The sequence below is a fragment of the Capricornis sumatraensis genome, chromosome 2 (genome assembly GCF_032405125.1).
Source record: "Capricornis sumatraensis isolate serow.1 chromosome 2, serow.2, whole genome shotgun sequence".
NCBI classification, from domain to species: domain Eukaryota; kingdom Metazoa; phylum Chordata; class Mammalia; order Artiodactyla; family Bovidae; genus Capricornis; species Capricornis sumatraensis.
The window spans coordinates 19212816-19356994 of record NC_091070.1 but is presented as its reverse complement, the minus strand read 5'-3'; positions in this window follow the sequence as shown (position 1 = coordinate 19356994).

The following is a 144179-nucleotide window of genomic DNA, read 5'->3' as shown; positions in this document are numbered from 1 at the left end:
TGTTTTCATTAAATTCAGAAACATCCAACTTAATGTTACATTTTTTTTTTTAAGTAGGAAGCACAAAATTTGAGATAGTGGTTATGTTGGGGAGTGGGATAACTATTAGTAATGTTCTAATTTTTTTCAAATTTTTTATTTTATGTTGGAGCATAGCCTATTAACCATGTCGTGATACTTTTAGATGGACTGCAGAGGAACTCAGTCATACATATGCATGTATCTATGCTAAGTCACTTAAGTCGTGTTTGACATTTTGCGACCATATGGACTGTAGCCCACCAGGCTCCTCTGTCCATGGGATTCTCCAGGCAAGAATACCGGAGTGGGTTGCCACGCCCTCCTCCAGGGGTTCTTGCCACCCCAGGGACTGAACCTACGTCTCTATGTCTTCTGCATTGGCAGGAGGGTTCCAGTGCCACCTGGAAAGCCCATACGTGTATCCATTCTCCCCCAAGCTCTCCTCTCATCCAGCCTGCCACTGTAATGTTCTAAATTTTTGGATTAAGTCCTAGGTTTATGACTGTCCACTGTATTATTATAACTGATTTTTTAGGCACACATGTGGATTAATGATGATGGTTTCTCCTGATTATGAGCAATCAGTTCTCATCATGCAAGATCTTTTGAAATAAGTCCCATGGATGAGCTCATCCATTCCAATTTTGAGATTTTTCACGTTTCTGCTGTTCTCTATTTTTTTGTATTCATAGCTATTATCTTCATAGAACAGTGAAAGGAAAAATTATTCAGATACTTGTTAAAGGTAGTAAGCAGGACCTTATTTAGGGAGTGAGGTGAGGGGGCTACCCCAGTGGTCACATAGAGAATTCATTAGGTCCAACTCTGAATATGAGGTCAAGTGGGGATTTACAGCCAAGGAGCAGAGTGAGGAGGTTGTGGATGGGAAATTATTAAGGATAGCAGTCCCGAATCTCTTTGGCACCAGAGACTGGTTTCATGGAAGACAGCTTTTCCAGGGACAGGGTGGGAAGGGGGATGGTTTCGGAATGATTCGAGTGCCTGACATTTATTGTGCACTTTATTTCTGTTACTACTACATCAGCTCCACCTCAGATCATCAGGCCTTAGATCTTGGAGGTTGGGGACCTCTGATGAAGAGGAAATGACTCAAGGACTCGACTTACAACTCAACTGAACCACAACAGTTGACTTACAGAGTTGCATCATTTCAGGTGTATAGAAAAGTGACTCAGTTATCCAAGTGTAGATATCCATTCTTTTCCAAATTCTTTTCCTATGTAAGTTATTACAGAATATTGGGAAAACTGGACAGCTACACGTTAAAGAATGAAACCAGGACATTCTCTAACACTAGCCACAAAAATAAACTCAAAATGGATTAAAGACCTAAATGTGAGACTGGATACTATAAAATTCTTAGAGGGAAACATAGGCAGAACACTCTTTGACATAAATTGCAGCAAGATCCTTTTGGATTCACTTCCTAGAGGAATGAAAGTAAAAGGAGAAAGTCTTTGTTACAGCAAACCAGCCTGTAGCTACTAACACTAATGGCAGAGATACAGATCAGAGAAATTTTGGAACCATGGGGCCAGGTGGGAATGGGCAAGCCGGTAGATAGGAACTTGTGAGGAGGTGTAGGGGCAAAGAGAAGACTGTGTCATTTTGAACTGCCTAATTCTCTGTATTTAACAGGAAACTTCTCTTAAAGGCACCAGTCCTCTGAGTTGCCAGCTGCTGAGCTTCCTTTGGTGGCAGAGTTTTGATTAAATAGCATGCTTTTGCTCATTGTTGACCCGTGGGGCACATTTTGTTCCTAAGAAATAAATGCGGATGCCGTTCCTTTGAATCAAGGGTGAAACTGCCAGCTGTGATGCACTCCTGTTTCCATGATCACATCAGTGGTTCTGAGTGACCAGTTCCTGGGTTCTGCAGGCACTCTCCCCTTCCAGGTGCCGGCTGAGAGAGAGGTTATCTCAGCCCAATGCTCACCCTGTATCACTGCCTTTCTAGTAAGGCTTCTGCTCTCTTTGGTGAAACAGGAGTGGGACTTCATTTGAAATGATTCATTGAAATGCTACAGAGAGGGGAAGGGGACCATCTAATGTAACAGTTATTGACATCAAGTTACCATCATCTTTTGTCTGAACAGTTGTGAGGCTGCCCTGCTCCTTTAAGTCCCCACTGCGCAGCTCCCCAGTCTGTTTCTATCCCCAGCCACGGTGATCTTTAGAAGGATTGAAATAGTCCAGATCATTCTCTCGCTTAAAAACTTTCCATGGATGGAATTGTGGGAGGGACGGGGTGAATTGGGGGATCGAGACGGATGTCTGTGCACCACCATATGTACAACAGCTAGTTGTAAAACAGCTGGTGAGAACCTAACACATAGCACAGGGCACGTGGCTCATTCGGGCATGTCTGACTCTTTGCAACCCCAGGGACTGTAGCCCACCAGGCTCCTCTGTCCGTGAAATTCTCCAGGCGAGAATACTGGAGTGGGTTCCCAGTTCCTTCTCCAGGAGATCTTCCCAACCCAGGAGTTGAACCTGCGTCTCTTACATCTCTTGCATTGGCAGGTGGACTCTTTACCACCTGCGCCACCTGGGAAGCCCACATAGCTCAGGGAGCTCAGCTCAGCTCAGTTTTCTGTGGAGGGGTTGGGGTGTGTTGTGGGGGAAGAGGTCCAAGGAGGAGGGATGTGTGTATGCATGTGGCTAGTTTGCTTCGTTGTGCAGCAGAAGCTCACACAGCATTGTGAAGTGGCTGTACTCCAATAAAAAAACAAAAAATGAAACCAAATTGGTGATAGGGACCAGGATCACAGTTCTGAGTATGTCAGCACTGAATAAATACTCATTTGATTGATGCAAACAAAAAGTCCTTTCTGGTGGTTTGCCATTGCCCTTAGAATAGCATCCATGATTTTATTACATGCTAGTGGGACTCACCACACTCTGGCCCCTGCCTGTGTCCCCTACCTCATCTTGTGCCATTTGGCCCTTTGGTCTCTAGGTTCTTGTTGTTCAGTCACTAAATTGTGTCCAACTCTATTCCAGCTCCATGGACTGTAGCCCACCAGGCTCCTCTATCCATGGGGTTCTCCAGGCAAGAATACTGGAGTGGATTGCCATTTCCTCTTCCAGGGGATCTTCCTGACCCAGGAATTGAACTTGAGTCTCCTGCTTGGCAGATGAATTCTTTTCCACTGAGCCACCTGGGAAGCCCAGGTTTTTGTTATCCTGGTCTTTTCTCTCTTCCTCAGTCACCCTGAGTTCATTCCCTCCTCAAGGCTTTTGCACATTCTGTTCCCTCCCTAGGATGTTCCTCCTCCAGATCTTCGCAACACTGTCCTGATTCACAGAAGGGAACCACTGTGTCTAAAGTAGCCCCCATCCTCGCCCCCCGCTTCAGGGACACTGTCTCACTGCACCTCATATCGTCTTCATCGCCCTTACTGCTCTCTGAGATTATTCTGGTCACATGTATGTTTATGGGTGCCCCAGTTAGGATTAATTTCCATAGGAATCTTGAATGATTCCTCACTGAATTCCTGGCACCCAGGATACTGCCTGGCAAATAGAAAATGTTCAGGACATGAAAGCAAAACTGAAGATGGAAACTCACTGTTACGTGTGTCTGTCTCACAGATCACTTCCATTGAGCAAGGGGGAAACCTTCCCGTGTTTCCAGAATAATATCACAAAGGATAGAAAAGAAGGGCGCACAGCTGAACAACACTTAATAATGCTGCGACCTGCTAGTGTGCCTTTGAATAAATATTGCCAAAAGAATTAGGCCAACATCGGATGATCTGAGTTTATATTCCTACACATTGTGTATTCGTTTCCTGATGATTAAAACTGGGTTAATTAGTCTATGCTGTGTTAGGGATGTGAAGATATCTGCTCTATCCAATTTGTTTTTTCTCAGCTGAGGAATCATTGTTGAATTTTAAAAGCGACTTGCTTGGCCCTGTTTCCTGATCTTTTGATGGAAATGGTTTAATGGGGAAAGAATGTTTACTAGGACCAGATAATTAAATCGTGTTATGTATTTTTCATATGCTAATACTTCCACATTCCTTTGAGGGACAGCGCTGTCTGTCTCATCCTTTCTCCCAGCCTCCTCCCTGGGCCAGGTCTGGAACTTCCTCTCTTCCTCAGCTTACAGTTCATCTTTTCAGGTTTCTACCAGACAGTTTTGCACCATTGACACCCCCTCACCCTTCACGAACTGCCATCCACACACCAGGGCTCCAATTCCCAAGTTGGCTGATGGGAAAGGAGATTGGAAACAGCTGTATAGTTAACTGGTGACTTTATGAGGCACATTGCAAGATACTTGCATGATGCTAAGTCACTTCAGTTGTGTCCGACCCTTTGTGACCCCACGGACTGTAGCCCACCAGGCTCCTCTGTCCATGGAATTCTCCAGACAAGAATACTGGAATGGGTTGCCATGGCCTCCTCCAGGAAATCTTCCCAACCCAGGGATCAAGCATGTATCGCTTATGTCCCCTGCATAGGCAGGTGGGTTCTTTACCACTGGCGTTACCAGGGATTGCAAGATGTGTTGAACGATAATTAGTATCAAAGCTGCAAAGAACAAAGAGCTTTATTTGGGGTGTTAAGAGTTGCACAGAGACACAGAGTCTGGTCAAACCAAACCAGTGTTCTGGGGAAGAAGAGGGCTCAGGTGCTTCCAAAGGCAAAAGCCACATGGTCGTCCAAGAATTCTGATTGACCCAGACGCAAGAAAGGCAAGATTTGTCCTTAAGGGATAGGCTGTCATGAGTTGTTTTGGGGTGAAAGGGTCCAATAAGTATCTTTAGCTTTTGGAACATGGGGCAGATGTTCTGGAAGCCTGCGTTAAGGCAATCAGTGGTCAGAAGGTCAGATTCCAGCCGAGCTGAGGTGTGCAAGTCACGCTTCCTCAATGGCCTCCTGGCTCCGTTTGGTTTATCTATTTTAGTTCAGTTTTGTTTTCGGCTGCATCGTGTAGTACCTTATTAGTTCCCTGACCAGGGATTGAACCCTGCCTCCTGCAGTGGCAGCACAGAGTCCTAACCCCCTGGCCCACCAGGGAATTCCTCCTGGTTCCATTTTAGAGAGCTCTTTTTTAGCAAAACCAACTCCATTTTTTAAAATTTATTTTAAATTGGAGGATGATTGCTTGATAATGTTGTATTGGTTTCTGCCATATGACAGTGTTAATCAGCCATAAGTATACGCATATCCCCTCGGTCTTGAATCTCCCTCCCACCTCAACTTCATTCCACCCCTCTAGGTATCACAGAGCACCAGGTTGAGCTCCCTATGTTATACAGCAACTTCTCACTAGCTATCTATTTTACATATGGTAATGATTTTCCTTTCACCAGATGATAGATAAATGTAACACATCACAATTTAATAACAATAATAATAATTCTTTAAGGAACTTCATTTCTGGAGAGTAAATATCTTAGATTTTCTTTAAAGCAAAATTTAGGTAAATCTGAAAAGGAATAAATGAGTAAATGGTCATAGTGGCATCTGGTTGATAATTATCAACCTGGAGCCGGATAACTGGAATATGAATTCTAAGCAGAGAAGCAAGGAAAAGAGAGTTCATGGGTACTGACAGTGTTTGCCGACATGCTGGGTGTTTGTATATATCCCAGTTCCTCCTCATGTCTCCATAATTGTGGAGATACTATGTGTTCCATTTACCAGTCATGCAGACAGAGATGCCCAGTGGTTTGATGCAACTTGCTCCCAGTCACAGGGCTAGCATAGGCCCCTGAATTTGCAGGCAGGGTCCATCCACGGTCCATTCCAGCGTCCATTCTCCAACTCCATCACTTAGTTGAACTTTTTACATGTTAGTTTCCTCATGTGTGGAAGGAGTAACAATGTTGCATTACCCACTTTCCAAGGCATTCTGAGAATTGCATGGAATGTGAAACTTTAAAACTCAGGTGCAACTCTGCAAACACAGGGATAAACAGATTTCTGATCACTAGGTTTTATTAGCAAGAGAAGTCAGATCCACATCCCCACAGTTCCTTCTCCTTTTCCTCTTTGCATTGTCTAACCCCTCTCCCCAGTTCATCTCTTCCCTCCTTCTTTCTGTCAATTTAAAATTGTCTGGTAGGAGGACTGAGCTTAGACCCTGAATGTCCCCTCTTTCTCTCTTCTTGGTTAATCTTCAACTCACTGCAGTAGGGCTTTGCCTCCTGCACTCCACTGAAACCACCAGCTTCTTCACCAGCACACTTGGTACCTTTGTCTCAATTAGGAAAAATGCCACCCTTCCTCAAAGGGGATGCTTTCATGAGCACAATGCAGGCTGGTGTCCTTTTTCAGTCAACAGCTTGTACAACCATCTTTGGCCAATGAGCATTGCTTTGGCGAGGTCATCAATGATCTCCTGACTCTAACAGAGGAACTTCATCTTACTGAAGTTCTCTATATTTGATGTCGAGAATTCCCTTCCCCAGTGAAGCTGATACTGGTATTACTTGATACTTTTCCTGAAGATCTCGTATTTTCTTAGTCTCCTTCAGAGGCTCTTCTTCCTGGAGAGTCTTCTAGGTTCTGTCTTGAGACCTCTTTTTCCCTCACTCCAGCTTCCCCAACCCCAGTTTTTGGAAAGGCTTCAAGAGTGGCTAGGCATAAAAGCTGAATCCCTTTAGACTTCTTGCAGTGCCTTCAGAGTTCCTTTATACTCTGTGGGTCCTTGTTGGCTCTGGGTCCTTGTTCATTGTTTTTTTTTTTATAGGCAGCTCTCCTTTAAATGATCAAACTCATGCACAGACTAGTGAAAAAAGAAGGTCTTCTTAGAGAACATTAAAGGGAAGGGAGGGCAGTTCCCACAAAGTTCCTTTTTTGGAGACCTTCAGGCCATGTCCTTGGTAGAACACCTTCTGCACCTGTGCATACATTCTACCTTGGGATTTGGGGCAGGAGGATTTCTGGGTGTCAAGTCTTATCTTTGACAAAACAGTGTATTCATTCATTTAATAAATATGGAGTGAGCACCTAAAATGGGTAAGAAACTGAACTCGGCTCTGGAGGTAAACGGAACAAGAGTAATCCCTCCTGCCTTGTGGGGTTTACAGTATTATTTGGCAAGACAAACAAATTAAAGATTTAATTAAAGAGAAGTATGAACTATATAAATGTGTTATAAAAATATAGAACATTCATTAGTGTTGTGTGCCAGAAAAAAAGATAAAGGTAATTGAGAGATGGTGAACCTTAACATTTATCTGGAGGTTGTAATTTACCATAAGAATTCCTGACAAGGAAAGTGCTACTCTCTTGTTAATTTATGTACTTCCTTTTCTCTCACAATGGAAGCACTGTAAAGCAAAGAGTTTCCTCTTTTTGCCTTAACCACTAGGAATTTCACATCTAAATGTAGTACCCAGCTGCAGAGACTGGCACATCCCAGTACCTTCGGTGTGTTTACATTTTGGCTTTTTAATAAAGGGTTTTCTTTTATTTCTATATGCCTTGTTTTACATACCACATCATTTTGAAAGTAACCAAGGTATATATCTTGGAGGGAAGATAAGATGTTGTCATCCCCGTTTTCAGCTTTTTGTAGATGAGATAGCCTTCTTTTCCTGGAGGCTAAAGGTATTTTTGTAGGGGTCTCGCGGCATTGGCATGCTTGCTTGATTCCAGTGTGAATTCTCCAAATTAATTTATTATCCATCAAGAGGCAGTTTGTTCCCTAAATACTTCACTTAGATGATGATTCTTTTTAATCACCACCAACACACACACAAACAGAACTCCTTAGCAATTCCTCTTGGCTGTACTGCTATTTTTAGGAACGTTTGTCTTGTTTTAACTACTCTTCTTATAAAGACATCTAGTTTTCTGTGACATTGTTTACTTTCATTATACCTTAATTATGGGATTCTGATAACCATGGAGGAGTAGAGAGACAATAAATGGGGTTTTGTGGGTGACTAAATGCTAAATCAAAGCTGAGGCGTTTGATAACCACAACAGTTGTTTCTGCAAGTATATTCCAAAAACAGGAATATTATGGCTATTATACAACAAGCAAGGAAAAAAACCTCCCACAGATCACTCTGCTACTTTTCGCAGCCACCGAGCTTTTGAAAGTCTAATGCTCTTTTGTCTGATTTTTTTTTTTTTTTGATTGTCAGTCTGAGTAGCTGGCTCTTGGCGGCAAAATGCTATTTAAAGAACAAGTTTTCAGTGTGAATGTGTCACTTACCTAAGTGAGTGGTGGAAGTGGGCAAAAATGTACCTCATCATCAACCACGTGGAGCATAGTATAGTCTGAAGAAACATTATATTTGAGGATCTGTAATTGAATGCAATCTTACAAGGGCTTACTAGGTTTTAATGAATAACTTAGCATTGTCACGAAAAAATGCATGTGACTGCAGGTAATGGAAAATGGAATCAGTGGCAGTTTTAACAAGTAGGGTTTATTTTTCTCACATGACGAATCTCATGAGATAGGCAATTTCTAGGATTCATTTAGTTGCTTGGCAGTTCCATCAGAGACCAAGGTTCTTTTTTGCTTTCTGTTCTTCTCTTTGTAATACACTAGCATTCATCCTTACGCTTATTGCCTCAGGATTGCAAAATCGCTGCTGCAGGTGTCACATCCATAGTAAAGGAGGGAGATGTGAAGCGGGGATGCTGGCCCTCGTCACCCCCTTTTTATCAGGATAGTTTCATCATAACCCACCCCCTCTCTGCCCCCCAGCAGACTTGCTCTTGATTCTAAATGGCAATAACGGATTCACATGGGTATTGGAAAGCTCAGAATGCTGGATATTTAGCTGAGACATTAAGGTTTCAAACAAAGTGGAAGATATTGACAAGGAACACACAGGGAGCGGATACTCACAGGGCAACTAGCTGACAGTCATCAGCCTATCACATACTGCACCCGAGAGTTTTGCTGTTAAGCATGCAATGTAAAAATGAATGCCATCATCATGAAAATGGAAAACTAGTACATTTTTATGTCATGCCAGTTCCACAGTTAAAATGGAAAGATAGCAAATCTGTCGCACTGCCTGTATCAATGTATTTGCTTGTTGACTTTACAGCATAAAGGTTGCTGGTGGAGACAACTGGATCTGGCTTTGTTTCGGAAGATTTTGCTTTCATTTTTCCTTTTTGTTTCTGACCTTGAAGATAATTAAGAAAGACACATAGACATGAGATGCAACCTGTTAATTCCGTTTATATTCTTGGAAAATGCATACTCTTATGCCTTGATTGTCTTCAGGTGATCACTAGGGAAAGGAAGCAAGAGATAATTATTAACTACAGTCAATTAAAAAAGCTAAATTGGGCCACAAATTTCAATCTCATTCACCATGTTGCCACAGGTTACAAAAAAACCCACTTTTGAAATGTCAGGCTTTCAAAGCCCAGACAAAGGCAGAATATGAGGCATGGTCGACTGGGGACCATCTTTGGAGACATGGTGCCGCAGTCTTCTTCTTTTCTTCCTCTTGGGGATTGAAAGAGCCATCAGAAGCTAGTCAGAAAGAGAAGAAAAGGGTGAGGGTTCCCTTTGCTTCCCTTTGCTGCCCTTGGCCTTCCTCTTCTGGTTATGTCTTGGTGTGTAGTTAGCCACAGCTTTGTGGGTTGATGGGGTCAGCCGAGACCTCTCATGCTCAGGCTCTCTAGTGGCAGCTGGGGCTGGCGTCATCTGAAAACTTGGGCTGAGCAGATGTCCAGGATGGCTCATCACATGGCCTCTTCATGTGGATTTTTCTCACAGCCTGGTGGCTGGATTCTGAAGCTGAAGGTTCCAGGAGATCAAGGCAGATGCTGCGAGCCTTCTGACCTTGGAAGTCAGGCAGCATCCACCTTGTCAGTTACGAAGGACAACCTAGACAAAGGCAGAGGCATGGTCAACTGGGGACCATCTTTGGAGACATGGTGCCACAGTCTTCTTGTCTTCCTCTTGGGGATTGAAAGAGCCATCATAAGCTAGTCAGAAAGAGAAGGAAAGGGTGAGGGTACTGCTGCATGTAACAGGCAATGAAGCCAGGATGCTACAATTTGCCATCCTGGTCCTCTAGGATATCCTTTCCATGCCGTTTTGAAATATGACAGTGGTAATTATGAGTGGAGTTAAAATCTTCAGCTTTTATCTTTTAAATTTTCCATCCCTTTCAGAGGAAAAAGAAGCAAATGTTAACCTTGTAAAAATAGTTCTTTTAATACTAACAGTTGCAAATAAAACATAAAGCTTACCACAAACCTAAGCTCAAGTCAAAACCAACTCTGAACTTTGTTTTGATGTATGATTTCTAGTCTTGATATGTTAATATTTACTCTTGTATTGGAGGCCTAGCAGAGAACATTCTAGTCCAAAATAAATGAGCTCAAAATTGATTTTATTAAGAGCATCATCTCTCTTTGTGTCAAGACCATAGGGATACAGTTAAATACATCTGCATATAACATAGGCACTTAAAATCATTTGTCTTATGTTGGCCTTTGGTGATTTTTTTTCATCTTTGCTGGCTTTTCATGTGAATGAATGGCAAAAGCAGAGCAAGTTTATAAAATCTATAGGGATCCTCAGAAATTCCTATCTTGCTGAGGCACAGGAAGGCCATAATTAACAAACAGACCAAGAATGAAGAGGTGGAAAAGAGGGCGGGTATCTTCGCTGCTATACTAGCTTTCACCATTCTGCGCCTTGCCTGTGTCGCTGCTGCCACCTGGAACAGCCTTGCTCCCCCTTCTTTGCATGGCAGGCTCCCACTCACTCCCAGATGCAGCCCAGCTGGTGCTTTCCATGTGAAGTCATCTCAGCTGCCTGGACAGGGTGCTCCACAGCTCCAATCCCCACGTCTGTCACCTTATTTCTTGGCTTATCACTCTTTGGATCGTGGCTTCTTCTGGGCAAGGACCACCTCTTAGCTTAACACTATCAGTCAAGAAAGTGGAGTGTTCAGGGGCTTGGGAAAAGTTTGAAAGCAACTTTTATACACAGTCAACTACACTGATATACAGGTCATTTTTATGGTGACTGGCAGTCATTGCATTAGTTGGCTTACATCCTGCCCTGACCAAAACAAAATAAACAAGCACTAAAACAATAAACTGACCATACACACTTTTCCAAGGTCGAAGATGAGAGTGATGTTAGAATAACCTGAGACAGTTGTGCGGATGCTCATTTGGTCCCCGTTCCTAAAGGTCCGTATAGTTACAGCTATGGTTTTGCTAGTAGTCACGTATGGATGTGAGAGTTGGACCATAAAAAAGGCTGAGCCCCGAAGAATTGATGCTTTCCAAGTGTGGTGCTGGAGATGGCTCTTGAGAGTCCCTTGGAATGCAAGATCGAACTAGTCAATCCTAAAGGAAATCAACCCTGAATATCCATTGGAAGGACTGATGCTGATACTGAAGCTCCAATACTCCTGCCACATGATGTGAAGAACTGACTTATTGGAAAAGACCCTGACGCTGGGAAAGATAGATGGCAGGAGGAAAAGGGGACAGCGGAGGATGAGATGGTTGGATGGATGACATCACCGACTCAGTGGACATGAGTTTGAGCAAACTCTGGGAGATAGTGAAGGACAGAGAAGCCTGGCATGCTGCAGTCCGTGGGGTCACAAAGAGTCAGACACAGCTTAGCAACTGAATAATAACTAGAACGTACTCCTCTATCTCCTCCAAAGGCTCCCCATCCTCCTCGTCTAGTTCAAGAGACACCTTTCTTGTGGTCCTCTTGTAGCCCCCAAAACCTTGGAGTCTCCCTTCCCCTAGATCCTTGTGGAGTCTTGAATGGACACCACACAATTGAGCGGTTACAGATAGCCTGACGTTTTTGCTGTCATTTTACTTGCATGTGTCTGGCTTCTTGGCTAAGATAGAAATGTCCATCCTGGTCCCTGAAGGCTAGGTAGGGTGGATATGCAGCAGGCACTCACTGTAATTGCCCTTGACTGCCTGGAGCCTAAGCTATGCATGGATATGGCTAAGAACTGATACTTAACACCTTCATACCTCCAGTGTTCTTCCCTGGAGAATCCCAGGGATAGGGGAGCCTGCTGGGCTGCCGTCTATGGGGTCGCACAGAGTTGGACATGACTGAAGCGACTTAGCAGCAGCAGCAGCAGCAGCAGCGGCAGCAGCCTGGAGCCCAAGCTATGCATGGATATGGCTGAGAACTGATACTTTACACTTTCATACCTCCTTTTAGTGGGAATTGATTCTTTGGAAGATGTGGCCTGGGAGACATTAGTTTGGGGATATGGTTTTTTATGAGGCAGGGGGGATATATTTTTCCTTCAGGCTTAAAGCACATAAACTGTAAGGGGGTTCAGCCAAATTTGTCTCATAGATATAATTTGATTGACCTGCACAGGGTATTTAAAAATAATAGAAGAGTTGCCAACATACCATTGGGAGATTGCACGTAAGAATCCAGAATTCTAATTTCTCTTGAAAATTTGGAAGGTTTGACAGAATTGGACCTTGATTCCCAGTTAGCAATAATTGCTTCTAACCAAGCAGCGACTGTTCCCTTCAGACAGAAAATGAGCCTCCCTTCTCTCTTTTCCTCTAAAATTACACCCCATACTCTGTTTTCCTATTTGTGTTACCTGCCTTCTTCTTGGATAAATTATTCTAGGAAGTGCCTATTATATGTACTGTTCAATCACTAAATCATGTCTGACTCTTGGTGACCTCAGGGACTGTAGCACGCCAGGCTCCTCTGCCGTCCACTATCTCCTAGAGTTTGTCCAAATTCATATCCATTGAGTAGGTGATGCTATCTAACCATCTCATCCTCTGCTGTCTCCTTCTCCTTTTGCCTTCAATCTGTCTCAGCATCAGGGGCTTTTCCAATGAGTCAACTCTTTGGATTAGGTGGCCAAAGTATTGGAGCTTCAGCAATAGACCTTCCAATGAATATTCAGGGTTGACTTCTTTAAACCTTTTAACTGGTTTGACTAAGTGCAAAAAGCCCTAATATACACAAGACTGCCAAAAGATATGCGAACAGCTTACATACAGACTTCTTCCTTATGTATTGTACATAGGTTAAGAGGTGTCAAGGTTTCTGTGCATCCCTTAGAATTGTATAGTGTGTACATCAGTTGGCTTATTTAACTGATCATAATAACAGCCTTTTTTATTGAGGACTTACTGTGTACTTGTTACTCTTCTAAGCACATATTAACTCACTAATCTCCCAATGCCCCTGTGAGATAGGAGCTTGATTACTCTCATTTTCTAGATGAGAAACCAATAACTTAAGCAGCCAGGAATTGACCTAGCCAGGCTTCAGACTCAGGCACAAGAGGAGAGAGTTATACATGTTTAAGATTGATTTCCAGGACAGTAAACATTTCTTAGATGTCTGTTTCATGGGCATTTATATGTGCTCATGAGCCAGAGCAGAACCCTTTGGTCCTTCCCCATCAACCCACTGCCCTGTGTCCTTCTTCTGCCTTTTGTCTGTAGAAAAAACTTTAGCCAAAAAATACATTTAATCAGAGAAGTAAGAAATGCAGAAGCAAAGGAAAACTGTCAAGCGAGACCAATTAATAGTAGTTTACTCACTGAATCATGTCAAGGATGTTAAGTTCCTCCTCAAAGGCTATAGATAATATTCTGAGCCATATCCTTTGAGCTATCTTGTAGATACTGCAACCCCCACCAGGCAGAAGTTAACTAGGATGACCAGAGTGTAGCCATGATATAAGCTGCTACAATTCTGACACCTGGCCTCAAAGAAATGGGAGCAAACCGACTCTAGAACTGAAGATTAATAGTACTCAAAACAATCAAGGTGACACTGATCAGACCACCACATGACCAATTTCAAGATGACTTCCTGAGCTAACTATGCTGTTTCTGAGTGTAGCCCCTTCCCTCTACCTATACACTGCTGAAACTCCACTTTCAAAGCTCTTGCCCACTGATTATTGGGGACTGCATGGGGATGGGTGGTGGCTATCAGTCTTTGGACACAAGTCCATCCTCTAGCCATCTGGCCTCCAAAATAAAACAAACTTTTCTTTCCACCAACATTTAATTCTGTTCAGTTCAGTTGTGTCCGACTCTTTGCGACCCCTCGCACTGCAGCACTCCAGGCCTGCCTGTCCATCACCAACTCCCAGAGCTTGCTCAAACTCATGTCCATCAAGTCAGAGATGCCATCCAACCATCTTGTCCTCTGTTGTCGCCTTCTCCTCCTGCCTTCAATCTTTCCCAGCATCAGGGTCTTTTCTAATGACTCAGTTCTTTGCATCAGGTGGCCAAAGTATTGGAGTTTCAGTTTCCTCATCAGTCCTCCCAATGGATATTCAGGACTGACTTCTTTAGGACTGACTGGTTTGATCTCCTTGCAGTCCAAGGGACTCTCAAGAGTCTTCTCCAACACCACAGTTCAAAGCATCAATTCTTCGGCGTTCAGTTTTCTTTATAGTCCAGCTCTCACATCCATACTTGACTCTTGGAAAAACCATAGCTTAGACTAAATGGACCTTTATTGGCAAAGTAATGTCTCTGCTTTTTAATATGCTGTCTAGGTTGGTCATAACTTTTCTTCCAAGGAGTAAGCGTCTTTTAATTTCATGGCTGCAGTCACCATCTGCACTGGAGCCCAAAAATACAAAGTCTCTCACTGTCTTCCACCAACCTTACCTCTGTAGTATTAGCTTTAGAGTGGTGAGTGGTGAGCCAGATCCCACTTTCAGTAACAAAGTCAGACGTGTTTTGTTGTTGTTAAGCAGTCTGCTCTGAAGAAAGTACCATTGGGCATGGAGAGGGTATCCTAATGTTTAAAGTATACAGTAGAACTGACCCTCAGAAGCCATAATCTTTTTTGGCAAGACTATAAAAGAGAGATTAGTAGTTAGAGACTTATAGAATGAGAGGTTAGCTCTTCTTTGAATCTTTTCTCTGAAGCCACTTACTTGTAGTGCAAACTCCCTACATGCTTGAGACTCTGGTTCTTGTTTTCCCTTCTCTCTCCTCCAGGATCCTCTACTTCCTTTGTTGCTGTTTTATTCTGCTCTTTTACCTTTCTTCTTTATCTCTGCCAAAATTTTTATTGAGTGCTAATGCATCAGGGAAAAAAGGATGGCTTCTGCTCTCAGAAGACTTAGTTTTGTCGAGGCAGGCAGACATATAAACAAAAAATCAATTTTTTTTTGGAACCTTCACATTGTATTGCATCATTTTTCGTCAATTCTGTGCTCAAGAATACAAACAGAAGAAAGTGATTACTGATGTTGGCAAAACCTAAGATAGAATGAGTCTTCTTGTACATTAACAGTATTAGGACCTATTTGAGAATTTGAAAAGTATGTAATTTTTTATATCATCCAAAGTATTATCAATCAAACTTTCAGAGACTTCAAATACACTTTCTAAAACAAAGTTAAAAATATGCTAGTTTCTTGAGACATAGACATATAGCTCATCCTTGAGAAAGCTCCATGAAGAGAAGGGGGACTCCAAGGTACACCTAAGGTACAATTTTTGTGGGGCATCTTGGACCAAGGTAAGATAGTCTGGATGTCTTGAGAAAACTGTGTGTTTCTATAGAGTAGATTTTCCCACAGGCGATATGTAGACAGCAAGGAAATTATAGTGAGTGAATTGAATGAATGCTGAGAATAGACAGAATGACTTGCTTAGAAAATGACAGATGAAAAGGGATGCTCACAAGGAACATCTGTATAAGAATGCACCGGCCATTGCGGGAGCCACAGGAGACCTGGGTTCGATCCCTGGGTCAGCAAGATCCCCTGGAGTAGGAAATGGCAACCCACACCAGTATTCTTGCCTGGAAAATTCCATGAGCAGAGGAGCCTGGCAGGCTACAGTCCATGGGGTCACAAAGAGTCGGACATGACTGAGCAACTAAGCACACGCATGATATTCTCATCAAAATATTCTGACAATCTCTCCAAAGCCATCCGTGCTCCTTCTTTCTGATCCAGTAATGCAACTTCTGGGAATCTAATTTTAGGAAATACTTCAAAATATGGAAAAATCCATATGCATGGAAATTATTCACTTTGGTTCTATTTATAATAACCAAAATGCTCTGTGTGTCCCTCAGTAGAGACATGCTTATGTAAGTTAAAAACATTTTCTTCATGGAATGTTATGCAGCAATTAAGTGATGATCTTAAAGACTGTCAAGTAATTTGAAAAATGGTTAAATAATTTAAAAATAGGATAATAATTGTGCACTATGACCAAAACTGTGTAAATGTGCTTGGGGACAGGAAAAAGATAGGCAAGAAATAGAGCTAAATGTTTATAAGTATTGTGTTAGTGCAGGATTATGGGTGTAAAATGATTAATTATTATACTGCCTGATTGTATGATGAATTTGTGATTACTTTAACTATGGAAATGGTCCATATTTAAACACTGGACAAGAGAAGTAGATGTAGGTGCCTTTCTATCTGTGAGCAGAGTCAGTGGAGGTTTTCCCTGGGACATATAGCTAGAGTTAAGTCAGGCTTAAGGATTTGGCCAGTCAATTCTAAAGGAAATAAACCCTGAATATTCACTGGAAGGACTGATGCTGAAGCTGAGTCAGGTGAAAAGTATAGCTTAAGCCAGTGGTCTAGGAGATGACACAGAAGGGCCGCAGAGGGAGGCAAAGGTCAGACAATGGCCGTCATGCTGATTTGAGAGTGTCAACTTTAACGTGTTATTTGTATCCCGGACATCAGAACCCCATCCTGCCACAGCTGGCTTGCCCAGGGAAATAATGATTTTTTTCTCTGCCTTCTTTGGAGACCCTTTGCCCAACCTGATTGGCTCAGTAGTTCTGGGATTTGCTCTCTTCAGGAGCTATTGATGTCCTAGAAAAAGGTTGAGTCAGATGTATTGATGACTACGCCACTGTTCTTCTGAGGAATTTGCCTCCTCTCTTCCCTGTAGCTTTAATTAGGATTATTTGTCTTTGGACTCATTCATTCCTTTTTGTGGAAATGATAGTAGGGTTCATCATGACAGCAGCCATGACTAACTTTGTAAGCACATATTGTGTCAGATGAAGAAATCACTCGCAAACTCCCCATTTTTAGAGGGACACATGAAGGCTTAGATGTTTAAGTAACTTACTAGGATTATATAACAGGTCAGTGGTAGAAATACAATTAGCTTTTAAAGATGTGTTCATTATCTTTTAAATATCGTTATTGGCTAAAAGTTGGTAACTTAATGTCAGTCCTTCAATTATTATTTTTCTCCCCTAAAAGTCCACCTGTTCTTGAAATCACAGGGCCTTGGAAACCCTGGATTATTTTTTGAACCCAAAACTCAGGGTCTGTGATTTGACAGTAGAAGAGAATATTTTAAATAGGAAAAGTGCCAGAAAACCCCAACTACAAGATTGCCGTTAGGTTCAGAAAAGAACCAAAGATTCAGCTTGCTGTTCAGAGTTTAACACTGTGTACAAAACATCTTAAGAGGAATTTGAGAGCTCCATTATTTAAGATGTAGGAAATAGACATTTCTCAGGCCTTGTGCAGGAAATGGCAACCCACTCCAGTACTGTTGCCTGGAAAATCCCATGGATAGAGGAGCCTGGTAGGCTACAGTCCATGGGGTCGCAAGAGTCGGACACGACTTAGTGGCTAAATCAATCAGGCCTTGTGCAATCCTGCTTGTCTCTCCATAAGCAAGGCCCCTTCACCATGCATTACAGCCAGCCCCATGCCATCCTTTCCCATCAGGAATCATCTTTTATAAGTCTCCAGATTGCAAACATGTGGCTCTAAGTGCCAAGTGTGGCATGCCCTGTATTTAAGTACCACTTAGGAAGAAATGCAAAAACCTCAGCACTTTTAAGTGATTTTTAAATTATTATTTAGGGGGTAATTTCTGTCCTATCTATGCAACTAAACACATTTTGTGTAATTTTATTCAAGTCCTTGAAAACACGGCATGAATCCACTTTTCATTGTGTCTCCTCTTCCCCGATAGCAGCAATCAGCAAGCTAATGTCTACTGTCTTCTGTTCCAGGGAACTTGCCTATCTCTGTACATACAACTTAGGGAAAAAACGAGAAGAGGACGTTTTCCCTAAAAAAAAAAAAAAAAAATTACAGAAAGTTTACATTGAGGGGGAAGAAAATAAAATTTCAATAAAATTTTTTTTCCGGGTTGAAATAACTATGCCTGGGCTTGTTCTCATAATAGAGACTTCTGGGAGTGTGCTATAAGCAGGGAAGGCCACTGGAAGCCTAGACTCAGAAATGACACATTCTCCTTCCTCTGAGTTCTACTGGTCAAAGCAATTCATCGAGACCCGCCAGACTCAAAGTGTGGAGAATCAGAATCCATCTATGAGTGAAGGAGTGTGGCCGTTTTTACAGTCCATCAAAGGAGTGGCTTTGTCAGAGGTTATTAATAGAGTTAAGTGAGTTAATGTAAGTAAAGGGCTTAAAAGAATGCCTGACATATAGTGTTACCCATCAGGGTTCTTGACCTCCTTAATCAATAGAAATCGATCAGAAGCCAGACCAGAAAATCAGGCAAGGCTTTATTGGGGCCCCTGCTGCAGAGGTGAGAGAGCAAACAACAGATTCCCTTGCTTGCCCCTCCACTGAGTCAGGCCAAGCTGGTTCCTTATATGGGATGAGGGTAGGGGTGCATCCAGGGGTCTGGCCGGAGGGTGGAGTTAAGTGTTTTGCTAGTCAGTCCTGAAAGAAATCAACCCTCAGTATTTGTTGGAAGGACTGATGCTGAAACTGAAGCTCCAATACTTTGGCCACCTGATGCAAAGAACTGACTCATTGGAAAAGACCCTGATGCTGGGAAAGACTGAGGGCAGGAGGAGAAGGGGACGACAGAGGATGAGATGATTGGATGGCATCACTGACTCAGTGGACATGAGTTTGAGCAAACCCTGGGAGATGGTGAAGGACAGTGAAACCTGGAGTGCTGCAGTCCACGGGGTCGATAAAGTTGGGCACGACTTAGCAGTTAAACAACAGCTACAATAGATGGCATTGAGGGCAGTGCGCATACTCAGTACCCTGCCTTTGTTCTGACACCCAGTTTTTGCTCCAGGCTCTTCAAATTGGCAGTTGGGTTTTTGGTCTCTTTGTATCTCTGGAGTCCAGAATTTGCCCCAGCTGAGCATGGACACAGTTATCTTTAGTCCTATACAGTTTATGTATTAATGTTTTGTTGCTCAAAGGCTTCCCTGGCAGCTCAGCTGGTGGTAAAGAATCTACCTGCAATGCAGGAGACCCCAGTTCAATTCCTGTGTTGGGAAGACCCCCTGGAGAAGGGATAGGCTACCCACTCCAGTATTTTTGGGCTTCCCTGGTGGCTCAGACAGTAATGAATCCACCTGCAATGTGGGAGACCTGGGTTAGTCCCATATAGTTAATTTGTATTAATATTTTGTTGCTCAAGGAGAAGTGTGTTCAGGTACAAGCACTGTAGCAAAGGGTTCCAGATCCCAGGACTGTCTCAATAGTAATTGCTGTTTTGCTACTTGTTATTCATATTTTACTCCTATTATCTCTAGACATTTCCTTGAGAGCTTTTTGCTGCTGCTGCTGCTAAGTCACTTCAGTTGTGTCCGACTCTGTGCAAACCATAGACAACAGCCCGCCAGGCTCCCCCAACCCTGGGATTCTCCAGGCAAGAACACTGGAGTGGATTGCTATTTCCTTCTCCAATGCATGAAAGGAAAGGGAAAGTGAAGTCACTCAGTCGTGTCTGACTGTTAGCAACCCCATGGACCGCAGCCTACCAGGCTCCTGCGTCCATGGGATTTTCCAAGTGAGAGTACTGGAGTGGGGTGCCACTGTCTTCTCCAGAGAGCTTATTGAGTATCCTTTGATTTTACTTTTGTTTTGTTGTTTAAAATGTGTGGGAGAAGGAACAGCGGTAACTCTTCACCTAGAAAATGTTAGTTAAGGATGCTATCCTTTGTCACCGGAAGTGAAGATGTGGGGTGGGAGAGATGTTTCTAAATGGAGTGGTTTCCTGACATCCAGGCATCCTGTTTCTTCCAGCTTTTTCCTTTCTTCTCTGTCAAAATTAATTCCGATCCTTTATTTTAACCACTATATTGTTTACCAAATCTGAGTGATATTTCCTTTTAAAAGGAAAACAGTCTTGTGAAGTCAGGTGTGAATATATATTTTTATTATAATGTTACTTAACTGTGTACAAACATAAAGCTATATATAAGCTAATTATGTTTGAGTATAGCTTTTACAATGTACAATGTGCTCAGTCGCTCAGTTGTGTCCGACTCTTTGCAACCCCATGGACTGTAGCCCATTAGGTTCCTCTGTCCATGGAATTGTCTAGGCAAGAATATTGTAGTAGGTTGCCATTCCCTACTCCAGGGGATCTTCCTGACCCAGGGATCGAACCTGTATCTGTTTCATCTCCTGCATTGACAGATAGATTCTTTACCACTAGCATCATCTGGGAAGTTCATGTATAGCTTTTATGCATCCATAGAATAAAAGACACTTTGAAAATGACTTAAAAATTAAAGGCAGAGCAGGGGAGGGATACATTAGGAGTTTGGGATTAAAATATACATGCTACTATATATAAAATAAACAATAAGGACCTACAGTATAGCAAGGGAACTCTACTCACTTTTGTAATAACCAGTAGTGGAAGAGAATGTAAAAAAAGAATATATAGATATAGATATCTATAGCTGAATCACTTTGCTGTTCACCTAAAGCTAACACAACATTGTAAATCAACTGTATTTCAATAGATTAACAAAAATTAAAGGCAAGAAACACTTCAGAATTTCAAAGTAATGGCATTAATATAATATGACAACGTTGTTTTTATAAAACCATTCCTAACTGAAAACTGCCGTGGCCTTTGATGCCTGAGGTCTCCCTTAGTTTTCTCTGTTCAGATGACTGCAGACTGTTCCATTGCACAGTGTACTGTGAGATCATTTGACCTTTGTTTGGCATGAAAGCATCCTTCAGATATCAAGTCCATCTCTCTTCCTTCTCTTTAGCCCATGAAGATTAGAACAGCACCACTTGGTATCAGCTTGACTGTAAACACTATAATTGGGGAAGTCACCTGGCAGGGCTTGGTTATCAGATGACTGCCTAATTTAGTGCCTTTCAAATTTTAATAGGCAGATGAATCACCTGAGAATCTTGGTAAAATGCAGACTGGTTCAGTTGGACTGGGGTAGGGCCCAGGATTCTGTATTTCAGTAAGCTCTCAGGCGATGCTTGTGCTGTGGTCCAGGGACAGTACTTTAAGTACAAGCCTCTGATTATGCCTCTATCGATATCTTTTAGATTATTATTTAAACAAAACATGCAAACATTTAAAGGTTAGTAGAAAATTCACTTGTCTGTGGATATGTCCTGGGTCCCCAGCCTAAGAATCACTGTGCTGAAACACAAATGCAGAGAGATTATTAGACTATTATACTGGCCCCATAGGAATCAAATCCTAGCATAAGTATGAAACTGCGTGTATTGAATACTAGGCATCAGCCAGTAGTGTAGGAGGAAGCCTTCTCTGGATATTCCAGACATAACTCATAGATGATTCCTCTGCCAGTGTGACAACGACAGGCCAGCTGTATTTTTGCTTCTAATAAATCAAATCTCTCTCTCTTTTTTTTCTTTTGTACCTCTATTATATGACCACTCACGTTTTGCCTGGTCTTAGACTTTAAAATGTTGGTGGAGCTTTTTCAACTTTAATGTCCTGAGGGCAAGGATTATGTTCTATTCATTTTTGTACTTTCACATAGCAGGCATATAAACAATTGTAGAATTGAATTTATGAGCTAGATAAATCTAGTGAGTGCCCTTTGATATTGCATAACCAAGGCTTGATTTTCTTAAAATTCTAGGAATTTTACTCTCACCTTTGTATTTTAGGACACTTGTTATTTTATTTACTACTCTGATTTTTTTTTTTCTTTCTAGGAAATACTCCTAAAACTTAAATGACTAAAGCTTAGTTTCTGATACTTGAACTTAGATCACATTTTTACTCTTGGCTGTCAGGTACACTTTGCCTTTTGTTCTGGTCTGAGGATGAACATTGAGAGGATAAGAAATGCTCTTAGGTATGTACTTGATAAATTTGTGAGACCAGGATTTCTTTCTTCTAAATAGTTCCATAGAAGTCCTCTGGAGAAAAGTCCTGTCCGAAGATGCAGTAGAATGAATTTTTCTTTAACAATGAAGTGTAAGATTGTAGAGAGATACCCAGATGTAGGCTTTGTATATATATCTTTTCTATGAGGAAAAAGAAAATAGTGTCTGACCTTATTTGTAAACCATTATAAGATGTCTTCTACATCAAGAACAGTCCAGTTCTTCTTTTGGTTTGCAAAGCTTTCAGATAGTGATTGAGAAAAAGCAGTCCAGAAGTCACAGTGTGACACCTAGCAGAAATAAGCTGTGTAGTACATTACTGAACGGGAGAGATCAGGCATATATGAATGGTAAGGCATTCTTCTCAAGATATTAATATGATTTTTCCTAGTTCTGTTGATTTTCTCTGTCTGTCTGTCTACCTGTCTTTACACCCATCAAATCCATCCACACACCCAACCCACCCAACCAATTCAATCTATTCATCCCATCCTTCCATCTATATATCCCATGCATCCCACCCAGCCTATACACCCATCTGTTTATCCATTATCCATCCCATCCATCCATCTTTCCCATACATCCCACCCAGCCTATCCATCCAGCCCATCCTTCCATTCATTTACTTAACCTTCTCATTGAAAAATAAAACACAAACTGAAAAAAACACATAAAAAAATATGTCTTAATGCAAAGATTCTTATAGTATGGACTACAGAGCTGCAGCATCAGCTTCAGAAAAGTACACGTTTGAGTTTCTGTGGAAGCTTATTAAATCATAAACTATGGAGGTGGGGGATCTTTTAAAACAGAGATTTCCCATGAGTTTGAGAACCACTGGCTTCAGTTCAGTTCAGTTCAGTCGCTCAGTTGTGTCTGACTATTTGCGACCCCATGAATCGCAGCACGCCAGGCCTCCCTGTCCATCACCAACTCCCGGAGTTCACTCAGACTCACGTCCATGGAGTCGGTGATGCCATCCAGCCATCTCATCCTCGGTCGTCCCCTTCTCTTCCTGCCCCCAATCCCTCCCAGCATCAGGGTCTTTTCCAGTGAGTCAACTCTTCACATGAGGTGGCCAAAGTACTGAAGTTTCAGTTTTAGCATCATTCCTTCCAAAGAAATCCCAGGGCTGATCTTCAGAATGGACTGGTTGGATCTCCTTGCAGTCCAAGGGACTCTCAAGAGTCTTCTCCAACACCACAGTTCAAAAGCATCAATTCTTCAGTGCTCAGCCTTCTTCACAGTCCAACTCTCACATCTGTACATGACCACAGGAAAAACCATAGCCTTGACTAGATGGACCTTAAGTTTGAGAACCACTGGCTTAGTGAACTATTATATGGTAGACTGTTTTTGTAGCTACCATCTAGGTCAAGAAATAGAACTTTTGTAGTCATTTCAGAAGCCCCTCTATGTGTGCCTTCCCAACCACAGCTCCTTTCTCCTTCTGACAAAACTGCTGTCTTGAGTTTTATAGTAAAATTTTCCTTGTCTCTCTATAGTTTTATCACCGAGTTGCATATCCCCAGATATTAAAGTCTAGTGTTTTCCCACTGATATTAACTTTTTTGTCTTTCAATCTATAAGTTCCCTTCATTGTCACTTTCTTTATCATGCAATATTTCTGTTGAAGAACGTAGATTGTTTGACCTGTTGGAACTTCCCAGAATATAGCTTTTGCTGATTGCATACTTGGTTCAGTTCAATGCATTCCTCTGCATTTCCTGCATATAGGCAGCTGGGTATAGAGGCTTTAGCAAACCCAAGACTATACGTGGTACTGAGTCCTTTCAACAGGAGGCACATGATGTCTAGTTTTACTGTTGTTTGATGTTGACAACCACAGATGCTCAATATCTAGATCTATTAGGAGGTGTATATTGGCATATTCTTCCATTTAATTATTTATTAGCTAGATTAATTCCTGTGGAATGAATTTAGATCACTAGGTGGCTATTCAGTGACAGGCTTCATACATGAAAGCAGATCAAATCTTCATCTTTCCTTTTCTATACCTAGTTTCAAGATGGTGAATTGTTTTCCTTGATGTGTCCATAAGATGACCAATTATATTTTTTACAAACATCGTTATGGAATACTATGTTTAGACATATTGGAAGGGTATCAAATAATGCAAATGTTATCTTTATTAAATCTCAAACTATTCCATTCATTGACCAGTGGGAGTTTCTTCAACCCGGTTCCTGATTCCTTTTGATTTAACTCTAGTACTCTGATTCCTTCTGTGTTCCAGGCTCAATTTGTACATTTCTTGCCTGAGACCATTTCTTCAAGAAACCTCTGCCACTCTTAATGGGAAAATGGTCTATCAAGCCCACAAATTAGGCACTCACAGCCATTGCCTCTGTCCTGTTTCTTGCATTAATTTCCATGATGGAGCTAGGAAATACTATCAGACTGATGTACTACCTACTGCACGAATAAGGCACCTGGTGCTAGGAAATGTTTATAGATATATGAGTATCTTCTTCTGTACATATATATATATGTTTTTATAGTTAAATATATATTCAGATATATACAAAGTTAAAATGCCTCCTATGTTTATTCTGAAATTTACACTTGAGAACTGAGAGTTTTTCATTTAACCTTTCCTGTATGGCCTCTGTAATCTCCTTTCCTCTACCTCAAGAATCTTCATTCTCAAAGACATGGAGAATACTAGATTAGAATATCTCATAATTACTCAGTTGCTCTATTCCACATTACACATACAATATTGTTGCTACTAGCACCAATTATGATTACTAAAAAGAGTTTAAAATTTGGGGGCATATGCTACTTCTATTTTCCCTAATATTTTATGGTAATATCTAATCTATGTTATCAGATAATAATTTTATATGCTATACTCTCTCCCATTCAACCTTCATTTAATGTTAGTTCTTAATTTTGTATATTTAATGCCACTATCTTTATATCAATGACTATCTAGGTTTTCTGAAGCTTATTTTCTGGTGGATTCCTTAGGAAGTGCTTATGGTTTCATTTTGCTAAATATAAAATCCTTGGCTTATATTTTTTTTCTTGAGTGACATAAATATGTTAGTCAATTTTCTTCTGACATAAAATATTGCCTATAAAATTTTTACTATAATTCAGTTTTCTTTCTCTTATTAAACATATTCTCTTTTTGGCCTAGAAGTCTAAAAAAATTTTTTTAAAGTCTTACAATTTCTAGTAGCATACATCTTGGTACTTTTGGGTCATTATTTCACATATATGAACCTATAAACATTTTCTTGTTTTACTTTCAAAGTGTTCTGGGCAGCAAATAATAGCCTTCTAACCTCTCTTCTTATCACTGTGGACACCATGGTCTGTGTGCCTCAATCCCCTCTGCTTTCTGCCTCCCTAGAGACGTGCATGTGTGTCCATGTGCACACGCATGTACAGGAGAAAAGCATCCTGAATGTTTATCCTGGGAGGGAGTCTGTTCTGTCACATGGGTCTTGTAGGAGGAAGGCAGTCCATCTTGTTTTCTCACCTTTTCCCTTTCTATCTCCCACCCTGCTCAGCAGTTCACTCACTGAGTATCGTAGCACAGATCCGGTGTGCATTCCTCACTCGTGCCAAGAGCATGTTCATTCATGTGCCCTGTCCTAATGCAAAACTTCTGCTTGAACTCTTTACAACCTGTTGCTTTGATGTTTAGGGCTATAGAATGAGCAATAACTAAAACCAGAAATGCTTAAAGAAAGAACTTTTTGTCTGATCCTTTATGTCTGTTGGTCCAAGCCTCACAAGGGCCACACGAAGCTGGGGAACAGGAGACACGCACAGGAGGCCTGCACATTGTCGGGCCTCCATCTTTTCCAGGGCTCATCACATCCACTAACTTCCTCACTTGTCTTCTTGTCTTGACCTTTATCTTTCTCAACTCCACCAAATACTTGGACCAACCAAGGCCCCCAAACTCTTCTTTCACTAGGTCATTTTCCTTCCCAGCACCCACTGGTAACTTTCTCATTGTTCCCCAAATCAAATGGAAACTCCTGCTTGACTTTCAAGCCTCTCCCATCGTTCTTTACTGAGCTCTTTACTAGGAGGGCTGGAGGGCTAGAGTTATGATGGTCTGTAATCCTTCTCTTCCTTCCAGACTGCCTTTCTCTGGCCTCTTTTGCTTGAGTAACATTTTCTTTTCCATAGTTACTGTAAAAAGAGATCGATTCTTTTCAGCTAAAGCAAATGACATCCAACTCCCCTTACATGGAGAAAAAAAGGCACTAAAGTGCTGACAGATACAATCTCGGAAGTGGATGGATGTTTTTGCTGTTTTCCTTCCAGGATGATCAAAAACAAAATTTAACTGGTGAATGGCCATTCATATGGAGAACAAGTGGTAAGTCACGCTAAATTAGTATACCTTCCAGTAGAATACACAGCATTTCTGTATGATTTGCCACTTACAAATTACAAATATAAAAGAATCTCAAATGGAAAGACAGGATGAGTCATATACTCTGTCTACATTTATCTCTTTAAAATACCTTTAGAATAACAGAGCCACAAAAACATGTTAAAAGGCCTGTTAAAATTTCTAGAACATAGAAGAACTTCAAAAATTCCCGTTACTATTATACATTATTCATGGCACCCCCAACAGGGTTTTGATAAAATGCTTTTTCCTGACAGATGCCACTGCCAACACAGATCAAGAGACCTGGGGACGGACCACACTTGCACGCGTGTGGCCAGCAGCATCCATGGGGTGGGGTGAGGGGGTACATGACTCTGGATGGAGCTTCCAACAGCCATTCACCAGTTGCTTAAATCTTTGTATGCCCATAAAAAGTGGCAGATGACAGCTTCAACTAGTGACCTGGTAGTTAATCAATGTCTACAGTGCTTCTTAACTGAAAACGTTAAAGGAGCTGGGTGGGCCATTCACTACTGCCAGTTCTGTTTTGCGCTTCTCCTTGACTACACCGCAGCGTGCGTCTTTGGTATAATCCCCCTGAGAGGTCAGAATCTACTGGTGGGGCTCTGGGTCTTAGCTGTCAAATGCATGAGGTTTATTCTGCTGGTACTTGTGACGCTGGGCAGATGGTGGCATTTACCATGTTGATCAGCAGGGAGTGTCTGCACTCCCAGCCAGATGGGCAGGAGGGCCTCCCGGCAAGATCGCATCCACCCCCTCTGACACACCACGGCAGGTAGTTAGCTGCTGCCTCTTTCTGTTTCTTTAGCGCTTGTGCTTGTGTTTCTTTCATGTTACCCATTGGTGGTGGTGGTGCCAACCTGTCCTGATGGGTACGCCTCTGAGGCTGTCAAGTCTTCAAGGGCAGGGACCTGCCATCTGCTCCAGGGGTTAAGAAGTTCTGCACTATGCTCAAGGTCACCAAGCAGCTGAGTGGCAGCCATGCAGGGTCTCAGCCTCATTCTTCAATCTCCAAAGCCCAGGCTCTTAATTAGGCCTATCTTGTCACTGAAACAATAATGGTCCTCTGAGGGCAGAATAATGTGTGTGAAATAGTCCATCGTCCAATAATAATTACAATAGTAATTGTTTATTGGGTTCTTAGAAACTGCACTAATCATTTTATAGATAATCATTTCAGTTAATCCTTCCAACAGTCCTATGCCTAGATAGCATAAACACCATTTTCAGTTGGGGAAAAAGTTAAAAGACTTGCCAGCCAGGTCACACAACTAGTAAGTAGGTCCTACTTTAATCCGAATTGGTTGGATTCCAAAGTTCTTTTGTTGTCTGCTAAGCTTTAGTGCCTCTTGGCACAAACATGGGCCTTGGACAGCTGAGAAAAGACTCCAGCCTGGGAGCCCCTCATCTGTATGTGTCTCTCTTGCTACACCGAAGTCCAGACTCTACAGATCATTTGTTGTTCCCTTGAGCATGAGAAAACACACAAAGTGATAATAGGCAAATGTTTATAGACAGATAGATATAACTTGTCATGCACCTGAATCTAATTGTAGAAAATAACATTGTGTAATTTTCAGGTGTACAGAAAAGTGATTCAGTCATACATATTCATGTATCTGGTTTTTTTCAAATTCTTTTTCCATTTAGGTTGTTACATAATATTGAACAGAGTTCCCTAAAGTATGACCCAGTATAAAATAATACATAAAATACACCTGAGTCCAATTTAAAAGGTTGTAGAAAATAATTTTTCTTATCTGTCATCCCTCAGTTCATTTGAAGTCAGTGGGGAGCTTGGAGGGACCGACCATTGGAAACTCCCAGCTGCAGCCTCCCTTAAGCTCCCAGACGCACCCTTAGATGTGAATGGAGTGACTCTGGCAATCCCCCCGCACCATGTAGGTGATTATGGAGCGGGTGATGGTGGAGGTGGCAGCAATGAGATCCTAAATCAGTACGCCCTGTATTTTTACACATATTCTTATCTGGTCCACCTCACAGTTTGGTTGACCAAGCATTACGCATTATTCTTTTTTTCTCACCTAGGAGGAAACTGAGTCTCAAGGGTGGTTAACTGATCTAGAGTTGGATTTGAACTCAGGACTCCTGTTTTCTGATCTGGTGCGGTTTCTGTTGGAGTCATTGCTTTCAAGCTGCGGTGCATGGAGACGCTTCAGAAGCTATCGTGATGGATGGGGATGGGGGGTGGGGCTCAAGGACCTACATCCTGCCTCAAATGGAACAGATCCCCCTTCACCTGCATGATTTACAGGACTCTGCATGCGATTTTATTTTATAAAAGGGTTCTGGCATTCTTAGTTTGCTATTTGTGTAACAAAGCCCTACCAAAATGTACTTATAGGCAGGTTGGCAGGGCCTGCCATACCTCAGGCTGCAGCAGTGGGGCAGCTCTGCCAGGCCTGTGGGTCAGCCAGGGTGGCTCTCATCCCTCCTGGACCAGTGGGCTAGGCAGATTTAGGCTTGGAACTGGCCTGCCATGCCTTACAAAGCAAATCACATGGCCAAGTCCAAAGTCGTGGGGTGGGGCAGTTCATGGCTCACAGTGTGGCTGTGACCAGGTCATGGGTGCAGAGATGGTTGAAGAGTTGGGGCCAGTAATGCAGTCAACCCCAACCACATTTACAAATTGTAGTATCGTTGCACTGTCTAAATTTGAAAATAATGAAAGGTCTTCAAGCCATATGTACCTATAGGATCCATAGGAGGTGGCTATATAGCAAAGAACGGGAGATTTGGACCCAGAGATTATCAGGCCTGCAGAATGTTGCCTGTGAGTGACTGCCAGTTTTGGTCCTCATCTTTTCATCACTTGCTCAGGTAGGGTGATGTTTGAGTACATATGTGTGAGTGTAAGAGACAGGAGACAGAGACGCAAGGTTCATGTGTGCCCTGCCTGCCAACCTCATCCGCTTCCATCCTTAGTTTACCTGAAAACTTTATTCTGGGCTTCACCTTCCCTCCTGCCCCTGCTCTTCTCCCAGCATTCACATGTAAGTAGCCTCCTCTGCCTCTCTCTCCTTGGTTAGTGTCAGCCACATGTCTACATTCTAAGCTTTACCTGCTGAAAGCCAGTCCTGGGTGGTTTGTGCCTTCTGACCCTCAACTGGCTAATTTGCCTTCATAAACTGTCAGATTCTGTGAATTCGTTTAATTCTGTCTTCTTTGTAATGTGGTTCAAGAAAAATGGCCAAAGAGGTCACAAACGAGAAATCTGCCCTGAACACGACATGCCAGTGGTGTTCTAATCATCATTGAAAAAAATGGTGCAGGAGTAACCAAGTAGGATATTTACGATGTGGACTCAAGGAGTTTCTAAGAACAGATGCGAAATATTTTAATCACAAAATAAAAATTAATTCTGGAGGATTAGGACAGACAGACTCTCCCCCATCTTCCTATTGCAGTTTTTTTCCAGTATGTTTAATTACTTGGGTGACAGTCCTTGAATCACACATCATGCATGCCAAGTGATCCAAAGGCTTTTCACCAAACATATGAGTGGGAGGGTGATCACCTTGGAGGACAAGTGATTATGATAAAGGAAAACAAGTAAATCATCAGATGATACAAAAAGACACATATCCAGTCTGTTTGGACAAAATCAGTTTCAATGATGTTTAAAAAGATGGAAAGAATCATAACCATAGGCACTGTGTAAGTAAGACCACTTTATCTGAGCTAGCAAGTTATTTTCTAATTATCTGGAGTCACACTGAGTGTATCTACATGCTAAAATTCATTTCCTTCTAATAAGATCTCATCCACCTGTGTCTCAATAATGTGACAGTCTTGTCAGTGTGGAACATGTCTCTGATTACAGAAGGAGGTGGGAAGGCCACCAAATTGCCAACCCCTGTGTCTCAGCCAGGATATGATCAGAGAAGCAGAGTCACCAGACTTTCTGATCTGGATCTCACTGATGCAGTTGGAGGATCTGGTTAAACAGTCAATAGAAGGTTGTTATCTCTGTATCTGTCCCTGGTGCCTGAAGTCAGCAGAGCAGGCACTAGGAAGGAAAGATGGAGTGAATAGAGGAAGCAAAAAAGCGCTGGGATTCTTAAGGATAAACCAGACTCCTGGGGGATGGACTGGAACCCATGTTGGTCTCTTATTGCCTTTGAGCAGCTCCCATGATGGGGACCACTTTCAGGAGCTTACTGACCTTCACCATGGAACTAGGCAAGCACCTGGCCAGGGGTCAGAGAAGGCAAAGGGCAAGTTCCTGAAGGGTTGGACAGACACATTTGCTCTCTCTCAACAGCTGGATGGTCTGCAGACAGATGATAACCGTGAGAGCTGCAGTGGCCTCTGGCCACCTGCACTGACTTCTCAAATGCAAAGGCGCCATAGCTGCTGTTCCCCTTCCTTCTTTCAGCTCTCACAGAAAGGATGTCCCCTGCAGTCCATGTCAACCCGGAACTACACAGGAGAGGGAGGTTTGGGAAACACAGTTCCAGTTTAGCTGGCTTACACGATACATGTCTAGCACAGTTAGTCTCACAAGCCCATTGGTCATGTGTGGCCCACCTGGACTGGAATGACCCCTGTTGGTTCACTGTTTTGTAAGGGCCATTTTTCACCCAGTTTGCCTAGTTAGGGCGCTAGAGTATTGGATGCAAACATCAGTTCTGTAGTGCCCGTGAAAGACATACTTGTTTGGTGTTTAGTTACTAAGTCATATCTGACTCTCTTGTGACCCCATGGACTATAGCCTGCCAGGCTCCTCTGTCCATGGGATTTGCCAGGCAAGAATATTATTGGAGTGAGTTGTCAGCTCCTTCCTCAGGGGATCTTCCTGACCCAGGGATCAAACCCATATCTCCTGCGTTGGCCGGTGGATATTTTACCACTGACCCACCAGGGAAGCCCCAAAAGGTCTGCTCTCCTGATGGGAATCTTTTTATTTATATTTTATTTGAAGTATAGTTGATTTATAATGTATTATTTTCAGGTATACAATAAAGTGATTCAGTTATATATATATATTTATATATATTGTATACATGTATATAACCTATATATATTATATAGGTTATTACATACACATTATATTAATATTATAGGGAATTAGATATTCTTTTTCAGATTCCTTTTCATTATAGGGTATTATAAGATGTTGACTATAGTTCCCTGTGCTATACAATAGGTCCTGGTTGTTTGTCTGTTTTATATATGGTAGTGCTCAGTTGCTCAGTTGTATCTGACTCTTTACAACCCCATGGACTGTAGCACACCAGGCTTCTTTGTCCATGGGATTTGCCAGGCAAAAATACTGCAGCGGGTTGCCATTTCCTTCTCCAAGGGATCTTCCTGACCCAGGGATTGAACCTGTGTCTCCTGCATTGGCAGGTGGATTCTTTACCACTGGTACCACCTGGGAAGCCCATATATAGCAGTGTGTATTTGTTAATCTCAAAGTCTCCCAAGGGACTCTCTTAACTCTTGAATTTGGGATGACATCAGAATGTTATTTGAGGAAAAACTGTTAGTGTAGTGTGACACACTCCACTGATAGTCATATCTGATGTGGAGATACATATGCATAAATGGATATGAATATTATATACACATATATGCTACAAATAATATACTGCCATTGGTATACATGGTGTCGTGAAGATGCCTCATCAGCGAAATCCAGGAACAAGGGTAGCTTAGTCCTTAACAAATGTTGATTGAGCACCTAGTGTGTGTCAGGTCAGCAATTAATAGAGCAATGATGGCTCCAAGATGTTTCAATTCTTTTTAGAAAAAAATATTAATTAATTTGACTGTGCTGTTTCTCAGCTGTGTCACGCAGGATCTTTACTTGAGGCATGTGAACTCTTAGTTGCAGCATGTGGGATCCAGTTCCCTGACCAAGAATCGAACCTGGGCCCCCTGTATTGACAGCGCAGAATCTTGACCACTGGACTACCAGGAAGTCCCAGGTTTTCTCCCAGGGCATCACAGCCAAGGTGCTATTGATTTTGTTAGCTGGGTAATTCTTTGTTGTGGGAGATTGTTCTGTGCATTGCAGAACATTGAACACCATTGCTGGCCTCTGTCTACCAGACGTCAGTATTCCACTCACTCCTCTGCCAGTGGAGACAAGCAAAAATGTCTTTCAGTTCAGCTCAGTCCAGTCGCTCAGTCATGTCCGACTCTTTACGACCCCATGAATCGCAGCACGCCAGGCCTCCCTGTCCATCACCAACTCCCGGAGTTCACTCAGACTCACGTCCATCGAGTCAGTGATGCCATCCAGCCATCTCATCCTCTGTCGTCCCCTTCTCTTCCTGCCCCCAATCCCTCCCAGCATCAGGGTCTTTTCCAATGAGTCAACTCTTCGCATGAGGTGGCCAAAGTACTGGAGTTTCAGTTTTAGCATCATTCCTTCCAAAGAAATCCCAGGGCTAATCTCCTTCAGAATGGATTGGTTGGATCTCCTTGCAGTCCAAGGGACTCTCAAGAGTCTTCTCCAACACCACAGTTCAAAAGCATCATTTCTTCAGTGCTCAGCCATCTTCACAGTCCAACTCTCACATCCATACATGACCACAGGAATTTAGACACTGTCAAATGTCCCTAGGAGGAATCACCCCCAGTTGAGAACTGTTGTTTCAGGGAGAAAGGCAGATAATAGATGCCACTGACATACTTTCAGGCCCTGCAAGGTACCATTGAGAGTATAAAGTAGCACAGCATGGTTCCTGACCATGTTCAGCGTGGTTGAAAAGGCCTTGCAGGGGGAAGTTGGCATTTGATTTGAGATGCAGGCAACCCTTCAGAGAACTGGGAGCAAAATACTTCAGGCAGAAGATAGAGCCAGTGCCCGGACCCTGGGGAGAAACATGCTTGGGGTGTTGGAGGGCAGAAATGCCTGGGAACGGGGGAGACAAGTGCCTGGGGTGGGGGGCTTTGTTGCAGGGGTCATGGTGCAGAGTCTGCATTTAACCTTGGATACTCTGGGAAGTCCAGGGAGAGATTTGATCAGGGGAATGAGATAATGTAATTTATTCTTTAAAAGGATCACGCCACCGCTCTGTGGGGGGTGAACAAACGCCTCGTACTGCACTGTCATGCCCCCTGCTTCCCATGTCGAGTGACCTACAGGGACCCATTATAGCCCCCTGCAGCTGGCTGTTCCATCTAATAAGCAAATGGTAGTTTTAAATCTCAGAGTCTGCCAGTGATCAAAATTGGACTTGAAAATCTGGCACTTTCATCATTGACATTTCTTAAATGCTGGCTGCTTCAGTTTCTGGCCCTTGTGTGTACACATCAGCATTCTTGCTCAAGGGCTTGGCCCCACCCTCACCCCTCCTTTTAAAAACTGGCCTTCTGCAGCCTTTGGTGAGCATCAGCTTTTCCCTAAGGCTGTGATGGTAACGATGCACATAGATTTTGCATTTGGGTAAAATATGAAAATCTCCTATCTGATTATTTCCTATAATATTCTTTTCTTTTTGATCAGAAAACCTTCACCCTGGGTTATTTCTCTCCATCTGTCTCCCTTCCTCTCTTCCCCAATACCCCCATACCCTCACAAGATTTTACTGTTTTTTAAATTAATGAATTGTTTTTGGCTGCGCTGAGTTCTTTGCTGCTGCGTGCAGGCTTTCTTTAGTTCCGGCGACTGGGGGCCACTCTCTAGTTGTAGAGCGCGGGCTTCTCACTGTGGGGACTTCTCTTATTGTGGCGCTCTCACTCTAGAGCATGAGCTCAGTAGTTGCTGCACATGGGCTTAGCTGCCCCACCGTACGTGGTGTCTTAGTTTCCCGACCAGGGATTGAACCATGTCCCCTGCATTGCAAGGCAGGTTCTTGGTTATTTGAGAAAAACCGACAGTACAGTGTCACGCACTGCACTGATGGTCATACCTGATGGGGAGATACATAAACATAAATGGCTATGAATATTATACACATATCTATGCTACAAATAATATACTGCCATTGATATAACGTGGTGTTGTGAAGATGCCCCATCCGTGAAATCCAGGAACCACCAGAGAAATCCCGATTTTACTGGTTTTAGGCCCATTTATATTTGAGTTGCATGGCATGAGATTTTATGCTCTTCATTCATAGGAGAGGCACTCTGTCCTGCAAAAAATGTTTTACTTTGATTTTGGACCCTACTTAAATACATGATTGTCTGAGTAGGAGCAGTGAGTAAATGGCAAGAAGAGTCGTGTTCCAGGCTGCGGTGAGATATGGAATCTGACAGCCTGTGAGCAGGACAGGAGACCCAGGATTCAAAGATGTCTTCCTGAGGTCAGTACAGGGTCATTGGCCCTGACACCACCATAACTAAGTCATCTTGAAGCCTCCTTTTATGATAGTCCAGCATGGCAATGGATTTCCTAATGAAGATCATTAGACATCAAGATGAAATTAATGTCTTTTTAGTGTAGTCTATCTAGCAGTGCAGGGAAATGTTACCCTTTTCAGTTACGCTTTTATTTAAATTGATTAAAAAAAAATAGGAGTGGTTCTGATGCTTAAAGAGTTACTTGAGGAGAAAATTGATCACCCAGAGTGCCTCTGTAAAGGTTACCCCTCAAATTTTTATTATTTGGCACAGCTTTCAGTAGACTCTTCCAAAAGGCAGCAATCCATTCTCTTGCTTCAGTGCATGTTTTCTTGATGGATATTATCTATTTTCTGTTATGTTGTAAGGTTTCCAGGACACATAAAAGTTGGAGGATATATGGTCAATGCAAAATAATTCTGTAGAGTAATGAGATTGATTTGGGGAGGTAGTTTAAAGAATACAGATGCCTTCCTTTCAGTTTTCGTGAGTAGATGTAAAATGAAAGGGAAGGAATAGCATCTGAAGCTAAGGAAAGAAACATTTGAGCTGCAGACTAAATCGGAACATATTGAGCTTTTTAACACAGTTCCAAATAGCAGCTGACTTAGACCAATGGCAAAAACGAGCACTGCAGGCACTTAGAAGCCTTCTAAAATATATATTATTGGGCTTGGACAGGAAATCAGACCCCGGTTGTCCTAAAAGAAAATCAACACTAGTTTCCCATGGGCCATTTGTGCCAGTGGTAGTTTTGTGGGAGGCATGATTTATAAAATTGACCACGTATCTGAAAGGTCATTGAGGGAGGTAGCCTTGTGAGTGAATGTTCCATGGATGTCCTTTATGATTTCTTCTCCTGTGAACAGCCTGAATTTTCACTCACTTGGTTTAAAGACTGAGGAAAATAATAGCTATACATACTCACAAATCACATTTGGCCAGTATTGATTTTAGCCTTGTATGAGCAAGGACTATTTTTGGTGGTGTACATGAATCAAAGGAGAGTGAGACAGGGAGAATGGGAGACTGTCTCTGGCTCTTGAGATGTGGAAGTGAGGACACAGTTACATATATAAGAGTACACACTCTCTGATTCCATATATGTGACATCTAAGAACTTGTAAAACTCACCAATGGGGTGAGGAATTAGACGGTGGTGGCCTGCATGGCAGGAAGGAGGGTGGACCCAAAAGAGGCACAAAGGGCCTTTCTGGAGTGTTGGAAATGTTCTCTATCTTGCTTTGTGTAATGGTTACATTTGTGTATTCACTTATCAAAACTCATCAAACAAGATGCCAAAGATGTATGCGTTGTACTCTATGTTCATTGCCCCTTAATTGGTAAAAGTTGAGTTACCAAAGGGTCCTTTTTAGGGAAAGAGGCCCAGTTCCCATGATACCAGAAAGACTAGTGGCTGGAGCTTAGGTTTCCTGGCTTCCTAGTCCAGTGCTTCTCACCATACCCCCCTCCTTCAGACTCATGCATCCTCTTCATCGATGCTTCACCACCTACTCATCATCACCTGCAACCCCCCTCCCCCCAGTTCACAGACTTCACTGTTGCTGAGACGTATTAACTTGACGGTACTGTAGAATTTCTGACTCAGCTTTTAAAATTTTTCTGCAGAGAGACCAGAACTGGCAAACACAGCCACATTTTTCTTAAACCATGCTTCACCGGTATTGCCAACCCACTGACAAGCAGTGTTCTATCCCGTAGCCTTGGGGGGCTTGTGTGACTTAGCCATTTTTTGCTAGATGGAAAGGAGGAAGTGGGAGAAGGTGCTGGTGACTTCCACTGAAAACCTGTCTACCCAGGTTACCTCTCAAGGCACACCTTGTTGTTGCGTATCCAGAGGCTCACCTACACAGATGTGCAGTTCAGCTGCATTAGTGATCACCAACCAAGGACAATATGCTACTGTGCTAATTGGCCTAGATGTAAAGAGCATTGTTCTAGGAGAAGACAGTGGGAGGTGGTGAGAGTTTATTACTGCCTTCTTGCTCATGGAAACATTGGACAGCCCCAGTGAGTTTCTAACTGCTTTTCAGGAGGATCTACCTTTTTTTGCCCTCCTGAGCTGTTGTTCATAGTCTCTGCCTGCAGTGTGCCAGGCTGAATTTCCCATCCACAATATCACACACATTCACTCTACTGAGAACTTTCCAAAGGCTGGGACTGTGTCTTTATCATCTTTGTGTTCCCAGAACCAACAACAGTGCCTTAGTCTGGAAAGATGGGTCTTAACTAAGAGCTCTTTTGTGCCCATCATCCCAGGGGATATTTTGCAATGTCTAGAGAAGATGTTTTTGATTGTCAAAAACTAGGGGCAGGGTGTTACTGGCATCTGCTGGGTAGAGACCAGAGATGGGGCAAATAATCATATGGTGTACATAATAGCTCTCCATATATGGAGTAAAAAAATTACTCAGCTCAAAATATCGATAGTGCCAAGGTTGAGAAACCATGATTAAGAATATACTTTATTGTACAAAAGATAACAGGTCAACAACATGGGGAAGCCATTGCTCGGAGCTGTGTCAGAGATTTCTGTTATGGTGAATGTCTCAGCTTCTGTTACCATTCTTGATTCTCTTAGCATCACGGTCAAACTCTTGGAGATGAAGGAGTGTTTGACAAAGTCAGGAAGCCACTTTACAAACTGGAATAACCAGCCCATCTCAGTCTGTCTCTCTGGGTACTTCCCTGGTGGTCAAGTGGTGAAGACTCCATGTTCCTACTGCAGAGGGCACAGCCCTGGTCAGGGAACTAAGATCCTTAATGCTATGTGACATGGCCAAAAAAAACCACAAAACAATATTACCTTGATTCAGTTTGGGTATTTCATCCATTAATCTGTAGCCAGATAACAGGGATCTTGGCAGAAATCTTGGAGATCTGCCTCCTTTGCTTAGATGGGATCTGTGGGCTTAAAAACATGAACTTGGGTTAAATTTACTTGTCCAAGGCCACATAGCTAGTATGTTTTGCCTTCCAGAGTCATCGTTTGCTAATCTATATATTTACTTTTTGCTTTCTTGAATTTCACTAAATGTTCCCGCCTCTCCTTGGTAACAGTGGTTGCCCCCATCCCAGACTCTCTAGGAATCTTGGTCTCGGGCTTAGTCCCTATGTAAGTACAGAGATACCACCTTGTTTGTTAGAAGTTTTAGTTTCACGTATTCAGGTCCCGATCAGGCCAGCACTCAGGGTTCTAGTTTATCTTGTTCAGTCTGCACATTTCGTAAGAATCTTTGTAAATTTAAGGTAAAAATTAAAATGTGGAGAAAAGTGGAATGAAAGGAAAAACCCAAACAATTTTAGTTAGGTTACTAATTTCATATTACTAAGGGCAAGTCATTTAAAGTCTCTCATTTTTTAAATGACAAATAGGATTTCTTTCTCGATCTTAAAATTTATGATGATAAAGCTAGTTTTTTAAATTATATCTGTTTTCCTTTGTTTAAATTTTAAACAAAATCCACTTTTTAATAGATTGCTTGCACACCTACGTACTCAGTTGTGTCTGACTCTTTGCGATCCTACGGACTGTAGCCTGCCAAGTTCCTCTGTCCATGGGATTTCCCAGGCAAGAATACTGGAGTAGGTTGCCATTTCCTCCTCCAGGGATCTTCCTGACCCAGGGATCAAACGCAACTCTCCTGTGGATCCTATGTCAGGCAGATTCTTTACCATTGAGCCACCTGGGAAGCCCATTTAACAGACTTGTTCAGTCGCTCAGCCATGTCTGACTCTTCACGACCCCATGGACTGCAGCACGCCAGGCTTCCCTGTCCACTATCTCCCAGAGCTTGCTCAAACTCATGTCCATTGAGTGGGTGATGCCATCCAACCGTCTCATCCTCTGCCATCCCCTTCTCCTTCTGTCTTCAATCTTTCCCAGCATCAGGGTCTTTTCTAATGAGTTGGCTGTTGGTATCAGGTGGCCAGAATATTGGCGCTTCAGTTTCAGCATCAATCCTTACAGTGAATATTCAGGACTGATTTCCTTTAGAATGGACTGGGTGGATCTCCTTGCAGTCCAAGGGACTCTCAAGAGTCTTCTCCAACACTACATTTCAAAAGCATCAGTTCTTCGGTGCTCAGCCTTCTTTACAGTCAAACTCTCACATCCATACATGACTACTGGAAAAACCATAGCTTTGATTAGAGGGACCTTTGTTGGCAAAGTAATGTCTCTGTTTTTTTAATGCACTATCTAGGTTTGTCATAGCTTTCTTCTAAGAGGCAAGCATCTTTTAATTTCATGGCTGCTGTCACCATCAGCAGTGAATTTGGAGCCCAAGAAAATAAAGTCTGTCACTGTTTTCATTGTTTCTCCATCTATTTGTCATGAAGTGATGGGGCCAGATGCCATGATCTTAGTTTTTTGAATATTGAGTTTTAAACCAGCTTTTTCACTTTCCTCTTTCACTTTCATCAGGAAGCTCTTTAGTTCCTCTTCTCTTTCTGCCATAACGGTGGTGTCATCTGCATATCTAAGTTATTGATATTTCTCTTGGCAGTCTTGATTCCAGCTTCTTCTTCACCCAGTCCAGCATTTTGTGTGATGTACTCTGCATATAAATTAAATAAGCAGGGTGACAATATATAGTCTTGATGTACTCCTTTCTTAGTTTTGAATCAGTCCATTGTTCCATGTCTGGTTCTAACTGTTGCTTCTTGACTTGCATACAGGTTTCTCAGGAGGCAGATAAGGTGGTCAGATATTTCCATCTACTTAAGAATTTTCCACAGTTTGTTGTGATCCACACAGTCAAAGGATTTGGCATAGTCAATGAGGCAGAAGTAGATGGTTTTCTGGAATTCTCTTGCTTTTTTTAAAGATCCAGCAGATATTGCCAATTTGGTGTCTGGTTCCCATTAAGAAAAAAAAACTGTGCTAAAGCAGGAAAGGTAAGGTTTCATGCAATTGGTAGAAATCATGAAATTCAGTTTTAAATGTTGAGTGTGGATTGGGAAAGTATTTATTTCTCTAAGGATACTTTGCTTCTCACATAATCTGCCTCAGTTTCTGCATGCTTTAATGCAATGACTAAACAGGGAGTATAATCAAGTGTAATGTGCTCATAATGAACATATGACCGGCACTTTGGAAACCTAGAGTGGCAAAAATCACCTAGAATCAGGTAAATTAGGAGTCATCTTTTATTCTTGTGATGAGAAAGTGTTTACAATGGTGAAGAATTTAAAAAAAAAAAAACATTCTTTAAAATGACAGACCCAAGTTTGAATTTTAAGCAATGCAATTTTCAGAAGTTTGACCTGTACCAAGCCTTTCATAAGCACCTTACGTAAAGCAGGGGTTCTGTGTCTCTACTGGGAAAGAAATATTCTTCAAAACTTTGAAAAACATTCAGATGAAAAACATGGAAGTGGAAATGCCCTCTTCTTGACTCTATGACAGATATCCTCTGGGCTTGATTTGCTCAAGGACTGACTTGATCCCAAGCTGGTCAGGGCTTGATTCCTGTGGGTAATGATCACAATGATCCTATAATGTCAATAACAGAATATAGGGGATCTCCATAGATAGCAGCCATTTAAAACTTCCGCTTAAACTGTGAGGTGAAGCACTAACGAAGGTTTGCAGTGGAAGCTGGGTGACACGTGCTTTGTGGTCTCCTGCAGCCAGAGCCCAGGACCAAGTTTTTTTTTCACTCACTGTCTAATAATAATAGCAGGCACTTAATCTCTTTGCTGATCCAGGCTCTTTGCTTTCCAATGTTGTTTATTCCATGCGAGCTTTTGATAGTAGTTATAAAAATGTCACTGTGTCTGCAGCTGCATTTGTTATCTGGTAAACTCCCAGGGAACTCATCAATTTAACCTGCTTTGTACAGTATGAGCAAACCACTGCAGGCAAGATAGGCTTAAGCAAACTTTTTTCTTTATAATGAACGCATTACTCTGGAAAGCCTAGCAACGAATGAGCCTGGACTTCTAGGTAAAGACTTACTCTATGAACATCTATATTTAAATTAAGGGCTTTGCAATAGAATTCTTAACTAACTGTATGAGCAAAATCACCATAGGATGCCTCCAAATAGCAAGTGTGTCTTAAGCATTTGAAATAGAATTTAATCTATAAACAGTTTACCCTAGGCTTTAAGCAATTCATTGCTGGTGAAAAAAAAAATCTGGATTCTTTAAAGTAGAAATATAAAAGCATTTGTAGTAACTGGGCATTGTTGCAGCTACAGAAATATAAAGATAATTTTCTTTTGCATAATTTTTGAATTATACATTGCTTGTCTTTCTGTACTACCTCACTATAGAAAGGACTCTTCTTGCTCAGTTTACATAAAAGTGTCTGGAACAGTTCGGTGACACAGATGTTAGAAATTAAGGACTTTCCCTGATAGCTCAGTTGGTAAAGAACTGCATCTGCCTGCAATGTAGGAAACCCCGGTTTGATTCCTGGGCCAGGAAGATCCACCAGAGAAGGGATATGCTACCCACTCCAGTATTCCTGGGCTTCCCTTGTGGCTGTGCTGGTAAAGAATCTGCCTGCAATGTGGGAGACTTGGGTTTGATCCCTGGGTTGGGAAGCGCCCCTGGAGAAGGGCAAGGCTACCCACTCCAGTATTCTGGCCTGGAGAATTCCGTGGACTATATAGTCCATGGGGTCTCAAGAGTCGGACACAACTGAGCGACTTGTACTTTCTTCAGACTGAAGCTTTTTCCCCCTTCCCCTCCCCACCTCCCAGACCTTTATCCAATACTAAGTAGCGTAAAGGGCAAAGTCAGATGAAATGATGTAAAAAGAGAAGGTGACTGCACCAGGGACAAGAGTGAGGCTGTCTGATCTAATGGAGAGACACCAGTTGACATTTTCCAAAGATTTTTAATGAGAATCATCTTCAAAGGTTCTCTTTCACTAGTCAACAAATATAAACTTTCGTCAACCCCCTCCAGACACCAAATGTTTGTAATAGAATTAACAGTGCTCCAACCTTTGTTTCCTGCCAGGGAGGTCCTTGTGGGCACCTCAGGCTGGGCCATCATAATTCTTCGGAGAGCAAGCATTGCCTGGTTTGAAGGGAAGTGTCCATGCGGATTAACTCGCATCAAGTGCTGGACAGAGCTTTTCCAGACTGCACTAACCTGGCTGGGTAACAGTGGTGCCTGGTCTGCTTCCTCAGCTGTGCTGCAGCAGTGCTAAAGCACCAGGTTTTTGGATTAGGTCTGGGATTCTGGAATTGCAAGGTGTGTACTGGGCATGTACAGATGGGCTGCCTCCTCACCTTTCCCAGCGCTCCCCAGCACCTCGCCATGCCTCCATCCTACTTGCCTGTATCATAGGTAATCTGGCTGACAGGCACAGGGAATAAGTAGGATCTAACTGTTTCTTGAATCCTTTTCTGAGAAGTTTGGGGTGAGAACGTTTCTTCCTCTTCGTTTCCCCTTCAGAGGCGAATATCCTCATTTTCCTGACTTGTTCATTAGTCTGCAGTTAGTAGAGAGTTTTAGCAGGTGTATCAGAGAAAGGTGGCCTGCCCTCCTAGCAAGAGCCACTGTGCAGTAATGTAGCCTTGCCCCTGGCAGCTGTCAGGTGAGGGACCGAGCCCCTTTCTGGTGGCATGGACTGCTGTTCACAGGAACCACCGGCTCCACGGCACAGGAAGACATCCAGTTAGATGTGCTGTGTACAGTCATGGTTGTCTCAAGCCTTCTCGAAGGCGTCCCCTGCTTACACAGGGCCTTTGGAAAGGGATGGTGCTCATTTTCCACAAAGGGGACCTGATGATGGCTTTAGGTCCTGCTTACTAGTTTTTGGACATCATGAGCTTTTGTGTTTCCTTGTGTATTTGGTCAGCTGATACCTTTGAATTTCTTCAGCCTTTTTGGGGTAGGTGCTAGTTAGGTAACTCTTACTAAGAACTTAGAAAACACTTGAGTTCCCTATTTTGCATGTGGTGATCTTTAAATCAGGGCATTGGAATTGACTGATTGACTGTAGCCAATTCCATGAGGCTTTTTTTTTTTTTAATGAAGTTTAGTTGATCTACAATGTTGGGTGAGTTACTGGTGTATAGCAAAGTGAATCAGATCTTTTTCTGACTCTTTTCCATTATAGGTTATTTCAAGACATTGATTATAGTTCCATATGCTATACAGTAAATCCTTGTTATTTGTCGATTTTATATACTGTAGTTTATATATGTTAAATCCAAGCTCCTCATTTATCCTGCCCCCACCCTTTTTCTTCTTTGGTAACCATAAGCTTGTTTCCTATGTCTGTGAGTCTGTTTCTGATTTGTAAATAAATTTGTTTCTGTTTTATAAGTAAATTTATTTGTATCATTTTTCCTAGATTCCAGATGTAAGTGAGATCATGTGATACTTGTCTTTGTCTGACTTTGTTAGCTTAGTATGATAATTTCTAGGTCCATCTGTGTTGCTACAAATGGCATTATTTCATTCTTTTTATCAGTTCAGTTCAGTCGCTCAGTCTTGTCCGACTCTCTGCGACCCCATGAATCGCAGCACGCCAGGCCTCCCTGTCCATCACCATCTCCCGGAGTTCACTCAGACTCACATCCATCGAGTCTGTGATGCCATCCAGCCATCTCATCCTGGGTTGTCCCCTTCTCCTCCTGCCCCCAATCTCTCCCAGCATCAGAGTCTTCTCCAATGATGCAACTCTTCGCATGAGCTGTCTGAAGTACTGGAGCTTCAGCTTTAGCATCATTCCTTCCAAAGAAATCCCAGGGCTGATCTCCTTCAGAATGGACTGGTTGGATCTCCTTGCAGTCCAAGGGACCCTCAAGAGTCTTCTCCAACACCACAGTTCAAACGCATCAATTCTTTGGCACTCAGCCTTGTTGACAGTCCAACTCTCACATCCATACATGACCAGAGGAAAAACCATAGCCTTGACTAGGCGGACCTTAATTGGCAAAGTAATGTCTCTGCTTTTGAATATACTATCTAGGTTGGTCATAACTTTTCTTCCAAGGAGTAAGCGTCTTTTAATTTCATGGCTGCAGTCACCATCTGCAGTGATTTTGGAGCCCAAGAAAATAAAGTCTGACACTGTTTCTACTGTTTCCCCATCTATTTCCCATGAAGTGATGGGACCAGATGCCATGATCTTCGTTTTCTGAATGTTGAGCTTTAAGCCAGCTTTTTCACTCTCCTCTTTCACTTTCATCAAGAGGCTTTTTAGCTCCTCTTCACTTTCTGCCATAAGGGTGGTGTCATCTGCATATCTGAGGTTATTAATATTTCTCCCAGCAATCTTGATTCCAGCTTGTGTTTCTTCCAGTCCAGCGTTTCTCATGATGTACTCTGCATAGAAGTTAAATAAGGAGGGTGACAATATAGAGCCTTGACGTACTCCTTTTCCTATTTGGAACCAGTCTGTTGTTCCATGTCTGGTTCTAACTGTTGCTTCCTGACCTGCATACAGATTTCTCAAGAGGTAGGTCAAGTGGTCTGATATTCCCACCTCTTGAAGAATTTTCCACAGTTTCTTGTGATCCACACAGTCAAAGGCTTTGGCATAGTCAATAAAGCAGAAATAGATGTTTTTCTGGAACTCTCTTGCTTTTTCCATGATCCAGTGGATGTTGGCAATTTGATCTCTGGTCCCTTTGCCTTTTCTAAAACCAGCTTGAACATCAGGGAGTTCACGGTTCACATATTGCTGAAGCCTGGCTTGGAGAATTTTGAGCATTACTTTACTAGCATGTGAGATGAGTGTAATTGTGTGGTAGTTTGAGCATTCTTTGGCCTTGCCTTTCTTTGGAATTGGAATGAAAACTGACCTTTTCCAGTCCTGTGGCCACTGCTGAGTTTTCCAGACTTCTTGGCATATTGAGTGCAGCACTTTCACAGCATCATCTTTCAGGATTTGAAATAGCTCAACTGGAATGCCATCACCTCCACTAGCTTTGTTCGTAGTGATGTTTTCTAAGGCCCACTTGACTTCACATTCCAAGATGTCTGGCTCTAGATTAGTGATCACATCATCATGAATATCTGGGTCGTGAAGATCTTTTTTGTACAGTTCTTCCTTGTATTCTTGCCACCTCTTCTTAATATCTTCTGCTTCTGTTAGGTCCATACCATTTCTGTCCTTTATCAAGCCCATCTTTGCATGAAATGTTCCCTTGGTATCTCTAATTTTCTTGAAGAGATCTCTAGTCTTTCCCATTCTGTTCTTTTCCTCTATTTCTTTGCATTGATTCTTTTTATGGCTGAGTAATATGCCTCTGTGTGTGTCTTTGTGTATTTATGTATGTATGTCTATATTTTGTTGTTCAGTCACTGAGTCATGTCTGACTCTTTGTGACCCCATGGACTGCAGCACATCAGGCCTCCCTGTCCCTTACCATCTCCTGGAACTTGCCATCCAACCATCTCATCCTCTGTCATCCCCTTCTTCTCCTACCTTCAATCTTTCCCAGCATCAGGGTCTTTCCCAATGAGTCGTCTCTTCACATCAGGTGGCCAAAGTATTGGAGCTTCAGTTTCATCATCAGTCCTTCTAATGAATATTCAGGATTGATTTCCTTTAGGATTGACTATTGATCTCCTTGCAGTCCGAGGGACTCTCAAGAGTCTTCTCCAACACCACAGTTCAAAAGCATCAATTCTTTGGTGCTCAAACTTGTTTATGGTCCAATTCTCAGATCCGTACATGACTACTGGAAAAACCATAGCTTTGACTATATGGACCTTTGTTCACAAGATAATGTGTGTGTGTGTGTGTGTGTGTGTGTGTAATTATGTGTGTGTATATATATATATACACATACATTGTATTTATATACACATACATATACACACCTCATTTTCTTTATTTACTCATCTATCTATGGACACTTGGGTTGCTTCCATGTCTTGGTTCTTATAGAGGCTGTCTGGATTGGGAGGACATTTGGCCTACCCAGAAGAGGGTCTTGAGAATATGACTTAAGATTAAAGTGAAAAGGAGGTGGTAAAAATAGGGAAAAAATGCTTTGGATTTAAAGTCATCAACCTGTTAAGCCACTTCGATAATGGTGGACAGAAACAGCAATATTACTGAAAAATGTAAGACTTATTACCTGAGGGAAAGTTACATGGCTCTAAATAGCCCAGAGTTAAAGCTCCCCCTCCAGGTCTTCCCCACCACTCTATATAAAATAAAGAACTCTCTCACTCAAAGAAAAAAGTGGACGTTAAAGTTGATTACACCTAGCTCCCAGCCGGTCCCGGCCTCTGGACGATCTCCAGAATTCCTTGCCCCAGCCATTTAAGAGATAACTAATCCGGACAGCCCTGGAGAAGAACAGACCTTCTTGACCGTAGCTTTCCACATATATGCCTACATATACTTACTCTTCTTGGGTTAGTGCAGCAGCTCACTAATCTGACTGCTGCCCCTTCTTGCCTCATTAAAGGTGGTCTGTTCTGGTAGAGTGCTGGTCTCGTTCTTTCTCCGAATCTCTTTCTCTAATTCCCTTACCCTACATTACCTTTACTTTGAAATTAGTGGGGAAAGGAACATTTTGTTTAACTCCATTATTCTTTATCTTTAATTTTTTTCTTGTTAGTTTTATTGAGATATAATTGACATACAGTACTGTACAAGTTTAAAGAGTGGTTTGACTTAATGTACATCATGAAATGACTATCAGATTAAGTTTAGTGAATATCTATCATTTTGTATGGATATAAAATAAAAAACTGTCTAGTTAGTATCTGTCAACACACAGATATCACATGATTATTGGCTATATTTCTCATGTTGTATATTTCATCCCCATGACTTACTTATTTTCTAACAGGAAATTTATTCTCCCTCACCTACTTCTCTCACTCCCCAACCCCCTCCCCTGTGGTAGCCACCTATTTGTTCTGAGTCTATAATTCTGTTTCTGTCTTGTTATGTTTTTTCCTTTGTTTGTTTCTTAGACTCCACATGTAAGTGAGACCCTAAGTTATTTGTCTTTCTTTGCTGACTTTTTTCACTTAGTGTAATACCTTCTGGGTCCATCCATGTTATTGCTAATGGCAAGGTTTCATTCATTTTTTGTGGCTGAGTAATAGCCCATTGTGTATGTGTCTATACCTCACATCTTCCTTATATCCATGGGTATTTAGGTTGCTTCCATTTCTTGGCTATTGTAAATATAATAATGCTGTTTTGAACATCAGGGTGCATGTTATCTTTTCAAATTAGCATTTTTGTTTTATTTGGAAAGTGCTACCTAGAAGTGGAATTGCTGGATCACATGTTAGTTCTATTTTTAATATTTTTGAGGAATCTTCATACTGTTTTTTACAGTGGCTGCAGCAATTTCCATTCCCACCAACAGTGCACAAAGGTTTCCTTTTCTCTACATCCTTGCCATCAGTTGTTATCTTTGTGATGCCATTTTGACAGATGTGGGGTGGTATCTCATTGTGGTTTTGATTTGCATTCTTCTGATAATTAGTGATGCTGACCATCTTTTCATGTGTCCATTGACCATCTCTATGTCTTCTTGAAAAAATGTCTATTCAGGTTCTCTGCCCATTTTAAAACTGAGTTGTTTGTTTTCTTGATTGAGTTGTATGAGTTCTTATATATTTTGGATATTAACCCCTTATCAGACATACTGTTTGCAAATATCTTGTCTCATTCAGTAGGTGGCCTTTTCATTTTGCTGGTAGTTTCCTTGGCTATGCTAAAGTTTTTAGTTTGAAGAAGTCCCATTTTTTAATTTTTGCTCTTGCTTCCCTTGCCTAAGTTGACAGATCCTAAAAACTATTGCCAAGAATAATATCAAAGAGCTTATTGCTTATGTTTTCTCCTAGGAGTTTTATGGTTTCAAGTCTTACATTTAAGCCTTTAATCCACTTTGAATGTATTTTTGTATATGGGATAAGAATGTGATCTAATTTCATCTTTTGCCTGCAGGTGTCCAGTGTTCCCAACACCATCTATTAAAGACACTGTCCTTTCCCCACTGTATAGTCTTGCCTCCTTTATTGTAGATTAATTGACTATATAAATGTGGGTTCATTTCTGGCTCTCTATTTGGTTGCATTTGATCTATGTCTTTTTGGGTGCCAGTTCAATACTGTTTTGGTTACAGTAGCTTTGTAGTATAGTCTGAAATCAGGGAATGCAATACCTCTAGCTGTGTTCTACTTTGTCAAGATTATTTTGGCAATCTGAGATCTTTTTATGGTTTCATACAAATTTTAGGATTATTTTTTTCCAGTTCTGTGAAAAATGCTGTTGGTATTCTGATGGGGATTGCATTGAATCTGTATATTGCCTTGAGTGGTATGATCAGTTTAATAATATTAATTCTTCCATGAGCTCATTAATCCATGAGCACGGTATATTTTTCCATTCATTTGTGTTGTCTTCAATTTCTTTCATCAGTGTCTTGCAGTTTTCCAATCCCAGGTATTTTATCTCCTTAAATTTATTCCTAGGTATTTATTCTTTTTGATGGAATTGCAAATGGCATTATTTCCTTAATGCCTCTTTCTGATAGTTTATTGTTGGTGTAGAAATGCAAGAGATTTCTTTAAAGTAAAATTTCCTGTAAAATAAAAACAGAGCATGTAAAGGAGCATTTAGTTTACTATACCATTCTTCATCTTTAATTTTTAAATTGTGAGACTTATGTCATCTGAGTACAGCCTGAATACATTCTAATATTTAATTGTTTAATTTCTCCTTAAACTGCGATTTAAAACCAAGTGATAATTCTTAAGCTGGGTTTCATTACTTTGGGAACAATGTTTGCTCATAGAACACATTAATGGTTTTTAAATGTGAGGTAGTGAAAAAATTGTTTTCACTTAAAGTTGCAGCAGAATTCTACCACAGGATACAATTAACTAGGACTTTTAAAAAAATAAACTTTTAGTTTTGAGTTAATTGTAGATTCATGTACAGTTGTAAGAAGTCATACATCGAGATCTTGTACTTCCCTTTGCCTTGCTTCCCCCACTTGCCATGATAATGTCTTAGAAAACTATAGTACAATATCACAACCAGGTGTGATAATCGGACGATTCACATGGGTACAGTGACATATAGAATGGTTAGCAGACATTTGATCCTGTCTAAAATGTCCAAAATAAAACATTCAAAAGGTCCTTGAAATTTGGTCCTACCTGAAATGTCCATACCAAATGGTTATGGACAGGACAAAATGTCAAGAACTTTTTGGCTTGGACACATGTCTCCATGGACATTTTGGACAGGACCAAATATAACCAAATATCAGGTACCTTTTTATGTGGACCAAATGTCTTGGACATTTTGGACAGGACCAGCTGTCCTGCAAGGGTACAGAATGGTTCCATTAACATAAGGCTCCTTTAAGTTTTTCTTTATAGTCATACCCCCTCCCTCCAATATCTGACCTCTGGAAATCTGTTGTGTCTGTAATTTGTCATTCCAAGAAGGGAATCATACAGCGTGAAACCTTTCAGTGTAGTTTTCTTTCCTTAGCACAATTGCCTCATGATTTATCCAGGTTGTAGTGTGTGTATTTCATGTCTTTTTCTTTCTGAGTATTATTCCATGATGTGGACGTGCCACACTTTGTTTCTTCAATCATTGAAGGATATCTGGGCTGTTTGCAGGTTTTGCCTATTAGAGAAAAATAAGTAGGACTTTTGAAAAACAGAGGTATAGAGATACTTATGACTGTTTTATTACAGAGTATTTTGGGGGCTGGGCAGAGTAAGATTAAAAGCATAGAGTCATTTAGGACTAAGACATACATTAAAAACAATGCAGTCTAACTCAAAGTAGCTTGATTCCATAAATGTAGTTTGCAGTGTGTAATCTAATTTATTATTGGCCAGTGTCCATCAATGCAATTTATGCCCATATTTTCATTTCTGCTCTCAACCTAAATGATAACTCAATATACATTAGAAATATTTGCTTTTCTTAAGCGTTGCTCACGCATTGCATTGTTTTTGTTCAACCTGGCAATGTGAAAGCACGTGATTGTGTTGATTTTTTGCAACCAAGCCTAATAGTTAGATGTTTTAAAAGCATTACATACCCTTATGCACTTGGAGTCTCTGATGGAAGGGCTTAATTAAATAGACATTCCATTATGAATAGAAGTGCCAGCCCAGGCTAAATCCATGAAATGCACTGTTTATTGATGGATTCTAGGTAATCAGTCCAGGGACACTCAGGAACGTGGTTACTATGGTAGGAAGTAGAAGGAGCCTGTCGGCGCCCCATCGGATCCTACAAAGGATCTGTGTGCATTTGCTCATGTGCCACCGTAGCCTTGGCAGGGACAGAAAATCAGATGACTGGCGTCTTGTCTTCCCAGCAGATGATTATTCTCATGGTCATTTGCTGATGTTGCTTTTAATGTAATTCGCAGAATTTCTAGGCAGACATACCTTTGAATGGCCAGTAAAATGTAATGTGTTTAGGAAATTTTTCCTACAAGGTATAAGTTTTAAAAAATATGTCTGCTTTAACCACATAACAATCTTTTGAAAATATTGTTAACTCCCTTTGGACCTTATTTAAAGTTGGAGAAATTGAACCATAGAAACCAGGTAGGTCTGGGAAAACTTCACAGACAAAAGACAATGAGTTGAGTCTTGCTTGCCCTAGAAAGTGGGGAATCTAAAGAAAATAGTTATAGAGGATAAAAATTGACAGTTTTGTTGAAGAGGGAAAAAAGTGAATGAGATGATTGGGTTGAAAACTCCCTGAAGGCAAGAATTGTCTTTCGTCTGTGCACTCGTTACCTACTTAGAGCCCAGCTCCTGGAAAGAGTTCAGTAAATGTTTGCGTGATGCATAAATAAAGGGATGAACAAACAGACTGAAATGATTTTTTATGTTGTTACTAAAAAAGCCTTTCTCAGACTATTCAGTATACCTTGCCCGGATTGTCTTGTTTGTGTTGAGTAGCTATGGCTGCATAGCAAACTACTCCAAAACAGAGTGACTTATACTAACAGTGATTCTGGAGGCTCACTGGGTTCAAATGCTGGTTATCCAGGGTCTCTGTCTTGCAGTGGAAATGGAGTTTCTGCGGGCTCCACTTAGGTACAGAATATCAAGCCTGTCTCTCCCTCCCTATGGGTCTCAGGGATTCTCTTCTCCATGTGGCCTTTGCCACAGAGAAACTCTACTTCTAAAGAGGGAGCTGAGGTCTCCTGTGTACAAAGGTGAAAGCTACCAGGACTTTCAGAGGCTTTGTCCTGCAACTGTCACTGTGCTCCTTTTTGAGCTTCATTTCTTTAAACCATCATGGGGGTCCAGCTCAGCCTTAAAGGAGTGAAATAAACTCCACCTCTTCATGGCTCTCTGCCTCTTCACGGGGCTTCATTGTGGTTCCCAACAATCTCTAGTACCAACTGGGTGTCCTACAGTCACATCAACTGATTCTACCTGGAGTTAGCACCGACCCTACAGGTTGACTCTGTCCCATTCGATTCCCCCTGCAACTGCCACCCTCTCCAGGCACCAGCCACAACTGAGAGAGTCCCAAGCTGTCCACTCTGCCACCCAGCCCACTGTGAATTTGGGGTTCCCCCAACCCACTCCAGGTTTCATAACTCACTAGAACGATTCATAGAACTCAGCAAAGTACTATATTTAGGATTACAGTTGATTGTAAAGGATATAAATAAACAAGCTCACAAAGAGAGACATGGGGTGAGGGCCAGAGGATTACTGAGTGCAGGGACCTCTGTCCCCTCAGAGTAGGGTGTGCTGGCCTCCTCATACAGCATGTTCACCAGCCAGGAAGCTTCCCAGACCTCAGTGTTGGGGAGTATTTACCAAGGCTTCATTGCCTAGACGTGATCGATGATGTCATCAGCGGTTGGTGGTTGAACTCAATCTCCAGCTCCCCCCTACTCCCTACTAAGCAGGGGATAGAGCCAAAAGTTCTCACCTATAATCAGATGTGGCCAAGCCCTTACCTTGAAACTACCTAAGGGCCCACTTTGAGTCACCTTGATAACATAAACTAAGGTGTAATCCAAAGGAGTTCATGATCAAAGACATCCCCATCACCCAGGAAATTCTTGACACTCTGTGCAGAAAGAACTGGGACAAAGACAAACTATATATTTTTATTATACCACAGGGGTGATGACAAAGAGTTTGTGGCCACTTTTAGTCCACGACACAGTCCCCCACAAACTCAAGTTGGCCTGTTACCTGACACAAAATGGATGGCATTTTAAAACCCGCTGTTTTCCTCTCATTGCCTTGGAAAATGGCCCTACTGTGGATTTTCGCTGTCACTAGAGCAGGCTCCCAGAAAGCTGGTGCTATGCCTCATGGGCACGCATGTCAGATACATACAGGGATTTATCAGAACCAGCGTGTTGAATTGATAGATGTGGAGGAGAGGATGGTGATGGGAAATCCTTGTGACATGTCTGGGTGTTGGACCCTGGATAGTCATGGCTTCTTGGCAGCGTCCTCCTCGAGCACCCCAGCTCCCTTGTCTGCTAGGCTCTGCCTGGAGGAGATAGCGAATGATTCTGGTTTCCCTGAACTTGACTGTCTCCATCATTTCCCTCCTCACCCTTGTCTGAATCACCCAAGCCTGAATCCGGTGTCCTAGTTTTGACCTTGTTTGTTTTCTTCTGCTCACAGATTATTATTCTCTTGGACTGGATTTCTGGCCTTCCAACTCAGTCATCTTATTCTGGCCTCTCCAATATTTCTTTCTTTTTTAACCCGATCTTGCTAAAAAGCTATTTTTGGGTTTGACTGCAGCTTTGGAGCATCATTACCTTACCAGGTCTAGCTTGGAGGCTCCCCTGGGGGTTTCTTGCTGGAATCTTGTCTTTTGAGAATTTCCTAGTCTGTGTTAGCTATAAATGTATAATCATTGTTTTGTCCTGAGACGAACCTTATTATCTCCATTCAGATATTTAAAAATCCTTAAATATCTGCATCTCTCTGCATCTAGAATTTTACTTTTTTTTAAGGGACATTTTCTGATAAGCTGCCAGTGGTAACCTGTGACATGGCCCATTTACCTTTTGAGTTTAATAGTAATCTTGGTGAGAAAATTTTATCCCCTTCTGTCCCACTTTGTAACTGAAATCCTCAAGAAACATTTGTATCTCTCCCACATCTCAGAGCTAGCTTGGAGTATGGCCTCAGGCAACAACCAACTAACAGTGCCTTGAAGATAATTCTCTGGGGAGTTAATTAGGATAGACTGAATAATTTAAGAAGCAGTTTTGGTGAATCAGATAGAGATGAGAATTTCAATGTCAAGGGTTAAAGCATCCCCTCCTCCATCATTTCAGATCTTATCTCTATTTTCTTAATAAACATTAAAGAAATGTTTCCCAGTTTTATACATTTGATACTAGTAATTAGTTTGGGTGCTTACTGTGGGCTCACTGTTGGGCTAGGCTCCATGAAAGTTTGAGTTGTGATTATAAAGAAAATTTTTAAAAAGTATATAGTAAGATTCTGGGCAATCTTTAAGACCCATCCTAGAAGCCACCACCTCTTAAAAGTCTGACTGGTATTCTGCAGAATTGGTCATTCCCTCATCCTTACTCCTTATAACTTTTTACACAGCCAGACTATAATTTTTCAGGCATCATCTTGTAATTGTTTGCAATTATTTGTTTACCAGCCTGTCTTACCCATCAGACCTGCTTAACTCAGTAGTGGAAACTGTCAGTATCAATCTTTTAGCCAATCACCTTAATTAAGCACCTGAAATGTGTCAGGACTGAATTTGGTCCATGTTTAAAAGAAGGAAGGCAGGGCTCATTTTGGTTATTTCTCTATGTTTGCTTCATTTGTCAGTCATCTGGCAGCTGTATATCCACCTGACATGCTGTTTGTCTTATCCACAATTAAGAAATCTAAGTGTTTTGAAGAAATACTTGACTATGATTGTGGGTAAATGTTCTCTAAGCTTTGTTAACACATCTCCAGTCAAAGGTTTCAAAGCTAGACTTGCTACGTTTGTAGACTTGTCTCTGTCAGAAATATCCTGTACTGACAGCTTCTGATGAACATTTTGGGGCCAGAGACATGACTTTGTTGATCTCAGTTTCTTCAGCAGTGTTTTGCTCATTGAGCACATTCGGTGCTAAGTAGACATTTCTCCAAAGAAGACATACAGATGTCCAACAGACACACGAAAAGATGCTCAACATTGCGTATTATTAGAGAAAGTGAAAGTGAAGTCGCTCAGTCATGTCTGACTCTTTGCGACCCCATGAACTGTAGCCCACCACACTTTTCTATCCACGGGATTTTCCAGGCAAGAGTACTGAAGTGGGTTGCCGTTTCCTTCTCCAGAGGATCTTCCCGACCCAGGGATCGAACCCAGGTCTCCCACATTGTAAGCAAGACGTAGAGAAATACACATTAAAACTACAATTAGGTAATCACCTCACACCAGCCAGAATGGCCATCATTAAAAAACCTACAAACCATAAATGCTGGAGAGGGTATGGAGAAAAGGGAACCTTATTGCACTGTTGGTGAGAATGTTAAGTTGATACATTCAGCATGGAGAAGAGTATGGAGATTCCTTGTTATTGTTCAGTCGCTCGTGTCTGACTCTTTGTGACCCCGTGGACTGCAGCACACCAGGCTTCCCTGTCCATCACCAACTCCCAGAGCTTGCTCAAACTCATGTTTTATTGGGGTATAATTGACATGTACCTCTCTCTCTAGCACTGAATAGTTTAAGGTGTACAGCATAATGATTAGACTTCACATACATCATGAATTACTATCACAATGAGTTTAGTAAATGTGCCGAACTGTACAGTTAAATATGGTTAAAATGTGTGTTTTATATTTTGTGACTTTTCAGTTCAGTTCAGTTCAGTCACTCATCATGTCTGAATCTTTGTGACCCCAGGGACTACAGGACGCCTGGCTTCCCTGTCCATCACCAACTCCTGGAGCTGACTCAAACTCATGTCCATCACGTCAGTGATGCCATCCAACCATCTCATCCTCTGTTGTCTCCTTCTCCTGCCTTCAATCTTTCCCAGTATCAGTCTTTTCTAATGAGTCAGCTCTTCACATCAGGTGGCGAAGATTCCTTAAAAAACTAAAATTAAAACCACCATTTGACCCAGCAGTCCCACTACTGGGCATATACCCTGAGAAACCATAATTCAAAAAGACACATATACGCTAATGTTCATCTCCTTCCCAGAAGACTACACCTAGTTGTTCTAGGGTTGCCTGGCATGATATTTTAATACTTCAAAAATGTTGAGGCTTCAGAGTTAATCCTATGGAGGCTTTTCCATTTTCCCTGGTTCTATGGGAACAAACATAATCATTAATTAGATCTCTCGATACAGAAATTAAAGTGGGAATGTGCTGTTTAATATGCTTCCCACGTGTTTTTAAAATAGCTTAATTTCTCATCTGTTTCTTGTATGTGTGCAGTGGTTGAGTTACAATCTTATCCTTTGAGTTTGCCAACCACTAGGGTAGGATCAATGTCTTGCTCTGGATGGCATTTAACACGGTTTCACAAAAACCTTGGCCTTAAGCATCTTTAAATGATAAACTTCACAGTGTCTTGGAGTCCTGAACTTCCTGACCGGTGGGTTGGGAGATTCCCTTGGCACAGGGCTAACTGGCTGCTACTGTGGGCTTCACGCAAAGACATGGGCCTCAATTGTTTTAGCCGGAAAACGTGAGGATGGACTTGAATCATCACCAAGCTCCCTTTCAGCTCTAAACTTCTCAGAGTCCTCCTTTCTATGGCCCTGTGTCCTCCACATTCTGGCCTTTCATATCTAATATTATGAATTTGTCCCCAATTTTAAAGCTGTTTATAGGATGGAGAAACAGGTGAGGAATAGTTAACAAAATGGATTCTGAGAAGCCTAATTCTTTTTTTTCCTGCCAGACTTCTCTTTCCTCCTCTTCCTCCAGCACTTTGAGCCGGGGGCTGTAGGTGCTGGTTGGATGGGTGGGTGGCTGTGGGTGACTGTGGTGATACTGATAATTCAGAGAGGAGTAGGGAATACAGGATTGCAAGGGTTCATAACAGATGGGTATATGGTGTCACTTTAGGAGGGTTATTAAAATAGCATCTATTTTCCTGACTAGTAGAATGTCTTAAGTGTTTTTGCTTAAAACTACTGTGCAAATAGAAAAAGGAGGAGTCAAGGAAACATAACTAGAACATTTTTACATTATCTCCATTTTCTAATTGTTCCTGAGCAGTAGTGTGCATACCTACCCTATAGGGCTGTAGAAAGGATTTTCCAAAAGAACACATGTAAGGCCCGCAGTATTTAATTTAATTTTGACTGAAAGGAAATTGGTTGCACCATTTTTCTGGCAGTCGTTATATTTCCCTCCTCTAAATCCTGCTTTGCTGGAGCTCCTTTTGCACCTTACCTGAGAGACTTTGTCAGCCCGTGTCAGGAATGCAGTGGGTTGGCGCAACCTGTCTCCTGAGGAATTATATCAGACTTGGGACGGATCCAGTTCATGCTCCCAGTATCCCCCAAAGGAGAATAGGAACTGCCCTCGTACCTCCAATGCAGAGTGAATATATGGCTTACGTTGGGTGTCCAAGAAAATATTTTTAACTAAGAGAACTGAGGTGTGAGGAAGTGAAACTTATCAAGCTTGTGTAGGAAAGCTATATTTGAACTTTGTTTTTCCCTATTCATTGGAATATGCGTGCGTGCATGCTAAGTCGCTTCAGTCATACCCGACTCTTTGCAACCCTATGGACTGCAACCCACCAGGCTCCTCTGTCCATGAGATTCTCCAGGCAAGAGTACTGGAGTGGGTTGCCGTGCCCTCCTCCTCCAGGGGATCTTCCTGACCCAGGGATGGAACCTGCATCTCTTATGAATCCTGCATTGGCAGGCGGCTTCTTTTTCACTAGTGCCGCCTGAGAAGCCCTCATTGGAATATGCCATCAAATTGTCACTTCGGTGGATTATCGTGCAAACGTTAAGTTACGTTGACCTGTTTTCTTTCCTTCCTTCCTTTTGTGTATCTGTTTTCCTTACATGCTAACTTAAGGACCTACTCTCCTGAAAGATGTTATCCTGTGTAGTTTCTATGTGAAATGGACAGAGGATGTCTTAGACTATGACTTCTCTCATTTTTACATTCCAGCACCTTTGTCTTTCTAACCCCACCCTGCATTCCTTCCAGTGAAGGGCAGTCATTTGGATGGTACTAGCTCATGGCCCTTGGTGAGGGGCCTGCTGAAGCTCTAGAGGATCCCCCAATTCTTAAACACTACAAACTGAGGTGCAAACACTGGCTGTCAAGCCAGATTTCCTCACTGGTTTCATTCACATTTGTACTGAGGGCCTTACTTGTGTTCTTTTGTAAAATCCTTCCTACAGTCCTATATGGTGGGTATGAACACTATTGTAAAGCACCACAAGTAAAGGTTACAAGTAAAGAACAGGAGACACAATATAGAATCTTCAGATGCCAAGGGCCTGCTAGATACTCTCAATGAGAAGGTAGCTTATATCACCTGTGACTGAAAACCAGAATAGAAGCATGAAACTGACCAAGACCTCTGCAGAGGTGGAGAAGGTTGATACCTGTCCAGCAGCATCATGAAAATGGGCATCGCGAGTACACTAAGGAGGAGGGGTGGTGCCTTCATCACTCACCCTGTGGTCCAATTACATTTGCATCCTTGCTGGTGGAAACACACTTCATTGTGGTGGGTCTTTGCCTGGGTTTTCTTCCTTGGAAGGACAACCCTTCTCTCAGAAGTTCCATCTTCCTGTGTCCTGGTGGCTAGAGCAGAGGTCTGTTACCTGGGCTTGGCCCTGAGGAACGTGTTGTAGAAGTCAAGGGACACCTGAGAGAGGTTTTAAGGCAGCAGCATTGCTGCGAGAAGCTGCCTGCAGGCCAGTGGACCAGTGCCAGCTACCACGCTGTAGACAGGTAGATCTTGGGGCAGCCAGCCTTAGTTTCTGCCTGGGTCTCCAACCCTTCTGTCAATTCTGTTCCTCACTTCTTCCCACACATCCCTTTTCTGTTGAAGACAGCCGGATAGAACTTCTGTTGCTCACAACCAGTGACCCTGTGTAATTCAGTCTCAATATTGTGTGGTTTGTGTAGTTGCCTGACATAAACAACCTGCTGCTCACGCAGTTTAGCAATGTCTGTGGTCCATGTGCATCTCTATTAATTTAACTTCTATGTTGAAAACTAGTCCCTTGTGGGGAAGCAGGGTTATTTTGGTTTATGTTTAATAAATGGAAAACAGAGAAATACTGTTGGCACTAAGCATTAAAATATAAAGCAGTGAAGCTGCTGATAGGTAAAGTCTTAGCTAGGCTCCATAGATTTATTTGTTTATGGTTTCTTCCTATCCATTCAACAGTAAGAACTAGGGAAATCCATGAAAAAGAGAAAATAAAGCAACCAAGAGGATAAATGCTTAAATCTTTCATACTCGTTATGAGAGTACTTCACATTTCTCAGGCAAATTTTTTTCCATCACTTGGTATTATCTGCGTACACTGCATATTTAAATAATAATCTAAACACCCCCAAAATTGGTCAGGCTTTTCTTCCCCATTTGATTCTCTGTTATTTCAGTTCAGTGAGACTTGTTATGGAAACCATTTAAGAGTTGTAAATGCTACTAATTCATTCCAAAGTAAAGATGAGAGATTCTCTCACCAATTCCAGGTCCTGACATTTCTTGATGAAATTGGCCTTGAGTGATCATTTATTAGTAACCATCTCACTCCATACTAAGCTGCTCCCCCTGGAATGGCTTTATAACAAGGTAGAGAGAATCTTCATGGGCACCAGTGGCCATAACCAGCTTATTGAAAAGCAAATCAAATTCACATTTAGCTTGAGTGCTGGGTAGGATCTTTGGTAGGTGAAAAAGGAGCTAGAACCCTGATACTGTTTCAGCTATTAGGCATCAAGTCTTCAGAATTGAAAAGGGCTTTATAATCATTTTCATTAGTGGTTTCTCTCCAAAGCCCTGGGTGTGACATGACAGGCACCTTGTCTAAGAACACTGTGGTTAGTGGGCTGGCATTGCCACAGGATGCTAGTTGGTGATGAGCTGGTAAGAGCATTGGAGTGAGGGCAGTTTTACTCCATAGTCTGGTGAACCATGTTGTCCTCTCTATTTTTAGAGGCCTAGGTGGGATGGAGGAAAGCAGCTGATGAGTATTATTGTTATAATTTAAATGGGCAGAAATGATTTCTAAAAACATCATTACAAATGTTGACAGAAGTCCATTACAGAATTAAAACAGGACTTCCCTGATGGCTAAGATTCTGTGCTTCCAGTGCAAGGGGCAAGGATTTGATCCCCGGTCAAGGAACTAGGGCCCAAGTGCCACACAGCATGACCCAACATACATGTAATAATAATAACAGCAACAAAATGAAAGCAGGGTTTCTCAAAACAGCCACCGACAGAAAAGCACTGCTGATGGCAGTCAACCTCTAGCCAGCAACCAAGATCACATTTGGCTTTGCCCCTTTCCAGAATGGCTGTTTGTACAGGCTTCTTGTCTTGACCTGAGAGTTTGCAGCTGGGCTTTTGAGAAGACTGGACTTTGACCCTGGGAAGAGACATGGCCCTCTTTGCAATGGGCTCCTGGCAGGCCTGTCTCCATCCTTCATTCATGAGCATCGAGTTCACCCCTGATGCCATTTCTTTGACTTGAGAATGGTTATTGGACCATTTTAACTCCTGTGTAAAGTGTACAGTGGCCCTTGTCAAGACAGAAAACTATCAGAACGTGCTTTCCTGATTACTGTTGTGTGCAGATGGGAAGCTTTATGAGAGCAAAGACTCTGTTCTTCTCTATTTACATCATAAGCCAGCATCCAGAGATGTGGGCATTTTCTGAGTCGGTACTGTTGATCAGAGCCTTCACCTGGAGTTTCTCAGGCCATTCTCCCACTCAGTAGTTGGGGACATTGACGCAGGGCGGGGGCAACATTTAGTGAAAGAGCCTGAACACAAGTCTTTAGTGCTGTATTCCTCATTTTGCTGATTCATCTGTGACACAGGAAGCCCAGTCATCATGTACATCCCATCACCCTGAGGACTGATTTGAGGAATATTACTCCCCCAGGGCTCTCTTTCTTCTCAGCCGCAGCTCTGGAACCATTGCCTCCATCCGCCTCTTCCAGTGCTGATGTCTCTCAATCCTCTCTGGCCAATGGTCAGTCACAGTACCCCGGTGGGTCCAGTAGGGACAGCTCTGAGTTTCCACCACTCTTTGCAGGAGCTGATTTTCTAGGCACTATCTTAACCGAGGTCTCTAGAGCTGCAGAGAGACAGAAAGCTCTGAGAAGTCTCATAGTTGTCATCCTGGCGGTTTTCCTAGACCTTGTCCTCTACTGGACAATGAGGAAGAGACAGGCCATGTCCTTAACTCCAGGTGACTTCTCTTGTTCCCGAAGATCTTCCTCTTTGGTGTTCCCTGATGAAAAGCCCATCACTTCTCATTGGCTGTGTCCCCACTTGGGTTCTTCCACATGTGTTAATCCTGAACACATCTTTGAATATTCCTGCGTAGGACCTGGGACTCAGAGTAAACTTTAGTGCTAGAAGTAAATGTCAGGCACCCATGTTCCATAGGGTTCCTTATGGATTCAAATTACATTCCTAGACTACAGATTTTATATTTAAAAAAATTCCCAAAGGATCCAGAAGGACATTGGATCCTTAATAAATGCTTGTTAACAATGGAGAATCCATTAAATATATATCCAGGTATGTTTTTCCTCCCCTGATTGCCCTCTCTTGATCCTTACTATTAACTTTCCCACTCTGGGGAGTCACTCAGATAGCACTTTCTAAGAGAGAAGAATGGGTATATTTTGTAGTCATCAGATAGTTACTGTTATGGTGCTGAGTTTTTCAAAACCTGTTAATTGTACTCGCTTAAGGCTAAATTACATGTTCCTCTCTTCATACAGCGGTGATGATTTTATAAATGCTGGTTGGATAGTGCTGTAATTAGTGAGCACCAGCTTCTATTTTGGTGACAATTTATTCTTATACCACATCGAAGAGGTTTCTCTTTCCTGTGGTCACAAAGAAGTAAAAAAAAAAAAGGCATCCTTTTTAATAAGGCATCCCAAGCAGTCTAAGTTCCTATGAATTATAAATGAAAACTTTCCAGTGATTAAAATAAAGATCCTGATGCACCCGTCCTCTGTGTCATTGTTTCTCGAGGCCTACGTGCAGATCACTTAGGGAAGTCCCGTGGGTCTCTGAGATCACTTCCATCCGTTTCATGCTTTTTTAAAAAATAGATTTAATTGATTGATGATTGCTTATAGTATTTGTTTGATATCTATCATACATCAGCATGAATTAGGCATAAGTATACATATGCCCCTTCCCTCTGGAACTTCTCTCCCACCCTCTCCCACCCCTCTAGGTTGTGACAGAGCCCTAGTTATGGAATCTAGAAAGATGGTACTGATGAACCTATTCACAGGGCAGCAGTGGAGATGCAGACACAGAGAACAGACTTACGGATAAGAGCAGGGGAGAGAAAGGAGAAGCGGAGATGAATGGAGAGAGTAAAATGGAAACATATATTCTAGTATATGTAAAATAGGTAGCCAGTGGAAATTTGCTGTATGTTTCGTGAATTTTTATGATGTGAATCAACAGGAATCGTGGGCAGTGGCATTTCAGCTACTTTGAGGAGAGGGGCTCACTCTTCCCAGGAGAGTCAGCAGCCAATTACTGATGGTCAGAGAGGGCCCCTGGGTCCGGCTCCTCAGTCTTAGGAGTCGTGGTTGCCTAATAGAACCTGGTCCCTGAAGAATCAATTTACAACATGTCATTTTCAAGGGTGATCCCATTCCTTATTTTTTTCCCCCACAAGTGAGGCTTCATTTAGTGCATCGGAGTGAGGGCAGTTTTACTCCATAGTCTGGTGAACCATGTTGTCTTCTCTATTTTTAGAGGCCTAGGTGGGATGGAGGAAAGCAGCCGATGAGTATTATTGTTATAATTTAAATGGGCAGAAATGATTTCTAAAAACATCATTACAAATGTTGACAGAAAAGGGCAGGTGCTGGGGCAGACGGTTTCAGGCATCGATAGCTGCAAGAGAGGCTCATACATTGAGAAATCTTGAAGACGGTCACTCTGAAGAGCTGAACACAGTATCAGATGGACACAAGTCAGTATTAATTCATGTCATTTCTAGGAATTCTTCTTTTCCTTCTCTCAGACTTAGAGCAAAGCTCTCACTGTCATCAGTGGTCATTGTGTAAAAGATTGGTAGCAGAAAAATAGCCCTCAAAGGTCATAGGAGGTGCCAGAGAGAAGGGGGAGGTCTGGGTGAAGAGGGAAAATTTCCTAGTTCTTTTTCCTTGCCCTCCATTTCCCATTTTTTGATCAGTTTTTGATTAAATGACATTAATTTCTGTTGCAGAATTGTACATAAGAGATTTTTGGCCTTTTGCTGTTCAAACTGGAAATGAAAAGTGATGAGGGTTGCAGGTCATTGGTTCTAAAATGGCCCATTTTGCCAACATGATTAACAGCTTTGGGGGAGCAATTAACATCAAAGTGAAAGCAGTGAAGCCTTCATCAAAAGGGAGTGAGCCAAGAGAGTATTCACTGAGCCTTCTGCAGACCTTTCTCTTGCCAGAATATGTGTTTTTTAAGGTCCAATGTCTACCATTTTTGACTTCTTAATTCAAAGTTTTAATGTACTTCAAGTTCTTTTGATAGTTTGTTTAGATGATTAAATCTTTCTTAAACAATGTATGTAACAGTAGTGTAGGAAGTTCAGTTCAGTTCAGTCGCTCAGTCGTGTCCGACTCTCTGCAACCCCATGAACTGCAGCACACCAGGCCTCCCTGTCCATCACCAACTCCCGGAGTTCCCCCAAACCCATTCCAATGAGTCGGTGATGCCATCCAACCATCTCATCCTCTGTCGTCCCCTTCTCCTCCTGCCCTCAATCTTTTCCAGCGTCAGGGTCTTTTCAAATGAGTCAGCTCTTCACATCAAGTGGCCAAAGTATTGGAGTTTCAGCTTCAAAATCAGTCTTACCAATGAACACCCAGGACTGATCTCCTTTAGGGTGGACTGATTGGATGTCCTTGCGGTCCAAGGGACTCTCAAGAATCTTCTCTGACACCACAGTTCAAAAGCATCAGTTCTTTGACACTCAGCTTTCTTTATAGTACAACTTTCGCACCCATACATGACCACTGGAAAAACCATAGCCTTGATGAGGTGGACCTTTGTTGGCAAAGTAATGTCTCTGCTTTTTAATATGCTGTCTAGGTTGGTCATAACTTTCCTTCCAAGGAGTAGGCATCTTTTAATTTCATGGCTGCAATCACCATCTGCAGTGATTTTGGAGCCCAGAAAAATAAAATCAGCCACTGTTTCCATTGTTTCCCCATCTATTTGCCTTGAAGTGATGGGACCGGATGCCATGATCTTAGTTTTCTGAATGTTGAGCTTTAAGCCAACTTTTTCATTCTCCACTTTCACTTTCATCAAGAGGCTCCTTAGTTCTTCTTCACTTTCTGCCATGGAAGGGTGGTGTCATCTGCATATCTGAGGTTATTGATATTTCCCCCGGCAGTCTTGATTCCAACTGTGCTTCCTCCAGCCCAGCGTTTCTCATGATGTACTTTGCATATAAGTAAAATAAGCAGGGTGGCAATATACAGCCTTGATGTACTCCTTTTCCTATTTGGAACCAGTCTGTTGTTCCATGTCCAGTTTTAACTGTTGCTTCCTGACCTGCATACAGGTTTCTTAAGAGGCAGGTCAGGTGGTCTGGTATTCCCATCTCTTTCAGAATTTTCCACAGTTTCTTGGGATCCACACAGTCAAAGACTTTAAATATGGTGCTTAATAAAACCTTTATCAATAATATTTATTGTCTCCAGATTAGGACCAAGGTAACATCAAATTAGCAAGCTGCACATCAATCACAGACCTTTCAGGGATGTGAAGTAAAGAAGACCAAAGAAGTGGAAGAAACAAACGGATTCATCTTTGGAGAGTTTCAAAACTATCAGTGAGACATGGACAAAACTGGGAAAATTATTTCTGAATCTACAACCAATGATGTCCCATGATCAGACCATTTGGCTATCACGTGTTTAGATAGCCATTATGTTTCTTTGCATATTTACTCTAAAAAACTTTTATCCTAAAAATTAGAGAAGAACTGCAATCACAATAAATTTGTCTCATTTGCATGGATTCATGACACCAGTTTCTTTCCATTTCTTTCCATATAGTGTGGTTTACAGTACTGCCCACTTAACAAAATAAGAGTCTGTAAGGGACAAAATAAGAGTCTGTAAACGAGATCAGTCCTGGGCGTTCATTGGAAGGACTGATGCTGAGGCTGAAACTCCAATACTTTGGCCACCTCATGCGAAGAGTTGACTCATTGGAGAAGACCCTGATGCTGGGAGGGATTGGTGGCAGGAGGAAAAGGGGACGACAGAGGATGAGATGGCTGGATGGCATCACTGACTCGATGGACATGAGTTTGGGTAAACTCTGGGAGTTGGTGATGGACAGGGAGGCCTGACGTGCTGCAATTCATGGGGTCACCAAGAGTCGGACATGACTAAGTGACTGAACTGAACTGAAGGGACAAAATACTAAAGCTATCAGGCCCTTAAGGAAAAGTGTGCAAGTTACATCTTCTATTTTTAAACCCCTTTCCCCCTTGTCATAATCCCTTGGAGTGTTTCCTTTTAAGAATTCAAGGGTCAACAGCTGGAAGATGGTTGTATTTTTGAACTTTGAGGTTCAACTCTTTCTCTTCTAAGCTTTATATGCTGCAGGAACTTTTGGAGTAATTCAAAATAACCTCTCCACTCATTGATAATTTATTGAAAATCTATTTGGAGCAAGGTTTTGAGGTAGATTTAAAGATAGAGGACAAATGGTTCATTCACTCAGCATGTAGATGTGGTTCACATATTATGTGGTTAAGAACTAGGTATAGAGTAGAGCACAAAAGAAGCCACCTTTTCTGCCCTCTTGAATTTGAGTCTAGTAGACGAGGCACCCATAAAATCAAAAAACCACACAGATCGAAACTAGTGTAGCATGCAATATGAGATGTAAATGGAGGAATCTCATGTCTGGGGCAGAGGGCTTCCTTGAAGAAGGGATATTTAAAAGAAGACCAAAAGCTGAAGAGAGATTAACTCAGGGAGGAGTGGGGTGCAGAATTGTATTGCGGGTAGAAGCAGGAGCTGGTGCTGATGTTCTGTGGTGAGAACAGCAGGTCATTTGAAGAGGGTCCTGGCCATGGTGCTGGAGTCCAGAGAACAAGGGAGAACTCAGGGTGAGATGAATTTGGAGTAGAGGTGGAGGCCAGACCATGTAGGCCCTTATAACCACTTTAAGGACTGGGGGTTTGATTCTAAGAGCAGTGGGAGGTCACTGAAGGGTTTTAAGCAGGGACGGTAAAGGGAACCCATTTGTGGTTTGCAGAAACTGCTCTAGTGCCATTGAAATGGAGAGATAGCAAGCTCAGTTAGAGCACTGTTGCACCCAGGTGAGGGATGACAGTATCTCAAGTGGACGTTGTAGAGAAGGGACCCATGAATGGATTTTGGACACATGGAAGAGTCAGAAGCAATGGAACTTGGTACTGATTGACTGTGGTTGGAGGGAGGGTTGTAAACTTGACCCTTATGTTTCTAGCTTGCTTATAGGGCAAATGGTGGTCCCAGTCACTGAGACAGAAAACTGGGATAAAATAAGGTTTGGGGGAAAGCTGAACTTTACTTTGGACATGTTGAATTTGACCTGTTATATTGTGTTATAAAGTAGACTTCTGTTATGTAATCTGAAAAAAGCAGATTTTAGAAAGATTGAGATGGCTAGAGGTAGAGTGCTCCAGTTATTTAACATTGTGTAACAAACACCTAACAGTTAATGGTTTACAACAACATTTATTTTGCTCATGAGTCTGGAACACTGGTAGGAATTTTGGAGTTACAGATAGCTCGTCTCTGCTCCACTGGCCTTCAGGTTACCCCAGCTGACACCAAGTGGAGCAGAGACGAGCTATCTGTAACTCCAAAATTCCTACCAGTGTTCCAGACTCATGAGCAAGATAGGAGAAGGCAATGGCACCCCACTCCAGTACTCTTGCCTGGAAAATCCCATGGATGGAGGAGCCTGGTGGGCTGCAGTCCATGGGGTCGCTAAGAGTCGGACACGACTGAGCGACTTCTCTTTCACTTTTCACTTTCCTGCACTGGAGAAGGAAATGGCAACCCACTCCAGTGTTCTTGCCTGGAGAATCCCAGGGACGGGGGAGCCTGCTGGACTGACATCTCTGGGGTCACACAGAGTTGGACACGACTGAAGCGACTTAGCAGCAGCAGCAGCAGTAGCATGGTGGTGGATACTTGCTGTTGGCTGGTAGATGGAATTAGCTCAGGATCTGGAGATGAAATCATCCTGAGTTTAAGTCCAGTGACTCCTTTGTGAAAAGGAGAAAGGACCCAGGGACAGAGGGAAGAAGGGCATGCACACATGCAGAGGCAGCAATGGGGGTTATGCATCTACAAACCGAAGGTTGCCAGGAGCCACCAGAAGGTAGGAGAGGCCAGGAAGGACGCTCCTCTAGAGCCTTCAGAGGGAACATAACCCCGTCAACACCCAATTTCAGACTTCCTGTTTCCTAGAATTGACAGAATAAATTTCTGTTTTTTTTTTTTTTCTTTTTTAAGTCAGTATGTGATGATTTGTTATGGCAACTCTAAGAACCTAACATCAGGATTTGGAGCCAAGCATAGAAAACATTGATGTTAATTTGCCAAATGCCAAACAATTTTGAATCTGCTCATAACTGGGTATCATTTTATCACGCTTAGCTTCAGGAAATCCAAGAGTCGAGCATATTTCTAAATGTGCTGCCTACGTATGGTAGCCTGGAAGTGGGGATATGAAGTGTAAGCCATGGGTTCGACCAAAGCACCCTTGTAGACTTCCACTCGGGCCTGTAACTGCCCTGGTAGATGGTCAGCATGAAGGGAAATGGTCCCAGGAAGACTCCCAGGCAGAAGCTGATGCCCTGAGGTCCATTCAGTGCAGGACTCACGCTTGTGTACAAGGAGGCAACCTGGCTCTTTGTCTCTATTACGGTAAATAGAGAAGAAAGCAGGCCTTCCTATGGCAACAAGGGATTGTTAATGAAGTAAAGGAAACAGAAGAAATGTCCCAGTGGAGAAGGAAGTGTGTCAAAAACAGATTGTGCACATAATTACTTTCTCAGACCTTCCTGACATTATCAGCAGGAGTGGTGTTTTGATGAGAAAACTTAATTAAAACTTAATTTTTTTAAGTGGAAAATATTCAGCATGGTTACAGGAGGATTGAAATCAGGACATTGTGTAATTTTAATCGCCTTCAAGAGATGTGCTGCAGGCAGGTGAGTGTGAGGAGAAAGCAGCCAGAGGGACAGAGGTGAGTGGCCCTGTCACACCTCCAGCATTGGCAGGTGGTGGAGGCCGTGCGCCAGGGTGGCGCTTTCCCTACTCTTCTGAGTGACCGGATGCAAACTCAGGTTCCATTGTTGGCACATCCGCCCAGAGCAGGGGCAGTCTTGGGTCTATTCGGGAGTGTACTGGCAAGGCCCCATTTGGATAACACGTTGTAGGAAGAATGTTAATTTTTTTAAAAAAATTTAAATTTATTTATTTGGCTGCACGTGGGATCTTCGTTATGTCATCATGGACTTCAGTAGTTGTGGCACACGAGCTTAGTCGCCCCAAGGCATGTGGGATCTTCCCATATCAGGGATCAAACCCATGTCCCCTGCATTGGGAGGCTGATTCTTAACCACTGAACCACCAGAGAAGTCCCAGAATGTTGATTTTTAAATTATAAGGTTTGTTCTCCCCAAAAAGGGAGACTGAAAGTTGAGGAGTATAATGTTCCACATGAGGCAACAGGTTTTAAATGCTGATCTCTGAATCAGTTCTGTCAGAATCGCCTGATTCCAGTTCACTAAATCTGCTTGAGAACCTATGTGTCTCTGTTTTTAAAATAGACCTTCCCAGGGGATTCTGGGAGTCAGGTGTGGGAACCGCAGGTTTGTAATGAGAGGAGCGTGAACTTGGAAACAAGTACATGTGGACCGTGCCCTTTACTTCTCGTGGAGATTCAAGCTGATTGCTCAGCTTCCTCCATCAAATGGGACTAACAAACTTACCTCATGGCATTTTGTGATAATCAAAGATCACACCAGTAAGTGACTGAGACACAGCAAGTGATCTCAAGATGATAAAACTGCATGAGAAGAATTGGATCAGGCTCCTTGCTAAATTTGGGGAGATAAGGCGGCTTTCTTCAAATATTTAGAGGACAGCTGTGTGGAAAGGGTAGGCAACTCATACCTTGTGCCCTTTAGAGGCCATACTCAGGTCCGGCAGGTGGAAGTCAGAAGGAGATAAATTTCAATGCAATATAAAGTGGAACTTTCTAGCGAATGGTTCAAGGATGACCCAGGCTTACTTCAGAGAGCAGTACCTTCCTAATCCCTGGAGCAATTATGTTTGTTTGTTGTTTAGTTGCTAAGATGTGTCCAACTCTTTAGGGTCCCCGTGGACTGTACCCCCCCAGGCTCCTCTGTTCATAAGACTCCCCAGACAAGAATACTAGAATGGGTTGCCATTTCCTTCTCCAGGGATCTTCACAATCCAGGAGCTGAACCTGGGTCTCAGGCTTTGGTAGGCAGATTCTTTACCACTGAGTCCACCAGGGAAGCCCCAGAGCAGTTATTGCAGCTAGCTGCCATCTTGGAGCTGTTGCTAGGTAACCACCTGGATCAGTTCTTGGTGGGATCTCTGATTTCGTGAGGACCAATGGCCAGCATTCCATTGTTTTATAAACTAATAACACTTGCTTGAAGGAAGTTTTAGTAGAAACCATGCACAAATAAGATACACACATGTAGAGATGCTCTTTCAAGTGTTCTCTCCCTGGAACATTATTGTCACCCTAACCCTGTGTCTTTCAGAAAGGGGGCATATTTAGGTTTCTCCAGTGACTAGGATTGCAGCCATGAAATTAAAAGATTCTTACTCCTTGGAAGGAAAGTTATGACTAACCTAGACAGCATATTAAAAAGCAGAGACATTACTTTGTCAACAAAGGTCCATCTAGTCAAGGCTATGGTTTTTCCAGTAGTCATGTATGGGTGTGAGAGTTGGACTATAAAGAAAGCTGAGCACCGAAAAATTAATGTTTTTGAACTGTGGTGTTGGAGAAGACTCTTGAGATTCCCTTGGACTGCAAGGAGATCCAACCAGTCCATCCTAAAGGAGATCAGTCCTGGGTGTTCATTGGAAGGACTGATGCTGAGGCTGAAACTCCAATACTTTGGCCACCTAGTGCAAAGAGCTGACTCATTTGAAAAGACCCTGATGCTGGGAAAGATTGAAGGCAGGAGGAGAAGGGAACGACAGAGGATGAGATGGCTGAATGGCATCACCGACTCAATGGACATGAATTTGAGTAAACTCCGGGCGTTGGTGATGGACAGGGAGGCCTGGCGTGTTGTGGTTCATGGGGTCACAAAGAGTCAGACATGACTGAGTAACTGAACTGAATGACTAGGAACTCTAGTGGCATTTTTAAAAGTTTTTTTAAAAAAGATTTCTTTTGACATGGACCATTTTAAAAGTCTCTATTGAATTTGTTACATTGCTTCTGTTCCATGTTTTGGTGTTTTGGCTGTGAGGCATGTGGGAAATTAGTTTCCCATCCAGGGGTCAAACCTGTACCCCCTGCATTGGAAGTCTTAACTGTTGGACCACCAGGGAAGTCCCTCTGCTAACATTTTAGGGGTAGGGATTAGAGCTATAAATGAGCTGAAAAGATTAAGACAGTCCCCAACAGTAAGACATTCAGTTCAGTCGCTCAGTCATGTCCGACTCTTTGCGACCCCAGGAATCGCAGCACGCCAGGCCTCCCCATCCATCACCAACTCCTGGAGTTCACTCAGACTCACGTCCATCAAGTCAGTGATGCCATCCAGCCATCTCATCCTCTGTCGTCCCCTTCTCCTCCTGCCCCCAATCCCTCCCAACATCAGTCTTTTCCATTTAGTCAACTCTTCACATGAGGTGGCCAGAGTACTGGAGTTTCAGCTTTAGCATCATTCCTTCCAAAGAACACCCAGGGCTGATCTCCTTCAGAATGGACTGGTTGGATCTCCTTGCAGTCCAAGGGACTCTCAATCCCATCCCAAATATCAACATGGTCTATGGGAAAATGACACCTTATTGAAATCCAGTTGGTCCCCCTGAACCAGCCCCTGAGGGTTGTTTTTGGAGCAGAGGGCTTCCTCGTGGCTCAGACAATAAAGAATGCACTTGCAGTGCAGGAGACCCAGATTTGATCCCTGGGTTGGGAAGATCCCTGGGAAAAGGGAATGCTACCCACTCTAGTGTTCTTGCCTGGAGGCTTCTACCTACAGAGGAGCCTGGTGGGCTACAGTTCCTGGGGTCGCAAAGAGTCAGACATGACTGAGTGACTAACACTTTCACTTTGGAAGCCTCTGGTGTAGGATGGGCTGGGTTCCAGGGCCTTCCTTCCTGGCATTCCCTGAGGCCACACGTTTAAACCCTAGTGACATAAAGAAGGAGACCTGGGCCTGGCCTAAAGCAGAATGTAAAAAGAATAATGGGATATGAAGATGGCTTATCTCCTTTTCACTGGGGCCTTATTCACGTGTATGCTGACTCACTTTTGAGAAGCAGACTTAACCATTTTCCCAGTCTATCCCTCTTGTTATCAACAAGACATTAGGGGATCCATTTGATGGGGATGAGGGGAGTAGTTTGTGTTCATGGAGTTTGATCTCCCTGCATGGTACTGTGCGGGGAATCTGCTCTCTGACTTTGGCCTTGGCATCACAGACTCCAGCCAACTGACATGAGAGCCATTCGTAATCAATTTCATCCCGACTAACTGAAGTTTCTGAATCTTTCCTTTCTAAATAGCTGTTCCTTCTGCCTGCCTTATTTTATTTACTTATTTATTTTTGCAAATGCCTGTCACCAACTGTTACGTTGTTTGCTGTGATGGCTATTTTCCCAGTAAGTGGGAGGACCTCGTATCCCTTCTCCGTTGGTGTTCCCTGATGAAGCTGGTTGTCGCAGGGGAACCTTGAGGAGTTACAAGGGCATGACCAAGTTACCGAGCAGCACAGTGAGAAAAACACTTCTCAGGGGTGCTCCACAAGCCTAGGAGAGGTGCCACAGCCCTTGGCAGTGGGAACTAACAAAAGCCCTAAGTGAATTTGACCTTCCCTACGACGGTGATCAGAGGCAGGTAAACATCTCCACGCGGCAGGGTTCCCTCTGCAGCCTTCATTGTTGGCTTTCTGGGAAGCCAGGAAGCAAGGCAGAGAAACAAATTACTCCCTTTGGAGCGCAAGGGCTCTTCTCACCCACGCAGTCTTCCCGGCTGTCACGTGGAGTCACGCCCCCGGCTTTCTGGAACCAGAGTGATTGTCTCTGGTCAGCTCACGTCTTGCAGAGATGCCAGATCCAACCTGTGACATTGTCTGAACAGCAGGGCCTTCTGTTCCTCCTGGCTTCACTCTGCAGAGCAGAGCAGGGGCCCAGGCAGACCACAGCTCATTCATTTTCTCCCTAGCATTCTCTAGAACCCTCAGGGCCTGACACCTGGAATCAAAGACTTGCCAGCACTAAAGAGGATCTTACAGGTCAACTCGTTCAACCTCCCGCCCAGGATATGATCTTCCAGAACTAACCACCCACATGGCACATTAGTGATACTGTATGTGCTTCCTCAATGCAGTTGTGTCATTTCAGGAGAAGTGACTTGTCCCCAGGGTGTCATCAGACCCAGTGTAATGAGCTGGGCTGTGATGGAGGTTGACTCTAGTCTCCAACCTTAATTATGAGTGGTTTGGATCCTGTAAGTTTATGATGGGTTTCCTGATTACCAATTATGATGCGCTACATGCCATTTTTTGAATATAACATGAGGCTCTGACCCACTTTCAATAGCACAGCAGCAAATGCCCAGCAATTGACAATTTCCTCTTCTACTATCAGCTGTCCGGATCATCCCGTCTACTGCAATGGCTGGGGACCAATCTTCTTCATTCCCTGGCTTTGGTGTTATATTCTGATGCTTGTCATTATCTACCTGGCTGCAGCCGTGTGCCATGCTGAGACCTCAGCTCTGTACCAGTGAGGAAATGAGGTTCCACTGGGGGAAATGGCCTAGAGCCATTGTTCTCAGACTTGACTGCAGAGTAGCCTCACGTGGGGACCGTTACAGAAATGCTGATGCTTGGGTTTCACTCCTGGAAATTCTCATATGATTGTCTGGGTTGCAGCCTGGGTTTCAGGACTTTTATCATCTCCATGGATAATTCCAGTGTGCAGGCAGGCTTGTGAACCTGTGATTGGAGGGACTGGCCATCAAGGAGAGCAGTGCATGGTGGTGAATCAGGGGGGCTTAAAAATGGACTGGTGATGGTGAGAGCCTTTTCACCCTGGAGGTCTAATTAGGTGGTAGCGGGGATGGCAGGGAGAAGGTTTGCTCATTAGATTGGGTATACAGTGGACAGGGACAGGATGTGGCTGCTAAGGATTAGAGTGATGCGAGGATGGGGCAGATTGACAGTTTGCTAGTAAATAAGATGGGATCTGCAGTTCCTGCAGGAAAAGGTCAGATAAGGAGCTTGGACACTGAGAGGTGGTGTGGGCTGTGTCCCAAACTGTGCTCAGAGGACAAGACTGCAGCCTGCTTGTCGTGCTCACATTGGGCTGGCTGCTCTGACAGACAGTGAGGCTGCCTCCCAGAGTCTGCCTTCTGGCTGGGTGATGGGGCTCTTCATTTATCTCTAGGCTGAAAGCTGAGCCACTAGGACAGCAAAAACTGGAGTTCTTATGTCATCCAAGACAGAAACAGAGAAAAATCGACTTGAACCAAGGGAGTTCAGGATAAAAAGTTGCTCTTAGTTTGTTGTAATGATCAGGGTAGTTATTAGGACTCTCAGGAAAGGTGATGTTCTTGGTTGTCTTCTTGTGAAAGTAATTTCCCCTCCCAAACCAGGCTGGTAAAACTTCAGCTCTCATGTAGGACGTGTTTAATTAGGTAATATCTCTAAAGCTGTTTCCGGATCCCTTAGAAGAAAGATCATTTGAACACATGTCTAGACAGGAAAGAAAATGCAATTTACCCAAGTACTGCACCATATCAATCTTCACCTGTAAATGGACTTCTGGCAACTCGAAGCCAAGGATTTAGTATGAGAAGGCTGGATATTTGTCTGAATAGCAACTGGGATGTAGCTCAGGATTTGAAAGCATTAGAAGTCTGAGAATCTTTTGTTTACCAGGTGTGTATGTTACCTGCTTGAAACTAGGGAAGGTCTCTTGTGTAGAAAATCTTGCTCCTTGTCCCTTGGCAGCACGGGTGGTCTGTGAGGGCGTAGAATTTCCTCCTTGTTCTGGGAGGAAAGTTTCCTTCACCACGATGCTGTGACTGGGCCACTGCAGAAAGATGTTGCCTGTTCTATAGTTTAAAAGTGACAAGGGATTTTTCAGGACCCCTTGGGAAGAATTTGAGCTTTTTCCTCAAGACAGTGGGGGAGCTACTGGAGGTATTTGGCCAGGTGGGCAACATGCTGAAAGAAATATTTTAGGAATATGTACTTGGCAGTCATGTGTAGGTGGGGATAATAATACTTAAATGTTGGCTTGTGGTGAAGAGAAAATGAAATATGACTGAATGTGAAGATGCAGGGCTACTATTCTTTTATCCATTCTGTTGCTTCCTCTGAGGTCTGGTGCCCCCCAAGGACACAATAATCTCTTGACCAGTGTATTAGCTTGCTAGGGCTGCCACAGCAAAGTCCCACAGATGGGGTGGCTTAAATGACAGAAATTGATTTTCTCATACTTCTGGGGGCTGGTTGTCTGACATCAAGGTCTTGGCACAGTTCTTCCTTCTGCGGGCCGTGAGAGAAGGATTTGTTCCAGATCGCTCCTCTTGGCTTGTTAATGGCCGTCTTCTCATTGTCTTCCCTCTGTGTGTGTGTCTCTGTCCAAATTTCCTCTTCTTGTAAGGACCCTAGTCCTATTGCATTAGAGTTCATCCTAATGACCTCATTTATATTGACTTACCCCTAGAAAGACCTTACCTTTCAATATGGTCACATTGTGGGGAACTGGGGCTTTAGCACTTTAACGTACGAACTAGGAGAGGAAACACCATTCAACCCATAACACTGAGTCTTTTTGGAGACTTTCTTTATCAGGACCTTGCTGCTGCTGCTGCTAAGTCACTTCAGTTGTGTCCGACTCTGTGCGACCCCATAGATGGCAGCCCACCAGGCTCCCCAGCCCCTGGGATTCTCCAGGCAAGAACACGAGTGGGTTGCCATTTCCTTCTCCAATGCATGAAAGTGAAAAGTGAAAGTGAAGTCGCTCAGTCGTGTCCAACTTTTTGCAACCCCATGAACCGCAGCCTACCAGGCTCCTCCGTCCATGGGATTTTCCAGGCAAGAGTACTGGAGTCAGGTGCCATTGCCTTCTCCGTTTCAGGACCTTACACTTAGGTAATTACTTAGGTAATTAATTACAGGCTATCTTAAGAGGCATTTCAAGACCCAGGTGCCCTCTCCTCCACCCACCATATGCCCTAAATTATGTTCATCATCTCTTGGTTCCTGTTATTCCTGTTAATTTCTCAGTTAAATAAAGCAGTGATTTAGGATAATTTCTGTAAGCATGCACTCCTTTTATATAAGAGGAGTGAAAATAGCAGCCAGTGAACTACTGGGTGAATTTGTTGACCAAATGGCAAACAAGTACTAATATGTGAGAGCTAGTTCAGGAAGCTATGATGTGATGCACAGTAGAGCACATTTGGAATATCCCATGGAATGTTGTGGAAGACTGAAGGCTCTGGAGCCAGGCTGCTGGGATCTGAATCCCAGCTCTGCCCTGTTGTGCCTCTGTGACCTTGGGTGTATTAATCTCTCTGATTTTTATTTCATCTGAACAATGGGCACAATAATAGCACCTGCCTGGTTGATTAGATGATAAATAAGCTATATTTATCATCTAATATGATAAATATCATCACATATACATAAAGTGCCATGTCCAAAGTCAACTTTCAATAAATATCTGCTATTGTTGTTATAATTTTATATGAATTACAAAGCACAACCCTTCTTGGCTATTTGTTGATAAAGGCAACCTTTGAATGAGATGGTTTCCTATATCAGATACATGGAATCTAGTTGCCTCAAATTTTCCCATCCTATGTCGGTTCTGCCAGGTGACCTACCTGTGTGGGTTTTATGATGTTTTCAGTCCTCAGCATACAGCCTGTGATATATTTTCTAGGACCCCCGATGATAAACTCAGTGCATTAGAACAGAAAAAAGTCCCTCCCTGTTCTCCAAAGTGTGGTTCTCACCAGGGTACTTATTGCATCCTCAAGCATGCAGTGCTTGCTTGAGGACAACAAAAATAAATGGGGAGAAATCAGCATTCTCCTAGTAATGAGGCAAGGTTGAAAGATGACATCATTAAAATGATGATGTATCGCCAACTTGGAACTTTGCATATGTCTGCGAAGATGGCCAATCTTGCTAATTTCAAATTTTAAAATTCAATTTAAAACACTTTGTAAAATTATTTTTTTATCTTATGAAGTAGGTTTGGTTCTTTATGCATATGTCTTTTACCCATTAAATTATGAACCAACTCATGGGTAAGCACTAAGACCTACTTTGTATCAGAGCTCAATGATGTCTGGAAAATAGTAGGTGTTAATAAATGACAAATGTTCAGTTGAATCAAAAGCTTAGTCTGTACCACCTCCCTGGGTAACTAGGAATGCCTATATTATGCCTCAGAGCACCCTGAATTCAAGTACAAGAATAGAAGTGATTTTAACAAACCCAGTGTGCTTTAATAAAGGCAGAATTATAGCTATTTCTTTTCCCTTTGATTATCAAAGCAACCTATGAAATTGGAAGTGCATAAATATATGAGAGTCATCAAATGCCATAAGAGAGAACTGCTGTTTTACAAATGATTCCTGTTGTTTCATTGTGTGTGGCAAGGATGGACAAAGGTGGTGTTGGGTAGAGAAAGACTTGTCAATGAATTATTGACCTTGCCTACTGTTACAGTTGATTTGTGTTCCACCAAATCATATGCTGAAGTTCTAACCCCCAGTACCTCAGCATGTGACTGTATTTGGAGGGCTGTGAAAGAGGTGATTAAGTTAGGACAAGCCCTAATCCAATCTAACTGGTGTCCTTATAAGAGGAAAGGTCATTTGAGGACTCAGTGAGAAGACAGCCATAGCCAAGGAGAGAGGAGTGAGTGAGTGAAAGTCACTCAGTCATGTCCGACTGTTTGCAACCCCGTGGACTATAGGAATTCTCCAGGCCAGAATACTGGAGTGGGTAGCCATTCCTTTCTCCAGGGGATCTTCCCAACCCAGGGACTGAATCTAGGTCTCCCACATTGCCGGCGGATTCTTTACCAGCTGAGCCACCAGGAAGGCCCGAGTACTGGAGTGGGTAGCCTATCCCTTCTCCAGTGGCTCATCCTGACCCAGGAATTCAACTAGGGTCTCCTGCATTGCACTGCAGGTGGATTTTTTACCAGCTGAGCTACCAGGGAAGCCCAAGGAGAGAGGAGACACCTCCAAAGAAACCCAACCTGCTGACACCTTGATCTCAGTTTGCAGTCCCCAAAACTGAAAAATCGGTTTTCATTGTTTAAGCCACTCCGTCTGTGGTATTTTGTAATGGCGGCCCTAGAGAACAAATATGAACCACCTACTTTGCAGCCTTTGCAGGATCCAAGGATGAGAACGCATAAAGTAGAAGGGAGGTGATGGTAATAGATGTAGACCCTTACTTATTAATGGAAGTTTTGTAAGTATCACAGTGGGCAATGAAAGAGTCCATGTGAATTTTGCTTGTTTCTTTCCATTCTGACCCCAAGGCGTCTTGAAGGAGGCCAAATGGGATCTGCTACCCAGGTGCCATGGACTGGGGGCTCAAGAAAGACACTGTGATGAAGTCAGTACTGAAATATTCTGTTTCCATGAGGTTTCTGCCTGTCATTCTGGGTCCTCTGCCTCCAGCCTTAGCAAAACTACAGGAGTGCTGTGCAGTGATGTCTTCTACCTAGAACTGTGTTTGTGGTCAGCTTTGAATTAAACTATTTGACCATATCTACCAACTAGAGTGCCAGGTAATGAATGAGGAAAATGAAGTGTGAGTTATTTTTTTCCACTGTACGATGGGGCTTCTGTTTTGTTTTCCTCTTGTTCTTCAGTTCTGTGGTAAACCCATGGGAAGTAAGAGGTTCTATCCAGGGTATTTGACTTCAAATCATTTCATCTCTTTTGTTCTCTCTTTCATCTATTCCACTGAGTTTCTATAATATACTCAAGGGCAATATTAACAGCAGAGCAGAATTCTGCTATGAAATTTGAGTGACATGAATTCTTTATCAAAATTTCAAGAATCAAAACTTTGACTACAGTCTAGCCCATAACTGGCCCTTGCATGCACTTGATGTTGTAAACAGACATTAACTGGCGTAAAATGCCGAATGAGTGCAGTAGAAAGGGGAGAATGTTATGTGGGGAAGAAGAAGTGATTGCTCTTCTGTTACTCATTGGAACATTCTGTTACTCATTGGACGGAAGGACTGGATTTATTTCAACTTGTTATTTAGGTAAATATCATTGATGGACTTCCTGGAGTGTGAAAGGGGTAGATGCTGTTCTGCCTCCATTCCCTGCAGTGTTGCCTGGAAGGATGCTGCAGAATAGACATAAGGCTGAATTACTCTGCAAAATGAAGTCGAAGAATTTAATGAGTTCTGGGGAGTGGAGAGAAGAGGGATGACTTATGATGAGAATGTGGGTCTGGGTGACATGATGTCTGGAGCAGTGGACAGAAAGCTCAGCCAGGAGGTGGTCCCTCATGCAGGGGACAGGACAGCAAGGAACAGTAATGCCTAATATTATTAATATAATACTGAGCTTTGCTATTCTGTAACTTCTGTTCACTATAGTCCCCCCACAAAAGCCTAGTGTACTTACCAGGGATTTGTTTCTTGGTAAGTAAAAACTCCAGTGGATTTTTATGCTAGAGTTCGTTTGAGGTGGCACAAGAGAATGATGACAAGAGGTGAAATGCAAGTGAAATTTAATGGGACCCACAAATCAAAGTCAAGAGATGGCAGAGACTATAAACCCACCAGGAATCCACAGAATTTCAAAGAGGGCACTGGACCCCTGCAAGTATGTGAGACTGGTGAGGGTTTTGTTTGAGCCATTAAAAATAAATGCTTGAATAGTAATGACCAGAAAGCTGGAGATCTTGGGGGAAACCCAGGCGAGAGATTTGGGTTTAAACAAAACTGCAACTGTAGAAGCTTTGCAATCCCTCCCGTGAACCTAGGGGAAGAAATTGTTTCTGCTAAAGTACTTTTTGAGACATGGGCGATTACTCTTTTCCGGGGGAGAAACAGGAGGAAGGAACTTCCCTCGTGGCTCAGACAGTAAGGAATCTGCCTGCAGTGCGAAAGACCCAAGTTTGGTCCCTGGGTCAGGAAGATCCCCTGGATGAGGAAATGGCTACCCACTCCAGTATTCTTGCCAGGGAAGTCCCACTGGTAGGCTCCTCTGTCCATGGGATCACAAAGAGACAGACACAACTGAACAACTATCATTACTACCACTAGCAGAAGGAAGAGGTGCAAAGCAGAAGGTAAATAAAATGAAAATATTCCGTGTGTTAGTAATTGGTCACCTAAGAAGGTTTTAGGAAAGAAAAGAAAAAAAGACCTGTTCTAACCAGCAAGCTGATTGATCACACCTGCCCTTCTCTATGCCTCCTTGCCTGCCTTTTCATTTGGAGCATTTTGTATTATTTTATGCAAAGAGATTTGAGAGGGAAGGCGTTATCTGTCTCTGGGCACAGAGTTTTAGAACGGTACTTCTCTGGGGTCATAAAAAGAAAACTAAGTCTTTGATTTGCAGGTGGTTATTTTGCTCCTTGTATTAAGTGAAACAGATGGAATATTTCATCCTGCGTCTCTCTGGATGTTCCCTGCAGCCTCAGGTGTGAGCAGCCCCCCCGAAGGGAGGGTGCAGAAAAGGAGAGAGGAAGGAGAGAATGGGACCTGGAATTCATTGCTGGAGACCTTCTCTGTGTCAGACACTTGGAGTGATCAGCTCCTCAAATCTGCAACACAACCATTGCACAGAGGAATGATATTCCATTTTACAGATGAGGAGACCAAACCTCAGTTCAGTTTGACTCTGCAGGTAGCTCACAGTTACCAAGTGGCATGGTGCAGTTATGGCATTGAAACCCAGGGCTCTTTGATCAGAAGTGGGGCATTTCATGACTTAACCCTCCCTCCCTCCATTCCTTCTTCATCCCTTTTCCTCCTCCCTTCCACCTCCCTTCTTTCCTCCTTTCGTTGTCTTGAGACAAATAGTGATACCTCTTAAGCAGTAGAGGTACATTTTGAATAAGTAATGACTTCAATTTGTAATCATCTTTTATTCCAGAATTTTAACAAAGGCAGCATGTTTGAAGTTATTTTCCAACAGCCCTGATGAGGTGGTGTATGGCTGTGACTATTATTTATTTTCTACTGGTAAAGACAACATGTGTGTGTGTGTGTGTCAGTCACTCAGTTGTGCCCGACTCTCTGTGACCCCATGGACTGCAACCCACCAGGCACCTCTGTCCATGGGATTCTCCAGGCAAGGACACTGGAGTGGGTTGCCATTTCCTTCTCCAAAAGACAACGTAAATACAAGGTATACTTGCATATGTCTAAAGAGGACAGGCCTGGAGGAGGGCGTGGCAGCCCACTCCAGTATTCTTATCTGGAGAACCCCATGGACAGAGGAGCCTGGTGGGCTACAGTCCTTAGGGTCACAAAGAGTGAGACACGACTAAAGCAACTTAGCACATAGCAAAGAGCACAGGGTGTGAGCAGCCAGCTAGGGCTGGGGTGGAACCAGGAAGGTAAGATCTCCTAGGTCCATGAGTTCTGTTAAGGGGCACCTACTTCGGTGATAGTGTTAGTCACTCAGTCGTGTCTGACTCTTTGCAACCCCATGGACTGTAGCCCACCAGGCTCCTGTGTCCATGGGATTCTCCAGGCAAGAACAGTGGAGTGGGTTGCCATGCCCTTCTCTAGGGGATCTTCCTGACCCAGAGACTGAATCCGGGTCTCCTGCATTGCAGGCAGACTCTTTCCCATCTGAGCCACCAGGGAAACCCAGTTCATACTTTGTGAGTTCTGACAAGGAGCCAGGAACATGCTAGGGAGAAGCCAGGGCACTCGCCTTGCGTTGCCCACTGAGCCAAGAACATGAGTCAGGCTCAGGTGAGGAAGAATCACATTACACGTATGTGCTCAACCTGGAGATGCGAGGACGGCGTTTGAAGGACATCGACTTAATGGGTAGATTGACTCGTGGAGAAGAGAGTGTGAGGAGGAGGGAAGCAGTTCGGAGGTTGCCTCACCGCGGGGACTCATGTAGTTTTTTTTCAGTCTGGCCTCACCTGTGGTGAGCAGGATGGTCTCCTAGCACCTCAGCTGCAAGTGGTTCTGCTTTACAGCCAGTAGCCTTCCGGGCACTCATGATTTAAGAGTGTTGCCGGGTATCCTTTGGGCCCTGCTTTCATTTGTTGTGGTCTCATGGTTTGTTCTGGCACAGTGTCCTGCATGGGTTTTTCCAGCTTTCTTAGTGCATGGGCATCTTTCCACCCAGGCAGCATGTTTACAAATGCCAGCCCTTCGTTTTCTGAAAATACCGCTGAAAAGAACAACCGCACCGGGCTGAGCCGTGTGTTGGAGGCCAGGCTGCCAGCCACCACCGGCATGGGCTCTTCCTGGTGGCCGGTCTGCTTGGAATCACTCCTCATTTTGCCTCAGTCTCTGGGACTCTACAACCCCGAAATGGGCCTGTCGACTGTTGACGTGCTGTTATGTTGGAAGATAAAACCCTTTCTGGCAGTTTCTGCTATGCTTAGTGTAATAAGGCCCTGATGTAAATTTGTCAAACATTCTACAAAACCGCTTTGTATAAACTCCATATATAATAGTGAATGTATCCAAACTCTTTAGAGAGCATATTTGAAGGGATCCGGGTTAATCAACAGTAACTAATCTGAATGTTTTAAGATTTGTGTTTTCTCTGCAAGTCCCTTCAAACCACTCCTCCATCTAGCCTCTGTTTTGAAAGATAGTCAGACCCCACCATACCTCACTGGTTTTTAACTGATGGTCAGATGACTTCCTCCCGTTACCTTCCTGCTGTGAAAATCTCCACTTCTGTTGTCGTTTGCTCTGTCTCTTACAATATTTCTTACTTTCAGAGACGTGTAGGTGAGTGGAATTCAAGGTCTTCCAGTTATTTGTCATACTTGTAAGCTCTTTTCTCTGTATATGTATTTTCTCAATGTTACTCCTGCATACAGATTATTAAATGTATACGGAAGAGAGAAAGCAGGGAATTAAGCCTTTTCACACACTCAGGGGTTGACCAATTCGGGGATTGTCTGAGTGGGGAAGATTTCACTATATGGTGGCACTAACCAGGAAAGGGCGTTATGGCAGCCTGTCTGTGACAGACTTCAGAAATAGACCAAACATGGCAGGAGGCTTGAGAAATCTAAGGAAGCATAGAAGCCGTTCTTAAGGTTTGAGGTCAAAAATGATTGGTAGCTATGAGTCCATCTCACAATTTGAAAATGCTATCAGGGAAAAAAATGCACTGTTCTATAGACCTGTAAATTTTATTTTTGTTTTTATTTCCATTATTCTGGGAGATGGATCGAGAGAGATGTTGCTGTCGTTTATGTCAGAGAGTGTTCTGCTTATGTTTTCCCCTAGGAGTTTTAGTATCTGTTCTCACATTTAGATCTTTCATCTGTTTTGAGCTTACTTTTCTGTATGGAGTTAAAGAATGATCTAATTTCATTTTTTTACATGTGGCTGTCCAGTTTTCCCAGCACCATTTGTCAAAGAGACTTAGACCTGTGAATCTCAGCCGATATCACACAGATGGTGGGCGCAGCAGCCATCCCCCAGACCCCCAACATTCTGTTTTCTTCTTTGTCATGGGTTCTCAATTTATTGTGATGTTTTTTCCTACCTAATTTTTGGTGGCAATATTAGAGGTAGTTGGGCTGATTTAATCTGCTTCATTCATTTGTTTATCAAATCATTTTGTGTGGGTTTTTGCCAGGTGGTATTTCAAATATTGGGCACAGCTCTAGATACAGTAATTTAACTTCTTTCAATTCCTTACCAGCCCCCTGGCCCATTTCAAATGAATAAGTCATTTTTGAAGGGAGAATTTGTTTTAAAGGGAGAATGTTTGTAGTTTCTACTACTTGTTCTTTGAGGGGAAGTTTGGAGGTGCAAGGAGGGGTTAAAAGCACTGTCTGATAAAGCAAGAGGTGAATCCTAGCATCTCCTCCCCAGCTCAGCTTGAGTTTCTTAATACCGCACACCCAGTCCCCACCCCACCAGAGTTCCTACCTGTGAGATGACAAGGCTAGACCCTTGAGGGCCCCTTTCTTGCAAAGTTAGTGCATCAGACCTAGTGGACTCATGTTTTATTGGCTTAACAATCTGATCCTGGTTAGAAACACAGCATTAATGTTCTAAAAATCCGAGTATTTTCTTGGACACACATTGTTTCTTGTAACAAAATGGTCTCAAATCTATTGTACATTTAAGCTAGATTTTTTTTAATTTATGAAAATGAAACATGAACACAGCAACAAAGCTAAAATAATACAAAAAGTTACACAAGCACAGTGCACTCTTCCTTTTCTCCCTCTGAATCTTGGTCTCTTTCTCTCAAGGTACTACCTCTTGAGATTTTCTTATTCTAAACATTTTCTATACATGCACACCATTGCATGTGTATATATTAATATGTATGTATACATGCATTTTTATACATTTCAACCAGAACATATTTGCTAACTTTGTTAGCTATGTATTTATAACAAAGCACCACAAGCACAGATGCAGATCACACATACTTGTGATCTGACAGTATCTGTCCGTCAGGAATCTGGGCATGTCTTAGCTGAGTCCTCTGCTTCAGGAGGGTCTCATGAGGCCCTCATCAAAGCATTGTCCAGGACCAAGGTCATGTCTAAAAGCTTGCCTGGGGATGAGCCACATTTAAACTCATTTACATAGTTGTTAGCAGGATGTAGCTCCCTTTGGACTGTTGGACTGAAGTCCCTCAAGTCCTAGCTGGCTGTGGGCCAGAGACCACCCTGATTCTTCACCAAATGGTCCTCCCCATCATGGCAACTTGGCTCATCAAAGGCAGCAAGGAAGGGAGTCTGCTAGCACGACAGGAGTTACAATTTGATGTAGTGTAGTCACAGAAGTGACAGCCCATCACCTTTGTCATATTCTGTTGGTTAGGAGCAAGTCATAGATCCTGTCTACACTTGGGGAGGGCATTACATGAGCGTATGAATACCAAGAGGTGGGATTATTGAGGGCCATCCTAGACTCTGTCTTCTGTGCTGTCTGAACACTGAACGGTAATTTTGTATTAATTATATCTGTCCTTCTACATAATGGTACTCTGCGGAGGAGAATTCACTGACTGTCAGATGATTCCTCTAATTTCCTCTATTCATCTTTCCCCTCCATCCAAACTAACAAAACTTTAGGGCATATCAGCAGTAGAGCAGAACCCTTATTCCAGAAATTTCATTAATAGTCAATAGAAATAAGGACCATTTGCTTATTGTGGGTAAACTAAACATCATCACAAGAAAGAGTGGGTTCAGTTCAGTCCAGTTCAGTCGTTCAGTCATGTCCAACACTTTGCAACCCCATGAATTGCAGCACGCCAGGCCTCCCTGTCCATCACCAACTCCTGGAGTTCACTCAGACTCATGTCCATCGAGTCGGTGATGCCATCCAGCCATCTCATCCTCTGTCATCCCCTTTTCCTCCTGCCCCCAATCCCTCCCAGCATCAGAGTCTTTTCCAATGAGTCAACTCTTCTCATGAGGTGGCCAAAGTACTGGAGTTTCAGCTTTAGCATCAGTCCTTCCAAAGAACACCCAGGACTGATCTCCTTTAGAATGGACTGGTTGAATCTCCTTGCAGTCCAAGGGACTCTCAGGAGTCTTCTCCAACACCACAGTTCAAAAGCATCAATTCTTCGGTGCTCAGCTTTCTTCACAGTCCAACTCTCACATCCATACATGACCACAGGAAAAACCATAGCCTTGACTAGACGGACCTTTGTTGGCAAAGTAATGTCTCTGCTTTTGAATATACTATATAGGTTGGTCATAACTTTTTTTCCAAGGAGTAAGCATCTTTTAATTTCATGGCTGCAGTCACCATCTGCAGTGGGTTAGAATATGCAAGATACAGTTCAGTTCAATTCAGTTGCTCAGTCGTGTCCGACTCTTTGCGACCCCATGAATCACAAAATACAGTAGCTAATGTTAAATAGTTAGGGGTGATGGTTAGAATAATGAACAGCCTATATAGCAGGAATTCCCAGGTGGCACTAATGGTAAAGAATCCACTTGCCAATGCAGGAGATGTAAGAGATGTGGGTTTGATCCCTGGGTTGGGAAAATCACCTGGAATAGGAAGTGGCACCCCCTATAGTATTCTTGGTTGGAAAATTCCATAGACAGGAGTCTGGCAGGCTACAGTCCATGGAGTTGCAAAGAGTCAGACATGACTGAGCACAACACGTACAGCACGGATATTGATCAGTGGCTCTGGCCTCTGGAGCAGCTGCCTGGAAGATCCTGGCTGTGCCTAGTGTTAACCCATCAGTTGCTGGATAGTAGGGAGATTTTTAGGGGAGATTCTAGGGAAGGGGTCTGAGTGGCAGTAATAGAGGACTCTGAGAGAGCCCAGGACAATTACTATTAAAGACATAATTTAATAACTTAATAATCAGTATAGCAAAACCAGCACATAGAGCTTGAATATCACTTGTCTTGTTAATAGCCAACCCTTATTGAGATCTTTAACCATATACAATATTGGTGATGTATAGAAAGGGAATGCAGCCAGTTTTGCCTGTGCCAGTATCTAAGCCCTGTTAGAGGGTCTAGCAGTGATGTGATCTACAGTTTTCTGTATACAAAGAGCCAGTAGTAGATGGGACAGTTTCTTCATTCAGCAGATGGCAGAGTTGGGGAGAGCCAGCTCCAACCTGAATCCTTCTCCCCTTCTTTTTGCACCCCTGCCCTCCTTCACTGTGCAGTGCCCAGCACACATGGATGGCACCCAGGATACATGTTGAAGCTCCACCCACACCCTCTTCAAACAGCTATTCTGTGGTTCCCCTCAGACCTCAGATAATAAGGTCTGGAGAGGTGGTCCTGGGAGTGGACCACGGATCCTATGAGGGATTCCAGGGCCTGTGACCCAGAGCCTGGTCTGAGGCTTGCTGCCAGACCCAGTCCCCAACATGTGACCATGGAGTGCTGGCTGACACGTGCTATACATGGAAACACACACTGGACTGATCATGAAAAGTGAAGAATGTAAAATATCTCTTTAATATCACTATATTGGTTACATGTTGAAATGATATTTTGCATATATTGGGATAAATATATTATTAATTAATAATTATAAATTATATCAAGTATTATTTAATAATTTTGCCCATTTCTTTTTTAATATACTAAGTAGCTTTTAAAAATATATTTATTTTTATTTGTTTGGTTGCATTAGGTCTTAGTTGCAGCATGCGGGATCTTCATTGTGTCATGCAAATCTTTTGTTGTGGCCCATGGATCCTCTTAGTTGCAGCATAAGGGCTCCAGAGGGCGTGGGCTTCAGTAGTTTTTGCTGCACTGGCTTAGTTGCTCCACAGCACGTGGGATGTTAGTTCCTTGACCAGGGATCGAACCCGCCTCCCCCACATGGCAGGGTGGATTCTTAACCACTGGACCACCGGGGAAGTCACTTCCTGTTTCTTTTTTATTTTCTGGTGTGGCTACTTACAATTTAAAAATTGTGTATGTAGCTCGCATTGTGACTCCCTTAACATTTCTCTCGGGCAGTGCTGATCTACAAGGAGGACATAGAAGTCTACTAGGGCCCAAGCTCTTTGGAACCTTGGGTTCCTTGTCCTGAAAGGAGAAAGGGTCAGAGTAGAGATCTGTAGAGCATGGGGCCCTGCGCAGGGGCCCCTCTTGCCCAAAGATGGTTTGGTTTTAAGATCATGTTCATAGTTAATTTGCTTCTCTACCCTCTCACGGCTAAATGATCGCCAGATCTTGCTCCGCTTTTCTCACAGGAGATTTTACTGTGAGATTTCACAGTAAATTTCTCACAGGAGACTTCACAGGCAACAAATAGGCTTCCCATCCCCCACTGCTACATCACAGTTACTTTTGAATCAGTAGCACCAGCACAGGATGTAAAATTGGTATACATTAACCATTATCTTTTGAGAAGCTGTTATTCTTTGCATAAAGTGGAATCCAATCACTAAGCAAAATTTTTGTAGGTTCTGAGCCTCTTCCCTCCCTCTCCCTTTAGTTTGAAGAACACATTAATCTTTCTGAATTGATTCTTCTGGTAGGGTGATGACATAAGGGTCAGGAATACCTTTTTGGGATTCACGGGGTGAACATCCTGCTGTATGTTTTAACATCATACAATATATATAGTAGGACTTCCCAAAGTGTCTGCCTACAATGTGGGAGACCTGGGTTCGATCCCTGGGTCAGGAAGCTCACCTGGAGAAGGAAATGACAACCCACGCCAGTATTCTTGCCTAGAAAATCCCATGGAGAGAGGAGCCTGGTAGCTAGTCACAGTCCATGGGGTTGCAAAGAGTTGGACATGACTGAGCGACTTCACTTTCACTTTCAATACATATATTTTCTAAGAAGAAAATCTACTTATCAAATCTCTAGAGAAGAAAACTTTAGACAGTCCCTTATGACTTACTTAAGAAATTCACGGATATGGTAAATTGCTTTATGACAGCTTTAAGAATTTACAGTGAATGTTTTAGATTTGAGACTTTAGTGTTTCAGCAGAAATAATGATTTATTTAGGGGGCTTGTGCCTTTTTCTCCTGAACAAATCTGATTTGAGCTTGCAAATAGAAAGGATGAATGATCTAGATGTTTGAAATCTCTTTAGTTTATTGCTGCTTTTCTTACTGTGGCAGATAGTGGCTAACTGTTAATAACACTGTTTTTCCTCCTGAACACAGAGCTGATTTACATTACCCAAGCTCCCTTGCAGTTAGGTATGGCCATGTGACTGAGACTGGCCAATGAGGTGTTGATAGAAGGAATAAATTCCTGCCTGCACTATCATTTACTCTTTCTCTTTTTCTTCCTCTGTTTGCAGACACAGAGTATCCAGGTGAGAGATTGAGAATGTGCATTTTAATAAGGTCCCCAGGTGATACCTATGCACAGTCACATTTGAAAAACACTGTCCTAGGAGATGACAGAGCCACCAGCTGGAAGGAACATGGGTTCCTGCCTTGTGGCTTAGAGGAGGGCCACCCAGGAGAGTTGCCCCTGGGAAGAGCCATCTTAGATTGGTATATGTACTAGAAACCACCCTTTATTAGTATTAAACCACTGAGATTTGAGGGTTGTTTGTATTTGCAGAACTCTGTGCACCTCTAATATATCCCCTTCTTACAAATAGCCTACCAGAATGATCTTATTACACCTCATTATCCAAATTATTTAATATAAAAGATCAAGATAGACCTTAAAAAGTGACATGAGCGAAACCCTTGTGGAGAAGTTTTAGAAATCACCAAAGTTACAAGACACTGGAAATTTGCATTTTCCCTGTATATATATATTTGTAAATTTTCCTCTCTATCCCTTCTTTCCATCTTTTTTTTTTCCCCAACTGCCTCCTTCACTTCCCAGTAGCACCAAAGTTAATGGGTTAAGATTGCCTTTGCTTCCATGAATGGGTGAGGAAGCCACTCTTTTGCAAAATCCCCATGGAAGCTGAAAGATAAGAAAATGCAGGTGTAAGAATATAAATTTTCATTTCTCTTAATTACATTGTCTTATTTTCCCTTGATTATCTTTAATTTCTTTAGGCCAACATTGATTTATTTAACTTAATTGTAGAACTTAAAATGATAAAATGTATCTTTCTTTAAAGGTACAATTATTTATATATTCATCTATTTATTCATTCATTCCTAGTACAGAGAATAGTCAATCAAGAATAATCTCTTCTGCCTATGACAGGTAGACAAAGGCTCCCAGAGATCGGTCTGTAAGTGTTCATTAGAGATTTACTATTTTTTTTTCCCTATAGATCTGGAGATGCGAAATATCCACGAGATGGATGAGTTTATTGGATGTATATGTGAATAGCTGTCATTGGATTATGCAGAGTCAATCTTTTAAAGCTTCATCAGAATTTTTTGTATTTATACATTTTAAGAAATCCAGGCAATTTTTGCTTATTGGCTTACATTATTCCGAGAACTAAATTATTAAAATACCAGCATGTCTAAGCCTCATTATTTTTCTTAGACACATATATTATGCACATACATGTGTATGATACACACACACACACATTTCCATGCCTACCCATACACATGTGCTGAAGAAAAAGGAAGCTGAAAGAATTTGTGCATACACATGGACAGCCGTGCATTTGCACACATGCATGAACACACAAATTCCTTCAGCTTCTTTATTTTCAGCCAATTATTGTAGAGAGGGATGACAGCTGTTGTAAAAATTCAAGCAGAAAAATGTAATATACAGGAACCGCTAGCCTAGTGGTAGAGAAAAGAAGATTCTTTGAGGCTTTCTGTAGTTGGTCTACACTAATAATAGATCGTGTTTCCCAACACCGGGGGATGAGGGGTGCATCATCGTGTTAGGGAGATTAGGCACCATTGTGATAGAGGTTTTTATCCCATTTGAACTTTCCTTCACCTCTTACTAAAATATCTTGGGGGTGATATATGGAGGTATATGGAGATTTTGTTTTTATGGGTGAGATGTCTCTTTCAGAAACAAGAGGAGAAGGAAACTTGTGTCCTCTTTTTTATGATAAGGCTTCATAGCCTAATAGTGCATCTTGGCTTCATTGTTTTTATGTTTAGCGGCAGAGAAAGGGAAATTGTAAATAGTACCCACATAACGTGAGTTCATGTAACCTGAGTTTTTATCAAAAATTGAATTATTAACAGTGCTATATGGGCATTTCTCATTTAATCCTTAAACAACCAGCTTATGAGGTGTGGACTATCTTTATACCATTTTTCCGAGGAGGAAACTGAGGCACAGAGAAGTTAAATACTGCCCAGCATCTCTTGGGATTCTAATTCAGGTCATCTGGCTCCAGGAGCCAGGGTCTTGCTCATGTTCCACTGCTGTGGAGTTGACGAGCTTACCCATGCCTCATGGCCATTCTCTCATTCTTTGTGCTTTGATTCTGGGTCTGGGTAACTCACTTAAATGTGGAAGTTTTACAAAGATTCAGACTGCTCAGGGATAAAAAAAAAAAAATGACTCATTGGCAGGGTGGAGCTTTCAATGAAGTCAATTTCATTCCCTTCCTAATGGGCTATGCGAGTTTGCAAAAAATCAAGAACTGTGATGATTTAAAATGGGTCTGAACTCTTTTAGATTTCCATAGAACCTCACTCAGCAGTCCTTTTGCGATGATATCATAGTTCTCTGTAAGCTAGTAATGCTTCCAGGGGAGGAAGCCAACATATTTTACAAATGTTATCTTATCCTTACAACACCCTTGAGGCTTAGTGAATGGTATTTAGTTACCGTTTGGGGGACTATAAGAATTAGGTTGTGGTTTTTAAAGTTTATTTTTGTATCATGGATAACTCACACACTTTTTTTTTTTTTTTTTTTTTGATTTTGCACCTACAGCATATATTTATTTGTTTTTTTTTAAAATTTATTTATTTATTTATTTATTTTTTTTAATTTTTTTTTTAATTTTAAAATCTTTAATTCTTACATGTGTTCCCAAACATGAAACCCCCTCCCACCTCCCTCCCCATAACATCTCTGTGGGTCATCCCCATGCACCAGCCCCAAGCATGCTGTATCCTGCGTCAGACATAGACTGGCGATTCAATTCTTACATGATAGTATACATGATAGAATGCCATTCTCCCAAATCATCCCGCCCTCTCCCTCTCTCTCTGAGTCCAAAAGTCCGTTATACACAGCTGTGTCTTTTTTCCTGTCTTGCATACAGGGTCGTCATTGCCATCTTTCTAAATTCCATATATATGTGTTAGTATACTGTATAAACAGAAAATTAACAAAGAAACGCAAACTTTAAATGATACATTAGATCAATTAGACCTAATTGATATCTATAGGACATTTCACCCCAAAACTCACACACTTATATGCATATGCTCTCTATATAATATTCTAGGGACTTCTCTGATGGTCCACTGGTTAAGACTTCACTTCAGTGCAGGGGGTGTGGGTTTGATCCCTGGTCAGGGAGCTAAGATCATACATGCTTCAGGGCCAAACAAATCAAAACATAAAGCAGAAGCAATATTGTAACAAACTCAACAAGGACTTTAAAAATGGTCCACATCAAAAAAACTTACCAAATTCTGTATCATGTGTTATATACATACATACATGTACATATATGCAAATACTTCATGAAACACTCAGTATATGTGATACACCTTGGCGCATTGCATTCTGTTCCATTCTATTCCCCTGAGAAGAATGCTGCTTGTGACCTACAAAGCTGATTTCATGACCTACAAATGGGAGGCAACCTACACTTTGAAAACCACGGCACTGAGGGGACTCCCCGGCATTTATGGACATAACTCAGGAGGTGCCCTGGTGCCTCCCTTCTGGTGTTTTACTGCTCTCACCCACTGTAACTTGAAAACATCAACTTTTTAAGTACCTGAAAAGTTAGCAGTGTGGCATTAGCTCTCACGCTGTGCCGTAGAATCCCTTTCAGATGCTTGGTGAATATTTTTTGAGTGCCACCTGTGTGCCAGGCACTGGCATTACAGCAGCAACTCACTGAGTCACAGCGACGGAGAACTTGACCGCCTAGTGGGCAGAGCCAAAGAGGGAGCAAACTCATTAGTTAGGTGACGGTGCCTGCTTCTCCAGAAACATAAAGTAGGCTGAGCTATAATGACATTTCAGCAGAGGGCTGCTTCCCCACTCTCACCTTACCTGAGGCCTTTCTTGCTCTCAAGCAGCAGTTTTCAACCAGGGGTGATCCTGGCCTCCTAGCGCTACCAAGTCCAAGCTCTCTCTATTTGCCACTAGATAGGCCAGTAAATACAAGACAAAGTGTTGGGATGAGAAAGGACTTTATTCCGGAGCTGGCTGACTGAGAAGTTGGCAGGCTAGTGCCTCAAAAGAACCATCTTGTCAGGGCCTGGTTGCCAGGTTCTTTTATGGATCAGAGATGAGGGAGAGGTGAGGAAAACAGTGAAGTGAAGTGAAAGTCACTCAGTCTGGTCCGACTCTGCAACCCCTGGAGTGGGTAGCCGTTCCCTTCGCCAGGGGAGCTTCCCAGCCCAGGGATCAAAGCCGAGTCTCCTGCATCGCAGGCAGATTCTTTACCATCTGAGCCACCAGGGAGGCCCAGGAAATACAGTACAAAGAGTGTTCAGTCTTTGCAGATGTCCCCCAGAATGGCAAGCCTCAGGCAGGGGTATGTATGTTTCACTTCTTTGCAGCCCTTCACAGGTGGGCGGCTCGGGGTACTCCCTGAGGCAGGCCATCATGTGCGCCTACAGGAACAAGAGCTGCCAAAGGAAGGGTAAAGTCGCAGAAGCAGATCCAGCATGAAATCGGAGTTACCCTTCCTGGTTACACTAAGGGACATGTAGCAATATTTACTGTCACCACTGAGGGGAGTGGGAGCTGCTGGTATCTAGTGGGTAGTGCCGGGCATGTGCCTAACATTCTACAACGCACAGAGCAGTCCCCCACAGCAAAGAGTTTTCGAGCTCAGAACGTCAGTGGTGCAGAAAGTAGTCAAGAGACATGCTCAGGGCTCCGGGAGACTTCCTGAAATGAGCATGAAAGGGCAAAACCCCTTTTCCTCTGGGATCCCGTTTTCCGGCCCAGGCAAACCTATGCCATAGCCTGTGTCGGTGACAGAATTGTCTTCTCTTGAGTCCCAGTGTTTTGGCATCACATTTAGACTTGCCAAGGAGCCTGTCAAATGGAAAGCATGTCCAAGGAGAGAAACATGTGACATGGCATGTTTTTCCATTCTTCTCTATCACCTCATGCCTTGAACCAGTGATGGGCATTTCAACAGGGGCTGGTCATCTGGGCTTTGGGTCTTGCATGAATTTTGTTTAAAAATACTCAGATTTGAAAAGAACCTGAGAGTCTTGGAATCAAAACCTATGGACAACCTCTTACCTACTCCTCTCGATATTCTAGTTCAATAGAAGCATCTTTGTTAGAGATGTGGCTCTAAAAGAAAAGGCACAACTCATCTCTTCTTCAACAGCACTTTATCAGTTCAGTCGCTCAGTCGTGTCCCACTCTTTGCAACCCCATGGACTGCAGCACGCCAGGCTTCTCTGTTCATCACCAACTCCCAGAGCTTGCTCAAACTCACGTCCATTGAGTTGGTGATGCTGTCCAACCATCTCATCCCCTTCTCCCGCCTTCAATCTTGCCCAGCATCAGGGTCTTTTCCAGTGAGTCAGTTCTTCTCATCACGTGGCCAGAGTATTGGAGTTTCAGCTTTAGCATCAGTCCTTCCAAAGAGTATTCAGGATTGATTTCCTTTAGGATTGACTGGTTTGATTTCCTTGCAGTACAGGGAAATCTCAAGAGTCTTCTCCAGCATCGCAGTTCAAAAGTGTCCATTTTTCAGTGCTTAGCTTTACACCTTTATACAGCACAAATGGCAACCCACTCCAGTATTCTTGCCTGGAGAATCCCAGGGACAGGGGAGCCTGGTGGGCTGCCGTCTATGGGGTCACACAGAGTTGGACACGACTGAGCGACTTAGCAGCAGCAGCAGCAGCAACAGCACTTTCTACCTCTCCCTTTTATACCCTCAGCTGCTGGAATTTCCCACGCACACATGATTTGAGAAGATACTCAGGCTACCTGGAAGAAAAAATATGCTTTCACTGTCCTAGGGCCCCAGTCTCTTAGGCTGTGCATAAAGTACACCGGCAGGCCCCTTACCTGCACTGAGTGTGCAGTGGGGAGAGTCAGCACGGTGGCTCCTCCCTTCTGTTGTGCCTTAGTCCCAAGTGCTCCCAATGGACAGAAGACCATGCAGGACTGTTAAGCAGCGTGGTACAGAACCAGATGTTCTGGTCTCCCATCATTCTTGGGAACAAGCTGTATGCCTCCCAGCCATAAGGCATGGAAGCTCAAGGATGGTTTCAGGCGTAAACTTGAGAAGAGGGTCTCAGGGGAAAAAAAACAACAACAACAAATAAACCCTCAGAATATCCCATAGAATCTAACTCTTGGGGAAAGACCTGTCTCTATCTCATTATCTAGAAAGCCTGGAGTGGACCTGGTCAGGATGTAGGGACAGAAGCTAAGGCTTCTGTCCTAGCCCTCACCCCTCCTGCAGCCCAGGGGCCTCTCTACCACCCGAAGATTGGGAGCAACTTGTCACCTGGACACAACTTAGGTGACCACTCCCTCATTAGAGCTGATCCACCAGGTGATGGCATGGCTGAGTCAGAGGGGCACAGTGACATCCCGAGATGGCAGTTTTGTTGAAGGCCTTTACAGAGACCCTTGTGCATTAACTGGGCCCTATTGCATTTACTCACTGGATAAAAAATGAAAAGGAATATAGGACATCCCATGCTGCCCAGGAAGGGAAGGAGACAGAAGGGCTCCCAGGCAGGTCTTCTGTCTGGGGAATAGAGCGAGGGGTTGATCTACCCTGCCTGGAGCTGTTCAAGATACTGTGACTGTACTGTGTGTCATGGAATTGCCTTCCATAAAGCAGAGCCTTTTTTTTTTTTTTTTAACTATTCCAATTACTAAATGTTTTCCTGGCAATTTCTCTACTTTAACCAAAAGTCCCCCCTCCACCACCACCACCACACCATCCTCTCCAAACCCTGGATAATTCTTTAATTCTGTGCCATTTTCATATCATGTAGCTAGAACTCTTGGCTTCTGAATTGTCCCAACACAGGAAAGAGGAAGCAAAAGAAGGCAAGAGAGGGTGTCTCTGAACAGACTATGCTTTTTAAACATTTTCAGTCATAATTATATTTCATGGCCTCTATGTCAATAATCAACTTTTTAAAAAAATAGAAGCAAAGGGAGAAATGTTGTAACCTGTCATATCTACATGACTGGTTTCATTTGTTTAGGCACACATGCATTCATTCAACAAAATTTTACTGAGTGCATATTATGATCTAGGCTTGGGACTAAGCTGACTCTGTGGGAAATACAAAGATGAAATAAGGCACATTCCTTTTAAGTTTGAGTGGAATGGAGATGATTTAATATTGGTTTAGCAAAGTATAAACTCTCCTAGGAGGCAATAGTCTAGGATGAAACAAAGAACTGTGCAAATGTTAAATGCATGCTCAGTCAGCAAGACTGGGTCAGGGGTTCCTTGAGGTTGGGGACTGTGCTGAGGAGTTGCCGGGTTGCCTGATGGCTAGCAAGTGACAAATGAACTCTGTAGTAGTGTAGAGGGGGGTGAAGTGAGAAAGTTGTTTCCTGGCACAATCCATGGAAGACAGGAGTTAATGAGACTGGCTAAGGAAGATGGGTAATGCTGGTCCCCAGTCTTTTTAAATCTGATAATGACCAAACTTTCAACCCATGGGATTTAGCTGAATGTCTCTGTATCTTGAGGTCATGTAATATCACTGAGAGAAGTCCATCCTTGCTCCCCTAGGTTACTGCCAAGGTTCCTGTTCCTCCTCATCCACATCTTAGGAGTAATTGGAAGGACATGGAATCCAGTGGAGGCAACTCTCTGTTGCAAACAAAGACAATAAATTCCAAGTGGTACATCTCATGTGGACCCCAAGTCACTGTGCAGATTCTTCTAATTTACACCTTAGCTAGAATGAAGTGGACTTTAATGATCTATAGCTTCCAGATAAATCAGTTATTTCGAGCAGTGTGCTTGGGTGGTAGGGAAACATCCCATTTGGAGGCTCACATTTGAGGACCTCAAGAATGTGATACATTGTCCCTCCTTCCCACCCACCATGGGGAGAGATGACAGGCAAGCTTCCCCGCATGTTGGCAGTCTGTGCAAGAAGGGGAGAATGGCGTGCTGGTCCTTAACTTAGGTTGCTGAGGATGGACCTGCAGACCTGTTCTTGAGTTACTTTCAGAGCGAGAGGGAAAGACCACAGAAACAGATGCCACCAAAAGGGTGCAGAATTCCAGTCAGCACGTGGAGTTGGTTGAGGACATGAACATGAACCAACTGTTCTGTGTTCTGTCTCCACTAGCATGCCTTTACCCACATACCAGACTTTTCTCTGTCTTTGCAGCCAAGAAAGTGCCAAGAGTAAGCCTGAAGTCTGCTGAGAATTCAGATGCAAAGAAATAGGGGGAGAAGGCTGGGAAAGAGCCAATTTAGGGCTGTGAACGGTGATGAGTTAATGAAACTGTTTGAATCTGCCTGAAAATTTACCGAGAGCATTTTAAGACAGAAGAGGCTGAAAATATAAAGTGCACTAATCTTATCTATCGTAGTGAACTTCTACACACATATATACACAGACACACACAGACATGCATGTCTCCCTATATAAGCTTCATTTGTGTCAAGGTATGGAGCTTCCCACCACCCTAGATGGAGTGTCCTGTGCTCCTTTCTCTATTACTATCTTCCCAGTGTAACCATTATTCTGACTTCCATCACCACTGATTAATTTGACCTATTCTTATTCCTGAACATCACTAAATGAGCTCATGTAATATGTACTCTTTTGTGTCTGGCTTCTTCCCCTCAACAGAATATTTATGAGATTTTCAATGTTGCTGTATTAGTATTTTCTCTTTTAAAATTCTGTCTATAATCCATCGTATGAATAAAGCACAATTTGCTTATTTATTCACCTGTCTATGGAAATTTGAATTGTTTCCAGTTTTTGGTGCTTTGGAATAGAACTGCTATGAATATCCCTGAGCATATCTTTCAGTGGACAAAGGCACTCATTTCTCTTAGAAATTTATGTAAGACTGGGATTATGCATTGTAAGGTAGGTGTAGGTATAGCTTTCTACCTGGTCTGTTCTATTCTTCAGCCCAGGTCAAAGGTAGTAAACAGAGTGTCTGAAAGCAGGGGGGTTACAAGGGCTTGTGTGAGCAGGGTAAGCTGATGGCTTGTGCAGGGGCAGAGGAACAGGTGCTGAAAAGACCCCCAGAGGGGACCTGATGCCAATTCAACCAGAGACTGGGGAAGACTCATCAGGAATCAGCTTTAACTTTGTCTAGGCTCAGGGAAAGCAGAGCCAAATGACAGAGGGATAGATTTTTAAAATTGCAAGATTTTTAGTCTACATTCTAGTTTTGCCCATTGGCACAACATAAAATAGTTGACCTTGGGCGTATAAGGATCCCTCACATCCTGTTTTCTCGTTTATAAATAAAAAGGTGATCCCTAAATGACTCTTATGAGCTCATAATTGTTTGAATAGTGGCTTAGTTGTCAGTGTGAGAGAAAATCACATGGAGATTACTAAGAGAAGCCCTCAAGTTCTTCCTTCCTTTGTCTTAGCATCTATCCCTGGGTATTAAAAGAATATGAAAATATATTCTCAGGGCTTTCATCATTCGACCAGGCCAGCTATGTGCCTTAGTCCTTCATGGAGAGTGGCTAAGCCTCTCTCCTGGTCCCCCAGTCTTTGTATCCCGTCGGGGAGCACTGGGCCTCAACAGCCATCCCCCACAGGTGCTAGTCCGTTTCCTCCCCAGTCTCTCCCTGATTCCGCCACTGCTTCTGGATGGTCTGCTGGTAATTCTGTCGCACTCACTGAAGAACGCAACTCAGGATGGACATAGGGAGGTGGACCATTTTCTCTCATGCATTTTTCCAATCACAGAGTAACTCCAGATATGGCCCCTGCAGCCAGCACCTTACACACTGAACTGTCTTTGATACCCAGTCCCTGCCTGCTCCGAGATATGGCCTAGACTTCTCTCTCCTGTCTTGAGCTAAATCACCAAAAAAATCAGTATCCCCCATAGGACACTCCTGTATCTTAAGACTTCTCCCTCTGTCTTTCAGCTCAGAGACTGAAGGAAACAGATCAACCCCAGCTTTGCTGATGCCTATCAGGTGCTGTAAAATGACTCCCCTGCCAAGATGGGGTTGAGGGGGGCTCTGGAGAAATAAGATGAGGCTCTTAGGAATTGCTAATTCACAGCCTCCTTGATGAAGCCCACACTTGTGATACCTCAAGATGCTTCCTCCATCCCAACAGCCCAACCTCCTCTAACAGGGAAGCCCTCTTTTTTCCTCAGTCTGTCCTGGTCCTGGGAATAGGGTATCCCCAGAGGCCATTTTTTCCTGACTCTTCCTACCTGAGAAGTTGTAGATCTCACTAAGTTCTAGTTTGTTGTTTCTTTCAAGGCTGCATTGAAATATTTTTACAACTTGTGTTTGTTGTTTGTTAAAATTTAGCTATTTATAATAAGTAATTATATTTGCGATAATGTAAGGGCTATAGCCCCCTGCATGGATCACAGCCTTGTCTTGGTGAAGGGGCTTGTATATCTCAATGAAGCTACAAGCTATGCTGTGCAGCGCCACCCAAGATGGACGGATCTGACCAAACATGGTCTGCTGGAGAAGGAAATGGCAACCCACTCCACTATTCTTGCCCAGAGAATTCCATGTACAGTATGAAAAGGTGAAAAGAAAAGATGTTCAGTTCAATGGACATTAATTTGAGCAAACTCTGGGAGACAGTCGAGGACAGAGGAGCCTGGCATGCTACAGTTTATGGGGTCACAAAGAGTCGGAAACGACTTAGCGACTGGACAACAACAAAGGGCTATATCCGTCCATATTTCTGTTCTTGGTTCCTAGCTTGGTTTCTAGTGTATACAAACTCTTCATACCGAAAAAAAGAGAAAGTGGAAAGTAGTTTTGTCAAGAGCCCTACTCAAGGCTGAGATGCTAATATATCATCACCCCCTGGTGACAGATTACCTGAATTGCAGGAATATGCCACAAACAGAATATTCATAGTGAACGTTTCAGGCAATAACACAGATTTTTTTTTAAAAAAAAAGAACAAGTTTTATAATTTCTATAAATAATTCAGAGCTTGTGAAGAACTTGTGGCCATGCTCTCATAGGTCAAGAAAAAAAATTGAAAGTCCCTTTCTTAGGTTTGTTGCTATCAGTATATATAATCTTGAAACATTTACATACCACGTTTTTTTTTAATGTGGAATCCAGCACATAGGTCTGATCCAGTGAAAGCTAAGAGAAGCTCAGTCATAAAATTAATTACAAAATTATAAAATAGAAATCTGGCCCACAACTTTTCTTGGGAAAATAAGATGCTGTTCCAGAAATGAAAAATGAGACCTAGCACTGTAACAGATTATTCAAAAAACTGCAAGCAAAGATCTTTTTCCCTGTTCTGCAAGTTTGTCTCCTTAGCTTCTTTTCTAGGGATAAAATATGTGCTTAATCTGCATGTGACTGCTAGTCCCAGGTTGGTGGGCCTGCTGGAATCCCTCAGATCCAGCTGGTGTGATTCACAAGGGCTATCAGGCTAGGTTTCCTGTTTTCTTTGTTTTAGCCATCTTTGCCTAGCCACCTTGGGCTGGCAGGCACTGCTCAGTTAACAGTGCCTGGCATATGGCAGGTCCATTGTTGAATGAACTAGCAGATACTTCCAAGTGATACAGACAGCAACCCTGGCAGTTAGCAGTACCATAGCCCCACAGCAGGGACCGGAAAGGCAAGCCTTCTCTGAGCCCCTGCTGCACGCAGAGCGTGTCTCTGGGCACCCAGGAAGCCAGGGATATCCAGCCAATTATTTGCACTGACATCTGCAGCATTTTGTAGGACCCAGGTCTGCACAACCCTGCCCCTACCCCTGCCAGTGTGCTGTACTTTTAGATTTTTTGTGAACTGAGTCCTTTTATAACAGTGATTCCTAAAGATTGGTCCCTGCACCAGTAGGATCAGGATCACCTGGGAACTTGTTAGAAACACAGGTACTCAGACCCCACCTCAGACCTACTGAATCAAACATTCTGGAGGTGGGGCCAGCTATCAGTGTTTAACACGCCCACCAGATGATTCTAATGCATTCAAGTTCCTGAACTACCACCATGTAAGCATCACTACCAATAATCCCACATCACTGTCGGAACACGACTTTGAACCCATTTGTTCTGATGGATCAAGGGGCTCTCTGTGGCTGGTTCTCGGGCAGGTCTTCTCCGCTGAAAAATTATTTGGGTTTTCAGAATTAGAAGTGGGAAGCAAATGGGTAGTTAAGAAGGAAGTTTGGACTTTTACTGGGGAGAGAATCATAAGCTCTTTTCTTCTCTGTTACTTATGTGGTGATGAAAACTGCTGAGGACTGCAGCGATCTTTTGACACTTGGGTGTGTTACATTGCTGCTTACCTGTTAGTCGCCGTGTTGGGTGTTAGCGCTTAAGCCACAGACACATCCCTCAGGAAATGAAATCTCAGCACCAGAAATCTCGAGTTGGACTAGGCAAAAGCACTTCACATAGCAGCTGTTGTTGGGACCTAATGTAAGAGACACTCAATCGATGTTCCTTTAATTGAGTAGAATGGTTGTAGTCCTTGAGTGGCTCACTCTAAACGCTATGAAAGACAGATGATGGCAGCTTTGATCTCAGCCTTCGTAATCCTTAGCCTTTCTTACTTTCCTTGAGAAAATCATGGTCTCAGGTCATTACAGACTCAGGCTGTCATAGGAGATTCAGTCTCAGAAATGCTCCAAAGTCTCTTCTGAGGCATATTTTGGTTCATCATCAGTTCTAAAAATGGAAAATTTGTCCCCCTATATCTTGAAGGGAATTGCTACCCATTCCAGTTTTCTTGCCTAAAGAATTCCATGGACAGAGGAAGTTGGGCTATATATAGTCCATGGGCCCGCAAAGAGTTGGACACGACTGAGTGACTAACACCTCCACTTGTGGGCATTCCAGGTGGCTCAGTAGGTAAAGAATCTGCCTGCAGTGCAGGAGATAAAGGAGTTGAGGGTTTGTTTCTTGGGTTGGGAAGATCCCCTGGAGAAGGGAAAGGCTACCCACTCCAGTTTTCTGGCCTGGAGAATCCAATGGACAAAGGAGCCTGGTGGACTATATAGTCCATAGAGTTACAAAAAGTCAGACATGACTGAAGTGACTAAGTGTGAGCACATGTCTTAAATAGCCAGGGCAGCCAGAAGGTAAGAAACCTCCTTTTCATAACTCTCTGCCTCTGTTTGTATTTGAGTGCTGTCTTAATTCTGGAAAGTCTGGTCAGAGGACAGCAACTTGACATTGTAGCACATCTCTTTGGTGTCACTACAGTGTTGATTTAATTAAAAACACTGCTTTATTTGTCCCCGTTTGATAATAATTCACATCTTAGGAAGCCAGCCTTGGTTGGGATACTTTGGTCAGTTCAGTGTGGGCAACGGGATTTCCCATCCTTGACCTTCATGACTAGGTGAGTAGCAGGTGCTTGGTGGTTATTATTGCCACTGGGATAACTAAGGCTCAGTTACCTGTTGTTTTGATCTGGGCCCTGGTAATTGCTCTGCAGTGTTCAAAGCCAGATCCTTCCTGACCATGAGGTGCTGACAGGACACTCATTTTCGCCATCATTCGGAGCTCTGCAAGAGAGTAAATTGCTTGTTACTGAAATGTGTTTGCCTTTGATGAATAAAAAGCTGAATTGACACTGCTGGGATCTGAGCCGCCAGGTGTAGGGATTTGGGAAACCTGAGTGTGCTGTAGGATGAGGCTTAGCAGGACTAAGCTGATTCCTTCAGCATCATGTACTGTATTATTAAACCCATCTGCATTGTGTGGAGTGAAGACCTTTCTTCAAGCAGATTTGGAATTTTCTTGAAAATATCTTGTTGTTATGATAAAATAATCAGGTTCTCTCTAATCTTGAAACTTAACTAGCTCTTCCTTTCGTAGCCCTACTGACAATACGAGGTTCTTTCTAACCAACATTCAGCGCCTTTTATGTGCTTAATATCGGGTGCAAGCGTAGCTCACATTACAATTAATTTGAGTTACCAACAGCTTGTCTTTATTATACGAATACACAGTGGCGACAATAAGAGTGATTGTCAGTGCTCCATGTGTGTATACCCCCAGATTACCAAGTGACCAATTTACTATAAAAAATGGAAGGGAAATTACTGAGATTTGTTGCTTTTTGCTTCTTGTTTTGCATTACAGTTCAGTTGGGATTTTCACAACAATTCAGAAATGAAAATTGTTTTTACATAATGGTACCAGGTTTGAGTTTTTTCCCTATTTTTTTTCCTTTAGAAAATATACAGCTTATATTTTCCCTTAACTTCAAGAACCCTACACATTTTAAAATGCTAGGTCAGTGCTGGGGATACAACCCGGCAGGCAGACTGTGGCTTTTTAATTCAGAGAGAGAGAGAGATGGTGGATGGGGATATTCTGGGAAACCGTCGACAGGACCAGTCATCCACATCCAAAGTTGAGTGGAAACATGGTCCAGATGAGAGCAAATTAAAATATGGATGATGTTTTCAAAGACGCAAGGAATAAATCAGGGACGAACACACACTATTTTAGATAAGATGCACGACAATTTTCTAGTGTGTAAAAGGGGGAAATCCATTCTAGGGAACTCTGCCAATGACTGTTTTTGGTTAAAGGTTGGAATGAGCAAGATTTAGCAGAACTTTACAAAATGTATTTTGAGGCAGTTTAGAAGAACATCTGATGTTCTGGTCATTGATATTTTTTTTTTTTTTTTCTTCATACTATGTTTGGTTCAGGATATCTGTGAGTGAAAGAATAATGTTGTGTTGGTTCACATCCCAAGCCTACCCTAAGCTAGTACCTTTTTCAACCTTGTGGTAAATTCCCCATAACATTTGATGGAGACCATGCAGGTCAAAGGTAGAAACTTCTCTGGCTGTGTTGTGGTAAATGCATTTTCCCTGGCCTTCAGATACACTATTAATTACAGTTCAGCAATCCTCATCTATTTGATCTGATAGGATAGCCTTGCTTTATGTCACCTTAAAATGAGGTCAAGCTAAGTGCTGCAAGATATCAAGTATTCAGTGGCAGTACTCCTTTCCTGCAGGGGACAAAGCAAGCCTGACTTAGGTAATTGCATTGTAATGCTTGAGCCGGGCTGAACTGTTTCTGCCCCTGCAAACCACTCTTCTATCTTTTGCATTTACAGGCTTACATCTCTTCTGCATGTAGATCTCAGACCCGGTGTAGCCTCTTGTATAATTTGTGTGATTAATGAACTCTGGGTCTGGCCTATTCCTTGCATTGTAGGTCTATAAATTACCATAATAATATAGGCATAATTGCAAGTACATTTTTATATCCGTCTGGTTCTGCAATGGTTTTATCATTCATTCACTGAGGACAATTATTAATCTTCAGCCCCAAGGCAGGACACCCAGTTCCAATTTGGCCCATAAATAGTACATCAGTTTACGATAGGATCGGAGGACAGACCGTGTAGATTAAAGGGAATAATATACTAAATCTGGGGGTAGGGAGGGGCATGCAGCAAGTGGGGCAAGAGATTGCAGAGAAGTTTAAAAACAAGGAAGAAGTCAAAATGTCACAGCAAAGGTGCTCACATTTCAAAGATGTGAAGAATTCTTTTTCCTTCTTCTGTGAATCTGAACTGCCTCTCTGTGACTATGTGGGTCCTGGGGATCCAGAGGTTTGTAACTAATAAAAAAAGAAGATTTTTCATCTTAGAAGGTGCATTTGCTTGTGTTGGCTCAACTACGGCTAAATATTCTAGATGATCGATGGACAAAAGCCTGATAACATGCCATTTTTAAGGGATTGTTTATTTGAAGATGATGCATTTTAAAATATTTCTTGCCAGTTTGCACCCTCTGTAATTTCTGTACCATTAGTAGTGTCAGAAATTTGCTTTGATAAGAATTTTATAACTAAAAGCAAATTTGTTGGCCCTGTGCCTTGTCCCTGTTGGAGCCCAGTAGAGACATTTGAGCTTTTGAGACACTTCAGATGCCACTCCTCTTCCAAGGAGTTTCTTAATGGGCAAGAACTGGGCCTCATTCATATTTTTGTTTTATATGAGGCTTGCCGCAAATATTTATTGAATAAGTGAGCAATACAATTTTCAAAGAGTCTCTGAGGCTTACAAACACTTTATATTTTTTGCTGTGACGCTTGTGGGATCTTGTTCCCAGACCAGGGTTCAAACTTGGGCCCTCCGCAGTAAGAGTACAGAGTCAACCACTGGACCACCAGGGAATTCCCCAAAGCACTTCTTCAAGGTAGTTAATAAAGCAATAAAAACACTAGCATTTAGTGATTACTTGTTCATATAACAAAAGTATGTTATACATACACAAAACCACTCAATCTAGCAACCACTGAAGGGAAACCAATAAGATGATATCATTGCTGCTGGTTACTGAGTTTATAGTTGATTTATGCTTTCCTCTGAGTATATATTATATTCATTATGTAAGAGCTACAAATAAAGGGTAACCATTTCTATGCCTGTCACAGGTATTCTAGTTTAGAAATGTTCTGTTTGAGCCAGTAGGCTGGAGAAAAGGGCTTGGTTATATTCCTTTATATAGTTAAGCCTTGGCTTTCTTATTGAGTAGATGTAAAAATGCCAAATTTGCTTTTCTGTCTTTTGGCAAAGTTCATTATTTTCCTAAGCCCAAGAAGATATATACTTTTCTCCTATTGACACAAAGTTTTTGTTTGTAACAAATATAGAATTCTGTGAAGCATATATATATATATATATTCCTATCTGAGTGTTTCTGTAAAAAAAACATGCTTCATTTTGAGGCGAATCCAATTCTATTAAAATACCCTCATAGAAAACTCTTGATAACTGTAATAATTATGTCCATGTCCTCTCAATAGCAAATTTATTTCTGTCACTATTTACTACCACAAAATGGCAGCCCTACTACGAATGAAAGATAGGATGTGGTTGTGATGTGGAATATGAATTACTTGGACTAGATTGTAAAGTGGACATAAACACCCTACATGAAAGAAGTTGCAGTAATTATAAGTCATAAAAATTAGCATTTGTAGATGATTTTCTGATGTATCAACCATTTTCCAAGCACTATGTCATTGATCCTCAAAATAGCCCCTGTGAGCATGGTTGTTATCTGTTCTATAAATGGAAGAAACGAGTCTTGAATTCAGTGCTTTTGACTCCAAAACCTATGCCCAGAGATGTCTGTCAAGCCTGCCACCCTCTTTTTCAGATGCCAAAGCAGGTGTCACCACCTGATCCCATTTCTTTCTCTCTGAACCAGATGAAATGCAAATCTGTCTGCTCTCCTGCCCTGGGTTCTTTCTAGGTGTATTTTGCTGGGCACAGGTGGGGATAAAATGAAGCCAGTGTTTGCATAAGAACCACGTAACATGTCATCAAGCACCCAGCCTGATCCTACAAGCTGCCTTTGGTCAAAGGAGGTAGAATTCCTATAAAAGGCTTTGGTATATTTTATCTCCTCTGGGAATTTTGGTCTGTGTCCTTTGGGAGGGGAGAGGTCTTCTGCTCAACACTGACTCCCTTTATTTCTTCCTTCATGAAAACTTTAGTCTAATTGGCCAACTTGGAGTGTGCTGAGGTGACCTATTTCTGTCTGGGATAACAAAAACATTCCAGATGACTGACGCCTTTTACTGGGGACAATTTGACCTGATTCTAACCCTCCTGCTCTACTTGCCAAGGAAGATGATCACTGACAGGTCTTAGCGCCGACCTCTTTTTATTTCTCATCTACAATGTTTTTTCTGTTTTTTTGCAAAAATAGCCAACTTGTCCAAGTGCCTAGCTACTATGGCAGTAAGTGCTATTTAAATAGATGCTGAATACATGTGTCCCAGCTTCAGTGAGTCAGTGAAAATAGTCGTGGAATCTGATTGCGTAAATGCATGGGAATAGTGTTTGTCTCTGGGGAAACAGAAACTCCTTTTGAGACCTTGAGAGGACTGTATGTAGATGCAGAAAGGCTGAGGTAATGATCTTACACATTCAGGTAGAAGAAAGGGTCAAGTCCCTCCCTAAATGGAAAATGTCAAGAAATGGCTGTTTGGATTTTCTGCTTTGTAATCACAGCCAATGCCTTAAGAAGAAGAGAATGAGCAAGGAAACGCCTCAGAAGCTCTAATAGGCTTGGAAAATGTGCAGCTCTTGCTATTGGTTTATGGTCTTTGTTTGCCTAAGCAAATGTCCTGGCTTATTCCAACATGTAGATTGATATTTTTTTTAAGTACACAATTGACATTAAGAAACTTGAACCTAAAGAAGCGAACCTTGCCTTACAGAACACAGTCGAACACGTCTTGAATGCTTTGGGAAACCACACCACTCTGCACGGTTATAAAGGCAGAACTTTGTTGATGCAAAGTTGACATTTTTTGAAGAGGCCTTTATCATGTGACTTTCAGTGTGTTATGCTAATTCTACCATCCTGAAATGTTCAGGGCACACAGGTGGTCTGTTAGTGCTAGTCAATTACTAATCCCGCCATAGAGATATGGCGTGGTTCCTAAGATTACATTCTTTCAAAGTTGGCAGTGGACTTGAGTGCACAGAGATTAGCAGTCTTTTTTTGGTCTTGGCAGTAGGCAAAGAAGTAAGGAACAGGCTTGAAATTTCAGTCAAACAAGTTCAACATTAGGAAGTCTTTCTGATTTTTAATATCCTCTAAACTTCCCTTTAAAAAAAAAAATGGATCTTACAAACTCCCACTCCTCCCTCCTCTCTCCTCCTATTACCTTTTCCTTTTCTTTCTTCGGAGACTCATCATCTGTAAAATGGGGGAAATAATAATACATTCTGTCTTCATTATTCACAGATTCCATACTCATGAATTCACTACTCACTAAAACTTTCATGTGACCCCCAAGTCAATATTTGCAGCACTTTTGTGATCATTTGCAAACACAAAAAGCAGAGAAAAATTTGAATCACAAGGTAACACTCCATCAGCTTGTGGGTGTGTTCTTTTTGTACTCTTCGATGCTACATTTTTCACATTTGTGTTGCTTTTGGTTGATTTCACTGTTCAAAACGGCCTCCAAGGCGAGTGCGGAAGTGCTGTTTAGTGTTCCTAAGAGCGAGAAGGTCGGATGTGACTTACGGAGGAAACGTGTGTGTTAGGTAAGCTTTGTCTAGGCATGCGTTACAGTGCTACTGGCTGTGAGTTCAGTGCTAGTGAATCAACAATATACATTACATAAACTGTCTCTAAACAGAATGTGTTGATTGGGTGATGAAAATGTGACCAGAGGCTGGCAGGAACCTAACCTCGTCATTTCTTGTAGGAGCAGTTGTGCAGTATTCACTGACTCAGGGCTCACAGCAACTTTATAGCTCACAGTTACCACGAATACGAGCATTGACCATACATACCTCTTAGTGTGGCTGTAAGGACCACCGGAGTGGATGCCTATGAAATGCATGTTGCCTGGTACTGCACCCAGTAGCCATGTGTATAGCTATCACTGGTGTCACCATTATTACAAGTTAAAACCTGAGAAAAGAAAAAAAGTAGCTCCACTATTTTATCTGAACACCTGGCTTCATTCTGCATCTTCCTTTCAGCCTTTGTTCCTCCATATTCACATTTTGACAAAAGTGCATTAAGATGCACACGATTTCAAGTGATTGTTTTTCACCTACCATACTGTCATGCGTTCTGTTCTGTGTTGTGACACAGCCTTCATTTCCCTGGTCTTGTTGACTGAAAGTGTTGAACATTTTCTTCCTGGGATAAGTTAAGAGCAATCCTTTTCCAGTGTGAGGCTGATTAATCTCTCACGACCCTGACAAGCTTTTAAATTCTGTGATTAATGCTAAAAAAAAAAAAAAAGAAAAAAAAAGAACTTAGCAATAGAGAGAAGACTCTTAACTGAGCAGGAAAATTTATTATGCAATCTTTTTTTTTTTTTAATCTCCAGTGGAAAACTGTATGTTTTAAGCCAGAGGGTCTAGATCATTATTCAGTGGGACATGAATAAAGTGCTGAGGGTGTACAAAGGAAGAGTAATTCCAATCTTAGTGAAAGTGTTGGTCTAGCACAGGGATGGTAACCTTTTTCTACAAATGGCCAGATAGTAACTGTGTTAGATGTTGCAGGCCATATGGTCTCTGTTACAGCTACTCAGGTCTGCACTGAAGCTAAAAGGTAGATACAGATAATATGTAAAGCACATGGCTGTGACCGTGTTCCAGGAAAACCTTATTTACAGTTGAGGTTCAAATCCAAACACAATGTCTGATCACCAGGGTAGGCAGTTCCTTCATTCACTCTATTCCTTCCACCAGATCTGTAGTGTGTGTCAGGTTTTATACTGATTTCAGGAAGGTAGCAAAACAAGATTGTCTGTGTCTTAGGAAGTTTACAGTCTGGAGGGGAAGAGAGGGGTCTTAACTGTATAAATTAATGTGTAATTTACTCAAGTTGATAAACGCCACGAAGGAAGAGATTAGTGGGCAATAAAACTATACAATATGAGAGATGCAGGCTCTAAATTTAGAGAAGGAGCTGTGTACCTCGAGGCTGCCATCAGTGAAATCATAGAGCCTTGCTCATTGTGAACTAAATGATTTTTGTTAACAGGAAATTTAATGATGTGCATAACTAGCAGGAAGTAGATGGTAACTCTTAATATATTTTCAACAGTCAATTGGTCCTTGAACCAGGGCAAAAAAAAAAAAAAAAGGCAGGGGTTTTCTACCTTGAACTAATAATCCCACAAATAACCCCTTAATTCATGTGCAGATATAACAATCATGCCATCTTGATTCTTATTACAAAACTCAGAATTTGGGGGTCCTTTTTATGTAGCACCTTTTTTTAAAATAATGGTTTTACTTGCCAGCTCCTTATTTGCTAAGTTGGGAATGGATTTATATATATCAGCCACTTCCTTAGTATTTTATTTTTTTGTATTATTGGTCTTTCTAGGGAGAAATGTGCGAGGTTGAGAAATGTACAAAACTCAGGGCAACAGCAGCTACTCACCAACTCTGATAATTCAAGGGCAATGGGGAGTCAGCAGACCCTAACTCTCCACAGGCAGCACTGGGGCAGAGCCTGGACATCCCCATGGGCTGCCTGGGATGAGACGTATTTGTGAAGATATGTAGGAGAAACCCAGAGACTTCTAGAAGTATGTGGAGGAGAATCTAGGGGGTGCAGTATAGGGGCTGAGAATTTGAGATGTGTAGCTTATTACCATTAATATGATCTCAACTTTTCAACAATATCCCCTGGTGGCTCAATGGTAAAGAATCTGTCTGCCAAGTAGGAGGCTTGGGTTCCATCCTTGGGTTGAAGAGGCTCCCCTGGAGTAGGAAATGGCAACCCACTCCAGTATTCTTGCCTGGGAAATCCTATGGACAGAGGAGCGTGGCAGGCTACAGGCCATGGGGTTGCAAAGAGTCAGACTTGACTTAGCGACTGAGCGTGCAGGCGCACATGCAACTTTTCAACAGGCTATGCAGACCGTCAAAGCATGGGTTACCCTGTTAACGTGCGGGAAGTCCTGATTGCATCTCTTTTCCAGCTGTTCAGTCCTTATATTAGTCCTTTTGAAATCCCCATAAATCCTTGAGATTAGAAATGTAAGTTGTCCCATATATTGAACTGCCAAAGTCCTTCTGGGCATTGGTAGAAATAGATTCCTCCCTCCTCAGTACCAATATGTTTCCTTTTCTTGGTGGGTTTTTTGCCCTTTGCTAGTTTTCCATGTCAAGGCTCCCTTGTTAACACATTTAAAAAGTTGTCTCATCAATATCATTCCAAGTGAATTTTGCAGTATCCTTTAAAGGGGGGAAAGAAAGTGAAAGTGAAGTCACTCAGTCATGCCCGATTCATTGAGACCTTACGGATTGTAGCCCTCCAGGCTCTTCCAGCCATGGGATTTTCCAAGCAAGAATACTGAAGTGGGTTGCCATTTCCTTCTGCAGGGTATATTCCCAACTCAGGGGTCGAGCTCAGATCTCCCTCTTTGCAGGTAGACTCTTTACTGTCTGAGTCACCAGAGAAGGGAGAGGGCAACTCATCATGTGATTCCCTTTCTTAAAACCCTGTGGTGTTAGGATTAACTGAGCTGGGGCCAGGGCACCATGTAAGGGAGTGTTCCAAGAGTCAGTAATCAAGATTAAAAAATACTTAATGCACTGTTTTCTAAAGATCTCATAGGCGTCAATGGCTTACATTTGCCTTTATAAAGGAGGTCTTGAGCCACGCTCGTGATGTCTCTGAGAGGCCACCACTGTGGGCTTCATCACATGTCCTGCCTCTCTCCATTCACACTGACCTCTGTAGCCACTTACTTTTCTGGAACTCAGCATGCTTCCTCTACCTCATCCGCTCCCCAGGCCCTTGCCCAGGTTGTTGCCTTTCTAACACCTCCCAGGGCTGGCCCTCCTGCTCATCCTTCAGAACGTGCTCAAGGCCCTTCTCAGGGTCAGCTCCTCTGCTGTGTGTCCTCATGCAAGCGAGTGCCCTTCCCTGAGAGCGTTTGCCCAGTAGACATGCATGGGCTCATTTTGTTTACTGACATCTATCTCTTCCAATTGGTTGCAAGTCCCACAAGAGTAGCACCAAGTTTGTTTGTAACTCTCCTAGCACAGCGACGCACACACTGATGATTCATGAAGAACTGATGGATGGTTATCTCACGTCCTTCTGGTGGAAGGCCATGATTTTGGATTGGAGACTTTAAGTATAATAGTTGTTCTCCTGGTGGTGGACGTGTCACTCTCACCTTGTTCACGGTTGCAGAGTACTGCTCCTTTTCACAGTAACCCTTGTGTTGTGACCTTTGTTGACAGCATTTGGAAACAGCAGCTCTATCTGGAAGGCAATGGCAACCCATTCCAGTACTCTTGCCTGGAAAATCCCATGGACAGAGGAGTCTGGTAGGCTGCAGTCCATGGGGTCGCTGGAAATCGGACACAACTGAGCGACTTCACTTTCACTCTTCACTTTCATGCATTGGAGAAGGAAATGGTAACCCACTCCAGTGTTCTTGCCTGGAGAATCCCAGGGATAGGGGAGCCTGGTGGGCTGCCGTCTCTGGGGTCGCAGAGAGTCAGACACAACTGAAGTGACTTAGCAGCAGCAGCAGCAGCTCTATTTAGAGGAAGGAGTAAAGTGGTTTAAAAAAGAAAGAAAGTACCCCTCTACAGAAGAGGAAAATGGCAGTGAATTGACTTGCCCAGGAGTCTGTAGCACAGCAAGAACTCCTTGGGTTTATGACTCTGAGCTTGGGCCTCATTCTGCTTCCCTAGGCTCCATCTGTCAGGGGAAAATACTGGAGAAGATTCCCCTTGCCATTTGCAGCAAAAGGACAAAAGAGATTAGGAACCTTTTCTTAGCATGAACACCTTGCCAATTTCTAGACCTCCTTTACTCACTAATCCCTTATAACATCCAATTTGCACATCTCTGCTCTTAGAGGCTGAGTGTTTGGTGTAAGTTCCACAGTGGATAAAAGGCAATGAAATAAATAAATAAAAAGTAATAAAAGGTATCTCCTGGCAGAACAAAATATTCTTTCTCTTGTTCACTCTCTCAGGCTTACTTTATTCTCTTCACCATGAAGGGCTTAATTGGAACTGGCTCTCTTATTAGCCTTCTAGTTAAATCACTGCCATGGAGGGACTTTCCTGCTATTAGACCTGTTTGCTTGACAGACCTTTGCAGGAGTTAAGCAAAGACTGAAGTATTCATCAGAGTAGGGACCCAACACAGGGTCTGAATGGTTCCATGCGGCCTTGACTGAAGACCTCGGCTGGTATTTCTACTCCCGCCTGAACCCTGGGCTTCCCTGGTAGCTCAGTTGGTAAAGAATCTGCCTGCAATGCAGGAGACCCCAGTTCAATTTCTGGGTCAGGAAGATCCCCTGGAGAAGGGATAGGCTACCCACTCCAGTGTTCTTAGGCTTCCCTTGTGGCTCAGCTTGTAAAGAATCTGCCTGCAATGCGGGAGACCTAGGTTCGATCTCTGGGTTGGGAAGATCCTCTGGAGAAGGGAAAGGCTACCCACTCCAGTATTCTGGCCTGGAGAATTCCTTAGACTACAGTCCATGGGGTCACAAAGAGTCGGACATGACTGAGTGACTTTCACTTCACTTCCTAAACCCTGCTGTGGTTCAAGGTCGGGCCTTAGAAATAGTCCTTTTGTAGCTGTCACTCTCTAATACAAGGCCACGTCCTTTCCTCTATAGAGTGTGCAGGCCTCAGAGAGGATTAAGTGCAACCTCAATGGGTGTTCAGGCACTGAACAAATATACACTGGACATCCACTCTGTGCTTGGCATTTCTGAACCCCAGAGACACGAACAGCTGAGAGACCCCTGTCCTCTTGGAGTTTGCATCCTCATGAGGCAAACAGCCAAGGAATAAGTAATCAGATAAGTTTTATTTTCAGTAATAAGTGCTGTGGAGAAAAATGAATTAGAAGGAATAGGGATGACATTTCATGCTGGTGGTAGGTGGCAGATGGGGTGGTCAAGGAAGGCCTCTCAGTGGGGTGACATTTGACCAGAGGTCTGAATTAGAGCCATACTAATGTCTGGGGGCGGAGAAGGTGATAGTACCCCACTCCAGTACTCTTGCCTGGAAAATCCCATGGACAGAGGAGCCTGGTAGGCTGCGGTCCATGGGGTCGCGAAGAGTTGGACACGACTGAGTGACTTCCCTTTCACTTTTCATTTTCATGCATTGGAGAAGGAAATGGCAACCCACTCCAGTGTTCTTGCCTGGAGAATCCCAGAGACGGGGGAGCCTGGTGGGCTGCCGTCTATGGGGTCACACAGAGTCGGACACGACTGAAGTGACTTAGCAGCAATGTCTGGAGGAAAGTGTGCCAGGCAAGGGATAGAGCTTGTGCAAAGCTCTGAGTCCAGAGGAGGGTGATTGCCCACCAATCAGGAAGAAGCCACTGTGCCTGGAAAGCATGGAAAGAGAGAAAGGAAGTGAGACCAGAGTTGTGGGCAGGGGATAGAGCAGGAGATGTTATGCAGAACATGATCCATTATGGAAGGGCACTGCAGAGATTTGAGCCGGGGAGGGTCATGGTCATTATTTATTTGTACGTTAAAGAGGCCTTTCTGGCTACTGTGTACAGTGAAGAATGGATTTGAGTGGAGCAAGACAGGAATGGGACAGGGAGATCCGATGAGAGGCTGTTAGAATAATCCAAGTACAAAAATGAAGGTGACTTGGAACAGGGTGTTACAGTGGAGGTGATAAGAGGTCACATCTTTGTGTGTGTTGAGGGTGGGCTCATTCACAGATGTTGCTGGGCCAGACGTGGGCTATGAAGGAAAGAGATGAGTCAAGCCTCACTTATTAGTTCATTTATGAATGTTTACTGATACCCTCTCAGGGACCAGCCAGTGTTGTATGTGCTTGAAAATACCTGTGAACCAAATAGAGACCCCTGCCTTTGTGGAACTTACATTCTAGCAGGGAAAAGAAGAAACAGAATAAATGTAAAAGGCAGCACATTATATTGCATGTTTAGAAGATGATGCATGTTATGGTCCAAAGAAAAAATAGAGGAGAGCTACTTGGGAAGGGGGAACAGTTGCAATTCTAACTACAGTGGTCAGAGCATGTCTGTTTAAGAAGTCACTGAAGTTTCCAGCCCGAGTAGTTAAATGGAGGATGATGCTATTTAATGAGATGTCTGAAAAGAATAAATAAACAAAACTAGAGGAAGAAGGAGATTGGAGGTTAGTGTGATATAAATAAGTACAGTTGACTCTCAAACAACAGAAGTTTGAATTGCGTGGGTCCGCTTATATACAGATTTTTTTTCAGTAAATACATATTACAGTACTACATGATCCATGGTTGGTTGTAAAGTCGTTTGGGAACTTTTGGCTACATGGAGAGTGGGAGACCCTAATCCCTGCATTGTTCAAGGGTCAACTACAGTTGCTGCCTCTAAGTACTGAGCCTGAGTTGCCGCTTAGTGAAGACATTAAGTTGGTGGATATTCAGGTCTGAGCCTGAGGGAGAGGTCAAAGCTACAGATGTAAATTTCAGAGTCATCATAGCCTAGAAGGTTTTTAAAGCCAAGGGACCAGTGGGACTTCCCTGGTTGTCCAGTGGTTAACAATCTGCCTTCCAGTGCAGGGGATGCAGGTTTGATCACTTGTCGGGGAACTAAGATCCCACATGCTGAAGGGCAACTAAGCCCATTTGCAGCAACTATTGAATCCGCGTGCCCCAAGGCCCATGCTCTGCAACAAGAGAAGCCTGTGTATTGCAACTAGAGAAAGCCCAAGTGGCACAAAGACCTACTGCATCCCTCCCCGCCCCCCAAAAAATAAACTAAAAAATAAACAAACCCGTGGGACCAGAGGAGCTCTCAGAGTGCATGCATGTAGAGACTGAAAAGAGAGTCAAGGCCAGTGGGTCCTCCAAGGGGAGGAATGAAAAGAGGAGTGAGCAAAGGAGGACCAGAAGTAGCAGTTGGGAAGGCAGGAGAAAGATGAGGAGTGTATGAAAGAAGAGTGAGGGGTAGAGAGCAATCCACCGTGTTCAAAGCATCAAATAAGGTATATGAATGGGTCAGGGGAAGGGAACGTGGAGATCTTTTTCATAGGCTACACCACTTGAGCTGCAAGTGATCAAGTCACCAGTTGCCAGGTTGTTGCCATTGAACTACAGTGCCTAGAGTCACAGAAAGGTATCATCTCACTGCGTCCACCAAAAGACCAGAGCCCTCTGTGCTGGTCAATGTTGATGTGATTGACTTAAGAGTAAATACTTCTTCTGCAAGGCAGAGAAGCTGGTGCAGATCATGGAGGCTCTGATTATCATATAGAATATTCTGAACTTAATCTTATAGGGGTGGGGAGGGGGTTGAGGTAAGATATTTAAGACAAAGACTGACATATCGAAGCCCATTTCATATAGATATTTTGGGGAGCAGAAGGAAAGATGAGTTGAAGTCGGGAGAGTGATTGGTAGGGAGACCTGGTAAGGAAAACTGTTCAGTTGTTGAGGCATGAGATGGGGTGGGGATGGGGTGGGATGGCGGCTGAATCAGAGGAGAAGCAGGGAGAAGGCAAAGGGGAGGACACATCAGAGAGACACTGAGAAGGTAGATTTCGTGGCATTTGTTAAGCCATCAGAAGAGACATGGAGGCAGGAAAACTGGAAGACAACTCCAGAGTTTCTTTCTTGTGTGACTGGGGTGGGGCGTAGATCACACTGTGGATTTTTGCTGGGAGATCAAGGGACGAGTTGACGGATTAACCAGTTTATGGATTAATTATTAAGACACAGCAGGACCCTGGGAGCAACCTTCCTTACTAATTAGTTAGCTGGTAATTAGGCAGCGGCTGATTAATGCTATTGCCTGCCCCCTGGGGTGTGGAAGGAGAGGAGTTGGGCTCCTACCACCTCCCAGAGTGCTCTGCTGCATGAAAGAAGGGGGACCCAGAGTGCTTGTCATTATTGGATGTCCCCACCATCTGCCCAGAAACCCAACTGTGAGGGGGTATGCTTGACACCAGATTTTTTCTTCCCGTAACCTTTCAGATGTTCTCTGCCTAATGGGGAAAAAGCAGGGAAAGAGGGAAATCTGTGTACCATGAAATTCTCATTCTCAGAAGTGGTGTTTTGCAAAAACGCCATGGCAACCTTCCTCTTCCACTACTCGGGATTTGATTTTCATGCATCTGTCAAATGCACATCAGAGTTTAATTTTCTGCTTTGGAACTACAACGTGGGTTCTGCTTCCTCCATCCTGCGCTTCTGTCCTCCTGAAAAGTGCCTGCTGTGACACAAAATGGAAGTTTCCCAAGGCTGATGTAGCAGGTGAATGCTGAGCGTCCGGGAAGTAACCCAAAACAGAATTTGGTAAATGCTTTAAAAAAATCTATAAATTTGCTGGAGACCCAAGTGACTTTAATTCATGAGGCATATTCTGCCCTCCTGTTGGAGCAGTGTGAGAACTAAAGGGGGGATTGTTTAGAATCCCCCCTCCCCAGCCCCCTGAATTCCAAACATTCTCTGATGATTTAGTTCAAGTACTCATGTCTGAGTGCTATTTCAGAGTTCGTTAAAAATATCTGTCTCAGGCAGGAGTCCTGCGTCTATAAGCTTCTCATCCAGTGATGGACACTTGGCCAGAACACTTTGCAGATGCAAGAAGAGGTCCAGGGGACCAGGGGCAAAGAGCAGAGAGTGCTAGATGGGCCAGATGAAGGCTTTATTTATTTTAGTATTTTCAAACATTAAAATGAAGTGCTAAAATTTAGAAATCCATCATTTTTTATTTAAAAACTCCAATAAATTCTCCAAACCCCAAGAAATTAGAGGTGTGGGGTTAACAAATGCACACTGTTTGTTTTTTTTAGTCATCGCTTAAAGTGTCTGACTCTGCGACCCATGAACTGCAGACTGCTGGGCTCTTCTGTCCATGGGATTTCCCAGGCAAGAATACTGCAGTGGGTTGCTGTTTCCTTCTCCAGGGGATCTTCCTGACCCAGGGACTGAACCTGCATCTCCTTCATTGGCAGGGGGATTCTTCACCACTGAGTCACTAGGGGAGCCCAATAAATGCGCACTATGATATATAAAATAAATAAACAATAATGTTTTACTGTATAGCATAAGGAACCAAATTCAATATCTTGTAATAAACTGTAATGGAAAAGAAATACAGAAAGAATATAGATATATACGTATATCTATAACCAAATCACTTTGCTGTATACCTGAAACTAACACAATATTATAAATCAAATATACTTCCGTTAAAACATTTTTTAAACTTTCAAGTAATCAGAAGTCATGGAACATTGGGACCCCAGTTTCCATTTGTCAGATACCAACTAGAGATGAGTTGGTGTGCTTCAGAACTCAGGGCGTGTGTGGTCCCAAATGTCACACCTCCCACCTTACCTTGCTGTCTCCACAATGCCGCAGAGCCACAGCATTCACCGATGAGTGATGTTCCTCCAGAAGACTTTATTTTTTTATTAATTAATTTATTTTAATTGGAGGCTAGTTACTTTACAACATTGTAGTGAATTTTGCCATACATTGACAAGAACCGAAGAGCTGACTCAGTTGAAAAGACCCTGATGCTGGGAAAGATTGAGGGCAGGGGGAGAAGAGGACGGCAGAGGATGAGATGGCTGGATGGCATCACCGACTCAATGGACGTGGGTCTGGGTAAACTCCGGGAGTTGATGATGGACAGGGAGGCCTGGCGTGCTGCGATTCATGGGGTCTCAGGGTCGGACGTGACTGAGCGACTGAACTGAACTGAACTGACAGGAACCAGCCATGGGTGTACATGTGTCCCCCATCCTGAAACCCCCTCCCTCTTCCCTCCCCATTCCATCCCTCAGGGCTGTCCCAGTGCATCGGTTCTGAGCGCCCTGTTTCATGCATCGAACTTGGACTGGTGATCTATTTCACATATGGTAATATACATGTTTCAGTGCTGTTCTCTCAAATCATCCCACTCTCTCCTTCTCCCACACAGTCCAAAAGTCTGTTCTTTATATTTGTGTCTCTTTGCTATAGAAGACTTTCTTGATCCTCCACATAAGGGTCAGTTGCCTACCAGTACTTCCAACATAGCCAGAGCAATTTCTATTTGAATATATAATATCATATATATATATATTACCTATAGTAAAAATACACTATGTGTAGTAAAAATTACACATATAAAATTTATGTTTTAAAAATTTATAGTTTTTATATATATAAATTTTACTTTTTTACTATATTTATTATATATAATTTATTATTATTATTATATTGTAATTACTTGCTGATTTATCTCAGTCCCCCCTCACTGTAATTTAGGCTCCGTAAGAGCAAGTATTTTGTCCCATTTGCTATTATACCTGGGTTTCCCAGGTGGCATAGTGGTAAAGAATCTGCCTGCCAATGCAGGAGATGCAAGATTCATGGGCTTAATCCCTCAACTGGAAAGATCCCTTGGAGTAGGAAATAGCAACCCACTCCAGTATTCTTGCCTGGAAAATTCCATGGGAGAGGGGCCATGGGGTTGCAAAGAATCGGACATGACTGAGCATGCAACATACACTCTATCATATCTCCAACATCTTGCAAAAAACCTAGCCTAGAGCAGTTACTCTTATATATAAATTTATAAAACAGGAACTGTAGCCTAAATGATCTCCAGGGTCCATTCTAGTTGTAATGTCCTGTTGCTCCCATGTTTGTCTTCAAATGACCAAGTATCCGTGTCGTTCCCACTATGGGACACGTTTTGCTTGCCTCTGTGAATACCTAGTTAGCAATACTGTGCTCTGGTTCAGTTCCCTCTTATATATCTCATAGCAATAGCGACTATAAGAGATGGAAATGCCCTTGGAGTTCAACCACCTAATTTGCAGGTGGGGAAATGGAGGCTCAGAGAAGAGAAGTGACTTTCTTGAAGTCACAGTTATAACTCAGCTTAGAAAAGAGCTGCTACAGAACAGTCCACCTACCTTGTTCTGAAGTCTGGAGGAGCCACTGACCAGTGCAGAAGGAAGGAATAAATGCCCCGTGTCACCTGACTGGTGAAAGTAACACATGCTAGGAAGGTTTCAAAATCATCACTAGGTTTAAGGAATTCGGTGTCCATAGCAATAGTTCTCAAACTGGGGTGCTCAAATCCATTCTCAGGGGACTCTGTGTCCTCTCTACAAGCAGGGATTATGCATACATTCTGACTATCTGCTGCTGAATTTCAGAGTTTTCATTGATTTCCATTAGCAGGTATGAGGCTATCCCGGCCGATGAGGTGGGGAAAGAAGGGGTATTGATTTGTAAATGACACGTACGCACTAAGGGAAAGCCCAGGGGTGGCAGGATGGTGTTTTGCAGCAGTCAGGGAGGCGGTTAATGACTTCTTTACATCGCAGGCCATGATTCCGCTGCAGCAGGACACCATGATCCACTGCATTATTTTATTTTGGTTTCTGAATTGCATAAGAGCTATAAGCAAAAGCGCTTGGTGTTGAGTTGTATTAGTTTTTTACATATTTAAGCAACATTGTGATAAAAGTAATCTAAAATGATGCTGAAGGCCCAGGAGATGTTATCTTTCTTTTAAAAGGCTCCTATGCATTATTCAAGGGTGTTGTACACTGACTTCCTTTCACATATTTATTTAAGTTATGAGGATATATTGGCATGAGCAAGAATTTTTGTGGCATGAGCTCTTTGGCTGTCAGAGCGAATTACTTATAAGGAACTTGGTGTGGGACGTGTGATATGCTCTATCTGCAGTAAATTACTGTTCCTACAGGCAATTCTGCAATCTAGGAGGTAATTCTGACTACTGTTTGCTAACTTTGAAACCTAATCCTTTGTAAGATGTTATGATGTACATGGGCTGAGAAGTGAGAAGGTATATCTTCTCTTTGATACACCGTAAGCTGCTATTTAACTTATATGCAGAGTATATCATGAGAAACGCTGGGCTGGAAGAAGCATAAGCTGGAATCAAAATTGCCGGGAGAAATACCAATAACCTCAGATATGCAGATGACTCCACCCTTATGGCAGAAAATGAAGAACTAAAAAGCCTCTTGATGAAAGTGAAAAAGGAGAGTGAAAAAGTTGGCTTAAAGCTCAACATTCAGAAAACTAAGATTGTGGCATCTGGTCCCATCAGTTCATGAGAAATAATGGGGAAACAGTGGAAACAGTGTCAGACTTTATTTTTTGGAGCTCCAAAATCACTGCAGATGGTGACTGCAGCCATGAAATTAAAAGACGCTTACTCCTTGGAAGAAAAGTTATGACCAACCTAGATAGCATATTCAAAAGCAGAGATATTACTTTGCCAACAAAGGTCTGTCTAGTCAAGGCTATGGTTTCTCCAGTAGTCATGTATGGATGTGAGAGTTGGACTGTGAAGAAAGCTGAGCGCCGAAGAATTGATGCTTTTGAACTGTGGTGTTGGAGAAGACTCTTGAGAGTCCCTTGGACTACAAGGAGATTCAACCAGTCCATCCTAAAGGAGATCAGTCCTGGGTATTCTTTGGAAGGACTGATGCTGATGCTGAAGCTGAAGCTCCAGTACTTTGGGCACCTCATGAGAAGAGTTGACTCATTGGAAAAGACTCTGATGCTGGGAGGGATTGGGGGCAGGAGGAGAAGGGGACAACAGAGGATGAGATGGCTGGATGGCATCACTGACTCAATGGACGTGAGTTTGAGTGAACTCCGGGAGTTGATGATGGACAGGGAGGCCTGGTGTGCTACAATTCATGAGGTCACAAAGAGTCGGACATGACTGAGCAACTGAACTGAACTGTACTGAAGCTAGAGGTCAGCAAGCTATATAGCCAAATGACCAAATTTGACCTACAGAATGTTTTTGTAAATAAATTTTTATTGAAAGTTAGCCACACCCATTTGCTTACTAATCGCCTCTGACTGCTTTTGCACTGTAATGGCAGAGTTGTGAAATAGAGACCCTATGGTCTACAAAGCCTAAAATCTTTACTATCTGACAGACCCCTAGGTTACACCTTCTACATACCATTATTTCTACACTGAGCTTTCAGCTCAGGTCCATTTCATTTATTTGATTCTCTAAAGTGTCTTAATTAGTCTGTTCTGTTTGAGCAATTAGGAAATTCGACATGGCTGTTGCTTTGTGTCAGCATCCTTGATTTCTCTAATAAAGGCATCTACTCTCCTCTCAATGTTGACTGCTACTTTCCTTAAATTGTTAGGAAATTGGAGGCTGGTGAGATGCTGCTTTAACTATGGACAAGCAAAATGGCTGTCTGAAGAGGCCTTACAAATAGCTGTGAAAAGAAGAGAGGCGAAAAGCAAAAGAGAAAAGGAAAGAAATAGGTATTCTAAATGCAGAGTTCCAAAGAATAGCAAGGAGAGATAAGAAAGCCTTCCTCAGTGATCAATGCAAAGAAATAGAGGAAAACAACAGATTGGGAAAGACTAGAGATCTCTTCAAGAAAATTAGAGATACCAAGGGAACATTTCATGCAAAGATGGGCTCAATAAAGGACAAAAATGGTATGGACCTACCAGAAGCAGAAGATATTAAGAAGAGGTGGCAAGAATACACGGAAGAACTGTACAAAAAAGATCTTCACGACCCAGATAGTCATGATGATGTGATCACTAATCTAGAGCCAGACATCTTGGAATGTGAAGTCAAGTGGGCCTTAGAAAGCATCACTACGAACAAAGCTGGTGGAGGTGATGGAATTCCAATTGAGCTGTTTCAAATCCTGAAAGATGATGCTCTGAAAGTGCTGCACTCAATATGCCAGCAAATTTGGAAAACTCAGCAGTGGCCACAGGACTGGAAAAGGTCAGTTTTCATTCCAATTCCAAAGAAAGGCAATGCCAAAGAATGTTCAAACTACTGCACAATTGCACTCATCTCACACGATAGTAAAGTAATGCTCAAAATTCTCCAAGCCAGGCTTCAGCAATACGTGAACCATGAACTTCCAGATGTTCTAGCTGGTTTTAGAAAAGGCAGAGGAACCAGAGATCAAATTGCCAACATCCTCTGGATCATGGAAAAAGCAAGAGAGTTCCAGAAAAACATCTACTTCTGCTTTATTGACTATGCCAAAGCATTTGACTGTGTGGATCACAGTAAAGTGTGGAAAATTCTTAAAGAGATGGGAATACCAGACCAGCTGACCTGCCCCTTGAGAAACCTATATGCAGGACAGGAAGCAACAGTTAGAACTGGACATGGAACAACAGACTGGTTCCAAATAGGAAAAGGAGTACGTCAAGGCTGTATATTGTCACCCTGCTTATTTAACTTCTATGCAGAGTACATCATGAGAAACGCTGGACTGGAAGAAACACAAGCTGGAATCAAGACTGCCAGGAGAAATATCAATAACCTCAGATATGCAGATGATACCACCCTTATAGCAGAAAGTGAAGAGGAACTAAAGAGCCTCTTGATGAAAGTGAAAGAGGAGAGTGAAAAGGTTGGCTTAAAGCTCAAGATTCAGAAAATGAAGATCATGGCATCTGGTCCCATCACTTCATGGGAAATAGATGGGGAAACAGTGGAAACAGTGTCAGACTTTATTTTTTTGGGCTCCAAAATCACTGAAGATGGTGACTGCAGCCATGAAATTAAAAGACGGTTACTCCTTGGAAGAAAAGTTATGACCAACCTAGATAGCATATTCAAAAGCAGAGACATTACTTTGCTGACTAAGGTCCGTCTCGTCAAGGCTATGGTTTTTCCTGTGGTCATGTATGGATGTGAGAGTTGGACTGTGAAGAAGGCTGAGTGCCAAAGAATTGATGCTTTTGAACTGTGGTGTTGGAGAAGATTCTTGAGTGTCCCTTGGACTGCAAGGAGATCCAACCAGTCCATTCTGAAGGAGATCAACCCTGGGATTTCTTTGGAAGGAATGATGCTAAAGCTGAAGCTCCAGTACTTTGGGCACCTCATGTGAGGAGTTGACTCATTGGAAAAGACTCTGATGCTGGGAGGGATTGGGGGCAGGAGGAGAAGGGGATGACCCAGGATGAGATGGCTGGATGGCATCACTGACTCGATGGACGTGAGTCTGAGTGAACTCCGGGAGATGGTGATGAACAGGGAGGCCTGGCGTGCTGTGATTCATGGGGTCGCAACGAGTCAGACACGACTGAGCGACTGAACTGAACTGAACTGAACTGAACCTACCTGGTGGAGCTGGCCTGAGGCTGAGCTGTGAATTGAATGCTTGTGTTTCTCTCTGTCCACCCTCCCTTGCTAAGTCTCCCACGTTCATCCTGTCTTTCTCTCACCATCAGCAGTGCCCTCAGTTCTTTCTTGCCTAAGCGCCATATCAAGGAAGGCTCAGATACCTCTCTTTTATCTCCATTTAAATTCATTTAGTTTGTTCACGTCTTAGTTCCTCCAAGTGTAATCACACTTAAAGCTTTTTGTTCCAAGTAATGAATAAGAAGCTTTTGCCTCTGTGGAAGATTTGACCAAGTTAGAGGTGCTGAGGAAGTTTGGAAGGATGGGGGTAGTACCAAGGAGAGTGGGTGGGAACAGATATTTTCCTGAAAATGGCCGACCCCCCCTTGATGACTATGGCTCGATGCATTGAATCTTGAGTTTGCTGTGAGGATCAGAGTCTATTTCTCCCTCACCCCAAAGCCCCAAATCTTCAGGGGGATCTCAGACTTTAAAAATAAATTCTGTCAATGTGGTTGGCTTATTTGCGGAACCACCCAAGACCAGCACAAAAAGCAGAAAATTCAAATGCTATTTGGCACATTTGACTGGAGATGACTTCCTTAGCAGTCATGCCTAGGGCCATCATCAAAGATTTAGTAGAGTATTATAGGATTTAGGGACATTTCCTAAAAGAAGCTATCTGTTGCTGAATATGCTTTGCTAGAGAAATTGAAAGAAATCATTGTTGTGAGTAACCAAAATATAGGAAGACACTTGAGCTTTTGTAGCCAACTAAGGCTATTCCTGATCATGCCAACATGACCTATCCTCTGAAGATTAGGTCAGCCATCGTGAGCTTTAGCAGTTCAATGGTGCCTCAAGGAGCCAACAACTGAAGAGCAAAGACTGGTGGCCATTGAGGTGCTTATTTGATTCTGGTTTTTCAATAAGTAGAGATAAGAATCCTGTTGTGTCTTTATGTCCACTTGTTCTTACCATGGCAGTACCTCCGGACATGTCAGGGATTGATCCCAGGTCTCCTGCATTGCAGGCAGATTCTTTACTGTCTGAGCCACCAGGGAAGCCTGAACATGTCAGAATTGTTGCCAATTAATTGCTTATTCTGGAAACTAGTAATTTGTCACGTATGTCCCTGAGAGTTTCTTCAACTAACATTTACTGAGCACCTACTATATACCAAAAGAATTGGCACAGTTGTGAATAAAGTTTTCCTGATCCAATAAAAGTGAAAAATTGCAGTCTAGAGTAGCAACATTAAGAAAAATCCCCTTAATAGTGTGTTCCTTTCATTTCTTTTACACGGAATTTGATTTTTTTTTTTTTTTTTTGCCTTTCATTCTTCACTGGGGTTTTGGGGTAGTTTTTTTGTTTTTATCGAAATATAGTTGATTTACAATGTTGTGTTAGTTCCAAGTGTACAGCAAAGCGATTCATACACATAAATATGTTCTTTTTCAGATTCTTTTCCCTTATAGGTTATTATGGAATAGTGAAAATAGTTTCCAGTGCTATCCAGTAGGTCCTTGCTAGTTATCTATTTTATATGTAGCAGTGGGTATATGTTCATTTCAAGCTCCTAATTTATCCCTCCTTCTCACTTTTCCCCCTGGTAACCACAAGTTTGTTTTCTATGTCTGTGGGTCTATTTCTGTTTCATATATAAGTTCACTTACATCATCCTTTTATTTTAGATGTCACATATCAGTAACATAATATGATGCTTGTTTTTGTCTGGCTTATTAAACTTTCGCATGGTGATTTCTAGGTCCAACCATGTTGCTGCAAACAGCATTAGTTTTCTTTTCTACGGCTGAGCAGCATCCCATTGTATTTACATAGACCACGTCGTCTTTGTCCATTCTTCTCTTGATGGACATTCAGGTTGTCTAATAGCGTTACAGTGAGCACTGGGGCACATATATCTTTTTGCATTTGACTTTTAAAATTCAACAGCAATCATCTGAAGCCTAAGCTGTTTAGCTTTCTAGAAAACATTCCGAGTGAATCTATAAGAATTTTAATTAAAGAAGTGAATTTGAATATGTTCAAATTGTGGCTCATAGAAGAACAACTTTTCTGCTGTGTATCCTCACCATTCTCACATGCCAAATAAATTTGACGAGGTAGAATAACATAGTCGAGATCATAGGTTGGCAAACTACAGTCTGAGGGCCTTGTTCCTTCTGCTGCCTATTTTGATGAATAAAGTTCTGTTGAAACACAGACATGTCCATTCATTTAGGCAGTATCTGTTGTCTATAACTGCTTTCAAGCTACAATGACTGAGTGGATAGTTTGAACAGGTATAGTCTGTGGCCAGTAAAACCTAAAATAATTCCTATCTTGACCTTTACAGAGAAAGTTTGTCAACCCCTGGTCTAGACTATATTAGACACCACATAAAGTAAAGTGTAAAAATATTCTGCATTTCTGACTGTAAAACAACTTAAGAACTAGTACATTTTTACATTTTAACATTGATTCGAAGTCTAGACAGATTTGGGTTTCAATTGAAATCAAATATCCACTTCTTCTATGGCAAGTATTCACATGGGAAGTAGTTAGCACTCATGTACTCTTAAGTTTCTCTTGTTTTTGATGTGTCTATTTATACAAATTAAGGATTGCTAAGTGCATTTAGGAAGCAAGTCATCTTCACCAACCAGAGAGTGCTGCTGCTGCTGCTAAGTCGCTTCAGTCATGTCCAACTCTGTGCGACCCCACAGATGGCAGCCCACCAGGCTCCCCCGTCCCTGGGATTCTCCAGGCAAGAACCCTGGAGTGGGTTGCCATTTCCTTCACCAACCAGAGAGTAATAGTAGTCAAATCACTGATGCTGAGGTAAGAAGAAAAAAGACTGAGTGTTACTGCTACCGCGCAGTTAGAGGAAGGGCTGAAAGAATACGTCGAGGGCGCAAAATCTCATTGGAAGAGATGCGTTCAGAGGAAGAGTACATGTAACATCTTCCAGTGAAGCTCCCCCTGTCTTCCAGACTCCCCAGTGGGCCTGCAAAAAGTTCGTCCTGTAAGAAGGCCTCTCTCTGGATCTGAGAAGCTCAGCCATTCCACAGGCCTTTCTTTCAGGGCCCTAGGGGAGAACTTACACAATGGTCTGTGCCCTGTGTTTCACAGAACAGTTTTAAACAATCAGTTCTCCGAGTTTTATAGCCGAACTCAGTATCAGCAAGGTCACGTCCTCTCCCAGGAGAAGCAGCAAGGCAAGTGCTCAGATATCCCTACACAGTGACTTTGCCTCTAGCTTTGCTGACAGGCTGGAATTGCATGTCTCCACAGGGACTGGAGATGCAGTCCCCTAGGAGGAAGGAAACGGGGAGAGAAGGAAGGTGTTCATCGGGGGAATAGGTGGAAGCATGTACAGTTTGGATTGCCTACTGCGGTAATGGCAAGTTGGTCTCCTGATAGGAAGCCAGAGATTATGCAGAAGGGGTCCTGTTTGTTTAAGAAAAAATTGGCTATTGATACATCACTGTATGTATTGTCCCTAGCGTGGTGTATACCTGGTACACAGCACAAATATATATTTGAGTGAATGAATCAATTAATGAATGAAGACCTTAGACTCTGAGGACAGGCAAAATAGGATCTAAATTGTAGTGTTGCCAGTAGCTATCAGTTATCAACTGCTGTGTAACAAATTACCCCTAAATTTAGCAATAAAAGTTTTTATCTCACAGCCTACACTGGACAATGCTTATTAGCTCATATGTTTCCATCATATCGCCTCTGGGAATCAGTCCATCCCTTCCCTCAGTTGCTCATGTTTCTGTGCATAAGCAATCAGGTCCCCTGAGTACCTCCAGTGCAGGATCTTTGTCAAGGCCACAGCCATCTCAAGGCTCAGCTGGAGGAGGACCCATTCCCAACCTTACCCGTGTGGCTGTTGGCAGGCCTCAGATCCGTGATGGCTGCAGCCAGCAACATCAATCCCTTGCCCCCTGGCCTTTCCAAAGGGCTGCCTACAGCATGGCAGCTGACTTTCCCCAGAGAGTGGAATCACAGAAAGAATCCCAAGATGAAGCTACAGTGTTTCTTTTGTTCTTTGAACTTATAAAAATTGGGGATATGTATACTTATAGCTGTAAGTGTATGATCCAGTGGCATTAAGCATATTCACAGCCACTATCATTATTCATATTCAAAACTTCATCAGCCCAACCAAAGCTCAAAGCTCTAAGGTCTTTACCACCTAATCTCCAAAGGGACACACCATCACTTCTAATCTGCTCCTGGGAAACGAGTCACTAAATCTAGCCCACACTCATGGGAAGAAGATTACACAGGGTGAGAACACCAAGAAAGTGGGTATCCTTGGTGACCATCCTAGAGGCTGACTACTATAGAAGCTTTGTGATCCTAGACTTAACCTCACTAAGCCTCAGTTCTATCCTTTGTAAATCAAGCATAATATCTACATCACAGAACTATGCTCATGTCCAAGGGAAAAACTACCACACTTTCTGCATGTTAGCATGAGATAAAATGCATGTCCTTCAGCCGTGATATTTGACCACCTTGAACTGTGTCTTTCTGCACAGCCTCTTATGTTCTCTATGATGATTCAGTAACTGTCACATCTTCAGACCCTTGACAGCATGAGAAGAACCCTGGCGAAACAGGCAGCAATCTCTAAATATTCATAGTATAATCTTTAGGCAAAGCCAAGCTTCCTCTGAAGAAGCCTATGCTGGACAATACTGAGTTTATATGTTCCCATTGTATTACCTCTGGGAATTGGTTCACCCCATCCCTCAGTTGCTCATGTTCACCACCATGATGGTCTCCTTGTTCCATTATGGTTTACTCTCTTTCTTCCATGCAAATTCCCAAACATCCCTTTAATGCGTCTCCTCTCTTTCCTGATGAGCTGTCCTGTGCAGTGAATAAGAAGCAGTCAGCACCTCTTCAACTCTGTATGTGGGATTATGCAATGAGCAAGCAAGCTGCCTTTAAAACTATCCTTTAAATTTTTACAAAATAGCAACATATATTTCCATTTTTGTCACCTCTCAAGGTTGATCCTAAACAGGTCAGGGGTTCATTTCAAACACCAGTTTACAGGTGAGTTCTGGGTTTACCATGCATTCAACCGTGTCTTTTTGCATCTTCTGTAGTTCTTTAAGGGACTATCAGTTTCGATCCAGAGCTAATCAGCTGTGTATCAATTCCATTGTACTTTTAAGCCAAAGAAGTAAATTAATATTCTGTACCAAGTTTTCCAATGATAAGTATTTTGGGAAGACTATTAAAAACATTTGAAATTAAAATAGTTGACTGGCTAATGCTCAAAAACCAAAAATAATTACTGAGCAGTGTTTTCCAAAGTGTGGGCTGTGGAATGAAATATTATTTGTTTGCCCACTGACCAAAATTAAATTGATAATCTCTAAAGTGGATGAGAATATGGTGAAGCAGTCATAGATGGTTTGCTGCTGGGAGTATAAAATTAGACTTGTCCATAGGGAGACAAGTTGGCAGCCTCTGTCGGAACTGAAAATGTATGTGTCCTTTGACCCAGAAATTCGACTTTTGGAAATTAATCTTAAATCATCCTTGGCTTAGTCCTTTGGCTTAGTCACTCAGTCATGACTGACTCTTTGCCACCCCTTGGACTGTAGCCCACCAGGTTCCTCTGTCCATGGGATTCTCCAGGCAAGAATACTGGAGTGGGTTGCCATGCCCTCCTCCAGGGGATCTTCCCAACCCAGGGATTGACCCAGGTCTCCCACACTGCAGGCAGATTCTTTACCATCTGAGCCACCAGGAAAGCCCATAGGTCTCCAAACCGGGGTCTCCTGCATTGCAGATTCCTTATCAACTGAGCTATGAGGGAAGCCCTTAAATCATCCTTCCATGTATACAAAAGGGCACAGAGTCAAGGAGTTTCACTGCTCTATTGTTTGCAGTAGTGAAAAATCAGAAACAACTCAAATGTCATCAATAATAGACCAGGTAAATCCATTACAGTGTGCCTCTATTCTGGAGTACCGTGGAGCAGTCAGAATAGTGAAGCAGATTTATGTGCCTGCACTATGAATCGTAGACATAATAGTCTGTTATCTGGCTGAAGTAAACCATGGAGAAGTATCTCAGTATCATCCCTTCTGCAGGAAATTCTATGTATATTTGAATGTGATATATGAAATCGCACATGATATGTATAAATATGTATACACACACACACACACACACAAATACCCACCTAAATTTGTGTGAAAGGATACATAGCAAAATGTTAATAGTAATTATTCTTCTCTAGGGAAAGAAATAGAATTTTCTGGAGGATGGAAAGGTTGTTTCCCCCTCTACTGTATATACCTGCATATAGTTTTAATTTTTTCTGATTAGCATAAGTTGCTTTTATAATGTTCATTTTATTGTTAGTTGCTCAGTTGTGTTCTTTTTGTGACCCCACGGACTGCAGCGTGCCAGAATTCCCTCTCCTTCACTATCTCCTGGAGTTTTCTCAAACTCATGTGCATTGAGTCAATGATGCCATCCAACCATCTCATCCTCTGTCGCCCCCTTTTCCTCCACCCGCAGTCTTTCCCAGCATCATGGTCTTTTCTTTCATAAAGCAATTTTAAAATTACCTTTCAAACTTATTATAGAAGTAACATATATTTATTTTTAAGCAAAGAAGAATTATAGTTTTAGGCAAAGAAGAATTATCCATATCTTTTTCTACACATGTACTTACTGTTTTTTAAAAATGTAATTATTTTAGATAGACTGTTTTGTGATCTACTTATTTGAATTTAAAATATGCAACAAACATGACTGTTCCCTAAAATATTATATAATCAACATATTTATGTGTCTGTAGATACCAAGGATGGCGGAGCCTGGTAGGCTGCCATCTATGGGGTCGCATAGAGTCAAACATGACTGATGCGACTTAGCAGCAGCACCAGATATTAAATTATAATATGTCAATGGTTATAATAATATGATTTTTAGGTACATGAAATTGTTGGCAACTAGGAATTCAAAATGGGGCAAGATAAACTTTTAATGCAAGAGCCTTTTACCTGGTTCCTTGCCTTCAAGCTTGTCTGTCCCTATGTCCATACTGCCCAAAGTCTATACCTAAGTTCTGTCAGTGTCTTGAATAAAATCTTCCATGGCCATCCATTGGCCTCATGATGCAATGTATGGACTACATACATGGACCCTGTATGGACTACAGGGTCTCTCATTTTCAGGCTCATGTTTATCCTTCAGTTCATCTTTGGCCCATACCTTTACCTCCAAGACCTGTCAGCCTCCTGTGTCACCCTGACTTAACTCTCATGCCTCCATTGCTGATTCAGTCATTTCTCTGATTCCCCCAGCATCCTGGACTTTCCCTTGGTCCTGGACATCTCTTGCTTTTGCTGCCCGACACTTCCTCTCCTTTTTCCTGACAAACAGTTCATCATGTGTGGAGACCTGGAATTATTAAGGTTATTAACCAATCTAGTCTACTAGGCTTCTCTGTCCATGCGATTTTCCAGGCAAGAGTACTGGAAAATGGGTTGCCATTTCCTTCTCCAAGCTTATCATCTATTGATGGGATACAAACAGTCTCAACCTGCTCAAGTCATTAATTAGAGGAAGCTGATGAATACCTCTCAGCAGCTTGGATGTGCCAGGCACATGGTAAAGTCTCCCTGTGTGTGGCTGCAGGCGCTGGAATTGGAATCACCCCTCTTGTACTCAGTCAGTCTGGTTTGGTTGGGATTGGTTCCACCTTCTACCCTAGAGGTAGATTCCTGATTAGCTAAAGAGATCAATTAATCTCTTCCTCCTAGATTGTGTAATTGATATGGAAGAGGACACAAAACCCAAGTTGAGCCATTAGGAGTCATTATGAGAACTTTTAAATTTTGAAGCAGAGAACCTCTTTTCTCTCTCTCTCTCTCTCTCTCTCTCTCTAGGTTTGAGCATATTGTAATGAAAGTGAGTCACTTAGTCATGTCCAACTCTTTGTGACCGCACAGACTATACAGTTCATGGAATTCTACAGGCCAGAATACTGGAGTGGATAGCCTTTCCCTTCTCCCAGGGATCTTCCCAACCCAGGGATCAAACCCAGGTCTCCCGCATTGCAGGCAGATTCTTTACCAGCTGAGCCACGAGGGAAGCCCTTGTGCACGTTGTATGCCAGGCTTATTGCTGCTGCATGGAGCCAGCACAGAAGGAAGCAGAGCAGAGCTAAGAGAAAGTGCCAGTAACTGTGTGGGGCCCTTTCATGATCCATCGCTGACCAGCTCTTCCCTCAACTCTTCAGTCATCTGAGCCAAAATATTCCTTGTTTACTCAAACCACTTAGGGCTGAATTTCTGTCCCTTGTGACCCAGAGTTCCAGGACATGTATTCCATGTCTAATCAATGTTATGTCGCAGTATAATGCTCTGTCTACTGGTCTTTCCTTCTTGCTAGATTTTAAGTTCTGTGAGGAAAGGGCCTGAGTCATACTCAACTTTGCATCTCCAGCCCCAAGTGCAGTGCTTGAGAATATTAGAGGTTAAGTATTTGTTAAGTGAATAAAATACCCCAGAGTCTACCTTGAGTGTTTCAACAGAAACTTTTCAGTGCTGCTGGCTTATCCAGGCTTAAAATTCTGCTGATTGACATAATAGGATGGGAGGAGAGATTAACACTATTGAATGCCTAATTAGGAGCCAGGTAACCGAAATCAGATTGATTATATTCTTTGCAGCCGAAGATGGAGAAACTCTCTACAGTCAGCAAAAACAAGACCAGAAACTGACTGTGGCTCAGATCATGAACTCCTTATTGCCAAATTCAGACTTAAATTGAAGAAAGTGGGGAAAACCACTAGACCATTCAGGTATGACCTAAATCAAATCCCTTATGATTATACAGTGGAAGTGAGAAATAGATTTAAGGGACTAGATCTGATAGAGTGCCTGATGAACTATGACAGAGGTTCGTGACATTGTACAGGAGACAGGGATCAAGACCATCTCCATGGAAAAGAAATGCCAAAAAGCAAAATGGCTATCTGAGGAGGCCTTACAAATAGCTGTGAAAAGAAGAGAAGCAAAAAGCAAAGGAGAAAGGAAAGATATAAGCATCTGAATGCAGAGTTCCAGAGAATAGCAAGAAGAGATAAGAAAGCCTTCTTCAGCGATCACTGCAAAGAAATAGAGGAAAACAACAGAATGGGAAAGACTAGAGATCTCTTCAAGAAAATTAGAGATACCAAGGGAACATTTCATGCAAAGATGGGCTCAATAAAGGACAGAAATGGTATGGACCTACCAGAAGCAGAAGATATTAAGAAGAGGTGGCAAGAATACATGGAAGAACTGTACAAAAAAGATCTTCATGACCAAGATAATCACGATGGTGTGGTCACTTACCTAGAGCCAGACATCCTGGAATGTGAAGTCAAGTGGGCCTTAGAAAGCATCACTATGAACAAAGCTAGTGGAGGTGATGGAATTCCAGTTGAGCTGTTTCAAATCCTGAAAGATGATGCTGTGAAAGTGCTGCACTCAATATGCCAGCAAATTGGAAAACTAAGCAGTGGCCACAGGACTGGAAAAGGTCAGTTTTCATTCCAATCCCAAAGAAAGGCAATGCCAAAGAATGTTCAAGCTACCACACAATTGCACTCATCTCACACGCTAGTAAAGTAATGCTCAAAATTCTCCAAGCCAGGCTTCAGCAATACGTGAACCGTGAACTTCCAGATGTTCAAGGTGGATTTAGAAAAGGCAGAGGAACCAGAGACCAAATTGCCAACATCCTCTGGATCATGGAAAAAGCAAGAGAGTTCCAGAAAAACATCTATTTCTGCTTTATTGATTATACCAAAGCCTTTGACTGTGTGGATCACAATAAACTGTGGAAAATTCTTCAAGAGATGGGAATACCAGACCACCTGACCTGCCTCTTGAGACACCTATATGCAGGACAGGAAGCAACAGTTAGAACTGGACATGGAACAATAGACTGGTTCCAAATAGGAAAAGGAGTACGTCAAGGCTGTATATTGTCACCCTGCTTATTTAACTTCTATGCAGAGTACAGCATGAGAAACGCTGGCCTGGAGGAAGCACAAGCTGGAATCAAGATTGCCAGGAGAATTACCAATAACCTCAGATATGCAGATGACACCACCCTTATGGCAGAAAGTGAAGAAGAACTAAAAAGCCTCTTGATGAAAGTGAGAGAGGAGAGTGAAAAAATTGGCTTAAAGCTCAACATTCAGAAAACTAAGATCATGGCATCCGGTCCCATCACTTCATGGCAAATAGATGGGGAAACAGTGGAAACAGTGACAGTTTTATTTTTCTGGGCTCCAAAATCACTGCAGATGGTGATTGCAGCCATGAAATTAAAAGACGCTTACTCTTTGGAAGGAAAGTTATGACCAACCTAGATAGTATATTGAAAAGCAGAGATATTACTTTGCCAACTAAGGTCCGTCTAGTCAGGGCTGTGTTTTTCCTGTGGTCATGTATGGATGTGAGAGTTGGACTGTGAAGAAGGCTGAGTGCCGAAGAATTTGCAGGTTTCAGTCCATGGGGTTGCAAAGAGTCGGACTTGACTGACTAGGTCAAGTCAGTCACACACACACACAACATATACAATACATTTCATTGTGTCATTTAATCAAGAAGACTAATTTCTCTTTCTCCTTATCTGCTCTTCCATGATAGGGGAGTGATTTTGTCTATCAGCGAAATAATGTGAAATGCTGAAGTAATCATTTGCAAATCAGTGATTTTATCTGTTAATGAAATAACAAAATATGAGCTATCTTCAGGCATCTCATAAAAATGAAAAGCAAATTAAAAGCACACAAGTTCTATTATTTAAGAGGAAGCAATCACTTGAGTTTTTGGAGTTAAGATGCTAGATTTTATAAACAATTACTATTGTTTTTGAAAGAAATGATTTCATTAACATATGCCATTTTAATCGCAAAGCATTTATTTCAGAATCCCCTAAGAAACAGAAAGTGAAGTACTTAATTAAGGGAAGTGATGTGGTTGTCTATGTTTAGACCAATTAGAAGGTCATAGGAACCCTCTGACCTCTCCATGTTGCCAGTTTTTTGTCCCTTAATTGGTGACACTCAATTTGGGGACTGTTGACTAGGACAGAAACACTGAACAGCCTCCAGTCCAGAAGGTTTTCTGTGCTGATTTTGTCCCTGATTTCAGGACTTCCCTGGCGGCTCAGATGGTAAAGCGTCTGTCTACAATGCAGGAGACCTGGGTTCGAGCCCTGGGTTGGGAAGATCCCCTGGAGAAGCAAATGGCAATCCACTCCAGTACTATTGCCTGGAAAATCCCATGGACAGAGGAGCCTGGTAGGCTACAGTCTATGGGGCCGCAAAGAGCTGGACACAACTGAGCTACTTCACTTTCACTTGCTCAGAGAGCATTACAGTAAGAATTGTAATGCTTGTCCTCTATCTGTGTGCAATTTATATTTTTTTAGGTTAGTTTTCCAGAGAATAAGAATGAAGATTTCAGTACAGCCCATCTCTTTCTTGTGTAATTACTCTTCATAAAGCATTCTATAGAAATATATTGACTAAGTAAAAACAGTTATTAATCATTGAGTTATCTGCATAATGGTACTTAAGAATTATTGAAATCCATTATTGCTATGTTTATTCAGAAAATATTTAAAGAGCATCCTTCTATGGACCAAACTTTGTTGAATACAAAGATACCTGGATTGCTTGCCTGCAAGGAGTGATAATCGAGTTGAGTTGTTCTTGAATTGCCTTTTTCCATTATAGTGGGAATTTTGATGGATGGACAAATTCATCCAAAAAGAATGCTGAAGTAGTTCATCTGCACATATCAGTGAATTAAGGATTAATATTTAGTGAGAGCCATAGGCAGCCTGAGGGCTTCCCAGGTGGTTCAGTGGTAAAGAATCCACCTACCAAGCAGGAGACTGGGGTTCAGTTGCTGGGTCGGGAAGATCCCTTGGAGAAGGAAATGGCAACCCACTCCAGTATTCTTGCCTGGGAAATCCCATGGACTGAGGAGCCTGGTAGGCTACGGTTCGTGGGGTTGCAAAGAGTCAGACACGACTGGGCGACTGAACAACAACAGGGACAGACTTGATAGGATATTATGAGTATTTTTAGGTGGAGAATCTTCAAGGGAAATAATTTTTACATCATTTGAAAGAAGAGTTTTCATTTTGAGTCACTTCAGTTCTTATAAACTGAAGTGATTTTGTCATTTCCGGTCTTTGTTGTGATAACAGATTCAATCTTATTTAAACTCTGTCAGTGAGAATATTCCTGGGTGGCATGGGAAGCACTTTTGCCTCATTGCATCCTATAATCTGGAAAATGAGATGCATGTTAGTGGTAAAACGCCCTTTTAGGGCTGATCTGCTTGGTCTTCTGCTTTTTCTTTTCTCCATCCTTTTCATCATAAATTCCGGGGAGCTCCATCTCAGAACTCTTCTAACTCTACTGACTGTCCTTCTCTTCTGTCCATTCCTAGTTTAGCTTTTAATTTTTCCCCATCTTACAAAGTGATAGCTCCCAAACACTTGTTCAGTGAGCAATAAAGGATAATAAACCTTTATTTGTATGCACCGATGTTTTCAATCAACATACTTAATAACAAAGTATCAATAGAACATGAACAGTGTCAGATTTTGTTGAAAATCCAAACCCTCTCTTTTACCCTTTGCTTCCAAGTATGGGAGAGCCTGACTTCCTAAAAAAAATGCTAAACATATCAAAGAAATGGAGACAAATATATGTGAACAGAGAAGGACACTGACACCAATCTTGGCTGCAGCCTGCAGTTACTTGAAAGTATATCAGGAAACAAACCTTGGGGATTTCCAAAGTCCAGAAAGACAAACCTGGATATTAAGGTGTCACAGACGCCAAGGCTAGTGTTTCAAGGAGGAGGAAGAGGTCAAAGTGTCAAAAGGCTGCTAAAGTATCAAGTGTATAGAGAACTGAAAAGTACAGTTTCGATTTAGAGACTTGGAGTTACTAGTGGCCTCTACAGAATTGTGTTTGGGAAGTTGTGAGGCTTGAAGTCAAATTGGTAGCCCAAGGAGTGAGTGGAAGATAAGGAAATTGATGTATAGATACGGGTGCTTCCTTCAAATTCATTGTAAAGAGGGTAATAGAATGGTAGCTGGAGGAAATGTAGGGACTTGAGGACCAGGAAATGCTTTATTTCACCTGGGAGATACTTGAACAGGTTTAAAAGCTGATGGGAAGGATTCAGTCAGAAGGCAGAGGCTGAACTGAAAGGCCTTAAGAGACGATATAATAGATGATGTTAAGTTCCTGAGATCTACGATGACCCCAAACCCAAGAATCATCTTAGAATAGACCTGAGGTTCAAGGTTCACCTGGGAAAGAGTCTGCTTTCAGATGGCCTCTGAATTTAGGACGGAGGTTCACCAGCCTGTCCTGAAGTGTGGGACAGGACAAGAGAGCCAAGTTACCATTGGCTTCTCCTCTGACTCTAAGGGACACAGTTCATGTTCAATATCAATCAAGCTTTGGAAACTAAGGAAATGAGTGGGTAGTAAGGATGCATAAAGATTAAAATAGAAAAACTAGACATGGCCAGTAATTTCGTCACAGGTCAGTCCAGCTTTGCCATAACCTGAGAAAGCTTGGTTAAGCAGCTCGGTTTTATCTCGCGTTGGGCTTGCGAATATTGAAAACTGTCAGTGAAGAAACCAGTGTGGAATCAACACATTAGCTGGGGAAGAATGCCTAGAGCCATAGCTCTATTGCTTGGGAAAGTAAAAGTCACTCAGTCATATCTGACTTTCTGCGATCCCATGGACTATACAGTCCATGGAATTCTCTAGACCAGAATACTAGGGTGGGTAGCCTTTCCCTTCTCCAGGGGATCTTCCCAACCCAGGGATCAAACCCAGGTTTCCCATATTGCAGGCGGATTCTTTACCAGCTGAGCCACAAGGGAAGCCTGGGAAAGGCCAGAAATAAAATCATTAAAGTAGCTGTGACCAAACAGCAGTGCCCTCCTGACACCCGCATTGTACATCACTGCTTTGCTGTCCATCCTGAGGGCTCACCATCCAGAGTTCTCAGCCTGAATCACCGGGCAGTGCTTCAGGGATGTGGCAATGCTAATTATGCTAAATATACATGATTAGCTGTCTAATCTTATAGTTACATTGATAGCTTAACCTAATCAAAGACTCACTTCAGCCAAGCTGACCTTGCTGATTGCCTGTGTTGGCCGCCAACAATTTCATCAGAGAGGAGAGTAATAGGGAAACTGGAGGCAGATTGTATTATGATTTATGTGGGGCCATGAGGATAGTGTTTGTATCAGCAGGAGCTGTGAATAGATGCTGTGGGCAGCTGGATATGGCAGAGATTTTTCAAAAATTGGCAGGCATGTTACTTTTGGAAAATTTCCAGTGAAACAGAGATTTAATAGTTTTTTTTTTCCTTTCTTTTTTTACAGTTTGCTTTCTGTGACATCTCTCTCCCTGATGCTCAATCCACGTTTGTTTCCCAGTATGTGTTTGTCACTGTTCTGAGTTTGGGAAGATGAAAGAAAACCTCCAAATTAATACATGCCATCCAGAAGTGATTCTCTAGGTTGTTTTTTTTTTTTTTTCTGTTGGACACAAACCCACAAAATAATCCCTTTTGTAGACTAATACAAGAGTAAAAGAATTCAACTTCCCTGCTTGGAGGGGGGACAGTTAAATTCCAGTGGATGTCTGTTGGTACCCTGTAGATCAAGAGAGAGACAAGAGCATCTTCCCTGCCCATTTACGTCATTTTCTGAACAGAGAGAGAACATCGAAAGGCAGGACCATACTCAGATTTTTGACTGTTTATCCCTTTTGAAAGCCCCTCCTCTTAGGTCTGTAAACTGATTGAATTCCATTGTCTGGGTAAAGGGGTAGAGAGGGAAGGGGTAGAGAGGAACCAAGGCTGGTAAGACCAGTGTTCCCCTGGGTTATTTTATAGTTGCTCGTGCTAACCCAGGGAGCTTAACCCTTAGGAGTTAGGCCTGTGGTTATGTGGTTTCTTCTTGGGGGAAAATAGTCTTACCAGCGTTTCGGGCTGCTTTCCCAATTGTTAATCACTACTTCTGTATATTACCCTTCTGGAGCTGTGAAGTGGACAGGATGACTGCTCCAGGCTCTCTATGAGGGCCTCTGATGTCCTGCAATGGGTCAAGAGAGAGGCCCTAAAGTCAGGTTGGACAGGAGGGAGAGTCACCTCTTCCCACCCGTCTCAGGTTGCACTCTGTTGTGCTGTCCACCCATGCTGGCCAGAGGGTCCCGGGAAGCACCTGGGGTACCAGCACCATCTAGTGGGAAAGCGGGCCCTTCTTTCCAAAAACTTTTGCATCATCACCACATCCTTATGGACAAGGTACCGAGAGATGGTGGGTGAGAGTGGACCTTTAGATTAGTGCCCAAACTGTAACATATTGGCAGCTGCAGTGTCCTAAAGTCTAGATATCAAACAGTTCCAGGTAGGTGATGATTAAAATCACAAACAAGAGTGGTTTTGGGTTTAAATGAAAATATTTTTTGTCTGAATTATTGATGGTGTTGAACTTCACCTGTGATTCTGGAAAACACTGGCAACTAAGAAACATTCTTCCACCCTCTTGTGTTCTGGGACAGCTTCCTGCACAGTTGCCTCCCCCGTAAGACTCAGGGATGACCCCCTTTCTACTTGTGACAAGGCCAGACACAGACCCTCCAAAATCCGATTCTTGGCCTCCTACCTGATTAAGTGAATGTGCCCCTGTGTGCGTGCCCACTGACCTCTGGACAAAATGCCTGTTCATTGAACATGAGGCCAAACTTTAGTTAAGCCCAGAGGTTGAGCAGACCTTGAAACACAAAGCAGTCCCTCCTTGTTGGGCCCTTCCTAAGCGTCTGCCAGCTGCAGGTCATGCCCCTTGCCCACGCCCAGCCTGCCCTTCCCAGCCTTGTTGATTCCTCTGTGTGCAGAAAGGCCCTTTCTGCCTGTACTGTGATCAGACAGAGGCTTCTAGGTTTTAGGCCCTGAGCCTTGTCCCCACCACACTAGTTCCCCTCCCCCTTTGAAACAGTCTTTTTAAATAAAATCTTTTCTTATCTAAGTCTGGAATGGTTTTTCCTTGACACTGTTTTATTTTTTAATACTGTGTCTATTGGACAGACTTTTTCTTAATGACCTGGCTTCCTCCTTGAGACTGTGAGTCATGGCATTGTACCCAAGAGGTAGTTCTTGGTGATAAAGCTGATGCTGAGATGTTGGCTCATCTGGAAGTAACACTGGAGCTGATGTATTTAAGGGATGAGCAGCTACTTTTCTATCATGTATCACTGAGTTACATTGAGTTTATTTGGGTCAAGTAACATGGGGACCTTATACTTGGTCAGGAAAAAAAAAAAAAAACTAAACTAAAACACTGTCTGCAGAGTTTACACTTTCCACTAACCCCTGTATGTGTACGGAAGCATATGCACACAGGCTTCCCAGGCGGCACTGGTAGGAAAGAACCTGCCTGCCAGTGCAGGAGACAGAAGAGACAGGGTTCGATCCCTGCATCGGGAAGATCCCCTGCAGGAGGAAATGGCAACCCACACCAGTATTCTTGCCTGGAGAATTCCATGGACAGAGGAACCTGGCGGGCTGCAGTCCATGGGGTCACAGAGAGTCGGACATGACTGAGTGACTAACATACACACACACATATATATATACGTATACACACACATACATATATAGAACTCTTGTGGCTGATTTCTAAATTAAGTTTGTGTTTTATGTAGGTACATATAGGTGTGTGTGTATATATGTGTGTGTGTGTGTGTGTGTATATATATATATATATATGAAGTGAAGTGAAGTCGCTTAGTCATATCCAACTCTTTGCGACCCCATGGACTGTACCCTACTACGCTTCTCCGTCCATGGGATTTTCCAGGCAAGAGTACTGGAGTGGGTTGCCATTTCCTTCTCCAGAGGATCTTCCCGATCCGGGGATCGAACCCAGGTCTCCCGCACTGTAGGCAGACGCTTTACCGTCTGATATATATATATATACACACACATATATATTATGAACTCTTATGCTTAGAAGTTAGCTATAATAATCAGATAATGTGAGCTAACTTTCTGAAAGGCTATTGAGATATAACATGGGCATCTGGCTGCCATCTTATTTTTACCCCTCAACACATGAAATGTTAGCAAAAACAAAAAAATTAAGTAGCAACTGATAGTATAATTGCTTATTATACCTATAATATCTGGTAGAACATGTAGATACAGCCCTTTATCAGACAGGGGATAAGGAAAGAAGCAGGTAAAAGTAGAAAAAAAAACTAACCATCTTGCCATGAGGCTTTAAGAGCAATGTGATATCAAAATTGTTCCCATTTTACACATGAGAAAGATGAGACTTGAGAAATTGTGATTTGCATGAAATCACCTGACCTATAAGAGGCAGAGCCAGGATTGAACTAGGTTATCCTATTTTCTAGCTTAGGGCTCTCACCAGCCCGCCATGAAGGGCTGGCTGCTAGCCACTCCTTTTCCAGTCAGTGTTCTTATTCAAGCAAGTAGGAGCTTATTGCCTTCCAGCCAATCAGAGGCATGAGATCTGTTCTGTCCATTATCTCTTTGGGGCTGTGTCTATTTCTGAGTACTTAGGGGGGGCTGCCACTTCGCTGACAGAGGTGGGAATAGATAAGAGAGGAAACTCTGTGTTCCTTTATCAACTTCCCAGATCTTCTGAAAATCTTCCTGAGGTTCTAGAAGAGAGAAAGTATCCTAGGCACAGAAATAGTACTGTCTTCTACTCACTATCCAGCCTATCATCACAAGATCTCATAGCAAACAGCACACATGAGCATACAGTCTGCCGTGTGCAGTGGAGCCAGATTCTCTTTTGAGAATTACATGGCCTTCAAATCTAGTTTATTCCATGGAAATAGCATTTTCATTTCAAAGAGATTGAGTGATATCCTCAAAGCCTCACTTTTAAGGTGCAATGTCTCACCCAGAGCAAGGTACCACCTTTAGTCTAGCCAGCCTCACTGGATGCTGCCCAGTATTTTAGCTGTCAGATCAAGCTCTCTGTAAAGGCAGAGGTGTCATGTATATTATGAAGGGGCCACAGATGGATTTAGAGCACGCAGCCTTTGCCATTTATCCGAACTTCTGCTAATGGTTACTGCGGAGACAGAAAAATAAGAGCAAGATGCAGTCCTGATACAAGGAGTTGATCAATCTTGTTCCTGAGGGGAGAGCAGAATCCTTCCATATAGAGTAAATCTCTTTCCGGGCTCTCTAAATGTGAAATGTAATACGATATTTAAAGATCAGTTCACTAACACGTAAAGGAAAATACAAACATGTGCACATTAAATTGAAGGTTTCACAGTTTTGGTACTAAGGAAACAGTAATTAAAGTACATTCAAAATGATACTTGCTAACTGGGAACAGATCCATTGAAATAAGGGTAGAAATGACATGGAAGAGCTAATCAGGTTTCATGCCCCTCCCCGCCTCCCCCTTTCTCTCTGGCTGTTGCTCATCTCTTACTTTATGTTCCACTCCCCTGTTTTCTGTCTCTTTCATGAGACACATGGTTTTTACATTGGGCAACAAGTCTACCACTCTCTTTAATAATTACATAGACTGAGAATATATTTGCTTTTGGAGGGAAGAAACATTTGCTTTGTAAATGTAGAAAAGAAAGCAAGAAGTTGGGCTTTGTGATAAAGATAGCTAAGTCCTTTCTTCAGCATTGGAAAAGGCTGTACCTTGTACAGGGAACGAGGACGGTTGTGTCTCATTTTATAGTGATGGCTTCTCCTAATCTTTTTAGGCTTCTCCTAAGCTTCGGGCTTCCCTTGTAGCTCTGTTGGTAAAGAATCTGCCTGCAATGCAGGAGACCCAGGTTCAATTCCTAGGTTGGGAAGATCCTCTGGAGAAGGAAATGGCATCCCACTCCAGTATTCTTGCCTGGAGAATCCCATGGACAGAGGAGTCTGGCAGGCTGCAATCCATGGGGTCGGAAGAGTCAGGCACAACTTAGCGATTAAACCATCTCCTAATACACATCTCAGAAGGAAAATGACAAAGCTGTTGTTTCACAGGGCCAGCAGCCGTCACCTCCCCCAAGAGCTTGAAGAGAAGGAAAATCAAGGTGGCCCCTGAGGGTAAATGAGATAAACCCACACACAGTGGATGTCATTAGCCATCTGTGGTGGGAAAGGAACAGATTCTCAATTAATGCCTGGTTAAGAGTTGGAAAAATACCCAGAACTCCAGTCAAGGTGATACAGGAACTGTCTCATCAAAGTAGAATTGAATGGTGGTTACATTTAACTCTGACAGCCTCATTGGTTGTATTCCCATAGGAAGAGTGTGTGGATTAAAAGGTGATGTCAGCCCAGAGCTGGGTTCTCACAGTGTGGCAGGAAAACCACCAGCCTAAGAATCTCCTGAGGTGCCTGTGAAAATGCAGATTCTGGAGCTTCATTATATAAACACTGAACATTTGATTGGGACAAAATAATCTGCATTTTCTTTATCTATATTCAACTGAATTTTCTTTTTGATATTTTCTCTTTAATTTAAAAATGTGTATATTGTAACAAAGGTTGAAACTATGATAAAAGAAATCTTGCATGTTCAGTTCAGTTTGGTCACTCAGTCATGTCTGACCCTTTGCGACCCCATGCACTGCAGCACGCCAGGCTTCCCTATCCATCACCAACTCCCGGAGCTTACTCAAACTCATGTCCATTGAGTCAGTGATGCCATCCAGTCATCTCATTGTCTGCTGTCCCCTTCTCCTTCTGCCTTCAATCTTTCCCAGCAGCAGGGTCTTTTCCAATGAGTTGGTTCTTTGCATCAGGTGGCCAAAGTATTGGAGTTTCAGCTTCAGCATCAGTCCTTCCAATGAATATTCAGGACTGATTTCCTTTAGGATGGACTAGTTGGATCTCCTTGCAGTCCAAGGAACTCTCAAGAGTCTTCTCCAATACTGCAGTTCAAAAGCATCCAGTCTTTGGCACTCAGCTTTCTTTATAGTCCAACTCTCACATCCATACATGAGTACTGGAAAAACCATAGCACTGACTACATGGACCTTTGTTGGTAAAGTAATGTCTCTGGTTTTAAATATCTTACATGACCCCTCTGTTTTTTCCTACCCTGAGGTAACAGTATTAGTGGGCGGTAAGCACCATTCTACCGTTTCTGTCCACGATACTCCTTCAAACATATATACAGTTTTAGAAGTGGTGGCGGTGGTGGTTGTTGTTTTGCTTTTGCTGTTTATTTTTATAAACTGGGTCGTATTATACATATTATTTTGAAATTTGTATTTCTCAAGTCTTAATAGAAAACCCTCCAGGTTGAAAAAAAATATGTATATATGTACACAACACGCAGAGTTTGATTGGAAATGCAGGTCAACTCCATCTAACGTGGTAAACTCCATCTAAAGCCAAATAATAGCATGATAGTTACCCACTACCATAAGAAAAAGTTGGGAAAAAACTTCTGGAGAAATATATATATAAATTCTTTAAAATCACTGTGTAATTTTTCATGGTATGGATATACTAAGATATTTAAGCATTTGCCCTTCAGTGAATGAATGTTCAGGTAATTTCCTAATGTTGTTGTTTTGTTTTGATGCCTTTACAGCTAATTCTCCTATTTTGGGAGGATAGATTTGCAGAAGTGGTCAAAAGCTACATTCATTCTTAATTTGATTAATACTGGAATATTAACTTTCCTAAAAGATCAAGGCAGATCACAGTTGATTATCATTCCACTTAGTGTCCTATGAAAATCATTGTGAACCCTAAAGTAGTAAATACTAAATCAAGCTTGTGGTCAACATTTTTGTCAACCAATTTGTAACCTTGTTTTATGTGTTCCTGTTTAAATATGGCTTATTTATTATATATCATTGATTCATTAACATTGAACTCGCAGCCAACAGCACTGTAACTCATGCCTGCCCCAAGTTTATCTAACACACATGTTTTCTCTGAAAGCACGTCACAGCTTTCTTTTGTTTAGAAATGTTAGCTTATACAGCAAAGCCCCTTTTTGCAGAGCAGGAACAGAGATGCAGACGCAGAGAATGCACTTGTGGACACAGCGGGGGAGGGAGGGGGTGGGGCGAATGGAGAGAGCGGCACTGGCGTGTATATGCCGCCATGTGTGAAACGGACACAGCTCGTGGGGAGCTGCCGTATGACACAGGGAGCTCAGGCTGCCCAGAGGGCTGCGATGGGTGGGAAGCAGGGCCAGGAGGGAGGGCATATACTTATGGCTGACTCATGTTTTGTATGGCAGAAACCGACATAACATTGTAAAGCAGTTATCCTCCAAGTTAAAAAAAAAAAAAAAACTTACATAGAATTTTATACTCTATAAAAGAATATTTTATACAATAAATATATTCTTGGTTAGCTCAGCTGGTAAAGAATCCACCTGCAATGCAGGAGACCCTGGTTCAATAAATTCTGGATTGGAAAGTTGCCCTGGAGAAGGGATAGGGCACCCACTCCAGTATTCTTGGGCTTCCCTGGTGGCTCAGATGATAAAGAATCCACCTGCAATGTGGGAGACCTGATTCAATCCCTGGATTGGGAAGATACCCTGCAGGAGGACATGGCAACCCACTCCAGTATTCTTGCCTGGAGAATCCCTATGGACAGAGGGACCTGGCAGGGTATAGGCGGTGGGGTCACAAAGAGTTGTACATGGCTAAGCACAGCACCGCAGGACATACAATAAAATGAACTTGGTTTCCAAAAAAATTAAAATAAAAAAGCAAAAATAAAATGCAGGAAACATTCAAACTAAATAGATGCTGAAAAGGACTCTTCTTTTTTGTATATGAGCTAAAACAAGAAAACAGAAGATGGCCTTGTTTGACCTCAGTTGGAAATGTACCTATTGAATGACTAATTTTAGTGTTCTGCACATGTCCATGAATGACTCCATATGACTGCAAAAGCAATTCAAGTATTGATTTTTGGAGTTACAGATATATTTTAACAAATAGGTGAATTTTTAAATATGGAATCCACAAAATGATAAGGATTGGCTATATGCTCACCAGCAATGTGCTTTTCATGCTCACTGTCCTTCATCTTTACTAAATGTTATTGTTTTTAAAGTATTTGTGAAGTTTTTGTAAAAAATATTTCTTGGTTACTAGTGAGATTGACTATCTTTTCTTGCATTTCTTATACATTTTCATGCAGTCCGTGACCACTTATCTGTTTATATCCTTTATCCACTAAGAAGTGGCTTATTTTTCTCATCAAC